At 35.3% G+C, this 140,576-nt stretch overlaps 1 protein-coding gene and 1 non-coding gene across 12 annotated transcripts; one reads left to right on the forward strand and one right to left on the reverse strand.

Moving 5' to 3' along the window:
- The first annotated feature begins 8,457 nt into the window (after positions 1-8,457).
- On the forward strand, positions 8,458-8,530 carry Trnar-ccu9 (transfer RNA arginine (anticodon CCU) 9). Its single transcript has one exon. It is a non-coding gene; the product is annotated as a tRNA-Arg (tRNA).
- A 9,638-nt stretch (positions 8,531-18,168) lies between these two features.
- On the reverse strand, positions 18,169-119,356 carry Rps6ka6 (ribosomal protein S6 kinase A6). 11 transcript variants are annotated; one of them, NM_001191721.2, is made up of 24 exons: positions 119,225-119,356; positions 99,037-99,291; positions 81,365-81,427; positions 75,725-75,784; positions 68,732-68,848; positions 65,196-65,277; positions 64,934-65,014; positions 63,238-63,317; positions 52,940-53,046; positions 52,378-52,415; positions 49,537-49,679; positions 46,446-46,516; positions 46,150-46,238; positions 45,339-45,397; positions 43,096-43,198; positions 42,409-42,539; positions 41,891-42,013; positions 41,204-41,293; positions 40,049-40,207; positions 37,868-38,029; positions 26,845-26,921; positions 25,223-25,340; positions 20,985-21,116; positions 18,169-19,926 (listed from the first exon to the last, which is right to left on the reverse strand). In NM_001191721.2, the coding sequence occupies exons 1-24, from the start codon at positions 119,336-119,338 to the stop codon at positions 19,798-19,800; spliced, it is 2,583 nt and encodes an 860-aa protein (NP_001178650.1). In that variant the 5' UTR covers positions 119,339-119,356; the 3' UTR covers positions 18,169-19,797. The 11 variants fall into 11 exon arrangements, with proteins under 11 accessions (NP_001178650.1, XP_063136088.1, XP_038955653.1 ...); XM_063280018.1 differs by lacking the exon at positions 119,225-119,356 and adding an exon at positions 99,482-99,690; XM_039099725.2 differs by lacking the exon at positions 119,225-119,356 and adding an exon at positions 99,482-99,654 and having other exon boundaries at positions 20,976-21,116.
- Between the last annotated feature and the right edge of the window lie 21,220 nt (positions 119,357-140,576).

A 140,576-nucleotide genomic window follows, 5' to 3' on the forward strand; every position in this document is an offset into this window, starting at 1 on the left:
ATTGCAATATGACACAATTTTACTGCTCCTGGGCATAGACCCAAAAAATTCTGTATACTACTACTTGCTCAACAATTTTCAATGCTACTATATTCATAATAGATAAGGAATAGAATAAGGCTCTATGACCAACAAGGGATAAATGAATAATGAAAACATACTACATATGCACAGTGTAATTTATACAATTGAATATTATTTAGCTGTGAAGAGAAACAAAATTAGGACATTTGCAGGAAAATAGATTATTGAGGAAAAACTATACTGAACCTTCGCATAGAAGGAAAAATGAGGACTTACAGTACCTGGCTGTGCCGGGGAACTGATCTGAACTGATCCAACAGCGCCCTGCCACCAAATCATGTTGGGGAGAGAGCTGAACACACAGAAGTTCGGACAAACCTGAGACTGCAGGACAGTCCACCACTTCTGCCTGCCGCTTCCACATCCCTGGCCCAAGAGGAAACTGCATAGTGCCTCTCGATAAGGAACTATAGGAACAGTCAGCAGCAGGAACCAAACTGAACCAGTCACACAGCTCTCTGTACCCAAATCCTGTGGGGGAAAGAGCTGGATCCTCAGAAGTGCAGAAACTCCAGAGAACTCAGAGGAGACTGCTCCCTGCCCACATTCCCGACCCAAGAGAAAATCCCCTAGTCCCATCTGTGCCCCCTGGGCACAAGGACCTAAGACCAGTCAGGGACAGGACACTTTATGTTCCTGCCTGCACTGAGAGCTGAAAGCCAGTCGCCAGGAGTGCATACACACCTGAGAGCAGAGCTCTCTGTTTCCAGATCAGGTTGAAAGAAAATGGGCCTACAAGAGTGCTGACACACAGGCCTACAGGAGGATCAAGCCACTGTCAGAGACATCAAGACAAGCCAAAAACAGACACAGCCTGATGGCAAGAGGCAAGCACAGAACCTAAGCAACAGAAATCAAGACTACTTGGAATCATCAGAGGCCAGCTGTCCTACCAAAGCAAATACTGGATATCCAAACACACTGGAAAAACAAGATTTAAATATAAAATCATATTGTATGATGATGGATGACTTTAACAAGGACATAAACAACTCCCTTAAAGAAATACAGGACAACAAGTAAACAAATAGAAGCTCTTAAAGAGGAAACACAAAAATCCCTTAAAGAATTACATGAAAACACAGCGAAACAGGTGAAGGAATTGAACAAAACAAACTAGGATTTAGAATTGGAAATAGAAACAACTAAGAAAGCACAAAGAGAGACAAGCTTAGAGATAGAAAACCTAGGGAAGAGATCAGGAGTCACAGATGCAAGCATCACAAACAGAATACAAGAGACAGAAAAGAGAATCTCAGGGACAGAAAACATTGGCACAATGGTCAAACATAATGCAAAACCCAAAATGCTCCTAGCTGAAAACATCCAGGAAATCCAGGACACAATGAGAAGATCAAACCTAAGGATAAGAGGTATAGAAGTGAGTGAAGACTCCCATCTTAAAGGGCCAGTAAATATCTTCAACAAAATTATAGAAGAAAACTTCCCTGACCTAAAGAAAGAGATGCCCATAAACATACAAGAAGACTACAGAACTCCAAATAGATAGGACAAGAAAAGAAATTCTTCCTGTCATATAATAGTCAAAAAACAAAACACACAAAACAAAGAGAGAATATTAAAAGCAGTAAGGGAGAAAGGTCCAGTAACTTATAAAGGCAGACCTATCAGAATTACACCAGTCTTCTCATCGAAGACTATGAAAGCCAGAATATCCTGGAAAGATGTAACACAGACACTAAGAGAACAAAAATGCCAGCATAGGCTACTATCAACATAGATGGAGAAAATAAGATATTCCATGACAAAACCGAATTTACACATTATCTTTCTACAAATCCAGCCCTACAAAGGATAATAGATGGAAAACTCCAACACAAGGAGGGAAAATACACCCTAGAAAAAGCAAGAAAGAACTCTCCTTACAAAAAAAGAAGAAGAAGAAGAAGAAGAAGAAGAAGAAGAAGAAGAAGAAGAAGAAGAAGAAGAAGAAGAAGAAGAAGAAGAAGAAGAAGAAGAGACACACACATAGAAATCCACCTCTAACAACGAAAATAACAGGAAGCAACAATCACCATTCCTTAATATCGCCTATCATCAATGGACTCAATTTCTCCCCTCCCCCCAAAAAAGACATTGATTAAGTGACTGGATATGTAAAGAGGACCCAGAATTTTGCTGTAAACAAAAGATATACCTCACAGACAAAGGCAGACACTACCTCAGAGTGAAAGACTGGAAAACAACTTTTCAAGCACATGGTCCCAAGAAACAAGCTAGAATTGCCATTGTAATATCGAATAAAATCGACTTTCAACCAAAAGTCATCAAAAATATAAGGAAGGTCACTTCATATTCATCGAAGGAAAAATCAACCAAGATGAACTCTAAATCCTAAATATATATGCTCCAAATTCAAGGGAACTTACATTTATAAAAGAAACGTTGCTGAGGCTCAAATCACGCATTGCTCCTCACACAATAATAGTAAGAGATTGTAACACTCCACTCTCATCAATGGAAACATAAATTAAACAGAGACATAGAGAAACTAACAGAAGTTATGAACCAAAGAGACTTAAAAGATATTTATAGAACATTTCATCCTAAAACAAAAGATATATCTTATCTCAGCACCACATGGTACTTTCTCCAAAATAAGCCATATAATCAGTCACAAAACAGGCTACAACAAATACAGGAAGATAGAAATAATCTCATGCATCCAATAAAATAACCACAAATTAAGGCTGGTCTTCAAAAACAACAGAAAGCCCATATATACATGGAAATTGAACAATGTTCTACTCAAGATAACTTCGAAAAGGAAGAAATAAAGAAAGAAATTAAAAACTTTTTAGAATTTAATGAAAATGAAGGTACAACATACCCAAACTTATGGGACACAATGAAAGCTGTGCTGAGGGGAAAACTCATAGCGCTGAGTGCCTGCAGAAAGAAACAGGAAAGAGCATATTTCAGCAGCTTGACAGCACACCTAAAAGCTCTAGAGCAAAAAGAAGCAAATACACCCAGGAGGAGTAGAAGGCAGGAAATAATCAAACTCAGAGCTGAAATCAGTCAAGTAGAAACAAAAAGGACCATAGAAAGAATCAACAGAACCAAAAGTTGGTTCTTTGAGAAAATCAACAAGATAGATAAAACCCTTAGCCAGACAAACGAGAGGACACAGAGAGTGTGTCCAAATTAACAAAATCAGAAATGAAAAGGGAGACATAGCTACAGATTCAGAGGAAATTAAAAAAAATTATCAGATCCTACTACAAAAACCTATATTCAACAAAACTGGAAAATCTGGAAAAAAATGGATAATTTCCTAGACAGATACCAAGTACCGAAGCTAAATCAGGAACAGATAAACCAGTTAAACAACCCCATAACTCCTAAGGAAATAGAAGCAGTCATTAAAGGTCTCACAACCAAAAAGAGCCCAGGTCCAGACGGGTTGAGTGCAGAATTCTATCAGACCTTAATAGAAGACCTCATACCAATATTATCCAAGCTATTCCACAAAATTGAAACAGATGGAGCACTACCGAATTCCTTCTATGAAGCCACAATTACTCTTATACCTAAACCACACAAAGACCCAACAAAGAAAGAGAACTTCAGACCAGTTTCTCTTATGAATATCGACGCAAAAACACTCAATAAAATTCTGGCAAACCGGAAAGGGCGGCGCAGATCTTCCTGGTTGCTGCCGCCACGGAGAGCTCATACGCAGCACCCCACGAGCAAACTTGAGCCTCGGGACCACAGGTAAGACCAACTTTTCTGCTGCAAGGGACCTGCCTGGTGAACTCAGGACACACAGAGGCAAAATTCCTCTAGGACTGGGCACTTCCTGTGTTTACCTGGAGTCCCAAACCCGCGGATCCCGGCCCACAGCAGCTCTCTGCTCCCAAACCCCGTGGGAGAGAGACCTCACCGCCTGGTCAGGTGGGCACTCCTGAGGCTGCAGAGCAGAAGAGACCACCAACACTGCCCGCCCCTGCCCACATCCCTGGCCCAAGAGGAAACTGTATAAGGCCTCTGGGTTCCCGTGGGGGAGGGTCCAGGAGCGGCAGGACCCCTGCGCCTGAGACACCACCTGAACAAGAAGGGACAGACCAGATAAACAGTTCTCTGCATCATTTCATTAGATGCTGAGAAAGCATTTGACAAAATTCAACACCCCTTCATGATAAAAGTCCTGGAAAGAATAGGAATTCAAGGCCCATACCTAAACATAGTAAAAACCATATATAGCAAACCAGTTGCTAACATTAAACTAAATAGAGAGAAACTTGAAGCAATCCCACTAAAATCAGGGACTAGACAAGGCTGCCCACTCTCTCCCTACTTATTCAATATAGTTCTTGAAGTTCTAGCCAGAGCAATCAGACAACAAAAGGAGGTCAAGGGGATACAGATCGGAAAAGAAGAAGTCAAAATATCACTATTTGCAGATGATATGATAGTATATTTAAGTGATCCCAAAAGTTCCACCAGAGAACTACTAAAGCTGATAAACAACTTCAGCAAAGTGGCTGGGTATAAAATTAACTCAAATAAATCAGTAGCCTTCCTCTACACAAAAGAGAAACAAGCCGAGAAAGAAATTAGGGAAACGACACCCTTCATAATAGACCCAAATAATATAAAGTACCTCGGGGTGACTTTAACCAAGCAAGTAAAAGATTTGTACAATAAGAACTTCAAGACTCTGAAGAAAGAAATTGAAAAAGTCCTCAGAAGATGGAAAGATCTCCCATGCTCATGGATTGGGAGGATTAATATAGTAAAAATGGCCATTTTACCAAAAGCGATCTACAGATTCAATGCAATCCCCATCAAAATACCAATCCAATTCTTCAAAGAGTTAGACAGAACAATTTGCAAATTCATCTGGAATAAAAAAAAAAAAACCCAGGATAGCTAAAACTATCCTCAACAATAAAAGGACTTCTGGGGGAATCACTATCCCTGAACTCAAGCAGTATTACAGAGCAATAGTGATAAAAACTGCATGGTATTGCTACAGAGACAGATAGACCAATGGAACAGAATTGAAGACCCAGAAAAGAACCCACACACCTATGGTCACTTGATTTTTGACAAAGGAGCCAAAACCATCTAATGGAAAAAAGATAGCATTTTCAGCAAATGGTGCTGGTTCAACTGGAGGTCAACATGTAGAAGAATGCAGCTCGATCCATGCTTATCACCCTGTACAAAGCTTAAGTCCAAGTGGATCAAGGACCTCCACATCAAACCAGATACACTCAAACTAATAGAAGAAAAACTAGGGCAGCATCTGGAACACATGGACACTGGAAAAAATTTCCTGAACAAAACACCAATGGCTTATGCTCTAAGATCAAGAATCGACAAATGGGATCTCATAAAACTGCAAAGCTTCTATAAGGCAAAGGACACTGTGGTTAGGACAAAACGGCAAGCAACAGATTGGGAAAAGATCTTTACCAATCCTACAACAGATAGAGGCCTTATATCCAAAATATACAAAGAACTCAAGAAGTTAGACCGCAGGGAGACAAATAACCCTATTAAAAAATGGGGTTCAGAGCTAAACAAAGAACTCACAGCTGAGGAATGCCGAATGGCTGAGAAACACCTAAAGGAATGTTCAACATCTTTAGTCATAAGGGAAATGCAAATCAAAACCACCCTGAGATTTCACCTCACACCAGTGAAAATGGCTAAGATCAAAAACTCAGGTGACAGCAGATGCTGGCGAGGATGCGGAGATAGAGGAACACTCCTCCATTGTTGGTGGGATTGCAGACTGGTACAACCATTCTGGAAATCAGTCTGGAGGTTCCTCAGAAAATTGGACATTGAACTGCCTGAGGATCCAGCTATACCTCTCTTGGGCATATACCCAAAAGATGCCCCAACATATAAAAAAGACACGTGCTCCACTATGTTCATCGCAGCCTTATTTATACTAACCAGAAGCTGGAAAGAACCTAGATGCCCTTCAACAGAGGAATGGATACAGAAAATGTGGTACATCTACACAATGGAATATTACTCAGCTATCAAAAACAATGACTTTATGAAATTCGTAGGCAAATGGTCGGAACTGGAAAATATCATCCTGAGTGAGGTAACCCAATCACAGAAAAACACACATGGTATGCACTCATTGATAAGTGGCTATTAACCCAAATGCTTGATTTACCCTACATGCCTAGAACAAATGAAACTCAAGACGGATGATCAAAATGTGAATGCTTCACTCCTTCTTTAAAAGGGGAACAAGAATACCCTTGGCAGGGAATAGAGAGGCAAAGATTAAAACAGACACAGAAGGAACACCCATTCAGCGCTTGCCCCACATGTGGCCCATACATATACAGCCATCCAATTAGACAAGATGGATGAAGCAAAGAAGTGCAGACCGACAGGAGCAGGATGTAGATCTCTCCCGAGAGACACAGCCAGAATACAGCAAACACAGAGGCGAATGCCAGCAGCAAACCACTGAACTGAGAATAGGATCCCCGTTGAAGGAATCAGAGAAAGAACTGGAAGAGCTTGAAAGGGCTCGAGACCCCATATGAACAACAATGCCAAGCAACCAGAGCTTCCAGGGACTAAGCCACTACCTAAAGACTATACATGGACTGACCCTAGACTCTGACCTCATAGGTAGCAATGAATATCCTAATAAGATCACCAGTGGAAGGGGAAGCCCTTCCTCCTACTAAGACTGAACCCCCAGTGAACTTGATTGTTGGGGGGAGGGAGGCAAGGGGGGGAGGATGGGGAGGGGAACACCCATAAAGAAGGGGAGGGGGAGGGATTAGGGGGATGTTTTCCCGGAAACTGGGAAAGGGAATAACATCAATATGTAAATAAGAAGTACTCAAGTTAATAAAAAAAATAAAAATAAAAATAAATTAAAAAAATAAAAAAAGACTTATTTATTTATTTTATGTATATGAGCACACTGTAGCTGTCTTCAGACACACCAGAAGAGGGCATCACATCCCACTACAGATGGTTGTGAACCACCATGTGGTTGTTGGGAATTGAATTCAGGACCCCTGGACAAACAGTCAGTTCTCTTAACCACTGAGCTATCTCTCCAGTCCCTTCCTCCCTTTCTCCACACCCTCTAGCCTCTTATGAGTTCCACAGAAAAGGCAATCCTCAAGAGTACTCTTTAGGAGTAACGAGTAGAGTGCTTGAACTGGTGAGCTGTCTTAAAAAATAAAGACACCTGCCATCCAGCCTTACAACCTCAGTTCAATCCTTGGAATATACACGGACAAAGAGAAGAACCAACTCACACAAATATGGTGATGCATGTGAGCATCCATACATATACATACATAAAGACACACAAAGTAAAGTTCTGAATGTAAAAAAAATTCACAGTTCTTCCAATCCTTCACACACATCTACCACACTAGCTAGAGTGGGATTTGAATAGTCCACATGCAACATTCTCTAAGACCAAAAAGAGAGGTGGGATTGCCTCATCACTGCTGGTTGAGGGTGGAAAACCTGTCTCTTCACAATCTCTTCCCTAAAATTACCCATCCTTTGGGTATGAGGTTGCTTCTCATCGATGCAAGATTTGAATGGTAGTATAGAATTTCATCTCGCTAAGTGGGCTAAACAGAGTGAATTGTCATCATAGATTAGCAGGAAATGAAACTCCATTCCACCTGTACTGAAATAATCCTGATAGGGTTTTTGTAGTGCTGTACAGCACAGAAAAGGAGAAAAATCTAGACTTTCTACATGACTCTTGCTAGCAGATGTTTCTATGGTGATCAGCTGTAGCACAGATCTATTATTATTATTATTATTATTATCATTATTATTATTATTATTATTATTATTGTAATATCTTTTTAGAGTCCAGTCACTATTCCCCCTCCTGGTCCGCATGACTGCATCCCATACACCTTCCCCTTCCCCGCCTTCTCCCTCCCCCCTACCCCCGCTTCCTCCCCCCTCCCCGGTTTAGAAGAGGATGTCCCCACCCCTTCACCCCACCCTACTCAGCCAGGACTCCTGACTCCTGGTGTCTCAAGTCTCTGGAGGATTAGGTGCATCTTCACTCACTAAGGCCAGGTAAGGCAGTCCTCTGTTGTATATGTGTCAGGGGCCTCGCACCAGCTAGTGTATCTCAGTGTCTGAGAGATCTCGGCAGGGGTCTAGGTTAGTTGAGACTGCTGGTCTTCCTACACATTTGTGCTCAGCCTCATATAGCTCTGAAACACTCTCTTCCTCAGTTTCTTCGAGCTTTTCCCTAATTCAACCACAGGGTTCTGTCCATTGGTTGAGTATCTGTATCTGACTCCACTGCTTGTTGGGCCTCGCTAATGGCAGACATATTAGAGTCCTGTTTGAACACCAACTGCTGTGTTAACCCCAGTGGCCTAATGGATAAGGCACTGGCCTCCTAAGCCAGGGATTGTGGGTTCGAGTCCCACCTGGGGTGTAAGTTTGTGTTTACCTTGTACTTTCGTGTTAAGAGTAGATTTTGCTGAAACTTGTGCAGTCTACCAACCCAATATTACCTCCTAAAGTTAAGAGTTTTTCATCAAAATTTGTGCAGTATCTATTAGGGTATGTATTTGAATTTTTCTGACTTATTTCTTAGTTTACTTTAAAGAGCTGAGTAAACAAATTGAATGTCTTTGGGAGAGAGTATTGGAGTATTGTCTTTTATACATTCTTCCAGTTAAAGAGGACCCTAACCTGTGTCAAGTTCACATAAAACTAGTCAGCCCAACTGGATGTACTGAAGGTTATCTAACTTAATTCCAGTTGCTAAGTCTACAATAACACATAGATAAAACATGGACTAAGAGCATTATATAATCTTATGGGAAGAAGATATTAGGTCTAGATTCCTTTAAACTTGGAACAATAATATGGGAAAACGTGAAAAAATTAAATAAAATAGAACATACTGCAATAAATTCTGTCATTTTAAGGAAAATACTGTTAGTTTTAGAACAATATTTAGAGATATTTTTAAAATTTAAATAATTTATATAAGTTATAGATTCTAATGTACTTACAAAGCACTACAATTTATATTTATGAAATAGAAGACCTTATATAGAACCAAAAGTTAATATACTATTCAAACCCAATCTAATTAAATGTCATGGAAATGCATTTGTGCTCAGTCTCATATAGCTCTGAAACATTCCTTTTTTTATATAACACATTTTTTATTCATCATGTTTTCAGTAATAGCATTATATATCAATGTAGCAACTAGAACGTTGCACTCCCAGGATACCTAAAAAAAAAAAAAAAGCCATGGAGGTGCAATGCATATCAGTTCAGTTTTGATGTTTGACCAGAAAGGTTCAGTTTGATCACTATTTGAGGAATATTTTCCTGAGATTCTTCTGCACTTACAATATCAAGAGAAAATTTATCTTTACATCACAAAAATAACTGCGTCAAAATACAGACACCTTTTAAGTCCTTTAGCAACATTTTAAGTTTCCCCGTATCCAAGTTTCTCAGAGCTTACTAGATTAGTGCTGTTATTTTTTATTGGATTTTTTTTTATTTTTACATTTCAAATGTTATCCCCTTTCCTGGTTTCACGTCCATAAACTTCCTATCCCATCCCCCCCTCTCCCTTACTCTGAAACACTCTTAAGCATCATGCTGTGATCCTCTCTACAAAATTAAAAACTAGCAATCAAGTTTTCCTTGAATATCAATAGTAACAGAAAACTTATCTTATGAAAGAGTCTTCTCTGTACCTTGGCAGATGTATGTACCTAAATAACAATGAAAAAAATGTGGTGCCAATCCTGATTAAATATGTGGATGATAAAGCTAATTCTTAAAGAATGTTACAGTATACTATAGAATAGTCAATCTAACTAAAGGTATTTTTGTTGGTTTCCTAAGATTACACAGAAATACGAAGGAGTAGTGTAATCTTGACAGAGAATGTCACGTGTTATGAAGATGTCAAATGTGAAGTCTCATTTCATTAAAACCTGTGCTCCAAAAAACTCATTACTTGCCCAGGTGAAAATTTCACCTTTCAGAAGACAGAAACACAAGAAGTCTGACACACAAAATTAAATTTTGATCATCAAGGGGAAACTAGTCAGTCACATGAAAGTGGTACGAATGTTGAGAAACAGGTGTCATATCATGTTGATGTTTGTGATATTTGAGTGAAGAAAATACTGGGAGACAGTCATGCACATAACTGTGCTTGTATGTAATCATCTTAGAAAAAAATCACATTTAATTTTGTCAAAATATATAAACTATGGAAGAAAAATGCAATGAATACTACAGAGTAAAGTCATCTAAAATAATCCAAATTAAAAAAATGATTGAAAGGGAGATTTTGTTGAATGTATGTGTATATATAAAGAAAATCAAAGGTTCCATTTTGAGCTGTAGATGGCTTGAGTTTCATACTTGTAATGAATTCAATTCTTACTCCCCCACCATTTCCTTCTTTCAACTTTCTCACACTCCTGCTGAAACACAATTTATAGAGATTCTGTTTAGCCAGGATATATTTTAAATATAATTTAAATTTTAAATAATTCTTTATCAAATAATGGTTACAATAGAAGGGCTAGAAGATGAGGGGTGCTGTGAAAGGCTGGTCTCTGGATATGACATAACTGTTACATACATGAACTCACAGCAGCTGTGGTTACTCACACAAGACCTCCACAAGATCAAGAGTTAAACATTACAACATGGAGTAGGAGGAGTCTCCTGAAGCTGCACCCCTACTTAAAGAGTCATTGACAGTTGATGGCTTCTAAGGGAGAGTCATTTTTCTTTGCTGGGGATGGCCACTGGAAAGTTTCCCATGCCCCAGTGGTAACCCCACAAATAAGCACGTATTAGACTTGGTGGGTTATTTTTTTTTGAACCATGACATTTGGAGAAAGATACTGGGATGGTGGTGGAAGGGAACTAGGGGAAGGTAGATATGAGCAAGGTAAAATGTATACATGTATTGATTTTTACAAAATTTTTACAATGTAATTGGTGCACTTGTGTTTCTTAGCACTTTTTAAAATAGGTAAGGGCCACTGGACACCTTGCTTATGGTATATCATACAAATTAAGTCATGGTATGATTTTCTTGGCTAATATCTTGTTTATATTTTGTCTACTAAAAATAACTAGCTTTATACTGGAAAGCTGAAGGCATCAATAATTGAGGCATAAAAATATAATTCATTTAACAAGTAATTCCCATGCTATATTCTATGATCAAGTATGATTTAGCAAATTGTGGGATTGGAAAAATGAGCATACTCTAAACTCAATTGAAGAAGTACCTTATTCAGTCACAGGTTGCTGGATCCCAGCCCCAGATTTACACTTCTAGCAAATTCTCAGGTGAAACTACTGCTCCTGACAACTAGTCTACAAATAGGTGCTTCTGACATTTCTGCGAACAATACAAAATAGTCAATGGAAGAGATTTTAGCAATATCTTGAGAACAGTTACTTGTAATAATCTCAATTGTGATTTTTATGAGATCTACCTGGGAGCCAAGAGCCTCTGAGCATGTCTTGGGATAGGGATAGCATTTTGACTAGGTTCAGTGAGGTTGGGAGGTCCACTGTGGGTAACACTATTTCCTGGCCTGGGATAATGTACTACATAAAAAGAGAAACTGAGCTGAAAGAAACCATTCATTACTCTCTAATTGTAGATGTGTCTGACGAGCTGTCTCCAGTCTGTGCTGCCTCAACTTTACCATGATGAGCCAACACATGTCCTTTCTCTCTTAAATTGCTTTTATCAGGTTATTTTATCACTGTAACAGGAAAAGCAACCAAGACAGAACTTATTAAGTCAAGAAATCCTGGTTCTAAGTTTTTGTATTAGGGTAAATGATATATAAGCATGGATATATCAACAATATAAAATATAGTATGAACTCTAACATTATTTCTGGTTGCAAAACATTGGAAACTATCAAAGCATAGGAGTTTAAGTAAAGTGTAAGAAGCACACAAAATAAGGAGTATTAAAAATAAGACTGAAAACAAGAATGATACCTATAAGATAATAATTTCCAAAATACATTGAGTATAAAGTAGGGGACCTTCACTTATGAAGAAAGGAAACTGTGTGGGTGTTTAGCTTTATATAAATAACACAAATAAGAAAACAACAAGGTTACTGTTACGGTTTGAATCTGAAATGGTCCCTATAGGCTCATGGTTTTAGTACTTTATCTCCAGCCTCTGGCCCCACTGAAGGCTGTGTAGACTGAGAGGCAGGACCTGGCTGACAGATATATGAGTTGGCCTTTGGATGCCTTATCAGACCCTGGTTCCTGGTCTACCAGGATGTGAGGAGCTTTGGCTCAGATTCTCATTAGCACAAACTGAGCTACTCAGTCATAGATGGAAATCCCTCTGAAACTGCTTCTTTGCTTCTTTCAGAGCTCTTTCTATCAGAGTTTTTGGTTATAGTAATGCACAAATACATAAGTTACCTACAGGGGATGTGTAAGAATACAGTATAGATGATATTGCCAGCATGTTTACTATACTTATCTATGCAGTGGTAGCCTATGTCATTTTCTACCAATCTGTATTCTACATCAAATAGAAACATCAGAAACAGAGATTAACCACAAATGAAAAACTATACATATACAAAAGAAAGAATCAGGAGTTAACTAAGAGAACTGCATATCACCTAGAGCTCTTGGTCCTGAAGTTACATTAGAGAAAGAAATGAGAATGTCAGTATTCTTTAAGGAAGACTGGGGTCCTATATGCATTTTATGAAAGCATATACATTTAAATTGGACATGGTATGTTTATTTATTTTCTTATTGATGTCATGAAATAACCATGATTAAAAACAACTTATAGAAGAGTTTATTTTGACTTACATTTCCAGAGGGATGAGACTGTCATGGTGAGGAAACATGAAAGCAAGTGGCAGGACATACTTCCTTCCAACAAGGTTGTACCTCCCTAAAACCTTCTCAAACAGTACTACTAACCTAGGAATCCAGTCTTCAAATGCCTGAGCTGTGGGAGTCCTTTTTTCACCCAAGCTACCGTGATACAGGAAAGATATTTGGATAGCCAAAAAGAAAATATCTACCTTGTTTACCCTTATTTATCTATCACATTTCACCAGAAGTCCCCGAGCTTGTTCCAATTTCAGTTCAAGTATAACTTAGGCATTTAACTCTAGCCCTAGGAGGCATGGATGAGGAAAAGGGCTAGACCTTTTATTTCCATCTTGAAATCACATAGAGTTTCAAAATGGATTGGTTTTAAACGTGTTTGAAAAATGAAAAAAACAAAAAACAAAAAACAAAAACAAAACAAAACAAAAAGACCAGTTCCATGACAGGGATCAAGATATGAAGCCAAACAGTAAATCCTCTTTGAATGTTCAACACACCAGTTAGCATTTGTAACCAAAGGTTTTCATACACTTGCTGTAACAAAATGGTTTAAGTCATTATTCTCTTCAAGGCTCCAAGACAAGGTTGTAACTACATTTTTTTTTGTAAATCAGCCAGAAATATCTTTTGAAATTTAGATTGTTTATCAAATAACTATTTAATCTTTTATTTCCCTTTAATCTTTTATTTTTTCCCTTTCCTATCAGGAGCTCAGATCTAAATTTAATGCTCAAAATAAATGATATTAGCATACCTATTGTTATAGATGTTTTAGTTTCAACTTTAAAGCACCTTATTTGTCATTAAGAAAAAAAAACCTGTAATATCTGTTTAAAATAGAAAATCAACAATAGTATCTGACGCAAAAATACAGGACATATTTGTTGAGTAAAAATGCACCTATTAACAAATACATTTGTTCAAAAATTGAATAATCTGTTTTCAAATATGGTGGCATATTTAAAACTTTATAAACAAAATAATTTAAATTATTTATATTCAGAAAACATAGCAAATGTATCTTAGAGCCTTGAAGCAGAGGAATCTAAAGGGGGAAATATAGTTTTGGGAATATCAAGGAAAATGTTTAAGCAAGCAGTATTTTTAAACTTCTGCTACATTAGGGACCCAACCTTGTGTATACACACATACATTCATATTCTCACTCCCTCTCTATCTCCAACTCAATGAATTGTATAATTTAGCTATGTATTTAATAAGACAGTTTTACATCCATAAATGATCAAGCAAGGTCAAGTATAAAATGTCAGAAACTTACAGCCTTTTTATTTATTACCCAGAGAATGCCAGTAATTTAACATAATTTCTTGATAATTGTTGCTCAGTTTTAACAGGACGAAAAATAAATATAAATTTATGTCATCTTTGGCATGTTATAAATTCAAAAGGATAGCGATTTCCTTAGCAGCACTGTGAGGTAAAATAACACTGTAAAATGCACTACTAAATACGATCTCACGCGATGAAAATGTAGTACAATGAATGAAAACATCATGACAAAAGGAAGAGAATTTTAAAGAAAATATTTACAAAATAAATGACAGTATAAAATGTATAATAGTTAGGGGAAAATACAGTTTATAGAAACCTGGGGATCTTTCTCCTTTAATTTCAGCCTTTAGATCTTTATGAATCTGTAAAGTGAATCTATATACAATTTCTATTTAACGGCGTTTCTGTTGAGTAGTGATCGCAATGACATTCCAATGACTATTAATGTCTATATCAGAACAATAGCTACAAGAACTCCTAAGTGGGAAGTGTCAGAAAATGAATTTTTAAAGATATGGTAGTAGCAAACTATGCTCTGTGCATAAATCCTGGCCAACACATGACTAGCAAGATCACCTCTGTTTTGCCACATACTATTTTTCCCATTTATATTATGGGAGATAATACAAGATAAATTCTCATTCACCAGCCATGCTGGGGTCTGGAGATTTAATTAAAAGTTTATGTATAACTTTTAAAAGAGTCAGTTTCTTCCTAGATTACTTTCCTAGTATTCAAAGTAGTTTTACTATACTAAGAAAAGCTTATATTTTTGCTATGAGTGGTATGTTATCAATTTCAGAAACAACAAATTTTAAGTGAGAAAATATGATCTGAGCAATATTAGTTGATAAAAGGAAAACGACAACAACTTGGCCAAATGTCAACTATTTAATAAATAAATGCACATATTGATATTGTCTCTGGAACTGTCCCACATAAAACTTGATGTTTAACAACTATTTTTCAAGAACAACTAATAATTATAAGTAGAGAAAGTACAAGCAAAATGGTCATTCCTAAGACTGTGTTGTCTGTGGTTTAGAAATAGGAATATAAAGCAAACCTTTATTTGGTATATGTACAGAGACATATACTTCTGTACATTTAGCTCAGCCTTTTTGGTAATCAATAACTGAAACATATATATCTTATAATGAAGGCCATCTTAAATTTCTTTGTTCCAAATGTAATTTTCTTTTGTAATTTTCTTCATATTTCAAAGAAAAATATGCTTGTAATATAGGATTTACTGTGTATCCAAGTAGGGGGCTTCCATATATTAGCAATCACATTGAATTTTCGATGATGAATCAGTATCATTTTACACAACTTATACACTAGATTCCACTAGACTGTAAGACTAAAGACAGGAAATGACTCTATGAACATAATAGATGTGGCAAATGATCACTATTAATGGACTTACATTCCTTCAGGTAACACAGTACTTAATCATTCAAATTATCTCAGCAATCGCTGATCTCAAGATAAACACTAAAAATTCCTTAATAAGCACCAAAAAGAAAAAAAAAACTCAATCATTAAATAAATGTAATCATAATTGTTCAATCCAGATTTACTACAGTTTGCACTATTATTGTAAAATAATATAATAAAATGATCTCTGGAGCCTAAAATCTAGACAGAGTATAGATCCATGTATATATGAGATTCATGTATAGTTTTCACATGTATTTCTGTGCTTTTTTCCTCTATTAATACCATTATGGGTTGAATAAAAGCCCTTATATTATTCATTATGTATTGAGAGAAATGAAAATACAGATAAATGTGAGTTTAAGAACATGTAAAGAAATGACCACTAATACCTTTCTCCCTCTACAACACTCTGTTATAGAGAGGTATATTTTCATTATTTAAGAAAGCTTGGAATATTTTAAGACAAAATATAAAATGCATGGAAAGGAACTCCACAACTAGGAGACGTTTTATTGAATGGCTTGACTTTTGGGAACTTCTGAGTTATGTTTCTTAATGCAGAGAATTCAATGATAACTGAATTTAAAATTATTCCCATTTGATTGTTTGTAACTCCTGCAACTAGAAACGCATTTGCTTAATAGCATTCTTCATTGGAAAGTGCTAATTCTCCACTATCCACTAATAAGAAAATGTGCATTAATTTAGTGTTATAGCTTTTCTGTTGTTTTGTTAGCTGAACTCAGCTGTTCTGAAATGGAAATCTTGATGTGGAAAAAAAAAAGAGTAAAGTCCTTTTGGAACACTGAGTCTGAGGACTGGGTAAGTCTTTTTTTTTTTTTAATTAACTTGAGTATTTCTTATATACATTTCGAGTGTTATTCCCTTTCCCGGTTTCCGGGCAAACATTCCCCTCCCCCCTCCCCTTCCTTATGGGTGGTCCCCTCCCCACCCTCCCCCCATTGCCGCCCTCCCCCCAACAGTCTAGTTCACTGGGGGTTCAGTCTTAGCAGGACCCAGGGCTTCCCCTTCCACTGGTGCTCTTACTAGGATATTCATTGCTACCTATGAGGTCAGAGTCCAAGGTCAGTCCAAGTCTTAATGGTGAAGAACTGTCGTGAGGCAATCAGGTAGGATAGTAGGTATTTAGAAACCCAGATGAAGAGAATGAAGGAAATCAACACACCGCCTAATTTAAAGTACAATTTTCCTGTGTACCTTAAAGCCTTAAGGTGTGGTTTTGTTTTGTCTTTTATATGAAGGGTCTCTTCTGGTTAGGACACTATTAATCAAGTGGTATAAATGAGTTTCTATGGGCAGTATTATTTTATCATGTTTCAGTGGGGAAACAAACACCAAGCATCTGTTAACTTTGTGGGTTGTCAAACAAATAAAATCGCTCCAACCTACCCAGGGATGGTATTTAAGAAGTTCAATACCAGGAAATCAGAAAACAAAAACAAATAATAAAAAATTAGGCAGTCCCTAATAAAATACGTTAAAAGTTTGATACCAGAAAATCAGGCACTACATTCTATTTTTCTTGCAAATGGTTTCCTAAATGTTAATATTCACTTCCAAGCAATGGATCCTTAGTCTAACCTTAGTCCTAATGTTTTGTCTTTGAGAAAATTGAGTTCAATATCCTCTCCATCCAGAACAGCAAAATAACTCAAAAGTTTTACCTCAAAAAATGTGCTGCTATTAAATACTACCGACAAGTACAAAATAATTGATCGTGAGTCCATTAGGAATTAGAGTATGCTAAAGTATTATTGAAAGTTTGTTTAACTGGTCATTCTTTTATAAAAGCCTTATTTTTTCTTGAAAGTATTTCAACCTTCACTCCTTCCATTCAAATTTATTCTAGAATAGAAAGACATGGTAGGCATCCCACTTCTACAAAACAAGGGTGTGGCCAGAACTTTCTTCTACAGTACTGTTGTCTCCCTATGCCACAATTTAGGCAAATGCACTAGCATGTGTGTATCTATCACACAATCAATACTCACTGGGGGATGCAAAGCATTATGTTCATTGGTTAATCTTTAATGTTCCTTTCATATCAGGCTGTATGACACAGCTCTCTGAGCGAGCTAACTGAAAATTATGTTTTAACCCACTGTTTACACAAAGGCTGAAAGGTATTTTATGATCATTTTTCATTTTCAAGGTCCATTTTCTATTATTAGCTGCAAAGCACATATGGAAATAGTATGTGTCCTAAAAATTCAAAAGCAAACTTATGTCTTTGACTTCAACAAACCAACTGGTAAGGATGTGTAATAGCACTAACAAGATCATGACTGCTGCATACTAACTTAGAATGTAGGGATATGACTGTTTAAATGCAAGTGCTTATTGAGATAAAACAAAAAGGAAAGGGGAAAATTAACCAAATTGAAACACAAAAGTCACAAAATATGACACCAAGACTAAATAATGCTGTTGTGCGATATCAGATCAGCTGTTGTTTAATATTGTCCAATCATTTTAAAAAAGACATCTCAAATAAGAATACAGAATTTATATATCACATGTAGGAAACAGATATTTGTGCATGGATAAAGATCACTTACATTTTCAAGAGAATACATACAGTTGGTTTTATTAAATTCCAATGTTACATGTCTCCTAGCCTAAATCACATACTCAGTAATCAGCTCTCTCTGAACTAAGCAAAAAAAAATGCACAGCAAACAGTACACCTAGCACACACAAGTGATACATTTCTAGTCACTAAACAAAGCTGATACTCTCCAGTTTACATTCATGAATTTTTTCTGTCAGTAGTAGTAGTTAATGGTATTTTCCTTAACAATATAAAATGACTTTTTAAATTTTCAGCATTTGATGAAAACAATACACATTACACACTGGTTCTGAATCATAAATTTAATAATGCCAATTTGGCCAGTTTATTATAAATGTTTTTTAAATGTACTCAAATTTCTGTGTCAATCATCAATATTGTTTCCTATTTAAAATGAGAAATTATTTTCTTGAAGTATGTAGAATTGTCTGATGCTTACTGAAATACATTATACGGTATCATATGTGCTAAGTGCACAAGTCCACTATAGTAAAACTTCAACTACATCACCATAGGATTCAAGGTAGATCAATATGCTGCTACACTGTAGCTCAAACCACATGGAAATCAGGAATAACACAGTGTAGCTTCACGTATACAGGGGAAAGATGATTCATTCAATGGTTAACTTCAAAGTCAGCTTAGGTAACACCAAGATCGCATCAACACCATGAAGTGCATATTCAAAGGCTTAACTATGACATTTTTAGGAGATTACAACACCAACATGAAACCTTTGGATAAAAACATCTTCACTTTCACTACAACTTCATTAGCTGTAAAACATTAGAAGCCTCATGGAAACTTTCTCTAGATGAAGCCACTTATGGATAATATACAAATCTGTCCGCACAAATTATTAGTGATTTAATTATTCTATCAAAACTTTGGCACCAACCATATCAGGAATTCATATATTAGCACGAATGTATTTTGCTCAGGCACCAAACTATTTTACTACATTTAGTATCTAAATGGACTCAGACGAGTGCTTTGGCTATGCACAAGCTATTAGAATACTTCTGTTGTTCTTTTAAGAAGAAAAGTTACTTTTTAGGAAATGATGGTAAAACACTGATATTATTTAGCATTATAACATATGAAAAGCATTTTGATTAGTGTTAATGAATTCCTAACCCATATTTATGTAAAATAATAAATATAGGTTAACTTTGAAAGGAATTTGGGAAGTTAATGTGCAGAGAAGACAAGACCTTGTAGACATCAATTACATAGTCAAACATTTGGACACTACTGCAATATGACATAGTATGAATATTACGGACCTATGCATGTTTGTTTAAAATTCCAACCTCTCCAAAAGAGGCTTAACAGAATATTCAAGTAATATGGCAGGAAACAAAATACCTTTGATATGAGATTAGACAAAAACAAAACAAAACAACAACAACAACAAAAAAGCCAACCCACAACACATTTAATTTTCTCTTCATCCAGTTAGCTGAGGAACACTAGAACTCATAAGCCAGTTGATGTTCGCTTTTTCATGTTACGTCTCTGAGCTAAACGTGAAGCAGCAACAGGCTCCAGGATTGGATGCCTGTTCTGGTTCCGAGCCAAAACAGAATATGCTGCAGCCACTGCTTCCTAGAATAATGAGAAAACATTACAAGTTCAGTAACAATCTCTGAGGCAAAAAGTATTTCATAATACGAAACAAGACCTCTATCTATGAAATGTACCCTTTTATATAAGCTCCTGTAGCAAGGACCCAAGATACAAAACCAACCATGTTGCCTGAATGGATGGATGAATGAAAGGATGGATGGACAGAAAGACAGACAGATAGAGATAGAGTTTGAAATATTTACACAGTACAAGTTTTACTTAACAAAAAGAACAAAATTGTGTCATAAGAAAATGCTTAGGAGATGAACATTTACAAATTCTACAGTTTTTCTCATATATGGCATCTTTGTTTTACCAGATACATATGCAACAAAGGATGGCCTTGCCTGACAACACTGGGATGGAAGTCCTTTGTACCTGGGGAGGTTTGATGTCCCAGAGTAGGGGGATGCTGGAGCGGTGGGGTGGGAAAGTATGGGTTGGTGGGGGAGTACCCTCATACAGGCAAAGGGGAGGGCTAAGAAGGCAGATGTGGGATGAGGGATGGGTGGAAGGGTAACCAGGAAGTGGGCTATCATGGGATGGGGAGTTGGTGGAGGGGGTAAGTGGGATATCATTTGAGATGTAAACAAATAAAATGATTAATAAAAACATAAAATTTAAAAAATAAAAATAAAAACAAAAATAAATAAATAAAAAGACAAAGGGTACTATTACCATTACTGATGTAGAGCAACATAAAGATAAGAGAAGGGGATATCGGGGGTATTAGAGAGTATGTATGAACAAAATACATCATATGTATGTGTGTGTATATATATACATATATATGTATATATATGTGTGTGTGTGTATTTTATTATACATACATAATAAAATGTCACCATAAAACCTATTATTTTGAGAAATTTATATAAAAGATGATTATCTTATCAGAAAAGACATAGTAAAAAAACATTAAGAAACAAAAAATCTTGAAGAAATAAAGATATTTTACATAGTTTTTAAAGAGTCATCAGTGGATAATATGAGAAATTCACTACACATTAAGTTTGTATTTGTTTTACCATAACAACCTGTGGCGGGTCATCTGAGGTTGGCTGATGACGCGGCAGTTGTTCTCTTTGGGTTATCCAAGGGTGCTTTAATACTTGTTCAGCAGTATAACGCTGATGTGGGTCCATGTGAAGCATATGAGAAAGCAAATCCTAAATGGATACAGAAATTTATTTGAAAATATATTAATTTAGATTTCCTCAAAATATGAAATCATCAATAGTTTTATAACGTTTTGTTTTATCAACACTTAGGAAAAAACAGTGTCTATACTCTGTACAATTAAATGAATTTATACAGAACAACAAAATTCTTGCAAAAGACACAAATATGAAAGGCAGAAAATGGAGGAAAAAGAGGAGGAGAAAGATACGTGGACTTTTCCTCTTTCTCTACCAATCTACAACATAAAATTAATTAGACAGAGATGAGACAGAATTCAGGAATATTGAACTTTAGATTAGAAATACGACCCTAACAACAGTGGAGGAGTGTTCCTCTTTCTCCACATCCTTGCCAGCTTTTGCTGTCACCTGAGTTTTTGACCTTAGCCATTATCACTGGTGTGAGGTGAAATCTCAGGATTGTTTTGATTTGCATTTCCCTTCTGGAAATCAGTCTGGAGGTTCCTCAGAAAATTGGACATTGAACTGCCTGAGGATCCAGCTATACCTCTCTTGGGCATATACCCAAAAGATGCCCCAACATATAAAAAAGACACGTGCTCCACTATGTTCATCGCAGCCTTATTTATACTAACCAGAAGCTGGAAAGAACCCAGATGCCCTTCAACAGAGGAATGGATACAGAAAATGTGGTACATCTACACAATGGAATATTACTCAGCTATCAAAAACAATGACTTTATGAAATTCGTAGGCAAATGGTTGGAACTAGAAAATATCATCCTGAGTGAGGTAACCCAATCACAGAAAAACACACATGGTATGCACTCATTGATAAGTGGCTTTTAGCCCAAATGCTTGAATTACCCTAGATGCCTAGAACAAACGAAACTCAAGACAGATGATCAAAATGTGAATGCTTCACTCCTTCTTTAAAAGGGGAACAAGAATACCCTTGGCAGGGAAGAGAGAGGCAAAGATTAAAACAGAGACTGAAGGAACACCCATTCAGAGCCTGCCCCACATGTGGCCCATACATATACAGCCACCCAATTAGACAAGATGGATGAAGCAAAGAAGTGCAGGCCGACAGGAGCCGGATGTAGATCGCTCCTGAGAGACACAGCCAGGATACAGCAAATACATAGGCGAATGCCAGCAGCAAACCACTGAACTGAGAATAGGACCCCCGTTGAAGGAATCAGAGAAAGAACTGGAAGAGCTTGAAGGGACTCGAGACCCCATATGTACAACAATGTCAAGCAACCAGAGCTTCCAGGGACTAAGCCACTACCCAAAGACTATACATGGACTGACCCTGGACTCTGACCTCATAAGTAGCAATGAATATCCTAGTAAGATCACCAGTGGAAGGGGAAGCCCTGGGTCCTGCTAAGACTGAACCCCCCAGTGAACTAGACTGGTGGGGGGAGGGCGGCAATGGGGGGAGGGTTGGGAGGGGAACACCCATAAAGAAGGGGAGGGGGAGGGATTAGGGGGATGTTGGTCTGGAAACCGGGAAGGGGAATAACAATCGAAATGTAAATAAGAAGTACTCAAGTTAATAAAGATAATTAAAAAAAAGGATTAAAGCACCAAAAAAAAAAAAAAAAGAAAAGAAAAGAAAAAAAGAAAAGAAAAGAAGAGAAAAGAAATACGACCCTAACAGAGCAGGAGAGGAAAGCATCTCCCTACAGCACAGTACGAAGCAAAAGAGATAAAATAAGTATGAGTTTCATAGGTGTACAATATGGAACTCAGGGAAGGAAGGAAGGAAGGAAGGAAGGAAGGAAGGAAGGAAGAAGGAAGGAAGGAAGGAAGGAAGGAAAGAGAGAATGAAAAAAAAGTGAAAACAATATCAGCAACTGGCATAGCAAGCAGACATTGAATTATAGGCCTTCTTTGCAGTTTTATAGTCAAAATATTTGACCAGAGAAATCAGGAAAACACGTATTTTTATTATCTTCAAACTCCAAAGTCTCCTCTTGTCCAATAACTGGGCAAGTAAATATCCTGAGAATCAGTGTGGGCCTAAAAAATTGGTTGTAATCTAGATGCAATTCCTAAACACAGGTCTCCTTATGTGGAAAATATGGGAATGACTACAGAAGAAAGGCCAGGTTGATTACATCTGGAGGCCTCCAACTGGATCTCTGGGAAGAGACCAGTATACCTAGCTCATAGGAACAGTCAGTGTTCCAAACCTGACCCTTAAGCACATATTGCTTTAGTCTGACAGATGAACACAATCTCAAATCACTGGAAACATTTGGTGGAACCTGCCTCAGGCATTCTTTCATGCACCCACATGCACTGGCAGAGCATGTTTGGTATAAAGGGGCATCCAACTGTTAGGAGACCTGTGGGTTCATCTAGCAGAAGCAGGTTAAAGGCAAGTCTAATACTCCTGTATTGCCTGTACTGGATGAGGAAAACACTTCCAGGAATTCAATTCAGCCAAGATCAAAATATTTTACAGCCCTTTTTGATCCAACCAGAGGGAAAACAATTAAAACAAATGCCCAAATGCCTCCTATACCAAGAAAATTGAAACATAAGAAGGCTGAAATACACTATCTTCATGAAGTAAGAAATACTGGCTTTTTATTTTTTTCCTTTTAGCATCACTTCCTATGTTTCATCCCAAATATGCTTTTTCTCTTTCTTCTCTTCCTTCTTTGCTTCTCTAATTTTTGATTTTTTTCACTACTTAAGTATTCACTTTTAACTTTAGTAACTTTTTTTTTGGTGTGGTCAATCATTTTTTTTTATTAACTTGAGTTTTTCTTATTTACATTTCGAATGTTATTCCCTTTCCCGGTTTCCGGGTTTCCAGGCAAACATCCCCCTAATCCTTCCCCCTCCCCTTCTTTATGGGTGTTCTCCTCCTCATCCTCCCCCCATTACCGCTCTCCCCCAACAATCTAGTTCACTGGGGGTTCAGTCTTAGCAGGACCCAGGGCTTCCCCTTCCACTGGTGATCTTACTAGGATATTCATTGCTACCTATGTGGTCGGAGCCCAGGGTCAGTCCATGTATAGTCTTTAGGTAGTGGCTTAGTCCCTGGAAGCTCTGGTTGGTTGGCATTGTTGTACATACGGGGTCTCAAGCCCCTTCAAGGTCTTCCAGTCCTTTCTCTGATTCCTTCAACGGGGGTCCCGTTCTCAGTTCAGTGGTTCGCTGCTGGCATTCTCCTCTGTATTTGCTGTATTCTGGCTGTGTCTCTCAGGATGACTTTAGTAACTTTTTGATTTCTAGATTTTGTTCTTTAAGATGCCTAGCTATCCTAGCTCCTGTCTTATCTATCTAACTTAGTTGGTATTTCCTATTATATTGTAGTTGGTTTGCCTTTTCCTACATTTAAACAATAAGTTTCCTTTTTAATTATTGTCACCTTGTTTTTCTCTCCTGAGTGACAATGGGGATCGTGCTTTGAAGAAAAGGCAGTTTGGATTTAATTCCAAGCACTTGGGAGAAAAGCAGAAGGATCTCTATGAGTTTGAGGTCAGCATATAAGCTTTCAATTTTGATTTATTCTACTTATTCATCACTATGATTCTACTTAAATTCATCTGGTACATATGATGTACCGGCATAATCTATAACATCTCACCAACATGGCTCCCTTAATATGTCCTGAATAAGAATGACAGCAATAGACATGCTAACATGGAAAGAGAAAAAGCTAAGAACTAAGCCTCCACCAAGAACTACAGGCAACAAGAGAATGCCTAGAACAAGAAAAGTATTCTCTCCCAGAGAAGAGCAAACCTATCACTTATCCAATACTAGATGGTCAGCCCTGAACACATAAACACACAGGTAAAAATATACACACAAGTAACACACTATACAGACTAAGTAGGTTGACACACACATGCACGCACACAGACACACGCACACACATGCACCAAAAACTAAAGAAAGAGGCCATGAATTTGAAAGACAGGAAAGTGGGTTCCACGGGAGGTGTTTGACAAAAGAACGAGAAGGGAAAATAAAGTAATTATAGTAAAATGTCAAATCCTGACACGAGAACAGAAGAAAGACAACAGTGCATACTGGGATATAATATCTAGATTTTAATAATTTGATATCCACACAGTAAAACTGAACACATTTATGACTTATACCTTTGCTCCACGTGAAATATTATCCCAGATTCCACCACTCAAAGAGAACCTCCCATTGCCTATGCGCAGAAGTATTTCCTCAGGAGTATCATTGGGTCCATTTGAAAATGGAGTGTAGCTGTTAATAAAAAAATTTTTAATAAACATAAGAAGCAAAGGTACATTTTATACATAATTAAAAGTGATCACTGTAAGTCTATATAAAATATAAAAAGCCACCAAGAGCATTAAATAATATTCTTCTCTACTAATAATATAAAATTATATGTTCAAAACAGTAAGTTTAATCCTTAATGCAGTTAAGACTCAATTTCTTTGCTTCCTTTGCTCCGGTAATAAATGCAAAATAAGGGTGGATTTTATATAAACATATAGTATTATAATAAGACCACAATAAAACACAAATATTCTATTCTGATAGGCATAAGTTAGCAAGGAAATATTCATATATCTATTTCAATTCTTACATGTTTGTAATGTATTAATTCATTAATATTTTATTTTTATGAACATAATTAGTAGAAACAAATTATAACTTTCAGTTAATACCCATGAAATTATGCATTTAATATTTATGTAAATATAAAAACTGTAGCCACTGAATTATGCACATGAAATTATTTATGGGTTAAAAGTAAATTCATAAATTTAAGATGAATTTTAAAAATTAACTTGACAAAATAGTGATCATTATTGTGGCACTTGATTAGATGTAATTGACATTCCTTTGTACTTGGGAATGGGAAAGCCAATTTATGGTTAGAAGTACAAGATAGCTCTGTTCAGTTGTGTTTTCATTCCTTTAATACCAAACACGTACTTACATATAATAGTTTCTTATCTAGTCATAAAGCAAATACTTGAAAACAGCAAGTAAGAAATTCTATTCCATGGTCTAAAACCTATAATATTGACTATATCTGATTAAAGTTACCAGTCAGTAAGAGCTTATAATATTTAAAATCCTGACATATGCAATTATATACAAAGCCAATTAAGTTTAAATTTATGGAGCAGTTAAATTTAATATTTAAATGTCATACCTAACTGTCTAATAGCTACTAGTCAAAGATTCCTTCTTTTTTGTAACTGAAAAATTTATATAGCCATAAATATTCACTTTTAAATAAAAGTACTACTCACTATTGAGAGTAAAATATCATTTTCATTAATTAAAAATTAGAAACATTAGTACAGTCTATGTAATTGTACCCGTTTTGAGCTTATCCTCATCTTTTTAATGGTAGACATGTATACTAATATTATTTAGTATTATGTTTATATTTGCTAGCAATCATCTTGCTAAATCTGTTGCTGAAAGAGACAGAATGAAAGTGATTTTTTAATAACTAACCATATTAATAAGCTCAGTCCTACTATAATATACAACTACCCTATAAACTTCATTAAAAAGTAAAATACTAAATGTACAAATAAAATTTTTATTCTCAAACATTTATTCTTTATAAAAGCCTTTATTTTTTTGTATCTTCCTCATTCTACAAACCCTGTAGGTTTAAAAATGTCAATGGAGTGTTTTGTAACATTATTTTTTTCTGTACATTTTCTAGATGAAGATATTCAGGTAAAGTTCAAATAACAAGAGTTTATAAATATCTTACCCAGCCAACATTGTGTACAAAAGGACTCCTAAGCTCCAAATATCACAGGCAGCATCATATCCCTGTTGAGTGAGAACCTATGAAAAAAATACTCGTGGTATAAAATATAACTAATATATACCTAAGATTTTTTTATATACTGGGATATTGATTTTTCTAATAATTTTGTAAACATTAATATAAAATTTTTAAATTATTTTATGTACTGAAGGGCAAAGGTAAAATATTTTCCAATTTGCAAACACTGCATAAACTGTCATTACTATAAGCTAAGTAATATAGACTACACACAAAATCAATAACCCTGAAAGATATAAATGCTCACCTCAATGAACTTTCATTTCTCATCTTTGCGAACTAGACATACAGACACCTAAACTTAAGATCAATATGTGCAGGTGTTTAATCGAACTATAAGTAGTATTGAGGTTTTGAATTCTGATATTGACTCTATGAAATAGATATTAATTATTCCAATTAGTTGTATGTGTATATGACTATTTTGTAAAATGAGTATATTAGACAACCATGCACTCCAATTATCATGAATTATAAAGATGAAACAGAGAAATGTTAATCATAAAGCTAGTCAGCACTATATAACAAGCAAGAACTAAAGGCCCGTGCTTTTTATGTCTATGAAATCCTTCATTTTTTCAGACGGTGTTTTCTTCTATAGCCCAGCATGCCTAAGAACTCATTATTATAGTCCATGCTGGCCTTAAACTTGTGGCAATCAGTTTGCTTCAACCTTCCACGTGCTGGGAATTCATCAGATATGAGTCATCATATTGGGCTGGATAACTCTTTGCTAGTGGTGTGTGTGTGTGTGTGTGTGTGTGTGTGTGTGTGTGTGTGTGTGTGAGAAAAAGAGAGTATGAGTATGTGCGTATGTGTTTCTGTACTTTGTAAAAGGACTACATATTATATAACTATAAACTTCAATTATGATTTGCTTCCATGTAATGTGGGTATAAATTTCCAATGGTAAAAAATGAGAAAAACATTGTGATCTAATGAGATAGTTTGAGATATGAGACTGGTGTCTTAAAAAGATCAGTGAATATATATATAAAATTTGTGTAACTACTTTTGTTTGGAACCCAGTATTGATAAAAATTAAACAATATTTTTACTATGAATTAATATAAATTTCTCTATGAACCTCAACAGCATAGAAAGATGAAGGGATTAGGCGCTCAGCAGTTACATGTTTCAACAGGCCAAGGTGCTTGCTGCCAAGTCTGATGACCTGAGTTTGATCCTGACACCTATAACTTCCATACGTATGCCATGGCATGAACATTCTTTTCATGCACACAAACACATAGAATAATCAGTGTAATTTTTAAATTTAACAAAGACAAATTGAGGGCATGTTTTATTTAAAACTTAAGCACACTGTTAATGCTTATAGGCATAGAAACAAAATTTAAAAAATTAATTCATTAACATTGGATGCTATGCAAACATAAGCCCAGACTTTTCATCTACAAAAGGTTAAAATATATTACAGTTTTGGATTTCATAATTATCAGATACATACGATAAATAACTTGTTTAAAATATATTTATAATTCCTCTAAAATATATTTATAATCAAATGTATGAATAGGAACACATATGTGGTTATGCATGGTGGTGCATGCTTGCAATCCTGGCAATCAGGTAGAAGCAAAAAGATCGAGAGTTCAAGACCAGTCTTAGCTATATAAATATCAAGGACCAGACCAGCACTAGCTGCATGAGACATTGTCTTAGAACAAATAAAGGACACACATGTAAAACTGAGGGGTACAGAAGGCTGAACTATAAAAGGCCTAGTAAGTGCGACCTAAAGCTATATAGCATTGTTTTCATTCTGGTATGTCCTCATTCCTCATCACCTTCCAGTTCTGAGCATCCCCTTGTTTCCCCAATTTGTCCTACTCATATCTGTACTTTCACAGCCTTACCAAAAGTGGTGGTTTTTCAAAACACAGTCCATGAATGAAGCTGCATGAGGAGAATTCTGAGAGCTTTTATGGTAATTCCAAGGAAACAAGGCAAAAGTCTTGTAACCTATGTTTCTCTATAACATGGGTTGTTATTGGAATGTGCTTTCGTGCTCCTCCCAGATGTAGTAAATAGGCATGAGTTTGTTTAACTTATACCACCTTACCCATTATAGTTGAAATGGTGTTTTCAAGCATATGTTGACCTTCTGACTGTATACAGCCTAAACTCATGTGACCTTTTCTCATTTGACCTTGCTTAACCCTTAGAATATAAATTGTCTGATCCTCGGAATAAAGTTGCCAATTGTATGAGACTATAGTCTTCCTCATTTTTAGGGTCCACTCTCCCAGGTTCATGCCACCAACTTGAGCATCAACAGTAGTTTTCACCTATAGTCCTCCATACTTAGGAGGCTGAGGCAGGAAGACTGCTTAAATGCAGAAGCCCAAGGCTTAAAAGACAAACAAAAAACCCAAATGGTGGTCACTATCTCCATAACTGTTTTAAGTTATAAGAATAGCATAGCTATGCAGTAGGTGTCAAAATGTTATGGCTGATCATGTAAAAAAGTTTTTTGATTTGCTACATACTTAAACGCATTCTGTAGCCCATATAAATTTCTATTATTTTTTAAAATAGGTACATGGCTAATTCAACCTTTATGATTCTGTTGTAGAATAGACTATCATCACTTGTATATAGTTCTACAGTATACTTGGAAATAATCTGAAATTTTAGAATAAAAGACTAACATTTAATTTATAACAATTTAGAAATAGTTACTAACTTTTGGCAGGGTATTTAGCACTTGATAAAATATTCCAAAGCACTCAAAACATACAAGTACAACCCAAGGGCAGTTCAAATGCCAGTTATGGAGAAATTTTCTCCACATGCCTACCTGAAAACTTTTGCTATTACAATAAACAAAATGTCTTACTGCAATGGCAGTCTGTTAGAATTAAAAGCAGCAGTGTACTGTATAATACTGTGTAATACATTCATTTCAAATGACTGCCTAACCATTCATCTTAAAATGTTTACCTAACCATTAATCTAAACATGCATACACTATGTTTATTCATTTTAATTTTTTTTGGTGTTCTTTTGGGGCACATTCATTCCTCAACTTTTTCTAGTAAGTTTCCATAATATCAAAGGGTAGAGCTATACAAAATTAAGCCAACATTAAGAATTTGACCATTAAAATAAAGTTAATAATTCACTGTTATTTGCATTAAAGAAATTAATTTACAATATTCACGGTGACTATGTAGCTTACATGTAACAAAAGATGCCACTTTTCAAATATTCTGTTCTCCTATCTTATTAAGTCTAGTCTTAGTCTAAGCCAAGTCTAAAAAGGCTAGAAATATTGATGGGGAAGGGACTATTTCATACATCTGAGGGTAGTCCAAATAAAATAACCTCTTTTGGGAATATGTGTCCTAAATTCGATTTTGTAAAGAACAGTTTTCTACCCAGTAAAGTTCAGTAAAAATTGTACATTTGTTGTACTATGAGTTTTATTCAAGTACAGAATAAATCATTAGGTAAATATTTGCTTAATTTGTAGCAGGCCAAATCAGATCATAAAGAGCTTATGAAAGCAAACACTGTATCCCCAATAATAGCATTTTAAAGCAAAATTTTATAAAAAATAAAATGAAAGTTTTTATTAATAAAAGTATACTTTTCTATATTTTCATATTCATTACAGGAAAATAATTTTCCTAACGACTAATTTAAAATGTTAATTTATGGGCTTAATTTATCTGCTTAAAATTATCAATTATTTGCTGAAATATAAAATACATATGTGAGATAAAAATTAACTTTCAGATTATTTAGTACATTTCTCTGGTTTAGAAAATTCAAATTTTCAAAAGGAGAGTTGTAGATATCGGGATTAGTATGCCATGATTCCCACTGGTTATCTACATCTATAACATATTAAGAACAATTGTTGACGCCGCAGCAGCTCTCTGCTCCCAGACCCGGTGAGAGAGAGACCCAACCCCCTGGTCAGGTGGGCACTCCTGAGGCTGCAGAGCGGAAGAGACCACCAACACTGCTCACCCCTGCCCACATCCCTGGCCCAAGAGGAAACTGTATAAGGCCTCTGGGCTCCCGTGGGGGAGGGCCCAGGAGCGGCAGGACCCCTGCCTGAGACACCACCAGAACCTGAAGGAAACAGACCGGATAAACAGTTCTCTCTGCACCCAAATCCCATGGGAGGGAGAGCTGAACCTTCAGAGGCAGACAAGCCTGGGAAACCAGAAGAGACTGCTCCCTGCACACACATCTCGGACGCCAGAGGAAAAAGCCAAAGACCATCTGGAACCCTAGTGCACTGAAGCTCCCGGAAGGGGCGGCACAGGTCTTCCTGGTTGCTGCCGCTGCAGAGAGCCCCTGGGCAGCACCCCACGAGCGAACCTGAGCCTCGGGACCACAAGTAAGACCAAATTTTCTGCTGCAAGAAAGCTGCCTGGTGAACTCAAGACACAGGCCCACAGGAACAGCTGAAGACCTGTAGAGAGGAAAAACTACACGCCCGAAAGCAGAACACTCTGTCACCATAACTGACTGAAAGAGAGGAAAACAGGTCTACAGCACTTCTGACACACAGGCTTATAGGACAGTCTAGCCACTGTCAGAAATAGCAGAACAGAGTAACACTAGAGATAATCTGATGGCGAGAGGCAAGCGCAGGAACCCAAGCAACAGAAACCAAGACTACATGCCATCATCGGAGCCCAATTCTCCCACCAAAACAAACATGGAATATCCAAACACACCAGAAAAGCAAGATCTAGTTTCAAAATCATATTTGATCATGATGCTGGAGGACTTCAAGAAAGACATGAACACACTTAGGGAAGCACAGGAAAACGTTAATAAACAAGTAAAAGCCTACAGAGAGGAATCGCAAAAATCCCTGAAAGAATTCCAGGAAAACACAATCAAACAGTTGAAGGAATTAAAAATGGAAATAGAAGCAATCAAGAAAGAACACATGGAAACAACCCTGGATATAGAAAACCAAAAGAAAAGACAAGGAGCTGTAGATACAAGCTTCACCAACAGAATACAAGAGATGGAAGAGAGAATCTCAGGAGCAGAAGATTCCATAGAAATCATTGACTCAACTGTCAAAGATAATGTAAAGCGGAAAAAGCTACTGGTCCAAAACATACAGGAAATCCAGGACTCAATGAGAAGATCAAACCTAAGGATAATAGGTATAGAAGAGAGTGAAGACTCCCAGCTCAAAGGACCAGTAAATATCTTCAACAAAATCATAGAAGAAAACTTCCCTAACCTAAAAAAAGAGATACCCATAGACATACAAGAAGCCTACAGAACTCCAAATAGATTGGACCAGAAAAGAAACACCTCCCGTCACATAATTGTCAAAACACCAAACGCACAAAATAAAGAAAGAATATTAAAAGCAGTAAGGGAAAAAGGTCAAGTAACATATAAAGGGAGACCTATCAGAATCACACCAGACTTCTCGCCAGAAACTATGAAGGCCAGAAGATCCTGGACTGATGTCATACAGACCCTAAGAGAACACAAATGCCAGCCCAGGTTACTGTATCCAGCAAAACTCTCAATTAACATTGATGGAGAAACCAAGATATTCCATGACAAAACCAAATTTACACAATATCTTTCTACAAATCCAGCACTACAAAGGATAATAAATGGTAAAGCCCAACATAAGGAGGCAAGCTATACCCTAGAAGAAGCAAGAAACTAATCGTCTTGGCAACAAAACAAAGAGAATGAAAGCACACAAACATAACCTCACATCCAAATATGAATATAACGGGAAGCAATAATCACTATTCCTTAATATCTCTCAATATCAATGGCCTCAACTCCCCAATAAAAAGACATAGATTAACAAACTGGATACGCAACGAGGACCCTGCATTCTGATGCCTACAGGAAACACACCTCAGAGACAAAGACAGACACTACCTCAGAGTGAAAGGCTGTAAAACAACTTTCCAAGCAAATGGTCAGAAGAAGCAAGCTGGAGTAGCCATTCTAATATCAAATAAAATCAATTTCCAACTAAAAGTCATCAAAAAAGATAAGGAAGGACACTTCATATTCATCAAAGGAAAAATCAACCAAGATGAACTCTCAATCCTAAATATCTATGCCCCAAATACAAGGGCACCTACATACGTAAAAGAAACCTTACTAAAGCTCAAAACACACATTGCACCTCACACAATAATAGTGGGAGATTTCAACACCCCACTCTCATCAATGGACAGATCATGGAAACAGAAATTAAACAGTGATGTAGACAGACTAAGAGAAGTCATGAGCCAAATGGACTTAACGGATATTTATAGAACATTCTATCCTAAAGCAAAAGGATATACCTTCTTCTCAGCTCCTCATGGTACTTTCTTCAAAATTGACCATATAATTGGTCAAAAAACGGGCCTCAACAGGTACAGAAAGATAGAAATAATCCCATGTGTGCTATCAGACCACCACGGCCTAAAACTGGTCTTCAATAACAATAAGGGAAGAATGCCCACATATACGTGGAAATTGAACAATGCTCTACTCAATGATAACCTGGTCAAAGAAGAAATAAAGAAAGAAATTAAAAACTTTTTAGAATTTAATGAAAATGAAGATACAACATACTCAAACTTATGGGACACAATGAAAGCTGTGCTAAGAGGAAAACTCATAGCGCTGAGTGCCTGCAGAAAGAAACAGGAAAGAGCATATGTCAGCAGCTTGACAGCACACCTAAAAGCTCTAGAACAAAAAGAAGCAAATACACCCAGGAGGAGTAGAAGGCAGGAAATAATCAAACTCAGAGCTGAAATCAACCAAGTAGAAACAAAAAGGACCATAGAAAGAATCAACAGAACCAAAAGTTGGTTCTTTGAGAAAATCAACAAGATAGATAAACCCTTAGCCAGACTAACGAGAGGACACAGAGAGTGTGTCCAAATTAACAAAATCAGAAATGAAAAGGGAGACATAACTACAGATTCGGAGGAAATTCAAAAAATCATCAGATCTTACTATAAAAACCTATATTCAACAAAATTTGAAAATCTTCAGGAAATGGACAATTTCCTAGACAGATACCAGGTATCGAAGTTAAATCAGGAACAGATAAACCAGTTAAACAACCCCATAACTCCTAAGGAAATAGAAGCAGTCATTAAAGGTCTCCCAACCAAAAAGAGCCCAGGTCCAGACGGGTTTAGTGCAGAATTCTATCAAACCTTCATAGAAGACCTCATACCAATATTATCCAAACTATTCCACAAAATTGAAACAGATGGATCACTACCGAATTCCTTCTACGAAGCCACAATTACTCTTATACCTAAACCACACAAAGACACAACAAAGAAAGAGAACTTCAGACCAATTTTCCTTATGAATATCGACGCAAAAATACTCAATAAAATTCTGGCAAACCGAATTCAAGAGCACATCAAAACAATCATCCACCATGATCAAGTAGGCTTCATCCCAGGCATGCAGGGATGGTTTAATATACGGAAAACCATCAACGTGATCCATTATATAAACAAACTGAAAGAACAGAACCACATGATCATTTCATTAGATGCTGAGAAAGCATTTGACAAAATTCAACACCCCTTCATGATAAAAGTCCTGGAAAGAATAGGAATTCAAGGCCCATACCTAAACATAGTAAAAGCCATATACAGCAAACCAGTTGCTAACATTAAACTAAATGGAGAGAAACTTGAAGCAATCCCACTAAAATCAGGGACTAGACAAGGCTGCCCACTCTCTCCCTACTTATTCAATATAGTTCTTGAAGTTCTAGCCAGAGCAATCAGACAACAAAAGGAGATCAAAGGGATACAGATCGGAAAAGAAGAGGTCAAAATATCACTATTTGCAGATGACATGATAGTATATTTAAGTGATCCCAAAAGTTCCACCAGAGAACTACTAAAGCTGATAAACAACTTCAGCAAAGTGGCTGGGTATAAAATTAACTCAAATAAATCAGTTGCCTTCCTCTATACAAAAGAGAAACAAGCCGAGAAAGAAATTAGGGAAACGACACCCTTCATAATAGACCCAAATAATATAAAGTACCTCGGTGTGACTTTAACCAAGCAAGTAAAAGATCTGTACAATAAGAACTTCAAGACACTGAGGAAAGAAATTGAAGAAGACCTCAGAAGATGGAAAGATCTCCCATGCTCATGGATTGGCAGGATTAATATAGTAAAAATGGCCATTTTACCAAAAGCAATCTACAGATTCAATGCAATCCCCATCAAAATACCAATCCAATTCTTCAAAGAGTTAGACAGAACAATTTGCAAATTCATCTGGAATAACAAAAAACCCAGGATAGCTAAAGCTATCCTCAACAATAAAAGGACTTCAGGGGGGAATCACTATCCCTGATCTCAAGCAGTATTACAGAGCAATAGTGATAAAAACTGCATGGTATTGGTACAGAGACAGACAGATAGACCAATGGAATAAAATTGAAGACCCAGAAATGAACCCACACACCTATGGTCACTTGATTTTTGACAAAGGAGCCAAAACCATCCAATGGAAAAAAGATGGCATTTTCAGCAAATGGTGCTGGTTCAACTGGAGGGCAACATGTAGAAGAATGCAGATCGATCCATCCTTATCACCCTGTACAAAGCTTAAGTCCAAGTGGATCAAGGACCTCCACATCAAACCAGACACACTCAAACTAATAGAAGAAAAACTAGGGAAGCATCTGGAACACATGGGCACTGGAAAAAATTTCCTGAACAAAACACCAATGGCTTATGCTCTAAGATCAAGAATCGACAAATGGGATCTCATAAAACTGCAAAGCTTCTGTAAGGCAAAGGACACTGTGGTTAGGACAAAACGGCAAGCAACAGATTGGGAAAAGATCTTTACCAATCCTACAACAGATAGAGGCCTTATATCCAAAATATACAAAGAACTCAAGAAGTTAGACCGCAGGGAGACAAATAACCCTATTAAAAAATGGGGTTCAGAGCTAAACAAAGAATTCACAGCTGAGGAATGCCGAATGGCTGAGAAACACCTAAAGAAATGTTCAACATCTTTAGTCATAAGGGAAATGCAAATCAAAACAACCCTGAGATTTCACCTCACACCAGTGCGATTGGCTAAGATCAAAAACTCAGGTGACAGCAGATGCTGGCGAGGATGTGGAGAAAGAGAAACACTCCTCCATTGTTGGTGGGATTGCAGACTGGTAAAACCATTCTTGAAATCAGTCTGGAGGTTCCTCAGAAAATTGGACATTGAACTGCCTGAGGATCCACCTATACCTCTCTTGGGCATATACCCAAAAGATGCCTCAACATATAAAAGAGACACGTGCTCCACTATGTTCATCGCAGCCTTATTTATAATAGCCAGAAAATGGAAAGAACCCAGATGCCCTTCAACAGAGGAATGGATACAGAAAATGTGGTACATCTACACAATGGAATATTACTCAGCTATCAAAAACAACGAGTTTATGAAATTCGTAGGCAAATGGTTGGAACTGGAGAATATCATCCTGAGTGAGCTAACCCAATCACAGAAAGACATACATGGTATGCACTCATTGATAAGTGGCTATTAGCCCAAATGCTTGAATTACCCTAGATCCCTAGAACAAACGAAACTCAAGACGGATGATCAAAATGTGAATGCTTCACTCCTTCTTTAAATGAGGAAAAAGAATACCCTTGGCAGGGAAGGGAGAGGCAAAGATTAAAACAGAGACTGAAGGAACACCCATTCAGAGCCTGCCCCACATGTGGCCCATACATATACAGCCACCCAATTAGACAAGATGGATGAAGCAAAGAAGTGCAGACCGACAGGAGCCGGATGTAGATCGCTCCTGAGAGACACAGCCAGAATACAGCAAATATAGAGGCGAATGCCAGCAGCAAACCACTGAACTGAGAATAGGTCCCCTATTGAAGGAATCAGAGAAAGAACTGGAAGAGCTTGAAGGGGCTCGAGACCCCAAAAGTACAACAATGCCAAGCAACCAGAGCTTCCAGGGACTAAGCCACTACCTAAAGACTATACATGGACTGACCCTGGACTCTGACCCCATAGGTAGCAATGAATACCCTAGTAAGAGCACTAGTGGAAGGGGAAGCCCTGGGTCCTGCTAAGACTGAACCCCCAGTGAACTAGTCTATGGGGGGAGGGCGGCAATGGGGGGAGGGTTGGGAGGGGAACACCCATAAGGAAGGGGAGGGGGGAGGGGGATGTTTGCCCGGAAACCGGGAAAGGGAATAACACTCGAAATGTATATAAGAAATACTCAAGTTAATAAAAAAAAAAAAAGAACAATTGTTGACTTATAAACAACTATTATAAAGAAATGTATGTAGTCAATGCAATCCTTGACTGATGTTTCACAGATTTTGTCTTCACTGCTTCAGGAGGTAGTAATATCAGAGAGCATCCCAAAACGACAATCTATATTCCTAAACTTTTCCAGTCTCATCTTTCTTGACTCTTTCCCCAGGAAAAAGAAATGGTTTATCAGGAAAAGACAATGTTTCTATTTAAAAACAAAGCAAGAATGCCATCTAAGGCGCTATATCTCAGTCCTAAAATAAATGGTTCTCAGCAAGGCACGATAATACATGCCTGTAATCCAGCTATAAGGAGACAAATACAGGAGACTTGCTGTAAGCTCCAGCTACAGTAACAGCCAGAGCCATAGTGAAAGCCTGCTTTGAAATCATTTGATTTCTGTGTTAGTAAATAGCCTAATAAAACAGATTACTCCAGTTATAAGATGCATTTGTTTTAGATGCTAGTAACTAACTCTTTAAATCAAGAACTATAATTCAAAATTATAAAAGAGCTTCTTAGTTGAGAAAAAAAGGCAACTCTGTTTTTACTTGTCTTCACCAACATGCCTGATGCCTTAAAGACTTAATCTAAGGAAAACAAGGAAAGGTCAACGGTAATAGTTAAAGAATACCTCAGGGGCTACAAAGTTTGCAGTGTAGCATGGAGTTAACAGAAGTCCATTTTCTCCTCGAAGCTGTTTTGCAAATCCAAAGTCACAGATCTTGATTGAATCTGGATGGCCTGATTCATCCATGTACAAAATATTACTGGGCTTAAGATCACGATGAACGACCTTGAACATAAAACAAATGGCATTATATTTGTATAACTAAATCACTGTTAAAATAGTTCATATATTCATAGGGAAAAATCTCATTCTTTCTGAACCTATGTCATCAAAAATAATGACTCAAGTATTCTGCTTTAATTTCTACCAGTTTCGGTGTTTCCAATTTCAAATCTTGGTTCTACTTTTAGATATAATTTACTATAAGGTCTTACCTAGTGCCCCATCCCCCACTCCAACTATTTACTCAATATAACAAAATGTAAAAGCTTGTAAGTCCAAGATAATTTAGAAAATCAGACAGACGCTGATAAGTAACACACATTGGTTGAAGAAGGAAACAGGAAGTTATACATAGGTTTCCCTATCTGTGTCTTTTACCCTAGAATTAAGAGCAGTCTTTAGAGAGGACTGAGGTGCCAAATGCCTTTAATCCCAGTACTTGGGAAGCAGAGGCAGGAGGATCTATGAGTTCGAGGCCAGTCTGGTCTATAAAGTGAGTTCCATGGCTGTCAAGGCCACATAGAGAAACTTTGCCTCAAAAAAAAATCAAACAAAACCAAACCAACCACCTACCAAAAACAGAAACAGTCTCTATTATATACAAGGATAGTTCATATTCATTTGAAAATAGTAGTTTTTCTGAGAAGAGCACAAATACAAAGTATTGAATAGTATAAAGAAAATAACCAGAACTGATACATAAAACAAAAAAAAATTGGAAAGGGTTTGAGCTTTTAGATGAAAATAAATATGAAGATATCAGAGCTAGTACATAAAACAAGGAAATTACAGTTCTAACTCAGCCAAAATTACACTTAAACCTACACTTAGACCACTGGGAATAGTAACAGAATATAAATATCTTCATGACATTTTATCACCAGAGGACACAATCCCAACCATTTGACTTACATAAACAAGACAAGTTGAACACAATCAAGAAGAAAAAATAATCTACTTCTGATTCTCAGATGAATCAAGTTAGAATGTATTGGATTTTTAGTGGTTATAATAAAAAACTCAAAGAAATAAAAAAAATTGTTTACAGTGCATGAAACTCTCAAGAAAAACCTGTAAACTCAGTAGAAAAACCAAATCACTGAAGAAGGCCAAAATGAATTGGTAAAACTCTTGATATTCTTCATGTGATGATGATTCTTCTGTTCCCACTATCGATTCAATTTAGCTCTAGCATACAGAAGTATTGTATCCTATGGTGATATTAAGCTATGACGATACTTATATTCTGTTACTATTCTCCAGTGGCTATAATTTTGTTAAACTGTAATATTTGCTGAGTTTGAACTGAAAATTACTTGTTTGGTCAACTAGTTCTGGTATATTCCTAACCTTTTCTTATCAATGCACAACAATGTATGCTCTTTAGACATAAAGGACAAAATCTTCCTTAGTATTTGAATCTGTAATACCTTTTTCCTTACAATGTCTATCATATATAAGTGTTCATAGAATAAGGTGGTATTTTTATTTCAATTCATGTGCCCTATATATGAAATGAAAAAAAACAAACAAGACTTCATAAAGTTTAACATATTGATAGTCAACATGTTTAGAATAAAAACTTACTGCCATATTTAGGACAGTTGGTGAGCCAATATATAGTCTTTTTTGGTGCTAGAATTAATAATAAAATAATTCTAATGATTTTTGATATGTTGTGATTTTTTCTTGTTAGACTTTTGAAGTTTAGGCTTGCCTGGAACTCACTATGTAACTTAGGCTGATTTCAAGTTTTAGCAACTGTTTTGCCTTGGTCACCCATGTGCTGAAATTACAGGTGGAAGCTACTATGTCTATCTAGCTTGGATTTTTTTTTAATGTTTTACTTTAAAGTTTGATTAGGCTTGATAATTTCAAGGTCAGGGTTAGGTATACATAGCTCACACTACTTTCTATAACTTTACTAGAACATTAAGTCTTATTAGAATTTCCTCTATAAAAGTATCTTACAAAACATAATGTAGATCCAATAATTGAAGGAAGAATGATACCGTAACTTACTCCTTGAGAATGAAGGTATTCAACTGTCTTGGTAATTACATACAGCACATTACTAGCTTCCTGCTCTGAGAAACATTTCTTTTTGAGAATGCGATCCAGAAGTTCTCCTCCTTTCATCAAGTCCGTAACAAGGTAAACATATTTCCCATCATCAAAGACCTACAAAGGAATGTGTTTTAAATTTTTATTACTTATAATCATTATCCTAATTTCTGCAAGTTATAATTACTTTGCTTGGTTAGTACAACTCCTAGTATCAAAATACACATATAACTTCTTTCTTGTTAATGTAGTACAGACTTACTACAGGATGAATTAGATAAATTATCTGTTATGGAGTTCTGTAAGTTCACATCCAACATAGAGTTTGATAATATGGAGTTTTTGAGGTAGAAGGTTAAAGTTCTATCAAACCACATAAATAAAAGAGTAGAATTCTGTGCCTTTCAAATATCATGTATATTGTATTTTCATTATATTTTCTTCAATAATAACCATATTTGTGATAGTAAACACAGCATTTATTAGTTCATTGATGAGTATGGTATCATAAACAAATCTTGAATTCAAATAATATATTATAATAAATAGATAAAAGCATTTGTACTTGGTATGGGATATATTTTACACATACATATAAGTACATACACACAAACTACTGTTTAAATATAATAAACAAAATTGTATCATGTTACCCAAAACAAATAGATCAAGATGATGGTTAACATTTTGAATATTTAGAAAAGTGAGCCTATTTTCTAATGTAAAGCCATCATTCATTGATACATATCAATGTGTGTGCTAACATGTTTAGTTTGTATAACTATAGGCTAATACTATTTCATTCAAGGAATGAATTCTATAGCCTATTCGTTGTAATCAAGAAAATAAATTTTCAGAACCAATTTCATTCATATTTATAGGAGCAAGAAAAATGTTTCTAGTCGCAATATTGCTGAGTTAACTATTCAGAATATATTCAGATTAATAGGATATTCTTTTATCAACAATCATTGTTCCTTACTGAAATCCTTAAAAAAGAGAATGTATAGAATTACTGGAGAAGGAAAGTAGCAAATTGAGGTCTGAGGGCACAGCTATAAAGGTCTAGTCCATAACTTCATGAACTTAGTTGGCAGATTTTGAAATACTTACCTCCTTTAAAGAGATAATGTTGGGATGTTGTCCATAGCGCATCAGAATTTCAATTTCTTCTGAGGGGTCTCTCTTATTTTTATCAATGATCTAAGAAACAAATGAAAAAAATTTTCAAAAACAATCACCTGATTTTCTTTAAGTAGAAAGAAGTATTTTCCATTTATATCTACCTCTTTGTAGCATTTTGTTATTGTTTTGAGATGGATTGTACAATTTGGCTCAGTGTTGAACTCATTCCATAGCCCAGTCTGGTCCCAAATATATGATAAGCCCTGTACTCAACTTACATGCACATGCCACCATGTCAACTTTCAGTCTAGTTAAACTATTAAGAAATACTTAAGAATTTAAGAACATCATTCTTTAAATGTTTTAACATTTAAAAATTCCCTACAATGGAAGTTTAACAGAAAAAGTTTAACTGAGACTATACTAAATGATAATATGCAATTTTTACAATTGTTTAATATTAACATACTATACTGAAGATTAATCAGAAAACAAAAAACAACAAAATAATGCTATTTTATGAAAATGAAGCCTTGCAAAGAAGTTAAAAATGAAATCATTAAATCACAAACATGTTTCTCATCATCTTCTATCCCCTTGTCTCAGTAATCCTGTATATGAACTAATCTACAATACAAACTATATCCAACCAAAAACAAGGCTCAGAAACAATACCTTAACTGCAAATTCCATGTTGGAAGCTGAATGTATGCATCGCTTGCAAACAGAGTAAGATCCAATACCAATATCCTCTTTCAACTCATACGCTTCACTAAATTGAGCAGCATTTCCATTTATCTGTTTATTAAAAAATAAACACTAGTGAAAACGAAGTAATTTCATACTTCCTCCATTTTTGTCCTAAGTAATCACATACCTTAAAAGTTATTTTAAAAAAAATTCTACAAACTTTACCAATATTTAAAAATTGCCTATATAAATTATGAAACAACTCTCTATACTATAGGCTTTCTAAAACATCAAAACAATGGTAAAGTGACTAATTTATAACACCCTCCATCAATTTCTTGCTGAAGAAGACCTAAAACAAATATAAAGATCTTAATTAAGTTACACTGAGAAGTAAATGAAGTTATTAACAATTATCTTTTAATAACTACTAAATATCCATTATTAATAAGTATGATAAATATTTATCCTGAAAGTGAACATTGTAATGATGCAGAACTTACCTGAACGATTGGCAATACATTTGAACTTGTAACAGGAGTGATTTTATATTCTTCTGCGATAGAAGTCGCAACAAAACTGAATCCTTTGAAGAGTTGATGAGCATTTGCGCTGGCTGGCAAACCAGGAGAATCTAATATTTAAACAGTTATATTTTACTAGAATTACAGATAATTGTATGATTACAATATCTGCAGGATTGTTTTAAGGTAAAGGAAACCATTAAATATCACATCTTGGCACACTATAAATGTGACTCATACTTTCTCTCCACTCTTTGTAGACCTGCATGTTATGTGGTCAATAATTTTTATTTAACTACTGAATTCTCGCATCTAACACATAGTAGGGATTAAATATTTCTTGAAAGAATATATGAAAATGATGTCACTAAAGGTCAATTAAACCAAAATCTAAACTGAGCCAGTGTCTGTCTCATGTCTTAGCTTGTACCACTATCCAGAAAATTATCAGCTTGTCAAGAAATTTGCAAAACAAAGTACCCTTCCTTCTTGTACCCTTCCCCATGCTTCTGTATTTCCCAATTACAGATTGTAGCAATCTAATACATGTAATCTACATTGTCAGAAAACCCAAACTAATTTTGTACAGTTTTTAAATTTTACTGAAGATATTTAATGTTTTTAGTAATTACTAGAAAACCTTAATTATAAACAAATATGTATTACCTTTAGGTGTTTTGGCAGTAAATTCAGGATCAAAACAAAAAGTATCATCTGGTTTTCCAGAAGCAGGTCTGAAAGGAGGCTGAACTTCTCTTTTATATAATTTCTAGAGGTAATGACATAGTGAAAAATCATTTTAACATTTTGAATGTTATTAATATATGTTGGGCATTCCTAATACAACATCTAAAATTCAACAACTAAAACATTTAGAAAGGCAACATGATAGTATAAATGTACAAATTGTAACCAAAACACAGGCACACTAAATAAATGTATTGTATGATATTATCTTCAAACCATTTGAATAAGGCATGTATTAAACACAAAGCATTTCATATTGAATTCTATCCTCAAATTTATTCACTTCCTACCATGTATATACATGTACTCATACACACACGCACACACACGCACACACACGCACACACACACAGACACACACAGACACACACAGACACACAGACACACACACACACACACACACACACACACACACACTCCAAAACTATAAAAAAAAACTTAAACTTTTGGGATATTCAACCTGTACATAATAAGCGAAAGTGTCACATAAAATCGACAATCAGCCAATTAGAAATATATACATAGGTGTCAGATAATTGTAAACCAAATTCTCTATTTCAGATGTGATGTCCAAAGTCTAAAGAATCCAGAGAACATTTATGGCATCATACAGTGATGTCACAGTTTGCAATATAAAGGAGTAAAGATGTTTATTTCTGAATATCAAAATAAATTCTCCCTAGAGCTATGGGCATCCGAAACACATCACAATATAACTAAACCTTCTGAAACAACAAAATCAATAGATTGTTTTCATGACTACTTCATCTAAAATAGTTTATTTCCATATACAATACATTAAATATGCTCAGTGTACTTAATAATCCAAGTTCCTAAAGTGTGTGTGATTCAGAAGCACAGATGGCTAAGCAAGGTTGCAGTTGAGTAAGATGCTCTGACAGTCTGTGTCCATAAGTACACCAAGTGGACAGCCACTCATTTATCAACTAGTCTCTACAGAGTAAGGAGATCAAACTAGTAACCACAGGGCCTGAGTTCAGTGTTACAAAAGAAAGACTCATTGGGGAGAAAGGCAGGAGGGAACTGCATGCCATTTCCAACAAATCCAATTCCATTAACAACTTGCAGAGAGTGACAGTCAAGTCCATACCAATTGAATTTAAAAGTGTGAGTGGCCATACATCAGATAAAATAGAGTTGAAGTCATTAGCATTAAAAACAAACAAGGTCACTATATAATGAGAAAGAGGTCAAGTCAGCAAGAAAAACAGATATATCTAAATGTACAGGAGAACAAATATTAAACATTTATATAAATACTAGTTGATCTAAAAAGAGACAAAGGTTTAACTGCAATAACAGCCAGAAAGGTTAACAGTCTACTCAACCACCAAAGACAGCAAGGTTAACATACTCCCTATACCAAACGGACCAAACATAAATCTACCAAAATTCTACTTATTAGTTTCTCTGAACATTCTCCAAGATAGACAACAAGACAATTCTCATTGAATTTGGAAACACTAAAAACATATCAAGTATAATTTTATTATAGTACAATGAACTGGAAACCAGTAAAAAAATTGTACAGTATATAAATTCAAGGTAATCAAATATCATACATTTCAACAACTAATGAATTTAGAGAGGAGAAACAAACAAGAATTTGGAAAATTTGAAACTAATGGTTAAAACAAGTAACAAAAATAATACCTATTATGCCTACGCTTTATCAAGCTGGATATATAAACTAAAATCTTTAGAGAAGAATTTCTCAGTTTTTATTTAATATTATCCCCAATTTTAAGAAAGCATCCATAGTAAATTTTTCCTTGAATTTAATTTGTTCTAATATATATAACAATGAACAATGGAAACTTTAATAATATCTGGGTTTATTATTATTACCCTAGAAAAATCTCTTACAGCCTCACCCATTTTCCCTTTGTCCTACTCTCCCCCATCCAGAGTGGAAGTGTAACAACTATCTCATTTAACAGTTACAACAATTAGCAAGCAAAAATTACTATTTCAATACATCTAGTACTTCAAAGTATTACCATGCTATGTGATATATATATAAGCAAAAATGCCAGACTTAATATAAAATAAATGGATTATGCTTTATATCACCTTTGATTCTAAAGAGTTTTGCCCATTTCAGTATCATTTATTTACCGACAAGCTAATATTCAACTTACATTCCAGTCAATGGAAGAGAAAAAAGCATGTCTTTTGACTTCTTCAACTCCTTCTGATCCTATAATATGGAAATAAATTTTAATGGCTTAAATTTTAATTTTAATTTCTAATCTTCCTAATTGACTTCTAAGCTATTAGATATAAATATGATTATATTTTCTCTAGATTCCTTACAGTAAAATATCTATAATTTCTTGCCTGGGATTAACTTTTAATTATCAACTATTAATAAAAAACTGATTCATAAACTGGACTGTATAAAACAAGATTAATACCAAATACTAAAATGCCTCCTAACAAATACAATTTCTATTTAATACAACATTAACTTAATTTTTTCACAATTCAACTCAAACCTCATATTGATACACTAGGTTAAATCTACAAAGGACAAATACACTATAAGTTTAACACAAGGGCATAGATCATAGGATCTCATCAGGATCTACAAAAAGGTTCCTGAAAACTGGTCAAATATTGAGGAGTTGTGACAATATAACTTTCAAGTATATTAGGAGAACATAACAATCAGTCTTGAATATCTAAAACAATTATCAATACAGGTAAATTCTGCATGTATTTCAAAAGCGAACCCTATATTGTATATAAACTACATGTTCAACAAACCTTTTCATTAACTAGACTATTCCATGATTTAATCATAAAAATATTTTATGTAGACTACTAAAAATTCATAATACAAAGCATAAATAAGCAACAACCATAAATTAAACTGTAAGATATAAAGACAGTTATTTAGCTAGTATATATAGTATATTGTTATAAAGGTTAAGGAAGATAAAAAAATACCCAATCTATTTGCTGGATTCCTTTTGAATAACATCCTTAAAAGGCTTTGTGCTTCAGCACTAAGGAATTGGGGCATTCCAAGTTTTGCTCTGAAAAACAATAAATTTTCACTTAAATCTAGACAATATAAGCTAATAAATCTCAAAGTGAATTTAAAAGTTGTAACAAGTCCCCTGTATGTTAGAAGAAGAGAAAAAGGTAGTAAAAACAGTTTAAGTCTTTCATGAAAACCACATTAAGATTTCAATACTAGAAGCAAGATTTTTTCCCCTAAATAGAATAGTGTTTCTACTTACTTCAGTATCATATTCATGGTCTCATTTCTGTCTTTCCCTTGAAATGGCAATGTGCCAGTAAGCATTTCAAACTAGATAAGATAAAATAAAAAAAACAATTTATTACAACTTAGAACATATAATTAAATCTGACAAGACTTATGGTACATGATTACTAAATCATACAGAATTCAGTTGACAGTGGTTCTAAAGACAATCAGAAATTAGGTTACTTAACGATTCCTATGTATATCTCTATGTAGAGTTTGACAGAGTTGAACTGCAGTAAATGAAACCAATCATTTTTACTTTACTTCTGATATGTCCAACTTCTCAAGCTACATGTAATCTGAAAATAAGTTATTTGTCTTATAAACAAAGATATACATTTAAGGTAAGTAACAATAATGGGAAAGGAAAATATACACTAAAGTATCTGAAATTTACACATATCATGAAAAAATTTAAAAGTAACCATTCTAATCCTTCTAACAACAAGACAGAAATAAAAAATAAAATTAAGAAACAGAAATCCAAAATTTAAAGTAAGACTAGGGGTGGTGGTGCATTCTTGTAATTTTATTTATTCTAGAATATGAAGTCAAAGAATTACATGTCCAATGTCTGTCTGAGCTATATAGTCAGTTTAAGAACTACTGGATACCCTAGTAGAACCTGACCTCAAAGTATTTTTAATAGGCCTTGGGACACAGCTCAGTGGCAGAACAAGTTGTTAGCATATACACGACCTTTAAAAATAATGGTACACATATACATATGTGTAATAATACCTCTATAAAAGAAAAATGGAAACCTTTGTACATAGAGTAAAGAAAACATTTTAAAACAGGAATTTAACTGAGAATGAAAAGTTGAAATAATGTGTAACATTATTTTTAAAAGACTAGGTCTAGGGGGTTAGGGATTTAGCTCAGTGGTAGAGCGCTTGCCTAGCAAGCACAAGGCCCTGGGTTCGGTCCCCAGATCCGAAAAAAAAAAAAAAAAGAAAAAAAAAGGAAAGAAAAAAAAGAAAAGAAAAGAAAAGAAAAGAAAAGAAAAGAGAAAGACTAGGTCTAAGTGTAAGAGAATTCTGCTATATGGTAGAACACTTGTCTAGTTTGTCCTAAGTTAAATGCTTAGTCACAAAGAAAGAAAGAAAGAAAGAAAGAAAGAAAGAAAGAAAGAAAGAAAGAAAGAAAGAAAGAAAGAGAAAGAAAGAGAAAGAAAGAGAAAGAGAGACGAGAGAGAAAGAAAGAAAAGAGAAAAGAAAAAGTAAGGAAGGAAGGAAGGGAAGGAGGGAGGGAGAAATTAAAGGGATGAAGAAAAAGAGGGTAGAAGAGAGGGAGGGAAGAAGGGAGGGTGGGAGCGAGAAAGGGAAAAAGTCCCAAATTAAAGCTCTTACTAGTTCATTATAGGAGGGCAGAGGAAGTGGTTTAGTGGGTAAGGCATTTGCCCCACAATTTGGATAAAATATGGGTATGACATGCATGCTTAACCACAGTAGTATGGGAACAGAAACAGAGGATCTCCAATTGTGCCTCTGGAGTATGCTCGTCAGTCTAGCTAAATTATCTGAGCTCCAGATGCAATAAGAGGCCCTTTCTCAAGAATAAAGTGAAATTCAACTGCAAAACTTCAGGTCTGCTTTCCACCTCCCCACATACACACATGAACAAGCACATACACATACACACAAAACTATACTACTAATATACTACTAACTACTAATGCCTTCAAATTTTCCTTTTTTTGTAAACTCTAATCTTACAACAATCTTGAAAGTTTTTTCCTATTTCTAGAGATTTTATCCCTCTAATTTCCATCCATTTATATAATGATATGAATGTTAATCTTCCTAAAATATAACCTTTCTTCACCATCCTGATTCAGACTCTAATAGTTTAAAAATACCAAAAGAATCACATGGGAAAGTTTATAGGGTTAGGCTGCACTTCCTCCATTTTTGTCCTTGTTCTTGACTTCTCTAATCAAACTGGTTTCCCAAAAATTGCAAATAGGATCACAACAGTCAGTCTTGTTGACAAACTATAAAATTTTATTGATCCTTCAGAACTTAAGTTCTACATCTTCAATCTACATTGACATTTAAATGAATCTTCCTCAAACTTTAAGATACTTTTGGATAGTTTTCTCAGTTCTTTAAATTGTTTCTCCAGCTTTAGTTTATGTGTTTGCTAATTGGGGAAAATGCTATAATGTATTGGTAATTGTAATTTAATTTAATTAACTACTGCCTTCCCCAAATACAACGTTTGAAAAGACATTTAGTATATGGCAATGTCATGTAATTTTCCATGACATATGGGGAAAATGGACAATTAGATTTTAAAGGAAAACTGCTGTGATTCAACAACCACTTATCTATCACCTGTACTTAGTATTTATATAACCACTACAGTAGTTACTGAGATAAAACAGCTAGGGAAGGTGTGAAATGATTGGACAAAAGTGATGAAGTGATAAATTCTGTGATACCTAATAATATAGCATATAAGTGTTGGCTTAAATTAAGAATTACCTAAAACTTTTCTAAATTTCAGAAATGAATAGCTTATATAAACTTCTGGCCACTCATTGACCTTTTCAGCAGCAACATTAAAGGAGGCTATTAAAACCCTAGCCCTTCACATACACACCACACACTTGATAACAGACTTCCAGTGTATTGTATGCACACACCTGCACTTGTCAGAGACAGTGTGAGCCCAGCAGAAAAAGGGTGGTTCAGTCATTGGTGCTGTTTCCATGGCAGCAGGAGGAAGGAGCCCTCTTTATGCCTCATCAGAAATAAGACTCTAACCTGACTAAGAGGTTTTGAGGGACAAGGTGGGATGGGTGGGGGAATACAACTATGTTATGTTTCCAAATGAAATAAAGACAAATCAAGGTTAAAAAAACAAAACAAAAAAAAAACCAAACAAACAAAAAAAACCCCTAGCCCTTGTTTACTTGCTTGCTAGTCACCACAGTGCAAAAATTAGTTATGAATTATCAAAAGAAATCTTTCCTGAGCTGACCCCAAAGCTAGAAATAAAATCCTCAATAGTATTAATCATGTATTGACATAATTAAGGAAAATAATACAACTTACCATAAGTACACCATATGACCACCAATCAGCACTCTGAGAATGGCCTCTTCGATTTACTACTTCGGGGGCCATGTATTCTACAGTACCACAGAAGGAGTAGGCTTTCTTTTCTTGATCCACTGACTCTTTGCTCAGCCCAAAATCTGTAAGTGTTACCAAAAAAAGTAGCTGAAAATCTCAGGAAGTAGGAAATATAAAAAAAATAATGAATTAAAGCAATTTGCATTAGCTTAAATTACTCTTGAGGTAGCTAACTTGACAAAATAACAGAAAACAAATCTATATTTCAAGATAAAGCTCTTTAAGAATGTTTAAAAACTGTTCAGCCAATCCTCTTCCTTACAATATATTTTACCAGGTCTATAACAATTTTGAGGTATAAAAAATTTAACCAACGTTATCATATATGTTAAGTATAAACAGATGTAGCAATTTATATTTTTAAAAATATGACAAAGCACAGTATGCATGGGCAAACTTGTATTTGTGTCTACAACATTCTGAGAACTAATGGAATCAATATAAAATCAATCTTTACATCATAGTAACAGAAAAGTGATAATTTCAATTGAAAGAATAGTACTTATAGTGTCACTAAACACCCTGAAAGGACATATCACTCCATGGAGAACACGGATCTTTTCTACTTCCCCAGAAGCTCTGCTTCCCCAGGCTGCCATGTTGGAAACATGGTGTGTGACCTTTCCTGGGGCTTCGTTCAATTTAGCAACAGATGTTTAAGGTTCCTCCATGCACTGTATCACTTCATATTGAATTTCTTTTTAAAATTTCATTTCATTTAAATTTTTAATTGCCATAAAATATTTATTGACAGATTATGGTAGTAAATTTGATAGTATGTAGTAAGCAATGATTAAATGACAGTAATTAGCATTTTCCTTTCTTCAAATATTTGTCAGGTTAGGAATCTTCAAATTCTTTTATAGCTATTTTGGAATGTATACTTAAAATTGAATACTATAGGATATTAAAATTATTTCCTACACTTTATAAAAAAGGAAAATAGAAATAAGTCCATAACCATGAAGATCAGAATGAGCTTTACAGGGTACAAATTACTCCCGATTTCCAAAATGAAAAAATGTAAGCATTCAGAGCCTGCCCCACATGTGGCCCACGCATATACAGCCATCCAATTAGACAAGATGGATGAAGCAAAGAAGTGCAGGCCGACAGGAGCCGGATGTAGATCGCTCCTGAGAGATACAGCCAGAATACAGCAAACACAGAGGCGAATGCCAGCAGCAAACCACTGAACTGAGAACAGGACCCCCGTTGAAGGAATCAGAGAAAGAACTGGAAGAGCTTGAAGGGGCTCGAGACCCCAAAAGTACAACAATGCCAAGCAACCAGAGCTTCCAGGGACTAAGCCACTACCTAAAGACTATACATGGACTGACCCTGGACTCTGACCCCATAGGTAGCAATGAATATCCTAGTAAGATCACCAGTGGAAGGGGAAGCCCTGGGTCCTGCTAAGACTGAACCCCCCAGTGAACTAGACTGGTGGGGGGAGGGCGGCAATGGGGGGAGGGTTGGGAGGGGAACACCCATAAGGAAGGGGAGGAGGGAGGGGGATGTTTGCCCGGAAACCGGGAAAGGGAATAACATTCGAAATGTATATAAGAAATACTCAAGTTAATATAAAAAAATGTAAGCCCAACATTATTCTCTTTGTTTAATTAATTCAGACTCATTCAAAACTGATTTTCAAACCATGTTCAATGATTTTATCTAGAAAATAACATGCAGGAAACATCTGTGTTATGTCTTTCAGTACAATATTTAATCTTAATATACTAGATCCATTCTCTTAAGACATTTAAAATATTACACTAAAAATAAAATATAATAAGCAATAGTATTGAAAAGTAAGTCAGTGGAATATATGGTCTACAGAAGAGGAAAAGCCCAGGTATGTAGCACTTAGAAAACAGAAATACTACAACTTCCCGTCTCAAAATCTGTGAAAGAGAAAAAGTAAGATACATGGAAGTATTTGAATGTATGTATGCTTTTGCTAATATACTTACTTCAGTTTACAAGGTAATAGCTTAATCCTTTATTTTTATATTGATATATTAGATCCCTTAATTTAGTGACTTAGTTTAAACTATTCCAGTCCAAACATCTCTGTAAAAAACACCTTTTCAGTTCTTTGATTATAGTTTTCTAAATCATATGTAGCTTTTGGAAATTAATCCACTCAGTAAAATGTCCTTGTCATCTACCCGAATTCTTCAGAAATTAATTATTCTAACATTTAATTGCCCATCACATGGAAATTACGCATAGCTTGTTTGTTTGTTTGTTTGTTTATTTATTTATTTATTTATTTATTTATTTATTTAAAATATTACGGTCACTTCCAGACTTGAGTTATTGTAAAGAAATATGCTTAGAAGTGTAAAGATTGAATGGTTCCATCAACTAGGTTATAGAACAGTCTCAAAAAAAAAAAAAATATGAGGATGTAGAACAACAGGTGGCTGAGACGTTAGGGGAAGGTAAAAGGAAGCTATTGCTTTTTTTCCAGATATAACTCATACTTAGTTAATTATTTTAGTCTAGAAGAAAACTAAAATCTACAATTTTTACCTAAAATATGTTTAAATTAGGACAGTGCCTCTATTGTAGATTTTTTAAATGTACTCAAAATACATTCAAACTATGTAACCTTTAAATTAATCTTGGTCCATTAACTACAAAAAATGTAACACAAATGAAGGCTAAAATGATAGTAGGCAAAGAAAAATATGCACTAGAATAAAAAGAAATGATTACATATTCACTTAGTAGTATATAAGAAAACGTATATACCTGTTAACTTGATATGTCCTATTTCGTCAAGCAAGATGCTATAAATAAAAATTCATATATAATATTATGAAACAAAATATATAGAAGCATAAATATAAAATTAGGTACTATTTGACACACTGGAAATTTTTCAATTATTAATTTAGACTAAAGTGTATTATAAAGAGTAGTTGGTAAAAGTAAATTTTATGTAACTGTATCACTCATATAATTGATTTTCATATAACTGATATCTTAATGATATCTAAATATATTTCAGTTTAAGAAATGATATACATACACACATATAGACACAACATATATATATATTATATAGTATATATGTGTAGGGCAGCAGGATGGCTTAGCAGATAAAGGCACTTGCCCTCAAAGTTGACAAACTATATTTGATATCTGGGACCCACATAATAGAAGGAGAGAACTGACTCCTACAAGTTGTCCTCTGACCTCCACATATATGCCATAGCATATACATGTAGAAGCACACACAGCAAACCAATATATTAAAAATCTTCAAAGTCAATATAGATAGCTTTGATACAAATGGAGAATAAAGCTTTACTTCTCTGGCTTCAGGTCTCTATACACAATTCCTAATCGATGCAGATGATCCAAAGCTAGGGCCAATTCCGCAAGGTAGAATTTCACATCTTCCTCTGTAAAAAGAACCTAAAATAAAATAATAATTTATCATTTGATCATTCTTCTATATTACGTACTTTTTAATTTGCTTCTTTTAAAAAAATCAGCAGACAGACAAATCTGGGCAAATTATAATAAAATAGGCGTAGTTCAATTTTGATTGGTACAACCATTTATATAGCAAGGAACTTTTCTGTTTTTTTTTTAATTCACTAAGCACTTTATTTGTTTACATTTCAAATGTTATATCTGATCCTGGTCTCTCCTTCAGGAACCCCACCATTCCATCCTCTCCCCTTTGCCTGTAAAAGGGTGCTCTCCCATCCACCCACTCCCACCTCATCCCTCTAGCACCCCAGACAACTTTTCTAGACAAATGTTATTAGTTGTCTAGACAAAATACTTCTTTACAAATATTAGCAATTTAAACATAATTCTTCCAGAAACACATGCTGTTTGTGTATCATCTAAGATTAAATGCACTTCAGTGACTTAGGGTTTTTAATGAGTCTCATAACATCAATATTAATTTTGATACACAGCATTGGCATACTGACTATACTCAATCAAGGTAATTGAAGTATCAGGGATATTTTGTCTCAACATTTTGTACTTCCACTGTTTCTACTATTTTCTCCTTTACCACCTACTAGCACTTCTCAGGAATTTCACCTTTTAGATCCACTATTCAAATCTTCTAATCTACCACAAGTTGTAAATTGAATAACCCTTAAATTAGAATTTTAAGCACACATCTGACCTAAACAGGATCCGAATCTTCTCACCTGTAAGTAAAGTTTATGGACTTAATAGCACTGGATTTTTCAATCTTTGTGTGTTGGGGAATAAAGATGTTAAGACAAAGTAAAAAGCATATGGAATTTAAAATCAGGATTAGAGGTTTAGCATCAAACATGTCGTTTAACCCTCAGGCCCTGAGTTTTTAAATCTTAACTAGGAACATTGTTCTAAGAGTCAAATTCACTAAAATGGACCTAAATGTACAACTGTATGGAGATATTAGTACAAGGTTATATCAATATTTACTCATAGTTGAGTATTTAATTTATACACACATTTGTAACTACTCAAGCATTACACAGAAATTTTAGAGTTATCAAGGGTTTTCAGATTGACAAAATAGCTTTTTCTAGAAATCTTCTGCTTTCAATGCTGAAACCTGGCCTATTTGGAAGGCTCAAATTTGAATAATATACCACATAGTCAAATTTGCCCATTTAGATTACAGTCACTGTATTTCACAATGCAGATTCATGTTACAAGTAAAACTGAAGAAAACAGAATTAATATTTCTCACTATCTAAGTTTCAGGGATAGTTCTTTGAATACTCTAATAATCAAAGTATAAAACATTATCTTCAACATTTTATTAAGAATAAAAGTACTTTTTACTCATTTAACTTCTGCGGAAGAACAATCAAATGGCCACTGAAAACCAATATATGACAAAACTTTAAATATCACTTAGGTTACTTACACATACTGTCAAACATACAATCTTATCCTGATGTTGTCTTTGTAGAAAGCCTCACATAAATAAGAAACCTACCAAAAAGTAATTATGTACCAGACGCAATCTGTGCCAGGACTATGTATTCTTTCTTTTGTTACAGTCTTCCAAAAACTCTATAATATGCCATTATCAACATCTTACATATGTGGAAAATGAGATTAAGAACGACTAAGTAATTTGCCCAAAGTAAAAACTAGTAAGTAGAAAACATAGGATATGAATTAAGGAATGCCTGTCCCTAAAACATGACCTTTTTCCCAGAAGACACTTGTATGTCACCTATATTTCCCTCATATTTTAGGTTCATGGCTAAAATTATTTCACATTTGCTAACTAACCTACTCATAACCTACCTCAAAAGAAAAAAGTCACCCAATATTCCAGTAAAAGAAAAAAACATTATTAACATGTGGCTTAATAACGTATGTATGGGATTGTATATATTAAGATACTCGAATTGATACTACATCATATATTATATAGAAATTTCTTTATTTTCAGTTAATGTTATATAATAAGCATACTCCCATACATTTCAAACTTGTTTATGATCATTATTAAATTAGTGCATATTAATCATAACAGCTCACTATGATTTGCCAAATATTATCATTCTGAACAATTAGGTTATTTCTAATATTTACTCCTATCAATATAATAATATGCTATATTACAATATATAAATATTCTTATATATGCATACATCTTTGTATTTCACCAGGATGCATTCCTAAGTAATAAAACAGTGAATACTGGGTCAAGAAACATAGTCTAGATTCCTGACATATACAATAAAATTTCTTTCCAATAAGGTTACAATAGCTTCCATGCCCATCAACAATTTTTGAATATATTAGCCATACTATTTATAACAGAACCAAATTATCCCTTAATGAAATATTAATTTGACATAAGAGTATTAAATTTGATTAAATTTAAATATATTTATAGACCAAGGAGTTTTCCATACATTGTGGCCTTTCCAGTTTTCATGAAGTTGTCTATTTTTCATTAACCTACATTCTGTTCAGTAGGTAGAAGCCATTTAAGTATCATGAAATCATGCCTTGCAGAGTCTTGAGTTCAATTCCCAGCCACATGGTGACTCACCCATCTACGCTGGGATTTGAAGCCTTCTTCTGGCGCGCGGATGGACATGCAGATAAGAGCACTTATACATAAAATAAATAAATCTTTAAAATGTTTTTATCATATTAATTACAAGTGGTTTTCAAATATGTGCTTGTTTTGATAATTAGTTCTTAATTTTATATAGTCAAATTTATTTTATCTGTTTGTTTTGCCCTTATTACTTTAAAGCTTACCAAATGTCCATTCAATGATAAATACCTAAGTACACAGCTGCATTTTATTTTAGGATACAGTGATTACTTCTAAGATACAGTTCTATTTTATAGGTAAAATTCACTTGGTGTATGATACAGATAGGGTTAATAATTATTTTTGAACTATCTAACCAAATTCTCATAAATTGTTTTCACTGAACAATTTATTTTCCAAAATATATGATTCATCTTTAATACATAGTCTTATGTGTTTGTGTGTGTGTGTGTGTGTGTGTGTGTTTGTGTGTGTGTATTCATGGGTTATACAATATGCTCCTGATTATGTGTTTGAACTATAAATTTTGCTTACAGAAACTTTTTAATAATTGACAAAAAAGTTATGTTGGAGCACACCTATAATCCTAGCACTTAGGCCAGCCTGGCTCTTAACAGTTAGACTCTGTCACAAAAAAAGGAAAAAAAAACCAAATGACTAAAAAGTAAATTTTAAGAAAGTATATATATGAAATTTTTTGGCATGTTTCCTTATCTAGATAAATTGTGAAATTATACTGTCAATTTTAAACACACTGATTTCTACTGAGATTTTTGTCTGGAATTTTATTAAACTAGTAAATGAATTTTTCAAAAATGTTAGTTTTATAAAAATAAATTGAAGATATTTTCTTGATATTAGCAAAAAAGAAAGTTCTAGGTCAAAATTTTATGTGTTTATGTATGAATTTATTTGAGTATGTATGTGTCTGTGTGTATTTTCAGTGAGAAAAATTGAGGCAGGTACTTTTTTTAAAATGTAAGGAACAAACATTATAAAATTTCTTAATACATGCTAAAATGAATTTTAAAAGTCTATTTCTAAGGCACAAATAATTCTTCAGTTTGGATTACTCGACTTTTTACTCACAAGTGAAGTATAACCAACAATCAACTACTTATAAAAAGCTGCCTGTAGAATTAAGTACTGAATCAGTTTTTATTGTCTATTCAATAAATAAACTAATTTATTGTCTTTTGGGAAATGCATTTAAAATGCTTGCTCTTACCTAATATTCCAGACTTAGGAATGAAAACTTACTGACTGCATCTCTGTGCTAGTATGATTTAGAAAGTCCCACATCGAGAATGGAAGTCTGAAGAGTTTAAAAGAAAATTAGAAATGACTACAGGTAAGAATTTTTCATAAACATTTGTGACAATTTAAAATCTAACATAAGAAATAATGAATGCTGGAGCCTTGTTATACCATTGTCCTTCTATAAGTTTCTTTAAACTTTCCCCTTGGATAAGGGTCATAGACAGACCCTATTACATGCTAAATTATGTCCTACAGTACAAAATATATGGTCATGCATGCCAAGTTCTGCACTGGAGGTAGACAGATATAAGCCAGAGACCTCAGCCACTTAAGCACTGACTAGCATGCCATAAATACATTGTTCCTTTATCACAAGTTCTAGAGCTCTGGGGAATCAATGGTAGCTCTCCTACACTCAACTTATACATTCTGAAAGTTGGATGTTGAACTACAGTCATCCAATTAAAACTTTGCTAAGAGACTATCATTTCAAGACAAAATAAAATGGACAAGAACAGAAGCTATTCTCCTGCCTGAAACATTCAAAACACAGGACAAAATATATGGAATGATATTTCTCAAGACACTGGACATCTAGTAACAAAAGACAGTGAAATACTGAGATATGAGTAACAAATGTGGCATGTCCTATGACTGTACAAGCTTACTACCTGGAAATTTTCCAAGTAGTAGTACAGGGCGATCTAACTCAATTGGAGCTCAGAGGTTTTCTGAAGTAATGAGTTAGAGTCAAGAGTCTTGGAGAAGAGAATTCAAAATACCTAAGCAAAGGAAACTGCAGAACGACCTTTCAAGACATGTGAATAGTTCCAAAGATATAGATGGGGTGCATAGTACATGTGAATGAGGACACTATGCTGTCAGGAAAAGAATCAAGAAAACAATCCTTGCAACTTACATTGGGCAATGAATAGCTGTTGTTATCTTCGAGTAGAGCAGAAAACATCACACACATAGAATCAGAATAACCAGAAGGACTTGGCTTTAATAGCTGATCAAAGTTACTCCTAATTAAATATTCAAGTCTACTCCAACAAATTTTAAGAGAAGACTTGAAAAGATAAAACTATTTCTATATTTCAAGCAAGCATCAGTGTATTTCCAGAAGCACAAAAAAAATTTCATCATCTAGTACATTAAATTTCACTAAGACTGCCCGGCGGATATAAGAAAGTCTCAATCACGGATCAATACAAACTATCTGAGCTCAATAGAAAATATAGTCTTAAAGGATTAAAAGAACCCACTAAGCTCAAGAAGATAAAGTACATGCCTTGTTTGGAAAGCAAGATAATAAATCGTAATTCCAAGGATGTCGTTTAGAGTAATTAGAAAAGGTTGTCATTTGAATAGTGAGGAAAATTAACCCCATAGTAAATGTTGTCCTAGTCCTTAGTGAAAATGCTTAAATGCAAGACCCAGAGTTGGAGGGTACAAGTAAAGAGTGAGTCCCTACCATGTGAGGGGCTCAGTGTTTAATTCTTCAGTACTAAAGATAAAAAGAGCCTATATGATCAAAATGACAAAGCATTTATTATGCTAGAAAGTTAAATTCACCAACCATCGAATACAAAGTCATATCTATGTAGTAGTACACACCTTTAGCCCCAACATGTTGAAGGCTGAAATGGAAAGCATTGAATCCACATCAGCCTGGAACACAATAATATCTACCAGTTCTAGAAAAAGAAAGGAAAGAAGAAAGAAGGAAGGAGGGAAGTAGAAAAGAAGAGAGGGAGGGAGAAAAGATAAACCTTGCAAGTATGCTGCCACTGAGCTATAAAATAAGTCATGAAAAATATTTAATGAATATGGCAACTGTTATTAAGACCATATGTCCCTGACACCAAGTTAAAATTTCACATTTTAAAATTTAATAGAAATACAAAATAACAAAATAAAATGTTAAGGAATACTACCAAGCTAGCAGCAGAACCAAAAAATAAACTGTAATTATTGCAATTGATTCAATATAAGTTAGATAGTAGGCTTAAAGAGTACCATATTGAAATATATAATCACATATAAATGGAATAAGCCTAATATCTCACTTTAAAAAACCCACATTTTCAAATTGGAAAAAAAAATCAAGGAGGCTATAAGTACTTTTTAATTGCTATAAATAAAACTACAATTAAAGTGAAGATACAAAGTTAGACTGAGCTACTGCTGCTTTTTAAAAAGACAGCCATCAAACTACCAAGTAATTCATTTAATAATGAAATCATCTTCTTATCAAGAAAGGATACCACCCATAAAAATTTCTTTTAAACTTTGGTAGAAATTGAAGAATTATACAAATCTGTAATTCGAATATTTCATGTGTTTCTAAAATATAAAAACATGTATAGTATGTATTATAGTCTCAATTTCTAAAGCAACCACTACTAACCAACCTGACCCAACAGGTTGGTTCATATTTAATGAACCTTCCACCACCCGACAAGAGATGTCCAGAAAATAACCATATGTGTATAAATTAAATATCTTTTCAAATACCCAATAAGTCAAATAAAAGAAATGAGAAAATACATTAAACAAAGTAAAAGGGCCAAAATATCAGGAGTAAATTAAAACAGTACTTAGTTTATAATACTAAATGGCTGCATTACAAAAGAAGCCTTCAAATCAATGAAAAAGTTAGTAACTACAAAGGAAGTCATAATACAAATAAAAGAAACAAAAAATAGAACTATAACAAAAATCAGTGAAGCCAAAAGTGTGCTTCATAAAAACAATTATAAGGCTGATAAACTTCTAGCAAAGCCAAGAGAGCCAAAGAAGAGAAGACAAAGTACCACCATAAGGAGTGAAAGTCATACACAAAAAAGGATTCTACGGTTACGAGAGAAGCTAACAAGGGAATATAATAGCTTGAATGCGAAATCTCATAGCTGTTTGTGAATTTGGCACTTAGTCCCCAGCTGTTGGCACTGTTTGTAGAGGTTATGAACCATTTAGGACAATAAATGTCGCTGGAGAAAGAATACCAGGGCAGGCTTTGCACATTAATAGCCTTGCCTCACTTCCATAGTGAGACAGAAACTTTCTGCTTCCTACCTCTGCTGCACACCTCTCTTGTTATGTATTCTCCCTCTGTAACTGCTAGCTAAAATAAACTTTGTTCTAGAAGTTCCTCTTGGTCATAACATTTAATACAGCAAAAGCAACGACAAACTAATACAAAACCTATAGGTACAAATGTGATGGAACAAATACATTCCTTAAAAGACACAAGCTCGTACACAGCCCACAGGTCTATTATATAAAGTGTCTTTTGGTTAAACACCTTACCAAAAAGAATGTTTTGGCCAAAACAACTTATCAGTGGAACTGACTTCACATAGGAATTCTATCAGTCATTATTAGCAATTAATACTGAATCTAAATAAATTGTACTGTAAAGATGAAGACAAATGCTATTCAAAGAAAAAATTCTTATCCAAATTATGAAGCAGGAATTACTCTTGATACAACAAACAAATGTGGAAAACATAAAACAAAATAAGTAGTCTTTTATAAAACTAGCTAACAGTGTGGAGAGACGGCTTAGCAGTTAAGAGGGCTGGTTGGCTTTTCAAGAGTCAGATTTGAGTCTTACAGCCACCATGGCTGTCTACAGCCATCTGCAACTACAGTTAACTACAGGTCCAGGGGATATCACGCCCTTTCCCAGTCTCCACAGGCACTACCTCAACCCGGTGCCCAATTGCACATTCAGACAAAACACCCATACACATTCAATAAAAACAGAAGAAAAAAATTAAAAAGTAAAGAAATAGAAAATGTACTAAACATTTAGCACACATCCAATAATATTTTAAAGTAATTATACCTGATGTCTATGTGGCATTCATTCAGAAATGCAAGGTTGGGTTACCATTTCCTAATTCCCCATATCATAAATTAAGCAGAAAAAATCTCAATTAAATGCATGTGACAATCTATTAAACATCTAATAAATCATCTCCCCGCAATAGAATGAGACGATAACTGAACCCAATAAAGAACACAGAAATATATAGCTTTACGATTTATAGTGAAATTAAGCTTCCTTCTATTTTGAAGCAATAAGAATGTCTGCTCCCATCAAATTTATTCAAAATCCAAATGAAAGTTCAAGCCAATGTTAACAAGGTCACAAATAAAAGAAGTAAATCCAAGATATCTAAAGATGAAAGAATAAAGCACCCTGCCAAAAGTAATTAACACAAAAGCTTTTGTCATCTACATAAAAAGCAGCCAGAATATGTAATTCTACTAGATTATGAGATACAAACTCAATATAGGAAATCTATTGTTTTTCCCACTGAAAATGAAATTAAAAGAACTATTCTACTTACATCATTAAAACAGAAAGCACTAAAAAAAAACTGACAAAAGATGTGCAAGCCCGATACACTGGAAAAAAAAAATCACTGCTAAAATTAGGCAATTGCTAATGGAGTGGAAAGAGAATCCATGTCTATAGAAAATTCTATGTATTTTAGATGTCTGTTTTGTGAAAAGTGATCTCCAGGATGAGTGAAATCCTAACCAAATTTCATGTAGATATTATTTCTAGAACATGGAAAGTTGAATTTAAAATTAAGAAATGAAAATGACCTACAAGAGCCCACACAATTTTCATGAGAAAAGCAAAGCTTATGGATTGTACCCACTGACCTCCAGATATATCATAGAGAATCAGTAAAGACTGACAAACGAATCAGTGAACAGAACAGAGTATCCAAAGATAGGCCTTCACATGTATGACAATCTGATTTTCACTGAAATTATAAGGTAATTCAGTGAAGAAAGGATAAGTTTTCCTAACCACGATGCTAGAAATGGACAATCCTAGCAATTTTAAAAAGACTTCCTCACACAACTACACATTAAAATAACCCCAAGTGAATTAAGATTATAAATATAAATATAAACTATGGAAATCTCTAGAATACACAGGAAAATCTTTACCTACAATTAGGTAAACAATTCTTACATGGAATATTAAAAACCATTAATTTAATGGGAAAATTATTAAACAGACTGCACCAAAATTTAGAAATTCTTCTTTCAAAAGATATAATACTAAAAAGGCAAAGTATAAACCAGAAGAAAACCTTTTAAATCAGCATATATGATTAAAGACTTACATCTACACTATATAAGGAACTCTGGAACCTCAAGAAGAAAACAAATAATTCAATTTAAAATGGGCAAATGTTTAAACAGTTTATCAAAGAAGATAGAAAATAAACTCAGAAAAGATGCCCAAAATCATTAGTCATTAGTGATGAAATTCAGAAATTAGGTAACACTATATATTCACCAGATGTTCAACAAAACTACACACAAAAAAAAAAGAAAGAAAAAGAAAGGAAAACTGATCATACCAGGTGTTGGCAAGGATGTGAAGCCAACTGAAATTCTTATATGCTGCTGTGTGAAGTGTAAAAATTATATAAGCATTTTGGAAAAACAGTCCAGCTATGTCTTCACAGTTAAAATTTACACCTACCATGTAACCCAGCAGTTATATTCCTAGATATTTCCTCATGAGAAATGAAAACATATGTCAATACAATTATTTGTACATGAATGTTTACAGCAGCTTAATTGGTACTACCAAAAACTGCAATAACTCAAACATTCATCAACAAGCAAATAAACAGAACATGGTGCATCCATACAATGGGTACTGCTCACCAATAAAAGTGAATGAACTGGTACACGAACAACATGGATAAACCAAAATAATTATAATGATTTAAACCAGACAAAAAGGAAATATATTATAATTTTGTTTCTATAACCTGTTAGAAATATAAACCAAACAGTGACAGCAGAAAGAGCAGAGTTGGGATGAGAAGAATACATTACAAACTTCTGGCAATAATATATTTTATTTTAATAATGATCTCACAGTTCTATGAAAATGTAAAATATATCAAATTGTGTAATTGATTATGCCATTTATTGTATGTCAATTATACCTTAATAAGTCTACTTTAAATGAATAAGTTAAACACTACCCCAAGCAGCATTTAGGTAGCTTGAGTAGCCAAAGTCTAGGTTTGTTCCTATCTACATCACTCAATTCTTTCATCTCAGAGAAAAGTAACTAGGAGTCTGAGATGATCTGAAAGATACATAATAAAGCATCAACTGACATATCAATAAATACTATCTATATAGTGATAAAAACCTCTTTCAAATTTCTACAGAAAAATGATATAACTTTTTTGGTCTGTTTGTTTGAATAAAATATACTAACAAATTTATAAGGAAGATCTCACCTCTTTGGATAATCTTGTGAAGACATCTCCTCCCCTGAGGAAATCCAATATTAAGTACAGCTTCCCTTCAGTCTGAAAAGCTAATCAGAAACCACAATGTTGCAGCAGTTAAACTCTGTCATACTTTTAGATTAACATGTTTACAATTTTATTATCAAACATCATAAAACAATTATATATTAATATGGTCCATTGTTAGATAATATATCAAAATAAAACCCACTAATCCAGTCTTAATACAGGTATATATTTCTTTCCAGGACATATTCAATCTTGTATGTGGCTTTACAAAAATATTCTACCACAAAAATTATCCTGATAATGAAGTATCTTGTTCTAGTGCAGCTGCTTAAAATTTGTCTCCCAATCTGACCTATTGCATTGTACAAAGCTCAAAAATATGGTCACCTCCTCTACTGAGCCTCCCAACTTATCACATTTTCATATAGCATCTTTAATCTCTATTCCATCAAAATTATGGGTACTTTTGAGGTTTAATTGTACTTCCTGCCTCTTTTGTGTTATTTTACTTTTCTTTGCATATTCATTTACACGGTTTCATTCTTTATACATTACTAGAAATTATGGCTTTGTTTCACTTCTGCAACCCTCTTCATTTAATACAGTATTTTACCACAATAGGGGTTTATTCTTAATCTCATGACATGTCAGAGACTCAAAGAGGTTCTAAAATACTACTTTTATTCCATTACTTTATGAAAGAATTAAAAATTAGAGAGTCAGCATTTCTTGTAATTTATATAAACTGGATAAATATTTAAAACACTTTTGTCACAATTACAGTAAAAATAAATAAGTATATGTTACATTTTAAATGCACAAAATTAAATGGTATAGTTAACTGCACTAATGCTTTATTTTGATCTATTTATTCCTTAGTAAAATCATATCTATAAATCTCTTTGATATATTACCAATAGAGATATGATTCAAATTCATAAATGCCTGATCCCAAACATCCCTCCCCCATGATTTCTGCTGCTTCTTACTGATCTCACCTCTTAAGTATTACAAAATAGTTGACTAATAAAACCACATAGCTAGCTCTCCTGATTACAGCCAAAAAATACTGCCCTGATAAATAAACATTTGAATGTTTAATATAAATTATCACAGTAGCCTATGATCACTGGAAGTACGCCTTCATCTCATCTAGAAATACTATATTTTCTACATTTTTATTCTTTGTAAATTTCATATATGCATATGTGTTTAGAACAAACTTACCCCCATTTCCTTCCCTCCAATTCCTCCCATAGCCTCCCACCAATACTGCCTCCCAATTTTATGTGCTCATTTGAAGTTTAGAATTCACATAGAATTACTAGTATGAGCATGGGTATAGTGCCATAAATACCCAATTTAATAAAGATGGAAAAAAGAGACTGCATTGCTGAAGAAAACTGACTCTACCAACAGTTAGCAATTGCCAACAGTTCATCAGCCATGAGATGAGACTTCAAGATCCACTCCCTAATACTTGATGGAATTTTGGAAGACATTTCATGTTACCTTAATTAAGTTAACCAAGTTAAGAAAATGAATTCAACTAAAAGCTAGCTAGTCATATACATTTCAGGTATATTTTATATTGTTGAATATATTACATGATATTTACAGTAGTATCTGAAAAACATTACAGTTCTCTAATTCCATAAATATAAGGTTTGCTTACCATAGTGCAGTTTGACGATAAAAGGATGATTTACTTCTACCAGTATATCCCTCTCCATCTTTGTGCGAACACGGTCTCGAACTAAAATCGTAAGGACTGAAATGTGATACTTATTCATAATCTTAGTAAAGAGAACCCCAGAAGTATCAATTGATAACTAGAATTAACAATGCTAAAGACAACTTCCCTTACAACTATTCCCCTTACAAGCAATAAGAAGCATTTGGCCAATTCTATTCTAATTAACTTTCTAATTCCATACCCTTCAAAGAAGCTTTTCTTAACACCTTCATTGCATAGAGCTGCCCAGCATCAGGACCAGTCTTCTTTCTAACAAGAAAAACCTAACAGAGGAAATATTTTTAAGTGAATTTCACAGTTCAAGCCACTTGACCACTTTAAATATATTTTCTTATTTATTCCTGAGAATTTCATACAATGTATTCTGATTATATATACCCCTATTCTCCCCAATTTGTTCCAACCCCATCATATTTCTCCGAATGTCATGCTTTCTTTAATCAAGAACTTAACCAACTCCTGGCTCTTATATTGTTTGTTAAGCTTGTTCAAGCTGTATTAAATTAGTTAGAGGAAGGAGAAAAGATTACAGCTGGCAGAAGATAAAGGAATGCACATCTCAAAAACGTAAAACATGGGATGAAATCATTCACTTTGAGATTATAATGTATTTGGATCAAGCCCACCCCACCACTAAGTCCCCTCCAAATTCTTCTATATTCCCCCACTAGTATTACCTCTAAACTTGAAAATATTTATGCTTTCTATGCACTACACATATTTCGCCATTACATTCTCTGTTATAAAATACATATAAATGTAGTTATACTATAATTTATAATTAGGCACTTTATATTTGCTCACATTTTCCTTAATTCAGCAAATCAAAGTGTAAATATAATAGAAGTAGACAAGCTTTTTGGGACATACAAAAACTTGTGATTCAAGAGATTAGTAACAAAATCAAACAAATTTGAGGCCTTAATAAAGACCAAAAAGTGCTACTGCCATGAATATTCATTTGTTTTAGAAGTTCTTGGGCATCTTATTTTATAACAAAGAATAATCAGAGGCACTGCTTACCTGCCAGGTAAAATTAATCATGATGGTAAAGTATCTCAATAAAAACGTGAACAATAAATCCTACTGTTAGCAAGTAAGCTTAAATATCTTATTTTCCATTTTTTAATCTTCTCAATGAATCAGTTCTGCTTCATATAACTTTTTATTTGGACTGTTCTTTTAATCTTCATTTTATTAAACCTTGTTTTATTAATGTGCAGTTTTATAGGACTTTGGCATTAGTAGGATTTTGTTCCCATTAAATAGACTCAAACATTTAATGTCATAAAACTACCTGATCTAAAACTCCTATTGCTTATACTTAAGTAAGCCTGTACAGCCCAAAGTTTCTTGGAACTGGGCCTACACTTATCTGATTCACGCCTTGGCCAAATTCCTGAATATGTTCAGCATATAACAAGTCACACCCACACAATGCCTACACAAATGATGCAATACTGACAAGCAAGTATGTTCACATCCTAAGAAGCAAAACAAAAGGTACCTTCTAAATATTTTTTGGTTGATAAACTACATAAACCTCACTATTTTGTACCTTAGTACTCTGAATTTAAAAGGGGTCTCAATGATCTATTTCTTAAACCGATATTCCTATACAAAATGTTGTATAAATTTAAGAACTGAACATACAACTTTTTAACAGCATAGTGTTACATTTAATATGAAGATGTTCTTGAAAAATAATAATTTTGTTATACATTATTTTCTTTATTAAGATCAATATAAAAGTTTATCTTGTCTGTTTAACAGGTTTCTACCCAACAGATATTGTTAATACTAATTTATTTCTTTATAGTGTATGTCAATGTCATGTCTGGCCTGCTTACACTTTCAGGCCCAATGCAATACATTTGTAAATAAAAATGTGTATTCTAGGCTTTGTGTCACCTTTCCTACTCTATTATTTCTGTCTCTTATTTTGGTTTTTGGGTTTTATCCTCCCTTTGATGTTTGGATTTGTTTAAGAATGGGTCTCATTATGTACCCAAGCTGGGCTCAAACCACTCTGTAGCCTCCAGGCTGGGCTTAACCTCCAAATCAGTCTTCTTCCTCAGCTGCCAATGTGCCAGGGTTTCAGGCAAACAACAGCATATCTACCTTATGCTACTTGTTTTCAATTTCAATTGTTATTTATCTATGGAATTCTTAAAATCTTTTGTAAGACAAAGCAAGAAATAAATTCACAGATGAAGATATATAACAAAAGTTTTAATAACTTGAAATGTTTCTGTGTAATCATATTTGTCAAATATTTAAGCATTTATTAATTTGATATTAAAAACTTCATCTCTGTTCTTCTAAGTTAATATATACTCTAAGAAACATTAAAAATAAAATTATAAAAATAAATAAATAAAATTATATAGAATATATACTAATTTACAAATTACTTTTATAATAACTAGTCTACAAACACCAGCAACTTAATAGAGCCTCTTAATTTTGTTTTCCACCCCTGTCTTTGTTTTCTGCTGCTGTAATAGACACCATGACAAAAACAACTTGAGGGTTAAAGGGTTTATTTGGCTTACACACTACAGTCCATCATGGAAAGAAGCCAGGGCATGAAAGGCAAGAAAGAAAGCAGAGACCATGTAGGAATGCTGCTGACTGGCATGCTTCCTCCAGATTGTTCAGCCACCTTCTTTATACAGACCAGGCTCACCTACCCAGGTATGGTACCACCCAGTGTGCTGGGTCTTCCTACATCAACCACTAATTAAGATACCTTACAAACATGCCCACAGGCTAAACCGATGGATACAGTGTTTCAACTGAGGTTCCATTTTGGAAGTGTGTCAAGATGATAACCAAGATCATCATATTTAGCTTACATCATTCATAGACAAAGCCATCTCATTTTGTCTTTTCTATCCTGTGAGTATTTCTATGTTTATGATATATCCAATATCATATAGGTAATAGACTGTATTCAAATTATTAATGTCTAGTTTATATTCACCAATATACTTCATAAAAGTACTGACACATTCAGTACATAGCTTTCCTTACAAATGTCTTCATCACTGTATTTACTGCCTGATTGCCTTACTTTTCCTTTTTGTAACTAAATCTCAGCTACCATGATATTTTCTTTCTTTTCCAGAAATAGTGATTATTTCGGTCTTTCTAACAGCTACTTATTATATGAATTCAATAATTTCCATGTCCTTGATTATAGGTACACAAGAGTCAGGATCCATATTCATATACTTCCTTTCCATGAAACATATTACCAAATACTTAACAAACAAATACAAATAATGAGTATATGAATTCATTTTCTCAAAGATTCTTCAAAGCAAAAATTCTCACATGATTTCTAAATCACCTATGCTAGTTCTATTTTGCTATAAGAGATAATGGGTTAGCTTATGAGTACATACAAGAATTACAGCATAAATTCTAAATTTTCATGCAGAGCTAAATAACAGAGACAAAAATGACCAGGAAAAATCACAAAAAGAACATAAAATATTTTCATAGAAATCAAGAAAATGATTTAGACAACAACAAAGAACATGCCATGTTTCCTACATAGAGTAATATAAGCTCAAGGGGTTAAAAAGCCTTGACTGTTATGGAACAGTATAACAAAATCTGAATAAAAACACAAATAAAATATGGGCCTTTGAGGCCCATAGACACAGTTTTGTTAAATATCAAGAAAAACACATGTAGAAAAAGGATTACCTTTCCAAAAGATCCCTGACCAAGAACCTTGAGCAAGTCGAACTGTGCGGGATCTGCTTTCTCATATCCTTCTTTAACATGCTGTGTAATAGGGATTTCTTTAACCAAATCTTCCCGCTAATAAAAACAAAAACAAAAACCAAATAATACTCATGTATAGTTCCAACATCCTGTGATTAGTTTCATTTTAAAACAACAATAACAAAATCACACCATAAGTTATGCAGTAATAAATTCTGTAAATCAAGCATTTGTTTTATGGACTATTGCTATTCTCATCTCCTGACATAGCACAGAGTTATACTTTACTTTCTTGTAGGCTTTGGTTTGTTTTCTGAGACAGAATCCTGCTATGTCTACCCAGATAGTGTGGAACTTGCTACATGGATCGGAGAGTCCTCAAACTGTTGACAATCCTCGCTAAAGTGGAGCGTCAGATACAGAGACAGAGGAAGATAAAACCTTGCAAATTGTGAGACTGCAAACATAAAAAAATTACAAAAGTCCTTTTAAATTGTATTTTACTCTATTCTTCAGATTTAATATCTAGTCAGATCAATGCAAAACAAATTCAAAAAATATGATTTATAAACTCGAAATGTTCCCAAGCAATGAACCTTAATTAATCTGAATATAATCTATATCTAAGTCTCCTACCATATGTGTGAAAAAGAAAGGAATCCTCCCAGGTAGTATTTCTACCCCCTGATAGAAGGCTCCTCTCAGGTTTAAAATTATACTCGTTAGTTGTAATGCTAGTTCCTACAGAAAGCACAGTAACAAACAGAAATTTTATTTTTTTAAATCCACATGAACTCCAAATCACAAAATAGCCAAGCTAAAGAAATAATCTCTGATCTAACACTTTCACTGTCTAAAAAACAAAATCAATACACTTAACACTTCAGTTGTATAATGTTAAATGTTCTTTATCTATTGGCCATTTGAATCTCTGGTTAATCAATCAGTGTTGGCTATAGTTAACGTGGACCAGAGAATGGCCCCAATGAGCTAGATACCTTGACATTAAAATAACATCGATGACAGAAAAGTCAGACATTTACTCTCAAGAGATGTATATCAGTAGAGGAATTCTAATTCTAAGCATTTGGGGTCTCTACATAAATCAATTAGAAATGATTAATAATTCTAAAAGAATATTAATGGATGTCTTATATATAAAAATATAACAAATCCTCTTATATAGTCAGTGACTTAAAGCATGCTTTAAAAAACAAAAATAAATTAACCTATAAAATAGGTTTCTTAGCTTTTTAATAAAATAAATACATTAAAATTCAATATGTATATTTTAAAGATATATGTGAATGTATGTTTGTGTGTGTGTGTGTGTGTGTGTGTGTGCGTGCATGGAGTAATAGGACTTGAACCTAAGGTATCATGCATAAGAGGAAGCCCTCTACTACTGAGCTACAGCCTCAGCTCTCAAACTGCTGTATTTTTAAGTCTACGAAAGCAGAATATATATATATATATATATATATATATGTTATGCATATTCAAAAATAATATATTTTATATTGAATTATATTTTATTATATAATAGAACTAGGAAGACAGTAGAACCATTTTAGTCAATGTAATTGTGTACATGAGCACTAAAATTAACCTTGTAATAAATATACCAAAATTTCTTTACTCCAGTAGAATATGATTTAATTATTCACTAACTCAATACAATATTTCCTAGCTAATATTCTGTATCACCATGTGCTGGATACACAAAGGTAAAATTCATACTTGATGTAGCAACATTTTTAGAAACGCAATATCCTCCCTTCAAAGAAACAAAAGGAAAAGATATAGCTGAGAGGCTGAATTCAATCCTTTAAAACGTAATATGTTGAACTGGGACATTTAAGAAAATAATTATGATAAAATAATAACGTATGGCTTAACTTACAGCTGTGCCCTAATTCAAAATGACTGATAATAATCTTTTTTAAAAAGCTCATAAAACCATACATGTATGCGCGCGCGCACACACACACACACACACACACACACACACACACACACACACACAAATATGAAATGATCTACAAACCCAAGAGAAAGCCCTCAGAAAAATCAATCTTGCCAACACCTTGATGTCAGACTTAATAGAAGTCTATAACTGTGAGAAAATTAATTTCTGATGGTTAGGACACTCAGTTTGTGGTCCTTTGTTAGGGCAGTCCTAGAAAACATATAAAGTACCTACTCTGAGTTGATGTGTGAAAAATGAAGATGTTATTGAAAAATAAAAACTTAACTTCCAGCGTTCACACTTTTCACATTAAATGGCAAATTGGAGGAATAAGTGAGTACAGTATTAGATATTTTTCTAAATTTCTAAAATATATTCAATATTAAGAAAAAATTTAAAAGGCTCAACCACAAGTTCTATACTCTGGTCTTTTTTTTTTTTTTTTTGAATATAGAAAGTCAAGAATGCTGTAACACTAGAAAAATGCATTTGTAAGCACAAACCAGTTAGTCAAATACACTACTACTTCATTCATTTGACAAATGATTTGGTTATGGAAAGGAAATCAGTCTTTAGGATGAAAAGGAGATTAGGACAATCTAGTAGCAATCTATTACAACTCTAATACAAAAGCATCACAAGACTATAGAACAAAAGGCTAACCAAAGATGGATGTCTAAAGCTCAAATATACTAGAGTTTATGTAATAATGTAGCATCCATCTATTCAAGCACTTGTTTTATTTCAAGGCAGAAAGGCTATTTTGGTAAAACAACAACATCAAAAAAAGGAGGAAGAGGAAAAAGAAGGGGAAAAAGAACAACAACAACAAAAAAGTTAAAATTCAAAGAAACCATTTTACTGAAATCATGTGCAGAATAATATGTCACTGAAGGTCATACCACATATCAACATTGTTTGAACAAAGGCTAACAATAATAGTGCAAATAAGTATGTGCCACTAGCTTGAATAGACATGTCAAAATAACGAATACACTGGAAAATAAGCCGAAAATACTTATTGCAAAATTTATACTGATGATTAAACACTAAAGGATGGCAGCAACTCATTCTTAGGATGATTTATTCTAATTGCATCCAGTTTTGTTTCCTCATCTATAAAATGGAAATAAAACCTTTATCCATTTCAGATCTCAGTCACATAGGGATCTTTAAAAACAGACACAATTTCTATAAAATCAAGTTACTGAGCTTATTTTTATCATCTTTACATGAAGTAGAAACTCTACCTAATACTAATTGTATTGAGTAATGATTGTTCATCAAAGAAGTTTTTAACACTTGTAGAACAAAAGATTTTGAGATTTTTAAAGAAGGGGCATTGAATAGAAAGATAGTTGATTAGCAGCACTGCAAGAAAACAAAATACTGCAGCACACAAGGCTTAATGTCCATGAAATAGAGAGGCAAACAAGCTCAGGGGCATAGGCCTGGAATCCCATCTACACACTAGGGTAAACCAAGATCACCACAAGTAAATCAAAGCCAGCCTGAGCTACAGAATGAGTCCGAGGCCAACTTGAAGAATTTAGTGAGCTCATATCTGAAATAAAAAGTCAAAGCAGGGCTGGATCTATAGCTCAGTAGTAGAATGCTACCACCTCCCTAGCAGGAAGGAATTCCTAGCTCCAATCTTCAATGTTCCCCAAAAGGAACAGAAATGAAAACAGGGAAGCAAAAGCTACTACAAATGAAGCACATATTACAGCCTTGAAATACTCTGTATCTATGTAATGTTTTATGTTAATTTAAATTAAACATACGCAACAAAGACTTTTTGAAAGAATCTGTATAAGAGACATATTTCCAATGTGGTTTTTAAATTTTAAAATTTGGAGCTAAAATGTGGAGGAATTGATGAAGACTTTTAAAGTGTATTTTTAGTTAAACATGACATTTATATTTCTGATTAATAAAAATAAACTTAGAAACTAAATATGTTATGTTGTAGGAGTGGAATCAACAAGGTATCTAACTGTTAAAAAATCCTCTTTTAAAAATCCCTAAGGCACTATTAGCATTAAGTAAATATTTTATGAAGCTTTAAAAAGTAAATTTAAACCACATACATCAGACTGGATAGATGACTGAGTAGTTAAGAGCATTTATTCTTGCAAAGGACTTGGGTTCAATTCCCAGCACCCACAAAGTATGTAACTCCAACTACACTACATAGGAATTGATACCCTCTTCTAACTTCCAAGGGCATGCATATAGTCCACATACATGCATTCAGGAAAAACACTTATGCACATAAAATAAATGAATCTAAAATATCATATATTTAAAATAAGCATAAACAAATCACAAACTATTTTGACAGCATGTATGAAGTTAATTCACGTCAGCCATCTGCTAATGAAGAAAAATGCTTATCTATTTTTATTAGTTTTGGTGTTAGAAGCAGAGGACTAGGTGGTAAAATGTTATCTCACATACTTTTTATATACACTAGATATTTAGAGTCTGAGAAGCATTTTATTAAATTTTCCTTCTTTTGACTGACTAAAAGACATCAAGCGAATGTGAAAGTCTAAGGTACCAACAAGTGAGACAGATCTTAGTCTCTAACTTAGATCTCTAAATGACCCAAACACAAGACAGTTTGGGGCCACATAGGCAATAACAGTAATTTAATTTTGTGTGTGAGTGCATGCATGCCTGCACCTGTTTGTGTGTGTTGGTGCTTGGAATGAAACACAATGACTTAGAATAAAGGAATATTTTACCACTGACTTATATTCTCAGCCCCTCAGGTTCATATTTAAAGAACAACCTTTCATAAGTCAATTCATCAAACAACAGCATCTACAATCCCTCACTATTTTAAAATGACAGAAAGTCAACCACAAAAATAGCTATGAACAATCCACTGAAATACAAAAGCATTAAAACCATCATAAACAGTGATAAATTTATGTGACATCCTTATTATCTGTAGTTTTGTTGATATGAACTGAGTGTTTTATCAATTAACTACCAAAAAGCAGGGTTTTAAGGTTGTTTCATAAAGTAAATCAAATCTCTATGCACTCTCTCTGAAATCGACAGTATGCAAGTCATATTTGTATCTAGTACTATGTATATCAAATGTCTTCCTACATAAAGTATATTTTCATATTAAAATTAGAAAAGCAAGTATCATCTGAGTAGTGGTAGCACACACTCTTGGTCTCAACACTCAGCAAGCAGAGGCCAGTAATCTGAGAGTTGGAGGCCAACCTGATGTACAAAGTGAGTTCTAGGACAGTCAGGACAACACAGTAAAACCCTGACTTGAACCACCAATTAAAGGGGGCGGTAGGCAAATATATGACACCCTATAGATTTATCTCTTCAACTTTAAGTTAACTACACATATCCATGATATACATGTACCTCTGTACATGTGAATCTACACCCTCTTAATGTCCTGTAGCATGGAGCTTGGTGTCTCCTTGTTGATTATTGCTAAATTATGATCCAATCTTCTCCAAAGGCTTTTGTAGATACTTATCATTTAAAAAATAGCAAGATGAATATCACTATATCCTTTAAGGTTCATATTATCTATACATTTTTAGTTTTCTTGATAGAAGTTTACATTTTATTATTCTCAAAATTAAAATGTTACTGATATTAAAATTTTACTAAATTGCAAATGCCAAAGTGACATCATACTTCTCATCTTGTCAACCATAACTCAAAGGGAGATTTCAAACTCACTGTCTAGTGAGTTAGTAACGAAGAACATTTCAAAGGACAGTCTTAAACTCAATTTAAATACCTCTGCTGGTTTCAATATGAGATAAATTTACTGATGGAGATGTTTTATAAGGGGTTTCCTGACATTGTCTACAACAACTAAATAAGAAAAGAATGGACTCGAATCTATACAATGCAGTCACCTAACAGGAGACAGATTCTAATATTCACTGGTCTTCCCTACCTGCCAAAAGGCACAATCTCTGTAAGACTAGATTAAAAAAAAAACCATATTATGAAGAGAAAATAACAATAATGTATTTGAAGTTCCTTCTAAATAAAAAATAAAGCTATGAAAATATCTATAAAGATGGTAACTATGAAGTCACAGTATTAATGGAAATTCCTATATTAGTCCGACCTTCCATAAAATTTTAAGAGTACTTTTCCCCAAATCTAGATTTTATAAATTAAGTCTTTTCCATAGGCCTTAAATGCAATGACCTAATGGTTAAGCAATGGTGAAATTTTCAGGGACTTCTGAAGTGCCTTAGAGTCAATCCTTTTTTAGATAGCTAGAAAAGTTTGTAAATATTTCAAGCTATCTTTATAGTCCAATTCTGTCAAAGATAGATCTCCTTTTTATTCTAAAGTTAAAGATAATCTCTTTAAGTTTAATCCAAAGAACACTGCATTTACATACCCACAATTTTTATATACTAACAAGTAAAAATACCATTTGTTCAAACTGCTGATTCCTATGGCCTGTATATTTTAAAACTGCTGATTCTTATGCCTTTGTATTTTCAATAAGCTGTTTTTTGAAAAACCACATACAAGCCAGGCTTAATGATTAAAGCCTGCAGTCCTAGTATCTGGGAAGCTGAAGGAGGAGAAGTGTTACAAATGTTAAAGTGAGCCTGGATTGTAGAGTGAGATTCCAGTCATTTAAAAAAAAATCACAGACTAGGAATGAGCTCTGTGATACAGTATTTACCTAGTCCCTGCATAAAAGGAAAATATTAAATTTTTAAAACTTCTGCTATGAGGTGTGGTAGCACATGCCAATAATCCCAGAAGTAAGAAGGTGGAGGTTAGAACATCAAGAATTTAAGGATGCCTCAGCTACACTGAGTTTAAGGCCAAGTAGGACCACAAGAAACTATCTCAAAAAATTACATTTATCACCAACTTATTTAAATACAATTCTAAAACTGATAAAAGCTTTTCATCTTTCCAATTATTCACCTTCTTTATATGCTACAAATGATGTTTACTAAATGAACGTGAGTACTTACCCGGCAAAAAACTGGCTCTCCCTCATCCATTGGTTCATCAACCATTTTAAGATCATTTACCTGAAAAACATTGTTCAAAATGTGAAGTTCAATAGTATTAAAACAAGAATAATAACTAAGAAAAAAATAGCCCGAGGCATTTCCCTTACCATTCAAACAAGTTACTGAGAAAGAAAAGGTCAAAGATCCAAAGAAAGCATTTAGAAAAGGAAAATTGCTAATATACTTCATACATTGTCCTTGAAACCTTAATTTTTTACAGCTTTATGTTTCATTACATACTTATTAAGGTTGTGCTATGACTGATGACCTTACACATATAAATAAATCTCACAGACATTCATTTTGGTATATTCAAAGAAAGTCAGAATAGGAACAATTTCATATGAATGTGCAGTGGGAAATCTCCTATGATTTAATTTTAAATTCATAAGATGACATACAGAACAGAACTACGGGAGATTTAAGCAGCTATGGAAACCTTTTTTACATGCAAGGCTTAGTGGAAAATTACATGTGTTCAAGCATTAATTTTTTTAAAAATTAAGTATAGAGGGGACTTTGATCAAGGAATGATAAACTATGACCCATGGGCCAAATCAGGTTATCTGCCTGTTCCTGCATAAAGGTTACTAAAATACAGTCTTACTCATTTGTTTCTGTACTAACTATGATGGCCTTCTTATTACAATAGCAAACTTAAGTAGTTGTGACAGAGACACTATAACAAGGTCTTAATATTTATTGCTTGGCCTTTAACAGAGAAAGTCTGTCACTCACTTATGTGAGGAGTACAAAATAAATAAAAGCAAGTTGGTCTAAGAGAAAATGAATTTAATCAATGCTCATTAGTCAGACACCACAGAAAAGTAAAGGGAGATGAATGAATGGACAGAAGGATGAATTAAAGCCTACCTCTCCCTGATTATCAACTAAAAATCCTATTTAGAATACTAAAGAAGTCATTCTGGAACTCCAGGTACGCAGTAACAATAGGGAGAAATATCAAATTTTCAAAAACTCAAATGAGCTCTCAGGATTGTTTTTGGTAAGATGGCCAGTTTCACTCTGTTAATCTTGCCTATCCATAGCATGGGAGATCTTTCCGTCTTCTGAGATCTTCCTCAATCTCTTTCTTCAGAGACTTGAAGTTCTTATCATACAGATCTTTCACTTGCTTGGTTAGGGTTACCCCAAGATAGTTTATATTATTCATGACTATTGTAAAGGGTGTTGTTTCACTAATTTCTTTCACAACCCATTTACCATCATTATAAAGGAGGGTTATTAATTACTTTGAGTTAATTTTGTACCCAGACTCTTTGCTGAAGGTGTTTATCAGGCTTCGTAGTTCTCTGGTGGAACTTTTGGGATCACTTAAGTACACTACCATATCATCTGCAAATAGTAATATTTTGACTTCTTCCTTTCCAATCTGCATCCCTTTGACCTCCTTTTGTTGTCTGATTGCTCTGGCTAGGACTTTGAGAATTATATTGAATAAGTAGGGAGAGAGTGGGCAGTCTTGTCTAGCCCCTGATATTAGTGGGATTGCTTCAAGGATGTCTCCATTTAATTTAATATTGGCTGTTGGTTTTTTGTATATTGCTTTGATTATATTTAAGTATGTGTCTTGTATCCCTGATCTATCTAATAGTTTTAACTAAAAAGAGCATTGGATTTTGTCAAAGGCTTTTTCAGCATCTAATGAGATGATCATGATGATTTTTTTTTCAGTTTATTTTATGGTGGATTACATCTTGATTCTATGTTTGAACTAAAGCAAATACTGGCTCCAACATCAATCTATATATATAAGGACTACAACATCAAAATACAATAACTTCTACAATACTAACCATACTTAAAACTCAGACTAACCATAAGTGAGGTGAGATTGAAATAAATAGTAAAGAACATTTATTTAAGACTTGTGCTAGCAAACATATGTGTAAAACACAGCAGCTTTATTAGCAACTGTCAGAAATTGCAAACTGTGTGTCCTTCAAATAGTCCAGAATAAGGAATAAAAGATTACACATCACCAAAAAGGAAGAACTACTAATACTTCTGAGAGTTCAGATGACTCTTAGACATATTTGTCAACTCTAAGACATCAATTCTTAAGTATTAAAAAGGCAAACTACAGGGAAACAAATAAAAGATAATCATTATAAAAGTTAATTAGGGAGCTACTCTAAATAAGTTCTTCACTCAGGGGTTCCCAATTTTGGTATATGTCACCACTGTCTTATACTTTATCTCTATATTGGGCAATGTGGTGTCTAAAAAACAAGCTATATAGATCTGACATTAACTAGCAGCTTTCAACAAACAATCCAAATCCAGAAAGACAGCATCCTGACTCTTAAGTTCTTACAATAGAGAAATTCTCAGATTTCTCTATACATAAAGAGTTATGTATAGAAAAAGGATTATCTATATGAAAAGAAAATTATGACGTTCCTGTTACCTAGCTACTGGTTACATCCTAGTCATACCATCTTATGACTAATTTATCATGAAGCTGTTAGTCTGGAGGAACTAGAAATAAAATGAACTGGGATGAGTCAAAAAGCATCACTACATCCTGGAAATTATCCCAGGCACAAACAGAACACCTAATTTTTACTATTTCATTGACCTTCAAAGAGCATGTTTTCAATATAAGAATAGCCATTCTAAGAAACACCATAGAAATCACTGGTGCTTACTAAAACCCAAGTCATTTTTACTCATGTGAAAAAATATTTTAAAAATGGCAGAAAGACATACATGGTATGCACTCATTGATAAGTGGCTATTAGCCCAAATGTTTGAATTACCCTAGATGCCTAGAACAAATGAAACTCAAGACGGATGATCAAAATGTGAATGCTTCACTCCTTCTTTAAAAGGGGAACAAGAATATCCTTGGCAGGGAAGAGAGAAGCAAAGATTAAAACAGAGACTGAAGGAACACCCATTCAGAGCCTACCCCACATGTGGCCCATACATATACAGCAACCCAATTAGACAAGATGGATGAAGCAAAGAAGTGCAGACCGACAGGAGCCAGATGTAGATCGCTCCTGAGAGACACAGCCAGAATACAGCAAATACAGAGGCGAATGCCAGCAGCAAACCACTGAACTGAGAATAGGACCCCTGTTGAAGGAATCAGAGAAAGAACTGGAAGAGCTTGAAGGGGCTCGAGACCCCATATGTACAACAATGCTAAGCAACCAGAGCTTCCAGGGACTAAGCCACTACCTAAAGACTATACATGGACTGACCCTGGACTCTGACCTCATAGGTAGCAATGAATATCCTAGTAAGAGCACCAGTGGAAGGAGAAGCCCTGGGTCCTGCTAAGACTGAACCCCCAGTGAACTAGACTGGTGGGGGGAGGGCGGCAATGGGGGGAGGGTCGGGAGGGGAACACCCATAAGGAAGGGGAGGGGGGAGGGGGATGTTTGCCCGGAAACCGGGAAAGGGAATAACACTCGAAATGTATATAAGAAATACTCAAGTTAATAAAAAAAAAGGCATAAAAAATAAAGCTTTACTTTTTTTTTTTCAAAAAATCTGGGGGTGTGGGGATATCATCTTGGAGACAGGGGAGGAGGAATGGGAAGAGAAACTGTCAGAGGGTAGACAGGAGGGGGATAATGACTGGACTGTAATAAAAAGATTAAAGATAAAGATATTCTCTCAAAACAGTAAAAGAATTAAATGATAAAAAATCAGGAGTGGCCTCCATTGTTGGTGGGATTGCAGACTGGTAAAACCATTCTGGAAATCAGTCTGGAGGTTCCTCAGAAAATTGGACCTTGAACTACCTGAGGATCCAGCTATACCTCTCTTGGGCATATACCCAAAAGATGCCCCAACATATAAAAAAGACACGTGCTCCACTATGTTCATAGCAGCCTTATTTATAATAGCCAGAAGCTGGAAAGAACCCAGATGCCCTTCAACAGAGGAATGGATACAGAAAATGTGGTACATCTACACAATGGAATATTACTCAGCTATCAAAAACAATGGCTTTATGAAATTCATAGACAAATGGTTGGAACTGGAAAATATCATCCTGAGTGAGCTAACCCAATCCCAGAAAACACACATGGTATGCACTCATTGATAAGTGGCTATTAGCCCAAATGCTTGAATTACCCTAGATCCCTAGAACAAATGAAACTCAAGACGGATGATCAAAATGTGAATGCTTCACTCCTTCTTTAAAAGAGGGAACAAGAATACCCTTGGCAGGGAATAGAGAGGCAAAGATTAAAACAGAGACAGAAGGGGCACCCATTCAGAGCCTGCCCCACATGTGGCCCATACGTGTGCAGCCACCCAATTGGACAGGATGGATGAGGCAAGGAAGTGGAGGCCTACAGGAACCAAATGTAGATCGCTCCTGAGAGACACAGCCAGAATACAGCAAACACAGAGGCGTATGCCCACAGCAAACCACTGAACTGAGACTAGGACCCCCGTTGAAGGAATCAGAGAAAGAACTGGAAGAGCTTGAAGGGGCTCGAGACCCCATATGTACAACAATGCCAAGCAACCAGAGCTTCCAGGGACTAAGCCACTACCTAAAGACTATACATGGACTGACCCTGGACTCTGACCTCATAGGTGGCAATGAATATCCTAGTGGGGTCACCAGTGGAAGGGGAAGCCCTTGGTCCTGAACCCCCAGTGAGCGTGATTGTTGGGGGGAGGGTGGCGGTGGGGGGAGGGTGGGGAGGGGGGCCCCCATGAAGAAGGGGAGGGGGGATTAGGGGGATGTTTGCCAGGAAGCCGGGAGGGGGAATGGCATTCGAGGTGTAGATAAGAAATATTCAAGTTAATAAAAAAAAAAGAAAATCAGGAGTGGGAGGTAGGACGAGGGAGGGCATGAGGCTTCCCCTTCTAAGTGGAATGAGGAGAGGACTTACATGATGAGGTGCAGGGAAGAGAAAAGGGCTGATATTAGGTTGTAAAGTGAATAAATAAATTTAATGTAAAAAACAAGTAAACCAAGCTCTCATTAGTCTAATAAAAACTACTTTTAATTTAATTTTCTCAGAAAATAATTTAAGCAATTTCTAATAGTCTGGAAACACCTAAATAAATAAATAAATAAATAAATAAATAAATAAATAAATTATACAAATAAGAAAAATCCCAATGAGAATGTAAGAAATGATGGGTGATGTAAATTAATCTCATAAACCAAATATACATAAGTGATCAGTTTTCACAACAAATATGTATTATTAACCTATTAGTTAGTAGTCTCTAGGATCCCCTAAAATACACCTCGCAAGCAAAATGACTGTATGCATGTAGTATCCAATATTAAAAATACACTTAAGAACCTAATATATAATAATGAAATTTTGCTTTCAAATAACATTTCAAGACTACATTTTGGGTACTGACTTCTGGAGAAGGTCAATAATAAAAATAAACAATTACCATCATCATCATCATCATCATCATCGCTCCTATTCTTCCTCCTCTACCTCCCTCTCCTCCCCTACTTAAAACAACTAGAATAAATCAGACCTAAATTTAGGTCTGTTCACAATACCTAGAATAATCTTATATCTATTGAGTCAAGCTCTTTACCAAACAGGGGAACTTCCAAGTCATAAGCCTCACCTCTTTGTGTTCATGCTGTCGAATAACCATCGCCGCAGTCTTCATGGTAAACACAATCTGTGGCTGGATTCAAAAGAAAAAAAAAAGGAGAATGGCAAAGGCGATGTGATTTCATTTATATGGTTACATTATGGAAAATAGAGATTTTCCTTATTATCTTGATTGAAATAAGTGGTCATGTGAAACCCACACGACAAAGGAATATAAGCATGTTGTTTGTAGGAGCTACTAAGCGACTTCTAGGGAAGCCTCTAGCCAATACTCAGCAAAAGGCCAGTCTTTCCACCTTACAGCTGCATGGAGAAGAACTGTGCCAAAAGCCTTTGAGAATTTAAAAGTAGACCTTCCCCAATGAAGCCTCCAGATAAGAATGCAGAAGAACTGAAACTTTGATTATAGGTTTATATGCTAAGCAGAAGACATCGTTCGTTGAGTCATGCCCAGATTCTCAGCTCATATAATATAACTGTGAGATAATAAATATATCTTTATTTCACCTGTAAATTCACATGACAATATTATGTAGCACCATATATTTACTACAATCAATATTTCTGGTCAAAAGGGTCTAGGATAAAAAGTTCTTATCTAAATGATTTCCTAGGGAAGTTTTTAACAATCCTTTAGAAATCTCTTTATAAAACTCTATCTTTGCTCTCATAAAGAAGAAATTGTATGTTACAACTTACTTAGTAACCTAGAAAAAAACTTAGAGCTAAAATTTCAAACTACTTTCCTCATAATTAAGGCTAAGAAGCTATGTTACTGCCCTTTAATGATGCTTTCTGAAAAATAAAAGTTTCTAACTTAATAAGCACACTATAGAACACATGAATTCATATTCCTTTTACAGTCAGAGATGCTTGAGAAGCTGAAGGAGAAGGATTGCTATGTTTGATGACAACCTGTGCTATATAGCAAGTTCCAGGCTAGACAGGTCTACAAAGTAAAATATCAGCATACTACTACTTCTATTATATTATTTGTTAAAATATGAATTATAAAATAAAATCACAAAAATACAAGTTCAATTTATAGTAGACTTTAGATTACACACTAGAATTTGGGTTTTAAAGACAATTCCACCATGGTGAATGAACTGGAACATTTGTATAATGCTGATAACTATATAAAACAGCATAGCTACCATAAATTATGACTGTTCCTCAAAAAAATTAGAGTAGAATAAGCATATTGTATATAATTTTACTCCTGGGTATAAAAAATGCAAAGAATTGAAAGCTGAGTCTCAGAGAAATCTTTGTGTACCGCATGATCACAGTAGCAGTAACCACAATGGGAAGAGGAGAGAAGCAACCTCTGTAGATGGCAGCGCTTATAAAAGTAACAGTGTACTGTAAGTATACAATGGAATACCATTCGGCCTTAAAAAGGAAACAATTCCAACACATATAACGAATTCTACTTATATAAGGTGCCAAAACAGGCCAAATTCATATAAACAGAAGATAAGAGTAACAAAGGTAAGTAGTTAGCTATTAGTTCAAAGCTAACCTGGTCTAAACAAGCAAAAAAAAAAAATCAATGAATTCAGTCAGATACAGAGGTTTTAAAAAGCTGAACCTACACACATTAAAAAAATAAGGGCAATTACCAAAGGGTGGGATTCATAGTGGAAGAATGGTTTATTATTGATAGTTACAGTCACTTCTCCAGTAGATATGTAACTTTTTGTAAGTTTTTATTTTAACATTGGGTTACCAAGGCTCACGCCGTAACAGTTACCATAGCACGGTCTGTAGGAGGTTCTTTCCTTCCACTACATGGATCTCAGAGATCAAACTCAGGTCATCCGGCCTAGAGGCAAGCATCTTTATGCACTGCAACATCTTGCTAGCCCACACTTATATTTTTAGTCTTTTAGACTGAATTCCATAGTTAAGACTATTGTAGGAAGCTAGATACTCACTTAAATAACTTGTCCATATTCTTTCCAGCTTTTTAATTAAACTATATTCCTATATAGTTTCTATTTCAACTTTGTAGTCATTTGAAACTCACAGCCCATCAAGCATGGTCATAGCTTTGGGGTGAGTTTTAAAAGAGGCTATTTTGTTTCAAATTAATATGAAAAAGTTGCTGAAAAATCTGAAAAAAAAAAAAAGAACCTAAGGACACAACACGATTATATACCACCTCCAAAATATTTCCTTAGTCAGATATCTAAAAACAATTATGAGGCTTTGCTGTGAAATGAATTCACTGATAAAATGTACTGAAGGCACAAAAACAAAATTAAAGCTATATATGGTCTTGAGAGTCTTTACCACTTTAGTTACCTGTGCTTTGCATGCCTGCTCATCTGTATCAAATTATAAAGTCAGATGTTCTCCTAATCCCTTTACACAAACTAAAATCAGTCTCACAGTAACTGCCATATTTTCTATCAAAAAACACTTAATTTAAGCAGGTACGGTGGCCCATAATAGTAGGCTTAGCATACTTGAGGCTGAGGTAGGAGTACTGTGAATTCAATACTACCTTGGGCTAAATAATGAGTTTCAACTGCCCTGGGCTAGTATGAGACCCTAACTGAAAAAGAGAAAGAAGGGGGGGGGGGTACGAATCACTTTCAATATTTAAGTTTTGGCATTATAAATTTCAAAGAGAATTTAACATCAAAAATGCCAAGCATACTGCTTTCAAACAATGCAGACCCTAAAAATATAAAAGCTAAAATGATGATTATAATTAATTTTTTTATCATTTGTCTATCAAGTTGCACATTTATCTACTTTGCATAACTTGCCAAAACACCACAGCAATTCAGACTTCACTACCTTCAGAGATGCTGTAATTTATAGGGATAAAATGGCTATTGTAATCTTAATGACTTTCTCAATCCATAGAGCCTATTGGTTGAAATAAGATGGTGAAAATTAAAAAAAAATCATCTTTTTATTGCATAACCAAAACCATGTCTACCAAAGACTGCTTATAGCTATCTCTGAAGGCCTTGGGGTCAACACCTAGGACTTCTAAAGTAAAAATAACAAACCCTAGTAAATAAATAATTACAGCAAAGTGTCATACAACACTCTTTCAGCTACTTAGAAGAATCACTTGACGCAAGGATAATGAGATCACTCTGGCAACATAGTTATCTCCCCTCCCTTTAAAGTCATTGTTCATATTGTTAGCCTGTTTTGAACAACTTCATTTTAACAACTTCATTATAAAGTTAAAAACTCAGCATAAATTTTAAAATCTACTGCAATTCCTCCAACAGCTATTTATGTCTTCTGTCATAATTTCAGCATACACTTCTCCAATTAGCTATGGTATATATAAACTCAAACATGACTAAATTAAGAGGTAGCATTAATTCTAGAATAGCTTGCTAACTCAGAAATCTAACCTCTTACTGTTTTAATATCCAATGCAAGAAGCCAATGTACCTACAGAAGCTGTACTAAGTGATCTCCATTGCTAAGCTGACTGGCTTCCAATCACACAGGAGATTGTTGACGCATACCTGTAGGTGTATCTGTGAGGGTGTTTCTAGACAGGACTAATTGAGAAGTGGGTGGCACCATAAGTTGGGGGCCAGGTGAATTTAAAAAAAGAAAAGGAGAAAACCAGATCTATGACATTTACCATCCTTTGCTTACTGATTTACACGACTTGAACTTACATTTCTTTCCCATTATAATGGACCAATACTCTGAAACAGTAAGCAAAATAGATCTTTTCTACCCCTTACATTATTAAGTAAGTAATTCAAGGTCCAAATTCACAAGCAACTCAATTAAATACTGAAAAAGCATTCATTAGTAAAAATAACATTTTCTATATGGCAAAAATAATTTTAGAATACTGAAAATCAAATCAAGATAGGCATATTTCAAAACCCTCTCAGGAATAATGGAAATAGTAATAAGACACAAACTGAACTGAGAGATGTGCACTGAAACTGTGCTTTCTGCTTTTAAAGCTCTACTTCCTTGACAGCTAATTTAAGTAGGAAGAAATCAACTATTACTACTTTTAAAAGCAAAAGGGGGGGAGAGAGACCTCACCGCCTGATCAGGTGGGCACTCCTGAGGCTGCAGAACGGAGGAGACCACCAACACTGCTCACCCCTGCCCACATCCCTGGCCCAAGAGGCAAATGTATAAGGCCTCTGGGTTACCGTAGGGGAGGGCCCGGGAGCGGCAGGACCCCTGCGCCTGAGACACCGCCGGAACCTGAAGGAAACAGACCAGATAAACAGTTCTCTGCACCCAAATCCCGTGGGAGGGAGAGCTGAAACTTCAGAGAGGCAGACACCCCTGGGAAACCAGAAGAGACTGCACTCTGTGCACATCCAGACGCCAGAGGAAAACACCAAACGTCATCTGGAACCCTGGTGCACGGAGGCTCCCGGAAAGAGAGGCGCAGATCTTCCCGGTTGCTGCCGCCGTGGAGAGCACTTAGGCAGTAACCCACGAGCAAACTTGAGCCTTGGAACCACAGGTAGGACCAACTTTTCCCCTGCAAGAAACCTGCCTGGTGAACTCAGGACACAGGCCCACAGGAACAGCTGAAGACCTGTAGAGAGGAAAAACTATACTCCCGAAAGCAGAACACTCTGTCCCCATAACTGGCTGAAAGAAAACAGGAAAACAGGTCTACAGCACTCCTGACACACAGGCTTATAGGACAGTCTAGCCACGGTCAGAAATAGCAGAACAAAGTAACACTAGAGATAATCTGATGGCGAGAGGCAAGCGCAGGAACCCAAGCAACAGAAACCAAGACTACATGGCATCATCGGAGCCCAATTCTCCCACCAAAGCAAACACGGAATATCCAAACACACCAGAAAAGCAAGATCTAGTTTCAAAATCATATTTGATCATGATGCTGGAGGACTTCAAGAAAGACATAAAGAACTCCCTTAGAGAACAAGTAGAAGCCTACAGAGAGGAATCGCAAAAATCCCTGAAAGAATTCCAGGAAAACACAATCAAACAGTTGAAGGAATTAAAAATGGAAATAGAAGCAATCAAGAAAGAACACATGGAAACAACCTTGGACATAAAAAATCAAAAGAAAAGACAAGGAGCTGTAGATACAAGCTTCACCAACAGAATACAAGAGATGGAAGAGAGAATCTCCAGAGCAGAAGATTCCATAGAAATCATTGACTCAACTGTCAAAGATAATGTAAAGCAGAAAAAGCTACTGGTCCAAAACATACAGGAAATGCAGGACTCAATGAGAAGATCAAACCTAAGGATAATAGGTATAGAAGAGAGTGAAGACTCCCAGCTCAAAGGACCAGTAAATATCTTCAACAAAATCATAGAAGAAAACTTCCCTAACCTAAAAAAAGAGATACCCATAGGCATACAAGAAGCCTACAGAACTCCAAATAGATTGGACCAGAAAAGAAACACCTCCCGTCACATAATTGTCAAAACACCAAACGCACAAAATAAAGAAAGAATATTAAAAGCAGTAAGGGAAAAAGGTCAAGTAACATATAAAGGCAGACCTATCAGAATCACACCAGACTTTTCTCCAGAAACTATGAAGGCCAGAAGATCCTGGATAGATGTCATACAGACCCTAAGAGAACACAAATGCCAGCCCAGGTTACTGTATCCTGCAAAACTCTCAATTAACATAGATGGAGAAACCAAGATATTCCATGCCAAAACCAAATTTACACAATATCTTTCTACAAATCCAGCACTACAAAGGATAATAAAGGGTAAAGCCCAACATAAGGAGGCAAGCTATACCCTAGAAGAAGCAAGAAACTAATCATCTTGGCAACAAAACAAAGAGAATGAAAGCACACAAACATAACCTCACATCCAAATATGAATATAACAGGAAGCAATAATCACTATTCCTTAATATCTCTCAACATCAATGGCCTCAACTCCTCAATAAAAAGACATAGATTAACAAACTGGATATGCAATGAGGACCCTGCATTCTGCTGCCTACAGGAAACACACCTCAGAGACAAAGACAACACTACCTCAGAGTGAAAGGCTGGAAAACAACTTTCCAAGCAAATGGTCAGAAGAAGCAAGCTGGAGTAGCCATTCTAATATCAAATAAAATCAATTTTCAATTAAAAGTCATCAAAAAAGATAAGGAAGGACACTTCATATTCATTAAAGGAAAAATCCACCAAGATGAACTCTCAATCCTCATCTTCGGTTGGTTTATATACAAGTGTGCAACTTCTAGGCTTGAAAGTAAAATGATGCTATCTGGTGCTGGATAGAAGAGCCTTATTTTTTATTATGGCAGCTTGCTATTTTTGTAACATGGTGATTTGGTTGAACACAATAAAGTACAGTAGTAACTGATCTCCCCTTCTTCCTGGATGAGTGAGGAGATAATTAAATGTTGATGTCAGCATCCTTGAGCATATTCAGATGAGCTTCTGCTTCTGTTGAAAAGGATGCTGTGTTTGACTGTGGTCCGAAGCTTTGAAACACTACTTGGCATCTCCTTCCTTGGAGGTCTCACTGTTTAAACATAACAGATTTGATAGCTTGTTGGTAAGGTGAGGTCCAGCTTGTCTCCACTAGGTCATCTTCATGTGAATCCGGTGGTTATACGGTTTTGTTTTGGGGATATTTCATTTTTTTAATAACGGTTTTAGCTGACATTCATGGAGAGAATGAATCCTTAGAACTGTGCCACTAGTGAAAGGAAATCCTGTCTAGAGTATGTTTCTTTACAAAGCTGTGTCACACCATCCTTTGGGCCCTCTGCTGGAAAAGTAGAATCAAGTCTCAAATAATGCCTTTTAAATTGTATCCTCTAGTATTATAGATGTAGGACAGTACTGTATCATACCTCTGTGGATGTAAAATAGCTTGTACCTGTTTTATGATACGTAGTAGTGACCGTGCTTTATCAGAGCTGTTTTTAATGATGTTGCTCAGAATGTTTTCTTTCCAGATGATGATTGAGAAGCTAATTTAAAAAAAAATGGTGCCAGGTACCACAAGAGTAACAGAACTGTGCTGTTTTCTCGGGTTTTGTTTTTTTACTTTTTTTTTTTTAATGAAGTGTGCTGGATGTCTCTACAGTTTTGTTCAGATGACTGCAGAACCTGGAAAAGCTGTTGCTGCTGTTGATGCATAACACACTGCTATTATTGGTCTTTTTATATAAATATATATATATATATATATACAGATATATAATTTGAATTTTTTGAAACTTTAGCTGTGCTGTCAACTTTGGAAGAAAGTATCCCCGTTTACTGTGTTGAGTTGGCACTGTACAGAAATTAACAGCCATATTGGTCTAGAAATGTTGAACTTAAGTTTTTTCCATTTGTACAGGGGTAACACACTGTATTAAATATGTAAGGTTTTATCTACGTGGGTTTGATTACAAAAACTAATAAAGTATTCTCTAAATTAAAAAAAAAAGAAGGGGAGGGGGAGGGGTTAGGGGGATGTTCACCTGGAAACCCGGAAAAGTAATAACAATTGAAATGTCAATAAGAAATACCCAATTTAATAAAGATCGAGAAAAAAAAGAAATTCACAAACAAAAACACTATAAAAACACAAAATTGGAAACTGTAATATACATGCAAAATACCAGTAAGACTAAAATAAAATGCCCAAACAAAACAAAAAAAAAAAAAAGCAAAAGGGTAAAATGCATTACTTAGTCTGTGAGTAATAGCACTGAAACTAAAGCATTAACACCTCAGAAAAATATTGTAAAGCTTTCTCTAGGCCTAAATTTGCTGTTTTTACCACAATATACTTATATATTTAGATACTTTCTTATGATTATAATCACAGGTATACACACACACACACACACACACACACACACACTCACACATCACTGGTCTTCAGTTATAAAACCATGAGTCTAGAACACTACCCAATGAAGCCTATCAAACAACTACCATATTTTTATGTATCATAAGCAGATATTACTCATTTGATAAATGAATGAAAGTCAAATAGCATTTAGAACTAATTAAAACCAATCCAAGAACAATTATCCTTTCAAAACTATTACAGCAATTCTAAGCTGTTCATGGGTTATACTGAGAATATCCATATATTATATCCAAATATATACCCAAATATATTTGTGGATCTTCTGGTTTTAGTTTTCTAAAAAATTAATTTAACGACAGAAAAAACAATCGATCTGCTCTCTATCCAGGCAGGAATTTGTACTGTGCTTAGCTGACATCAGTGCTAATGACTTGAATGTGTTTGAATTAGGTCAATGTATTCCAAAAGCCAAGGCATATGCCATCTTGCCAATTTCATAAGGGCTATGGCATACACATTTGGAAAGTTTACTTGCAAAAACATATACTATATGTGGCATATATCAGTACCCATTTACATAAAGCCTTTCTACAGACATGGTATTCTTTGTAAAAATTCTCACTATAATAACCTCTTACAGATACAATGTACATATAATTATAATATAATGCCTTGAGAATATGAAATGAATATAATTGTCTATTGAGTTATTTCTCAAGATTAAAGAATTTAGTTTATGAGAGGTACATTTTTATTGTTCAAAAAAACTCTATTATTCTAATCAAACATATATATAATACAACTGCTATATTTCCATCTCAAAATAACCATAAGTTCATTTCCATTTTACTAATGAAAAATACCAAATTAATTAACATCTAAGAACACACAGTAAATTAGTTACAAGGTAAAACCAATGTGCCCCCAACTCACAGTTTATAAACACACTATACCATATTCTGTTCATTTCATGAAGAAAAACAGAGAAAAAAATTATAAAAATATTTTTAAAAATAAGATAAGCTTTTGCAGAAAGCTACTACAAACTATTAGCTTAAGATAAAGTATTACCAAAAATGTTTTTTCATTAGTAAACTTTGGTGTCAAATACTAACTGGAGGGAATCATGACTCAATAGTGTACAGAAAATAATATGAGACAACACAGAAAACAGATGTTCTACAAAAGTAGCACCATCCTCTTGTAGAAGGGATAAGAAGCAGCCTTACATGAAATTCTTAGGCAAATGGATGGCACTAGACAATATCATTCTGAGTGAGGTAACCCAATCACAAAAGAACACACATGGTTTGCACTCACTGCTAAGTGGCTATTAGTCCAAAAGCTCAGAATACCCAAGATACAATTCACAGACCACATGAAGCTCAAGAAGGACAACCAAAAGTGTGGATGCTTCAGTCCTTCTTAGAAGGAAGAACAAAATACTCACAGGAGGAAATACAGGGACAAAGTGTGGAGCAGAGACTGAGGGAAAGGTCACCTAGAGACGGCCCTACCCAGGGATCCATCCCATATACTGTCACCAAACCCAGACAATATTGTGGATGCCAAGAAGTGCATGCTGACAGGAGCCTGATAAAGCTGTCTCCTGAGAGGCTCTGCCAGAGCATGACAAATACAGAGTCAGTCCAACCATTAGACTGAAAATGGAGGAGTTAGAAAAAGGACTGAAGGAGCTGAAAGGGTTTTAAACCCCATAGGAAGAACAACAATATCAACTAACCAGACCCCCAGAGCTCCCAGAGACTAAACCACCAACCAAAGAGTTCACACGGAGGGACCCATGACTCCAACTGCATATGTAGCAGAGGATGTGAAGGCTCAATGCCCCTATGTAGGGGAATGCCAGGGCGGGGAGATAGGAGGGAGTAGGTGGGTGGGTGGGGGAGCACTCGTAGAGGCAGAGGGAAGAGGTAAGGGAGAGGGGGATTCCATAGGGGAAATCAGGAAAGAGGATAACATTTGAAATGTATATAAAGAAAATATCCAATTAAAAAAAAGGAAGCCTTAGTGTAACTAATCTGAGAATAAAAGGTTTCAAAATTCAAGTCATTCAGAAAAATCAAATATTAAAGAAACACTCTGTGAATAAAATGCCTTTAAATAAAAATTATAATCACTTCATAGTTATACAGGATGCTTAAAAACTATTATGTACAAAAGTCATCTAATAGTTAAATTTTTAATTTGAAAATCTACTAATCTTCAAGAACCTGGACTACAAAACGAAAACATGTAAAAGTAATATTTTTTACTAAATAGTCACAGTTAGAAAAAAATACTCTTCTGAGTAGTTACATACATTATGTTTTATCATCAATCCCAACTGTACAAACCAAGCAACTAAGTTAGCAACTTACTAAAGGTCACAGAATAAATGAAGAAGATATTCTAGCTTCCAAACACTTCCTTTAATATTATGCTTCTGAGTTTCTAGAGAATCTAAGAAGGCTAAGTAATACTTTTTTTTCTTAAAAAAATGACATGTACATGACCAAATTCTTTCTGTATTCAGTAGAGAACAGGTAGTCTTTTAAATGAGAATACTGGATATCAATAAAGGAAAAAAATTGAATTATAATCCATACCACTTATCATTTATAAAAATTAATCAAAAGTTGATCAAAAGTCCAAAAGTGGCATACACTTCAAATAACAACAATGAAATAAACAGGAAGAAATTTGTGACCTTGGATTCAAGTAACTTTTTGTTACACAAAAGAAGAAATTCATAAACTAGACTTCATTAAAATTAAAACCTTTACTCTTAAGAGAATGAAATAAAAATACAGGCCACAGAAGGAAAGGCAAAGATCATACGTCAATCAATACCTGATAAAGGGCCTATTTCCTGAAATCTCAAAATTCTGAAGAAAACTACAAGTCAATTTAAAAATAAAAAACAAAATGACAATTCACTAGAGAAAACATTTGCATGACAAGTGTTCCAAGAAAATCCCAAACAATGCTTGTAATAAAGCAAATGGAAGCTCAAAAATAATGTGTTACCACTATCCACCTATCAGAATTAATAAATATTTTAACTTTAACAGACAATATCAAGTACAAAGATAAATTCAAAGAAGCTGGAACTTTCACATGGCAACTTCATTCATAAGGATTTGCCTAAAGTAAATGAAGTTCTCTTCAAATCAGTGTCTCTACGCAAAATTATGTCAATAGTGATAATTACTACAAACGATGTTTTTTAACTGAATAATGGATAAGCAAAGCTTATTAAAACCACATATCAGAGCACTGCACAACAGTGAAAAGTGATCTAACACATGCACAAAAAATAGATGAAATCAAACTAATACTTGTTTGAAGATCTGTTCTACTACACGAGCTGGTCTTTTATGAAAATCCATACATTCCTCCTCTAAAAGGTTCTCTGAGTATTTAGTTATTCTTGCAGGGTCTTGATTTGCCACATTCTCACAGCAAGGAACCGAGCTGCTCTAGCATGTCTTCCCTGCCATGGTAGATTGAAATCCTGACAGTGTGAGTTAAAACAATTGACTCTTCTACTTGTTTAGGAGCTAATAGAATTGAGTATTTGTTAAACAAACGGCCACTGTGTTCCCTTCCTTTACTAATATTGCTGTGTTTGGGATCTGAAATGATCCCCAAACTCCATATGCTAAAGACTTAGTTGCTAGGTAATAGTGTCCATTGAAGGGGGTGGATGGAGGTGTGACTTAGTAGGGGCAAGTGGGAGGCTGGCAGGATGAGTACCTGAAAGTAAGCCTTGTTTTTATGCATTTCCCATTCATTTTCCTTCCCTCCTCCCTCTCTTCCTTTGCTTCCTGGCAGCCAGAAGAAAGTATTCTGGATCTACCATGGCCTCCTCCTCACTGTGATGTTTTACCTGGACATAGGCCCACAACAATGAGACCAAATGATTATGAACTGAACTCAAAGAAACTGTGAAGCAAACTAACTTTCCTTAATTCAAGTTATTTTCTCACATATTTTATTAAGTGACAGAAGAATGACTAATATGACATCCTAATTATATGGCTACACTATATCTAAATAAGTAAGAATACTCAAATTTTGTTTTCAGTGTAATAATAAAGCAAATCACTTAAAACTAAACAGTACTACTATACAAAACAACTCAAATAGCTCCTTTAGTCCCAGTCACAACTTTAAATCAGAAAAAAAAAAAAACTCTGAACCAAATCACAATTCCCAGAAAATTTACTTTTCTAATTCTATCTTGGGAATTAACCTTTTATTTTATTGGCTAATAAGAACTAGAGGACTATTTTTCTTTTTACTTTGGCCTACAGTTATTTTCTTTACATGTCTCAATATCATAATCATCCAGAAAACGATGCTCAGGACCTTTCCACTGCGGTCAAATAGCAACATATCTGAGAGTACAACACTGGCATTGGCAATTTGAAAACGAAAGGACATGTTAATCTAATAAACAACCAAAATTGATAACAAAGAAACTGAAGGCCAAGTTTATAATTTGCTTTTATTAAAATGTAGAGCAGCCTAAAGTTTATTAACCTGTGTTTTGTCTCACCCTCTACTTCTACTCTCCCTCTACCCTCTCTATATTTGCTAGTTTTCCATTTCGGGAGCTAGCAAGAGTTTATTAAGTATATTTCCCATAAACCACCTCAAATACTCTGTGAAATAAACTAGCAAACTAGCTTTCTGTCTCACACACACAGGGGTGGGAGTGGAGGACTGACTTCAAATGTGCAGGTTAAAACATGGAAGAATCAGTTACACAAGATACCTGCATGAAAATTCAGAACAAATTTTTATGATCAGCAAAAGTTAGATAATGTAGTTTATCTCTCAGATCTCTTTTCTATGCAACTCTTTACCCATTTAAAGAAAAAAAATTTAAGAATGCACACAAAAAATAATTATACAGTGAATAATCCTTAGAAATATCATAAGTACACATGTCATAATTTGACATATGTGTACTGAATTCCGTGTGCTTATTACTAAGTCTTTAGAACTGTCCCTAAATACAATAATAAAACCAACCGAGGAAACAATCACAGGAAGGAAAAAATACCTTGACATCCTTCTCAAGATCAAAAATGAGAGAAATTCTGAGTGGGGTACTTTCAAATAATGTGGTCCAAGAAATCAGTTGTACAATTTCAGGCCCTGTTATGGAACAACAAGGTCACAATTACTTCTCTTGATGAATTAATCAAGGTAGGGAAATGTAGAGGCCCTGCCCTATAATGAACTGACCTGAATATTTCCAGACCAGATTAGCTTAAAAATAAACTTGGAAGAATCAGGAAAGAACTACATAAACATGGCAAAATCAAGTGAGATATTCAAATATTCTTGATTTTAGGAAAGCATTCTGCATACATGACTACCACATTAAATGAATCTTCATGAAATAATAATGTAAATTAGGAAAATTTTAAAGCATAAATAATTTTAGCTGATAAGTGCATCAGTACTAAATACTTTAAACCATAAGAAAATGGCCAAATAAGAATAGTCTGCTGTTGTTCAAGAAAATACAAGAGAGGAAATCCACCTTGCTTTTCTATCCTCTACTACTTCAAAGATATATTTCTCTATAATAGTCTACTGCCTAGCTTAGATTTATATTAGCTGGCATACATCAACTACCTGTTAAACTGAATTTATTCCTCCTATCAGGCTCCTAATGCTAACTCTTCAGTCTGCCTTCTTTTTGTTCCCAACATCTAATCAGTTACTATATTCTACCTATTCTTTGCAAGGTGTCTTTAACCAACTCCCCTTCTCAGTCCTCCTCCACAAAACCTTCTCTGACTACAACAGTCTCCTCACTGATATTCACCACCTTCAGTACCTCCCTATTCCAATCAATCCCTCACACTGCCACTGGTCATTTTTCAAAGCACAAATGTGAAGCCACTTAACGATCTAAGAGACAGTTCATACTTACAAAATAAAATTATACCCACAAACTTGCTTTAAAAGAACCATGTAATCTGGATTCATGTAATTTCACACAATAGTCCAATGCAAATGTATATTCCAGTGATACACATCTCTCCTTTCCAAAGTGAGGACAGTTTTGGTTACACTGCCTCTATCCATTTGAATTGTTTCTTTCACCACTATGACAATATTATTGCTCTAGAATGCCCTGATCGAATCCAACTCCTTCACAAGGCCTTATCATATCTATATCCCTAAACAATGCTTGCCATTACTACACCCTTTCATTAATGGTCCTGTGTCATTTACAGTAACAGTGTCTCAAATTCCAGTCTTGCTCATCTAACTTAAATGACTGAGGGAAGAATATGATTCAGAAATGCATCTTCACACATTTCACATTATTTCACTATATAGTGTGATATCAGTACTCCATACATACTATAAAAATTCCAAAGACAACAACAAAACAGAATGTAAATGAAATGTCTAACCACTTGCCAGAATAAAATTTATATTTTTATCCCTCTAAATATCCCTAAATATGACTTCCTATTTATTTCTATATCACCCTATCTGTGATTAAAAGGATGCAAAATGAGAACTTCAATAACTTTGGAAAAATTATCAGATTTAGGGAGGTCTTTTTAAAAAAACCTCATTGTAGAAAGCCTGTGGCTATGGCTATACCTATCGAAACTCAAGGCTTTACACACACACATACACACACCAATAATTCAATTTTTAATGAGAAAATAAAGAGAACCGTTATTTATTAGACATGTTCTTTATGAAGGTCAACTTGCTAAGTATATGCTGAATTTCTTTTACATAACAACTTTTGAAAATATTTTTGTTCCCACTTGCAGATGAAGAAGTTGAAATCTAAAGAAAAAACTAAGATAACATGTATTGTCACATATCTATTGGGGGTACTGGAATACAGATTCATCTGCTTTCAATGTTCATGTTCGTTCTTTTATTACTACAAAGTGTCATAAAAATTAATTAAAACCTGCTAAGTTTTCTCAATTTATCCTGGTTAAAATTTTAATGGCTATAACTTTAACCTCAAACTCCTTAAATCAATGAATTAAATTACTCCCCAAACTAAATTCCAAACAAAAACATATTGATCATAATATACAAGTACTAGAATCCTAGTAAAATATTCATTATATGATACGCAAATTCAACATACTATAATCATTTCTTCTAAAAGGAACCAAATATTTTCCTTCACATACAAAAAAGAAAACTACTATGCAAACTGTAATGTTCATGGAACTAATTCATGAAGAATTCATGATAATCAAACAGGCTGTTCTTTATGACCCTTGCCCAGCAACAACCAATACCATCTCAAGTAACACCTCTTTCCTGATCTTGACAGAATCCAGGCAAGAGCTTAAATTGCAGCTGCCTGAGGGGTGATGCCCTTTGAAGTTGTTATTCCCAGCAGACCTAATTGAGACAGTCCCTGCAAGACTCTCACAACCAGAGCTTCTTGTTTACCTTACAGCCCCATTTCCAGGAATTTTCCCCAAGAGCCAATGGAGCCCCTGTTTCCCTTTTGCAGGCCCATTTTCTACCATTCACTGGAACCAAACAAGTTTTTCATTGAAACATTGACATATTTCCCCATAGGAAAATTCTTCCAACAGTAATTAGGCTCATCATCTCTATGACTTGCTATTGTCCATTGATCTCAAACTGTTGCTGCCTATGGTTTTCTTGTGTGAAAACATGTTAAGATTCTCAAACAACCAATTTACACACTGCTTAAAGATAATTCTAAAGTTCTCTACTGTTCATATAAGCAAGAAAGAAAATATACTGGAAAACACTCTAAACTACATGAGTGACTAGAATTTAATAATTCATGTTTAGTCTTACCAGCATTCAACACACAGAAATTATTTGTTTGGACACCAAAATTAACAAATATATACCTACATTTTCTTTTAGCATTGCAGAAGTGTTTTGTCTTCCATTATATATAATAATATATAATATATCCAGATATATAATGAAAATACCTTTGCTCTAAAACCACCATAATTGCGGTTGTAAAGTTCAAACTTAAAAGCCAGAATTTCTAAAGTCAATATCAAAAGGTGTGATGAAAATAAATATAAATTCTGTAAAGTAAAAGTGTTTTTTTGTGAACAGAGTAACATTATAAGAAACAAAACAAGATTGGTCTGCCAACAAGTAGCATTAAAATTTCAGCCAGAATATTTTTAATAAAGTAACTTGCAGGGTTAAATCTAACCAATCATAATGGTTTTAAACAAAGAAGGCAGAAATACTCTCTTCAACACATTACCTTCTCCTTTTGTTTTACTTCATAGGTTTTAACAGTTTCCACTGGAGCATTTCTCCAAATTGCAGAGGAATAGAGAACCTATTATTAAATCTCTACAATATCTAAAACATAACACAAAATTTTAAAAAATCAAATGTACTAACTACAATTTAGAAGATACTGAATTCAAAATTAACTAAAAGTAAAAATAAAATAGTAGATATCTGCAAGGTCCCTACTTCCTATATAAATTAAATACTTGTGATTCATTAACAAAACCAAAATCCCCCCTTGGATAGTATGGTTAGACGTTTTATACATGCAGTTAGAATGACCACATTTTAAGAAGAAATTATCCATCTCACTTTTAACCAATTCTTAAGAGATGTAAAATATTAAAACATTTTGTAATCACTCAGTTTAATAATAAAATATCTCTTATTTGTATAAAGGACTCCACAATATTTCTCAATTTACTTCCAAAAAATCTCTTGTTTCAAGTTATTCTAACAGGTAATGTAACCCTAGTTTAAGTTAAAATAACATAAAGGGAAAATGACAAGTAATCATACAATAATCCCAGGTATAGTTTTTAAAATATGGAGCAATATTTGAAGACAAAGGCTCACCCTTGAGATTTCGAGGATTCTGAGTCTTCAAAACATTCTGTTGTGAATCAAACTGGCATTCAACTATTTTAGGTGTGTGGTGGCCTCTACTGGAATACTATGCTTATGATTAAGTGACTAGGAAAGGATCCAACTTTCTATCACAATAGGTAGATTTCTGTGTTCAAATATTGCCCACTTTTTGTAACCAAACAATAAAATACCTGTACATCTAAGTTCTCGCGGCCCAACTGCAAAGCACAGCCAGTACAGTTTCACAAGTAAGAATGAACGGCGGGAAAAGGGGAGAACGGAAGTATTTTGGTTCAACTTGGCTAACCTTTACTGAAATCGGGTTTCATAAGTTCTGGCCATCACTTGCCCTCTGGTACCCACCATCTGGAAAGGTATGAAGACTGGGAAAAGGTAAAGGGTTGAAAGTAAAACTGAAGGAGAGTAAGGGGAACTGAGAACGGCAGCAGCCGTTCACCTGCACATGGATTAAAGGCTGCCAGTTCTCCACTTCAGGTAGGAAGAAAAAAGAAAGATAGCAGGCTGCAAAGAAATGAGAATGCTGTTACCAAGGAATACTCTCATCTCCTGGGGTGAAAGTCCCCAGAGTTAGTCACCTTGGTGTGTTTTTGTTTCCCTGAGTTCATAAAGCACTGGAGTTCAACAGCAAGCTCTGATCCTCAGCTCCAATTCTCAGAGAGCAGAGGCAGCGTGGTGCAAGAGGAACGCACAGAGTCAGGCAAGGCACCCAGTCCCGCTTCGGGTTCGAAGTGAAGAAACTTAGAACAAACTCCGGCGTGGCTGCACCTCTGGAGGCCAAGCCGTAGCTCTGCAGGCTGGAGCTCCTTGTCCTGACCCCTTTCCCGCCCTCATTCTGCCAGAGCTAGGTCTGGGCCCCCAGGAAGGGGGTGAGGGGCTAGCAGGAACCCCGCTCTCCCGCCCGCTCGACCAGGATCACCCCGGACTCCCGGCTGCAGACTTGTAGCCGGTCCCGCCCACCACACTAACCTCGCTACTGCTCGTGCTGCCACTGCCGAACACCTCCATTTCTTCGTCCCAGGGATCCTCCACAGGAGCGAATGGTAGCATCGCCGCTTCAGGAACACTCGAAAAGAAGCTGCTTGTCCCCAGCACCAGCATGCATCCCGCCTGCTGAGCTGGCTCGTGGTCTTCTTCGTAGGACCAGGACTCGCGCTGGGTGACTGCTGACCTCGCCAAAGGCGGGTACCTCAAAAGAGGGACCACAGGGGTCCCCGCCCGCTGCTGGGGTGCAGAAAGAGAAGACAAACTCAGTACTGCCTCCCCTCGAGCAGCCGCACGGCTCTCGCCGCCCGCCCCGCCAGGCTCCGCGGGGCCGCCCCCCTGCCGCCCGCGCCGCTCGCCCCCCCCCCGCTCCCCCCCCATCCCCGGCACCCTCCCCGCGCCGCCAATATGGCGGCTGCCGCCGCGTTACCTGTGCGGCGCCTGGAACCCCCCGCGGCAGCGGCGCGGCGGCGTCACCCGCACGTCAATGGAGGTTCCCCAGCCCCGAGTGGAGGGGGGGTTCGGGAGGGCGGGGTGGTTTGCGGGGAACGCGTGCTGGGGGCGGGAAGACGGGGAGGGGGCGTGCTGCGCGGGGGAGGCGGGCGAACAGTAGTAAAGCCCACAGCTCGCGCCTGCTAAACCTGCCCACTCCACAGAGCATGCGCGCTGCTCCCTACACATGCTCAGCAGGCCCTCCCAAGACTACCAAACTGCTTGCCTGGCGGGAGGATTCCCAAATAGGATGCGGGAACTTGGGGGCTCTGCAGAGAGCTTCAGGAGTCCTGACTCTACCCAAGGGCCAACTTGCACGGCCTAACCAAACACTGGTGTCTTACATACTGAGCCACGCCCATTTCAGTACCTAGTAACAACTACTACCAGGGCGGGGATTTTAAGACTCAAGTTAGCCACCTAGAAGATAGAGGCAGCAGATAATGCATTTAAAAGGAACCAATAGAACTGTGCTCCCCACCTTCCCACTCAATCCGGTTAGTCTCACCTATGATGCTCCTGAGGGTTGCCCTCACAGTACTGATGAACTAACTCACAATGGTTTGATCTCGTGTATGTCCCCAAACAAGTACACCCAAGACACACACACACACACACACACACACACACACACACACACACACACATACACACACACACACACACACACACACACACACACACACACACACGCCCCACTAAGCAGACTCTAGCCATAGCAACAAAGGCAGGGAGGGTGTCTGGTGCTAAATGCCTCCCCTGAGAATATATGATCTACAGTGACAATAATGTTCCGGTATTCTTCACTTTGTGCTTTACTCCTTTACTGTTCTTTGGCTCTAGTAATGTAACAGATAAATTAAGTTCCATCTTACTGAGAGGAAGATCAAAACCTTCAGCAAAAACATTTTAATACTTAAGTAAAAAGAAAGAAATTCCACCTTTTGACACTTAGAAGCTTGAAAGAAGTTCCTACAGTAGCAAAATTAGCTCAGTACCTTGGAGAGGTTTCTAACATACTGCACGTAACACACCACTTCCTCTCCCCTTCTACATCTAGAGCTGTTGTGCTGTGTTACTAAAGAACACTGAACTGTGCCTTCCATTTATGTCACCATCTGGTGTGAAGTGCTAAGAAACCAAAGAGGCCACAGAGGTTGGCAGTGAATCCAAATAAGAATTACCAATAATGCCCTCTAATTCTGCTTAAAATACAAGGAAAAGTAAGCTTTAGGAATACGGTTCTGCAACAGTGATACCTTTGAATGAGAACATGAGGTTTTGAATCTTTGAAAGTGTGTGTGTGTGTGTGTGTGTGTGTGTGTGTGTGTGTGTGTTGCATTTAAGTGATAGATTTATGCTTGGCAAAACTGAGTGTTCTTAATTAATTCCATTCCATTGAGCTCTGAGTCTCATTTTGCTATTGCTTACTATCTCAGTTCAGAACTCGTCTTTCTCTTTTCCACATCACCTATTTCTCTCCTACTGGATTAGTCCCATCAGCAAAAATATAGTTTCTAACGTCTACTTATTATCATTTGATGCATTTTATACCTCCCTATTAATTTAAGTATTTTTCTTTATTTGACCTCCAAAATAAAACTATGTACATTTCCTCCTGCGTCATTGATTGCTTCTTGCCTGGTTTACAATTTTGTTTTTTGTCTTTATAATCTCCAACCATTGATACTTAGGTACTCAGCCACTGACTTTTGCCTTTCCTAATTTTCTAGTTCTTTCCTTATATCCAGCTCCATGGTTTAAATCCCATCGGTATGCTAGGGATGTCCAAAATTACCTCTAGTCAGACATTCTTGAAAACAAGAGTTGTACACCAAAACCTGATCAATATATGTGCATAAATATCTAATATTTCATCCAAATTCAGATTACCCAAAATACCTTAATTTCTATCCAACAAATCTGTCCCTTGAGTTTTCCACAACGTAATTAATGGCCTCCACTACTTAACAAGTTTGCTGCTCATACCTCACTATACTACATTCAATTTCTACTACCAAATAAATAAATAAAATTTAACTTCCCTCTGCGTGTTTCATCATTCAACATTCTCTTTAGCACATAGTCATTCAATATATATATATATATATATATATATATATATATATATATATATCCTCAACCCTGTGCTTTTATCAGACTCAATTATTTCTGCGGTGATAAGTATTTAGTCTATTTTCAATAGTGTTATTTTTGCTCTGACCCCTTGGAATCGCTTCAGATCAACTCATAATATTTGATTGAATTGACCATATACCTCCTTAACTGATGTTTGGGATGTAAGTTTAAGTTATCATTTGCATGTCACTCCAGTGATCAAAGTTCCTGAAAGATTCTCAGTCATCTCTAATAAAATGTCCAAATCTCTTACCTCTGAATATAAATGTTATGCCATCTGCCTTCTGTTTTCTACCTTCATCTTAACCTTCACCATTCATGGTGACATATTCTAGTAAAATCAATCCATATGTTATTGCCTTTTCCCCTTCTCAGACATCCTTATGTGGTTTAGTATTTTTTGTCCCTCTTTTTAATTTTATTTTCTTTCTTTCCTCAATTCTATTAGCACAAAAGGACCTTGAAGTGTTGGTTAAAATAGAATGGCATTGGACTTGAGCTGCTCAGTCTTCTGCAAAGTGTATGGAAGAGAGGCTTTTAATTTCTCTTTAGTCTTGAAGAAACTTTTCTTCCGAAATTTTCTACTTGTTCATGTGCTTGTTGCTGGGTTTTGAATTACTATAGCATAGGATCAGAATTTTTTAAGCAATTGAAAATATTTTAGTGATTTGGGGATTGTAACACACTATATCATGTTCTTAATAAATTGTTCATCTAAATAGTTGACATTACAGTCTCTACCACAGATATAATGTATATTCTGACTATTTCCAGAACTAGAAAAAAGGTACACTTTAACCTCCACACTGACTCTTCTACTCTGTGACAAATGACTCACATTGGATGACCTGGGTCAGAGGTGAAAGTAGGTGGTCACATAATTTAAGTGGAAAAAAAAAGTTGACTGACCCATCTTGGCCCCACTGCTGGAGGGGGTGTAAAATATGAAACAACTGTCTTTGATCACCACATCAGAGACCACCCACAGTTTGCTGTGGTTCTGATTTCTTAACTTTGACATATACAAGGTAATACTTGGTGAATGATTATAGAAAGATCCACATCATCTTGCAGTATTCTCTCTGCCTGCTTCTACAAATATTATCATCTAACTAATTAGAAAAGATTGCATATATATGGATTATTCAGATGCTACTAAAATATTCAATATTCAAATAGTATAATATATTAGAATATATTCAAATAAAATATTCCAATATATACAGATCATTAAGATGCTACTAAAATGTTCAAATATTTTAGTTTTGAAATATCCTGGTATAAATGAGAATTTTGTTTAGAAAAATAGAAATTTTAAGTGTTTAAATGTGAATAAGTTATTTTTAAATCATACTTTGGTTGTTTCAGAAAACTTATTCTATGCTAATATTGGGCTACTACAAATCAAATTGCAAAAAGAAAATGAACTCACTGATAAAGTGTAAGTTTACTATTGTCTGTATTATAAAATGGATGATTTTAAACAATAAATAAGTTAAAAGATAATTTAATAAATTTTATCTTTAGACAGTTAATAAGGTATATAGTATGTACGATGGGAATATTTTTACATTATTAGAGCCAGGGAGGAGGAGTAAATGATAACCCTCATTTCTATTCTACTAAGATTTTTAAGAAAAATACTGATGTGATTTATCTAAAAATTCAGTCATACTTCATTCTAATTGCAGTATTGCTTACAGAATGATTCTTCTATAATATACATATGAAAAATATGAAAACCAAATCTTCTTTTATCTTTATTTTTAAATGTCTTTAAAACAGAACAAAATATACATTTACATTGTTATTTTCTGGGTGGAAATATTAAGGGTTTTTTCCAAGACTACTGGCAATAGGTTGGTCAAAATTTTAAAATGATTGATCTACTGAACAGGAAATGAATTTCTGGGATGATGTAAATAAAGATGATAGTGAGCCATGTTTCAAAAAAGATACATTTTTTATAAGTCAAAGCAATAACATCAGATATAAAACTAATCTGGATGCAATATCCTTTACAGCATTGTTCACTGAGGTTGAGTGAGGAAAATCGACTGGTTATTCAGTCAGTGTCTCTTTCCAAACTCCCAGTTTCAATTTAAGTTCCTTCTAAATCCTGACCTTTATTGAGGAAAGTCCTAAGCATTAACAACTCCTTGATTAAGATTATGGGAGTAACTATATAACCTTATGCAAACTTCAAGCATACCTCCTAAATCTATAATTATATAATGAAAATTATAAACTTGTACTTCTACCAACTTAGCCCATTTCTGGTACATACAATTTACAAAAAATTTTATCACCTAAATGAAAATATATGATTAGAATTCTCACCACTAGTCTTTAATCCTAACACTTGGGAGGCAGAGGAAGCCAGATCTCTGTAGATTTGAGATCAACCTGGTCTACAGAGAATTTCAAGCCAGTAAGGACTACAAAGTAAGACTCTATCTCAAAAACAAGAAATCTAATCACTGAGGCTAAATGTTGAATCACTTAAGTCTCAGCATTCAACAAAGGCAGGACTTTGAGATAAAAGCCAAATTGGAATATACAATCTGTCTTTCCTCTCCCCTCTCCTCCTCTCCCCTCCCCTCCTCTCCCTCCTTATGTCTCCTCTCTTCTCCTCTACTCTCCCTGCCTCTCCCTCCTTACCTCTCCTTTCTTCTCCTCTCCTCTACCTCCTCTCTTCTTCTCTCCTCTCCTGTCCCCTCACCTCCCTTCTATCCTCTCATCTCCTCTCCATTCTCTCCCTCTCCCTTCTCCTATCTCTGTTTCTTTCTCACTCTCTCTGTCAAACCTGTGTGTGCACACATGCTTGCATGCATGCTTGCACACATTTGAGGGCATACACACACATCTGCATTTTTAATTGAAAAGAATTCTAACCACTATTAACTAAGTTTATAAATAAAACTTAAATTGAACAGAACCATATAATTTAAGACTTATTAAGATGTTACTCTAAGTGATTGGTAAATATGTGTCAGGATCATTTGCAAAGCTCATCAAAACACAGATTGCTGAGTACATCCCCAGTGTTCCTGGTTCATAAAGTCTAGGTTGAGGATTGAGATTTTGCAATTCTATCAAGATATATTGTGATTGTGATGAAGCAAATAGAATAGACCCTAGGAACTAGTGTTCTATGTCACAATAAGTCAAAGTATAAAAGATACCCTAGAAAATACTTTGGCTCCAAAAGCATAAATAATTCAGCCAAATTTCAGATCTTTAGAACTCACAGCAGAAACTAAGAGGAATCTGTAAACTCACTACAAATTTAAACTACAAAGGAAAATTCAAGCAAAATTGGCTATGTCTACAGAATAAGATAAATACAAACACAAGCACATGTACACACACACACACACACACACACACATACATGTATTATGTATTCAGACTAAGAATAAGCTGGATAGGTGATAGATGGTTATTTATCTCCAATGTGTCAGAGACAGCAGGTTGAAATTTTGCCCAGTTAATAATGAACTTCAGGGAGATGGAGTTTAGCACCCTGGATAGCTCCTTAAAAGGCTCTCAGCTTTGAGTCCAAGACTCACCTAAGTACGATACCAACACTACCCATTTTATTTTCCTTATTAAATTTTTTAATATTGAAGAAGACCATGCATTTATGTCATGTCAAGTCCCTAGGAAATAAAAACTGAAAGTTATCTTCATTTCCAAGTATTTTACAGAGATTTTCAACTTTCCTGATGCTGTAACCCTTTAACACAGTTCCGCAGGTTGTGCTAACTCCAATCATAACCTTATTTTTGTTGCTACTTCATAATTGTAATTTTGCTACTGAAAGGTGTCTCAGTTACAATACCATTGGAAATGTGTTTTCTGATAGTCACAACTCACAGGTGGGAACCACTGATCTAGAATATCAAATGTAGGATAAATATATGTTAGCATAACTTGAGCAACACAGTTATCTATAATCCCAGAGCCCTATGAGAGTATTTAGACAAAACAAGACCTTTCAAACCAGGTACTGAATCTAGCAGAGTGGCATATACATAGTATTCCATCACTTGGAAAGCCATAAAAGAAGAACAATTGCAAGTTCAAGACAAGCCAGTGCTATAGCGAGACCTTGTCTTAAAGGCATGGGAGTTGGAGTACAGTTGAGCATAACAATGCACACTTGCAATCTTGGCACACAGTAAATGGAAACAAGAGGATCCTAAGTTGGATGTTTGCCTAGGCTATATAGCAAGACTTTGAGATAGATAGGTAAGAAGACAGACAGACAGAAAGACAGGCAGGCAAGCAGGCAGACAGACAATAAAAGTTGAAAATTAAAATAAAAGTCTCTTTATTAAACCAAACATATTTGTCTCTTGGTGTCCATGGTGCTTTCAGTACAGGACCTTCCATAAGTAAATACTTAAGCTCCTTATTTAAATTGTATGAGCTTTGCACAAAATGTGTATATGTGCTCTATGTACTTTCAATCATGTCTAAAATATTTATAATACCTCATGAAATGTAAATGCTACATAAATACATATGTTCTGTTTCTTAGTGAGTAAGTACAAATGGGAATGTCCAGTTTATTCAGTACAATAACAATCCTGTCAAGATTTTGTAGTGAATTTATGGGCAGAAGCTATGAATGCAGAGAAGCAAGGATATGTAGAAATTCAACATTCATTTGGCAACATGTTTGGGGAGGTTGCACATCTACCTCACATCCTTTCAGAAACAATGCTCTACAACTAAGCTACATTCATAGTACCTATATGTTTTTAATTGACTTAAATTCCAATTTTGAGATGTTTTCAAAGTCATTTTTATAACAATAGTCTTAAAATATTCCTCAAAAATGCACTATTTTAAAAGGATGCAAAGGTAACAGAACTTCAGTCCAACTTCTCAGATACATACACTTTGAATAGTCTACTGTGTTTCAATAAAAAATAAAGATGAAACTCTACTCTTGAATAAAACCCCCATAGTAGTAGTTTCTTGGTTCACAAATTTTAATCCATTTGGTGAAAATAATTTTGTTTATATGAAATTTTCAGAACTTGGTATGTTAGCACACTTTAATCTCAGCATGTGGAGGCAGAGGCAGGCATCTATCTAAGTTAAAAGCTAGCCTGGTCTACAGAACAAGCTCAGGACAGCAGGGCACAAATCAGGTACACAGTCCATTGTAATAGAAGAGACAATTTTGAAATAAACACATGCAGCTACAGCTAACTGATATTTTGACAAAATCCCAAAAACATTCCCGGGGTGGGGCCACACCTTTTCAAAAAGTGGTTCTGGAAACTGGATATATACATCTCTCTCCTTGCACAAAATCAATTCAAATGGATCAAAGGTCCTTAATAACCAGAGACTTTGAAACTACTTAAAGAAAGCATAAAGATAATATTTCAAACTATAAACATAGGAACTTTCTGAATGGGACAACCATTTTTGGGATTCTTGGGAAATACCAACAAGAATTGGTAAATATAATTAAAAGCTTAGCCTTATAAAACACTAATAATAAAAAGACAAGACAGACCCAAGAGGGAAAAAGTCAATCGAAACTATATGCAACCTTCATGTTTAAACAACTTGGCAATCCCTCTACCAATGATTATACACTAATGAGTGGAAAACAAATGAGGAAATATTAAACATTATTAGCAACCAGGGAAATATTCATTAAAATCACAGTAAGATACCACTACATACTTAGTAAAGTAACTAAAAACCAAACCACAAACTCAAGCAATAAAAATTTCTGAATAGTATGAGCCTAAAGAGAACACCATTGTTCCTGAAAGTGCAAATTGCACAGCCAATTTAGAAATGTGGCTGCCTATTTTCTAAAGTGTTAAATGTACACATGTCTGACTTAGCATCCCACTCCTACATGTTTACTAAGAGCAATTAAAATGTATGTTCCCACCATAAGCACTATGTGGATGTTTACAGGCTTTTACTTGTTTTGTTTTGCTTTGTTTTCTGGTACCAGAGATTAAACTCAGTGTCCCAGGCATGCTAGATTAATACTCTATCATTAAGATACATCTGTACACATTGAATTTTTTAAATTGACTCAGTAAATTGCCCAGAGTGGCTTTGTATATGCTGTGCTGTCCGGACTGGCCTTGAATTTAGGATCCTCCTGTCTTAGCCTCCAGAGTAACTTGGGTTACAGATTTAAACTATGACCTTTGGCTGTATGCGAAAGTTTTTGTTTTTTTTTTTTTTGTTTTTTTTTTTTTTTTTTGGCTGTATGCGAAAGTTTTTTCAGTTTTACCAATAGTTCTCCAAACTGGAAATCCCCAAAGAGCCCAAGTGGAAAACAGATTAACAATGTGTGGAACAAATTCAATAATCAAAAGGATGAAACTAAATGGTAACTAAAAATGGCAAATTACAAATTCATTCTTTTCAGGTGCAAAAAAATCACATGAAAAGCTTCTCTCTATAATTTATGTACAAGATCTTGGAACATAGCAAATTCAGAAAAGGAAACATTCTAAGTGGTGGCTAGAAGCTAAAAGAAAGGGATCTTACTCAAAGGCCTGATGTTTAGTGGAATGATGAAACACTCTCTGGTTCTATTTACATTACTCTATGTGTTTTAGTATATAAAAAGTATTTCTCAATAAGCCTTCCTTATAAGAGTATGCATTATATAAACAAAAGGAACACCCAGATACACAAAGTATGACTAATAATTTAATAAAAAAAAATGTAGTGGCACAAACCTGCTATTCTAGTAATTGGGAGGCTGAGGCAGGATTGTGAATTTAAGGTTAACCTAGACCACACTGTTGACTCTGTCTCAAAAACTAAAATAGTGAAAGGTAATGTTAAGAGTATTGGTGGTAGAGTAGGGAGAAAAACACGGGGACTTGAAAAAAGATATTCTGAGCGACAAGCAGATTTTAATGTGTAGAGATGTTTATAATCATACTAGCCCTTGCAACCTTAGCTACGGGTGGAGATGTTTATGTGCTGATTGTATAAGCACACTTACACTCCTGTTTAGCAATAGCCTGTTCTGTCACCTGATTTTCCCCTCCCACTAACATATTGAGTCATTGTCCTTCCAGTGTTTCTGTGCAGCACAAGCAACATGTTCCCTGCAATTCTGCAGAGCACCTGAATATTGAAGGCTAGAATGATTGCCCTGACATGCTATTTCCTAGAGATGTCCACTCCACCTGAAAGATTTTAATAGATACAATTTTAAAAAATATGACATTTACATATTTTAACTTATATATTTTTATTAGAATGTGGCTACATATTCCTTCAATGGCTTTATTCAGTGGTAGATAAGTTACTTACATTTTTTGAACATATTTCATTGGCTTTCCTTTAATATAATGTACAAAAGGGAGTGATTCTTTGAGTTCTCTTAGACTTTGTTTTGAAATGAAAGAAAAGAAGTTGATATATAAATATATATATATGAAAGCAATTCCTTTTAAATGCAGTATCACTATATGATATTTGTATAAATACAACTAGAACTAATTCTGAAAATATGTTCTCTAAAAGTACAAAATAATACTGCTTCTTTTGCACTGATTTTTAGAATTTCTTATGACCATTTGGGTCTGTTATGGACTTTCTGATGGGCACATAATTACACTGTAACATTAAAACATTTGAGATGGAAGTAATTCTCCCAAAGAAGTAATACTTTAAACATTTTCGAATAGAAATGATACATAAGACTAGTCTGTTTAGTAACTAGCACACTTCCCAAGCAGGTGGCTGCATGCCATTGCTAATTATCCAATTGCTTAATCTTAATTACACCTGTTTTTTGGAAAGCAAATGTGTAGTAGAAGAGGTAGTCATTTATTAACACATTCACACACGTGCATATACATATATAATTTACTTATGCTGCATATGCCCCAAAACAATTTAAGAAGCCACATTGTTTATCTTCACTGGAGCAAAGAAATGGGAATTAAATAAATGACTCAATTTAATAGAAGTTAAATTATCCACAGATATCATCCATCCTTTCTACATGGAATATATCAAATTGTAATAAGCAGCTGAATGCCTCCATAGTACGCCAACTCCCTCAACTTCTCTTCCTTCTTTCCCAAACCCCTGTCACTTCTGCCTCTCACTCCATCTTCATTTCTTGTTGTACTCTTTCTTGACATATTTACTACGTAGCTCTTAGCCCTCAAGAGCTCTCGCTGTCTATTTCCTACATTCTCTCCTTACTGCCTCCCCGTGTCCTTACCAAGCCCTGTCTTTGCTTCCTTCTGTCACCCTTTATTACCTTGTCCACTTTCCTGGTTCTCAGTCTCTCTTCTGACTTAAGATCCACTTACCAATAATTACCACCTGACACTACACCCTGTGCACATTTCAACCTCCTTTTCTGGGTGTCTTTTTCAATTTCTGCAGTTAAACTTATTCCAAAGTAAATATTCGAGTTCCCTGGACTTGTGAAACTCAAACAACTCAACTCTCATGGCCTTTGGCTCATCAGGCCTTTGAGTTTCTATTCTGATTTTTATTGTAGGATAAATTCTGTTCATTAAATTTGACAGGAAACATATATCTTTGTTGACCAAGATCCTGCTTTTAGTACAAGGAATTGGATTGGGATTTTAAATATAAGATCTTGATTCCAATAAACCAATTTTTCTTCCAATATCTCTTTACATATCATAATTTTCCTGTTCTCATGTTCTATAATAAGAATTTATATCACATGGATATGACAGTGCCATGAAATCTAAATATTCTCCTATACTTATTAATGAATGAGCAGTAGCTGTGCTACAGAAAGAAGAAAAATGATCAATATTTATAAAAATAGATAAACTTCGAGGATACATTGATGCAATCCCCTGAAAGCATGCAGGCCAGCATATTATCTCTAGTAAATCACTTAGTGTGGCAATACTAAGCTCCAGTAGCCAAAAAAGTTAATACAACACATTTATTCAGTAAAAATATTAAGGCTATCAGCAAATAAGTAGAACTGCCAGAGTATTAGGCCACATAAGCTCACCCGTGACTACCATCTGTTATAAACAATCGACAGGCTCGTCCATTTACTCACCCACAGTTTTTCTTCATAGAACACTGATTCTTTCCTATTCGTTCCCAGCCAGATTAAAGCACTTGCTACTTTATAAACCATACACGAATGACTAGATAGGTGAGTGTTTGCATTCATGACAACATCTCAAATAATGATACTTATCAGTCCTAATTGTCTTCCTCTAATATGGCTATTTACTCAGACTCAAATTACTGTCATACATTTATTTAGTGTGCAGTATAGAAAGAGAATAGTGCACTATTGATCTCAATTTGATTAGAACCAACACTCGAACATTTACTAGAGGCGTGGGACCATGCTTAGATTACATGATTTCCATCTACCATAGAAGCTAATATGCCTCCAATTTTGAAAGCAGATTACTTTTGCTTTTCTGCCTGAACTCCTAAAAATAATCTGCATTTTTATTTCCATGCATATCAGGTAAAATAGAATTAGGTCTATTATATATGGTGCATTTTCTTTAGTTGAGTAAATATCTGCTTTAGAAATATTCAGTCATCATGATAAATAATCCTGTCTTGTTATCTGAGATAAAAATCAAAGTGCTAGAAGATATTTAGTCAATCTGACTTTTATACCCATTATAGAAATAAGCTGTGTATCATCACCGATACTGGGTCTGGCAAGTTTTCTTTTTCAATATTGGTAGAAAGAATAATTTAGGGATAAACTTTTTATGATTGTTTCTTGCTTTTTAGTCTGCCCAAGAACTAAACAAAATGAGCAAGTCTGGTTTACATAAAGAATATAAAACTCATCCTAACTTTCTGGTATTTTCCTCCATTGAACCTGAATTATCAATATAGTACCCAAATACAATGATGCAAAGATGTTGACATGATCCAAAATAACAATTGACAACTCCAGTGCTGTAACTCTCTCGGCTCTTCCAGAATATTCAAAGTGCTTTTTCCTCCTTATGTGGTATTTTTGAGGAGGGGAAGTGAGGAAGAGGGTTGTTTCCAAAAGCTGACAGTATATTAAAGGAAGTCCTTAGATACTTTCCTGGCAGCAATATTTGACTACAAACTGAAGTCAGCATCATTTGCCTATATGGGGAAATGATTGACGACAACATTTGATCTAGAAACATCTGATCTTCCTATAGAAAACATCAACAAAAGAAGGTATGTTGGTCAAATCTTATCCTATATCCATTTACTTTTACTCCTTGCCCATTTCTCTTTGCTGACAGAGCCTAAGATCGAATACACAGGAAAAATCCTAGCACTTATTGTGTTACAAGACCCTGTGTTGTTCATATATATTCTGTGTTTTAAAAATATAAGCATGCAGTGCAGGATACTTAGAACCCAGCATGCTCAGAGCCTGGAGTATGGGGAGAGAGAAATTGAGAGAGAAGGTGGAGGAAGCATATGAGGAAAAGAGGAGAAAGGAATGGAGGGACCGCGGAAAGGAATTGCAAAGGATATCATCTGACAAATTCAAGAAAGTATTCTGCCATTTAATTTTTTAATTTTGAATTTCAATGAATCATTATTCCAGTTGACATTCATAGTCACTTTGAACATCTAATTTTATAAGAGCATATTCCATCATAAATGTTAAAATATGAAAAATAAAATTCTAAGTAGATAAGTCAAAAGTCTGTTTTCTGGTTATATTGAGAGATAAAAGCTGTCTTGGCAAAAATTCTGAAATCACTGTATTTGATAATTTTTGCATATTATCACTTAACAATATATGCATTTATTCTTCTATCCATTCAACCAGAATTTCATGAGCATCTGCAGACACTCTCCTCCTCCCCCATCTTGATCCAGGCTCATTCAGCCCCTTTGCACTTCTTCTCATTACTTATTCCATTTTGCCAAGCACTGGTGCCACAGGACAGAACACAAAGCAACAGGACAAAGTGTTAGCTGAATAAGTATGATACCAATGAATATGCCAATGTGGACAGAGAAAACTCCAGGAAGCCTTAACCCTATAAAAAGTACTATAGGCAACTGAGGAAAGCTGTGTTCTTGAAAGCACATCTAATAGTTAAATTATTAATATTAACAAATATTAAAGCTGGACATGGTAGCACATTCCTTTACTCTCAGCAATTGTGAGGCAGAGGCACACAGATCTCTAGGAATTTAAAGCTAGTTTGGTCTTCATAGAGAGTTCCATTAAAGACAGAACTACACAGAGAGACCCTGTCTCAAAAAATAAAAATTAGCAGTATCTGTATACTCAATTGTAATATTCTATTTGATTCAGGCTGAATTGTCTGGAAATTTTCCAAACAAAATTAATGAAATATGAACTTACAGATGAATCGTCTTTAGAAAGAGTTCAGAAAATGAGAATTACAGGTTTCATTAGGAAAAATAACCGTGAATGTTGGTGGTCAAAGTGTTCAGTGGTATCTTCGGGAGCTGGGTGAATTATCCAGACATAAAAAAATGAGTTCTGAGTATGTACCTAGGTGACATGCGCAAGAGCCTATGTGCAATCCTCAGCATCTCCTAAGTAAATAATCAAAGCTTCTTAGAAAGCTGAGACTGTAAGATCATTTAAATCTATGAGATTGATGCCAGCCTGTGTACATAGTCAGAATTCATCTCAAAATATAAAACAAAACAAAACATGCAGCATAATAATCCAACTTGAACTGTACCCAAAAGACTAAAAAATGTTTACAGCTTACAATATTTACTTTATCTTCATCTCTAGCTGAGTAAATCCTTCATTCTCCCTAACTTTCTGACCCAGCCTGTCTTTAATGATGACTCGTTTTCAAAGCATCTCTCAAACATAGGTATCACTTTCCTTTCACACACACACACACACACACACACACACACACACACACGGGGTGGGGGGGAGAGAGAGAGAGAGAGAGAGAGAGAGAGAGAGAGAGACTTTCTTTGTATCTGTTAATATCTCTCTTAGGTTCTAAAGATGCTTTCTTGATGTCTGCTAAACATCAAAGGAACTTATTCACCTTAATTCAAAGTGTCATTAACCTAATCAATCAATTTTCTCATCATAAGAATTTTACTATTGACATTTTGTGCTCTAGTTTTGTTAATTCAATCATTGTATACATAATAATTTGCACTAGGAACATTGTTGTCTTTAATTCCTCCAAACTCAGCTTCCATATACACTTGTCAAACGGAGTTCTGCGAAAAGGAAGCCGACTTATTTGTACTTATCAAAAAATTCACTTGCTGTCTAATGTTTTTAAAAAAATTCAAACTCTTTAAATAGTCTATGAGGCTTTGTAAATATAACTGTAGTCTCAGTTTGCCCTGTTTTTATACTTAATGTTTTTATCCATGCCAACCCACTCATCGGTGACTAACACAAATAACATATATTAGCGCTTGACTTAAAATTGTAGCAGATATATAATCAGTGCTTAACACCAACCCATAACAACCATTGCCAATTGCTTCAAGAAAGAAACACTGTCTTCTTGGATTGCCTATTGTCAGCATTTATATTGGCCTCTGGCACATAGGATACAGTGATGACTCTTGGAAAAAGAAAAATTCCCATACAAGTGCATTTCTTGACTGTTTTCTCTCTATTCTTCTTTGCAATCCTTCCTGCTTAATCATTCGGCATTTCTCACCTAGACTATTTTGACAGCTTTCAAGTGGACTCCTTGACTTTTTTCCTCAATCTAAACTGTGATACTAACTTACAAATCCAGCCAAGATTTTTCTCTTTAAATCTCTTTGGCTTCTCATAGATGTCTTATTCCTGATGTTTGTTACAAAGAAAACTGAGATATTTCTTGCCAAAGTTCACTTTCTCATATATGTAAGAGTCTCATGTATCAGTAACACTAAAAGCAAACAGACTACATTCTGTCAGTATGGAAAATTAACTATTCCTGGCAGAATACAGGGATATTAAAAATGGGATTTTAGAATTTAAAGTTTTGAAATAAATGTAAGATGACTTTTTTAATACTTACATTTTGCTGAATATAGATGTCACATTAGCAACTAGCTTTATAAAAATCAAATATAAATTATCACATTTGATATCAAATCTAAACTCAGAAGCATAATTTTTTTGTAGGAACTAGTGCCTACATCTCCTTCTAACCTCATCTTCTGGTAATTTTCTTTCGTATTTTGTATCATTCCAACAATACCATCACCCCTGTATCTCACTCTTTCATTCTTTATCTACCCCTAATGACTGCTTGGTTTTGGTGGTAGGCTATTTCAACTTGCACTCCATTTTTTAGGGCTTCATGCTTGAAAAGCTAAGTAGTTTCTCTTCCTTTTTGTTCTTTTAGTGTCACATATATTTACTTTATAACACTTCTAGTCTGTATGGATATATTTCCTATGAGATCATTTGACTATTATTTCATTCCCCAACTAAAGTGTAAGGTGTACAGTTGGAAGGCTCAGGGCTGGAGAGATGGCCCACAGTTGTCTCTCTTACAGAGAACTTGAGTTTGCTTTGCAAAATCCACATAGTGGATCACAGTTTTCCATAATTTCAGTTTTGGTGAATCTAAAGTTCTCTTCTGACTACCCAAAATATCAGTCACGTGTGTACACAGATAAAAATAAATCTAAAAAACAATGAAACAATGATACAACTGTCTACTCTTTGTTGACATTGTATGAATCTATCATGCGACATAATAAAGTATACTAATTTCTCCCCCAAACAACTTTAATTAATGAGTATTCTTTATTATCATGTATTTCTTTTTATTTATTCCATAAGTCTTTATATATGTTTGTTTTCTTTACCACATTAAAAACAAAAAAATGCAGAGCAGTGGTGGTGCACACCTTTAATCCCACCACTCAGAAGGCAGAGGCAGGTGGATCTCTGAGTTTAAGGTCAACCTGGTCTATAGAGATAGTTCCAGGACAGTTAAGGCTATACAGAGAAAGCTTGTGTCAAAAAATCATAAAACAAAACAAAACAAAAATGGAATTGATACAATACATCCATCGAAAGATGAAAACATCAAAGACAATATTTGTGGATTTGCATTTTTTTCTATAGCCACACAAAATTGAAGCAAAATCTTTAAAGATTTTGCCAATATCAATGAGCCAAATTGTATCCCAAAATAAACTGCTATAAAACAATACATTTATTTTTTAATTAGAGCAACTATTAATTAATAGTTCTATTGGTGAAGTGCCTCAATACCCCTTTTCAAGCAGAAAGATGATGTACTGAGATGCTTGTGTGCAAATTGTTGTCACCATATGCTGTGTGACTTTGGTCACTTTTGTTATCTTGTCTTTCACTTTTTCAATGTATAAACTGATTTAATTATATGCATTCTGTAGAGTAATTTTGAGGACTATAAAAGATAATGCCTACCACTACTTTGCAGGGAAGGAAGCTGGTCATGAAGGGTATTTTATAAATGTGTACTCTTCCAGTGGATATCCGTTTTTGTCATTGGTTTGTCTGATCACATGTATACAGCATTCAAATAGTTACATGGTCTGTTTCTTACGGTCAAAATTCATCCTCAATTCTAAAAAAAAAAAATCAGGGAATCTCTGCCTTGTGCCGTAGTCACATTATCAGGGTAGATTTGCTTTCCTGGATGCCTGCTTTCCTAAGTAATGATAAAAAGTTAATAATGTTACACTTTCTATTGCTTTAAAGCACTTTTGCTTTGTTTCTGTTCATAAGTGATATTAGAATAAAAGTGAATGTTTGGTTCCTATAAACTCCTCTCCTCTTCACCAGGATTCCAGGAGCTCCACCTAATGTCTGGTTGTTGGTCTCTGAATCTGCACCTATCAGTTTCTAGATGAAACCTCTCTGATGACAATTTTGGACACCACAAAAACACAGCCCACATAATCAACTAAGCATGGTTCATAGGGATTCAGAGAGACTGAACTATCAGAGAACCTGCATAGGTCCAAACTAAGTCCTCTGCATGTATTTTATTGTTGAGTAGCTTGGTATTATGGTGGGATTCCTAATCATAGGAATAGGTGTGTCTCTGGCTCCTTGATCTACATTTGCAACCCTTTTCCTTCTACTGGGTCTCTTTTTCCAGCCTTGATATGAGGGTATGTGTCTAGTCTTAGTGTAACTTGTTATGCTATGCATGGTGATATCCCTGGGACGCCTGCTCTTTTCAGAAGAGAACTAGACAAACAGTGGGTCTGGGGAAGAGGAGAGGTAGGTAGGAGGGATTGGGAGAAAAGTTGGGGATGTACTATATATGAAAATAAACAAATAAAAATGCATGTTGCGATGTGGAAGGGATCATGTCATTATTCCTCCACCCTTGTTTGTAACTTCCTATTACTATGCCCCATATTGTCTTTCTTCCACTTCAAATGCTAATTTTGGAGTCTCATTTTTGTTATTGAACATCTTTAAAACATTTTATACAATAAATACAAGAGACAACGTGAATCTGTCATGTTTTCCTTTCTAATAAACTTGTCCTCATGACAAATTTTTAAAACTCACACTTATTTTTAAAGAATATTTTTCTCATGAAAATTCAGCAGATCACTTATTTAATTACTTATCACTAGTTCAGCTAATGTTCAGGCCACATAAACCGAAGTAGAAGTTGAAGATTTAAGCAGATTTCCGAACAAATGCTACATTTTGTAAATATTTAACAATACATTTTTCCAGTTTTCAAGCAAAACTCACAGTTTGCTTAAAATATCCAGGTACTATAATTGAGGTCAAAGAGGTCATCTTTTTGTTTGAATCATGTAGATAATTGCTTCAATTCTCCACTTCACTTTGTGTGAAGTAAGTAATTGAGTGAAATTTCAACTGAACATTTTACTGAAAAAAAAGTAAAAAATGAGTGTTGATTATCTTTAAGCCCAAACAAGTAGCTAATTGCCTGAAATTACCAGTTGCTTGGTCATACAACCTTGGTACATTTAGACATATCTATGATGAAATTGGAGAAAGAAAAATAAACATCACTTCAGCATGCCTACCACAGCTTTCAATCATACGCACTCGATGAGTTAATAGCACACTAAAAATGGCCACTTTCCTCCAATTTCTGGTTTCATCTTTTAAAATAAATGCTCAAAAGAACTTATGTCTATATAGAATAAAAAATGAGAACAGCTTAGCAACCTAATTTATTTCAACCGATTGTCACAAACATTCGGTTCACATGCAGAGAAAAATTATCTAAGTTAGAACTAGTGTAATTTGATAAAACAAAAATATGATTATTACCTAGAAATATTTTCATATATTTCATCTTCATTTTGCTAGAACACAGCCTTGTAAGTTAAGCCAAACAAATAAAAAATGTGTAGGCACACTGGAAGCCAGGCGTACAGAGTGGGGTGGTGTTAAATATTTACAAATGTAAACGAGGTCTGGGAAATCTTAAAGTCTATGAAGTTGTTTAAAAACTCCCAAGGGCAAATGCTATCAAAATTATAATGAGAAACAAAATGGATGTTTAGGAATCCAATTTTCCCCTTTGAACTGGTGAATGAACCTTATTTCACAGACTTATATTACTTAAACAGCTTTCTAAAAATCTACTAATAGACTGTCCACTTTGCTATATGACAAGTCTGCACTAAAATCATTTCATAATGGTAGCTTTTTGTCTTATTCTAACAAAGCTCAAAGGGGAAATTTTCATCTATATTTCAAGTGATGCTAACTTTTCAGTATTGTAAAGTGAGAACTCTGCTATGCTACAACAACCTTGACTTACTGCGTGGCATCAGTCATCTCATTAGGGTTTATTTGAGTGGAAATGTTTAAGAGTTCTCTGACCTATTCCTTCTACCCTCATATAATGCCTCTCCAACTATTTGAGGACTTATAAGTCAGTTCACCCTTCAGGTCTTTTTGTTGTCTTTTATAAAAGCAATTTTCTAAGAATTTGAAAGGGATCACTTTGGTTTGATATCCATGGACCTTCCCCCAAATACTCCCTATTTTACATAAGCAGGTTGTAGATACTGAAACTGCATACATTACTTCCTGTAGAAGGCATGGTAAAACCTTAAATACAGAATATGCCATGGTTATATCTCAGCCCCTCTATGTTCTTAGTAATATATCTATATGTTAGACCATGTTCACTGTTTGTGATCATAGGACATTCTATTATTGGTATGTTTGACCTATAGTTCTCATGGGCCCTACACAATTATTTGTGATTTATACATACCCAGTTCACGACCATCTTGTACTCATTTCTATAATCTGGTATTCCTCTAGATTTGAATTTGCCTTTAATAGACTTTGTCATGTTTATTTTTACCCACATCAGCTTGTCACAGTTGTTTGGAATCCCAATTTTAACTCATTTCCCTAACCCCAACTGTGAAAAGACAGAATTGACTGAACATATACAAATTCTCTGGTATCAAACATCATACTGTTCTTTGTACACATCATCCAACATTCTATATTACCCACTCTTCTGATACTTAGTCATAGCCTATTGAAGTTCAATACCATATTTCTAGATATTCTTACCCGACTCCTGGATTGTCGACGACATCCAAAAAACGGAAAGCAACAGAACAGGTTCAAGCTAGAGTTGGACCTGTGGCCAGATGGTGTGTGTCGTGTCCTTCTAAAATTCAGCATGATTCAAAGTGGATTTATCTGGAAAAAAAATATGACTTGGGGTGAAACAGTGAAAGGTTTGTGAAACATAACAAGCAATTTAATACATGAGGAAGGAGAAGGCACATTGTAGGAGAAGTTCTCAAATTTTGAAATCTCACCTTAACCCCTGCTCTCCAGGGATTCTGTAGTATATTTTCTAAAAAACACAGCAACCCATAAGTTACCTCTTTTCTTGAAAAGAAGGACAGAATGGTGAACGAGAGTCTATCCCCTACAAAACCTAGCCTTATGTGTCCCTCAGACTCAGAAAAAGAAAATAGGCCACATTATTCTCTCTTCCTCTATTTTCTCTTGGGACAATCATTTACCCTTTCTTATTTAAATTCCTGGCATTCCCATCTCAGAACTGTCTCTATCCTTGGGCAGTTCCTGTCATTAATATACCCTTCCACATCAGCTCAGACCTTCTTGGCTACCAGCCAGTTGGCCAGTTTCCTTCTACCAATAACTAGATTCCCCCTAATTATGCATTTAGATGCTACAAATATCAATATGAGTAATCGGTTTGAATGATGGACCCAACTGACAACATCTAACATCTCAGTAGCTTTCTGTGTATATTGTCATAAGAGGTAAGTCTTATTTTATCAACGTACAACAGTATTAAGGACATGGGTAGATTGATATTAAATATCAATAGTAAATAATACCCAATTTAAAACATACTTGGAACCTGGCATCGTGATACATCCCTGTAATTCTAGCACTCAGAAAGTTGAAGCAGAAGAATCACAAGTTTGAGTGCAATCTGTACTACATAGTAAAATGTCTCAAAAAACCCTAACATCTGGGGATATAGATTAAAAGTAGAACATTTGCATAGGATGCACAAAGTCCTGTATTTTATCCTTAGTACTCAAAAAGGAAAGAAAGAAAAAGGAAAGCAAAAGGTACTTTATATTTTAGTTCCTCAATGGGGATATAGGTAAATTAAATTGCAATTTAAAACAGTAGGGCAGTGCATATGGGACAGAAGACAAGTTGACTATGATACTGAAATTTTTACTTCCTCTTTCCTTGTGCTTCTTTTCCTTGCTTTTTAAATTTTGAGAGAGTCTCAGCATGTAGTTTAGTCTGTCCTCAAACTCTTAGTAGCCATCTTGTCAACTTCTTAAATGGTGACATTAAAAACATAAACCACCATACCTAGTTTAAATAACACCAAATTTATAGTTTATTTATTTATAATTCATACCTTACTGAAGTCTTTTTTAAAAAGTATTAAAAACAGATGAGATTGAATCAGAGATTGCTACAATCAAGCATGTATTAAATTTTCATTCGAATACTTTAAAGTGAATGGCTTTACATATTTTTACTATTTCTATGTTCATCTAAATGAGCCCAAATAGCAAAGCAGATGATGTTATTTTTACTCCTTTATGGAACTATTGCTGCTGAGAGGGACTGTGAAACAAACTTCTTAAAGGACAGACTTTCATTGTAAAGACTGTATAGATAATAGAACATTTTCCTCCATCAACCTAATGTTTCTCTATCTCCTTCCTTCACAACTCTCTCCAAAAATGTAATATAATAGAAAAATAGAGGCCTCCCCATTAAAGATAAATATTGTTACCACTATAAAAAGGTGTATTTCCCCCTCATTCTTTAAAGTTACTCTTTGAGCACATATCTTTACATTAGCTGATAAAATCAACTATCAAAGCCACTAAATTTGTTGGTGGTGGTGACTCTGATATAAGCTAATAGCTGTAAGATTTGTGACTTATTGGAATAAAAACAATGGGAAAAGTATACAGTTTTATAAACAGGGGTGGTTAGAGTAAAACAATTAAAATGCCAGAAGAAAAAGTGTTGTACATTTATATACATATTATCTCATCAAATTCTCAAAATTTTACAAAGCAGGCACCATCAGTTCTACCTCTCAAATGAAAAAACCTAAATACAAAGAAATGAAGTGTTAATAGATAATTTAGTAGCATAGTTCAAACTACAATCACATTTTGTTCACATCCAGGGGATGCCTCTCTCCCACTTCTCCCACTGTCAGACGGGATGAAGGCAGGTGCTTGAAAAGAGAAACAGTTTTTCTATACAATAACTACACATTTCTTTCTCCTTGATTTTTCTACCTTTTTCCAAGAAGAAAACAAAAAAGTTTCTTTTTCATTACAAAATATACATTCCTGACCTGTACCTGTATAACTTATGTTTATAAATTTGAATATGATTTTCTAATTTTTAAATTCAGAAATGAGGGCCTGACCCCCAGACTCCTAAAAAGAATTTCCAAGGATGAAGTGATTTTGATCATTGTCTTTCAGATAAGATTATATAAGCTACCCAGTTGGTTCTATGGAGCATTGGAAATTTACTAATGTTTACAAAATTCATACTTGCACATAAATGCCCTTTGAAACCCAGTCAACGGAAATGAGGAATAGAGACTATCCCTGTCTCAATTTTTTGATCAATCTAGATGACATTTATTATTTAAATTACTCCCTTTTCAAATTCCTTTATTTATTCATTGCCTTTAGATAGCATGAATATGACGAAATGCAAGTCATCTATTGATCTAAATATCTCCTTCTCTGGCTGGACAATGTTGAGATACTCAAGGATGGTGGAGAAAATAGCAAATCAATTTGATGCAAATTCTTGGTCTCTAATCTCAATTTGCGTTCAAGGTTACCTAGTAACATTTCTTTTTTCCTTTCCTTATAAAAGCTATTTTAACCTTCCTCTGCTCTCTTGTTATCACAACCCATCTGCTTCATCATTTAACTTATTCACCTCATACCTCGTGGTTCTCATAGGAGAACCCCTGGAATTTTCTGGTATGGCACCTATAATCCGACTTGCTCACCGCTCTCTTCCTCCTTTCCTTTTTTCTGCAGGAAGCAATGGAAGAAATGACCCAGCTCTGCTCTAAGGAGTTGTTAACACACTTACTCTCTTAATCTTGACATCTCAGTTGCCACATGAGAATTACCACTTAAGGTGTTTCCAGTTCACCCCAAGTGCTTTCTCTTGATCACTCTGTTTATCTTGCCTTGTGTTGTAGCATTATCCTTACTCTCTCTACTACTTCTCACATTAATAGAAAATTCTGTTTTTATGTTAAAAACAAAAACAGAAAACATGATTTTACTTTGATATCCACTTCTACAAACAGACAAATTTATTTAAAGAAGGTTTTCTTTAATTCTCATTTTTTTCAGGGTCCATCACTCTCATTCATGCTTAAATTTAAAATACCTTTCTTTCCACCTCACTGATCCTTGAAATTCCTATAATCAGTGAGGGCTATATGGTTAATACATTCAGTGGTCACGGTAATATCTGTTAACTATCTAAAATATCCCTTCTCATTCATTTGGTTCTTATGACATTACAATGTTGACATTACATGTGTTTTCTCCTCTTTATACTCCGTGGTTCATCTCTGTTTTTGTTGGTGGTGGGAGGGGCACAATTTCATTAAAAAGTTTTTTAGATGTTGCTAGTTGATAGCATTTTCCCCTCAGCCTTCCAAAAGCTCTTTTTACATTCAGTTCTCTGCATAATCTTATTCATATATGCTAATAAATCACAAATTTCATCAACAACCCAGATCACCTTTCTAAACAAATAAATCTCTCCCTTTAAGGCCCCTAAGCTATTTCATTCAATATGTTCCATGGGATTCAGTCAACAAATTTACATTTCCAAACTTAAATTGCTAGAATCTCTTGTTTTTAATTAAAGTAAATGATATCACTATGTACCTTAATGTTCTAACCCAGAATAGTATTTCCTATGCTTCAAACGCACTTTTGTTTCTCTGTTTACCTAGGATATTTCCTGTTCATCTCACTAAGGTTATTATTATAATTTTTATACTAAGAATTCTTCCAGGGTTTCACTTTTCTGAGCTCTTTTTTTTTTTTTTAGAGGAATGAACATTTTTTTTTATTAACTTGAGTATTTCTTATATACATTTCGAGTGTTATTCCCTTTCCCGGTTTCCGGGCAAACATCCCCCTCCCCCCTCCCCTTCCTTATGGGTGTTCCCCTCCCAACCCTCCCCCCATTGCCGCCCTCCCCCCATAGACTAGTTCACTGGGGGTTCAGTCTTAGCAGGACCCAGGGCTTCCCCTTCCACTGGTGCTCTTACTAGGATATTCATTGCTACCTATGGGGTCAGAGTGCAGGGTCAGTCCATGTATAGTCTTTAGGTAGTGGCTTAGTCCCTGGAAGCTCTGGTTGCTTGGCATTGTTGTACTTTTGGGGTCTCGAGCCCCTTCAAGCTCTTCCAGTTCTTTCTCTGATTCCTTCAATAGGGGACTTATTCTCAGTTCAGTGGTTTGCTGCTGGCATTCGCCTCTGTATTTGCTGTATTCTGGCTGTGTCTCTCAGGAGCGATCTACATCCGGCTCCTGTCGGTCTGCACTTCTTTGCTTCATCCATCTTGTCTAATTGGGTGGCTGTATATGTATGGGCCAAATGTGGGGCAGGCTCTGAATGGGTGTTCCTTCAGTCTCTGTTTTAATTTTTGCCTCTCCCTGGCACTGGAAAAAATTTCCTGAACAAAACACCAATGGCTTATGCTCTAAGATCAAGAATCGACAAATGGGATCTCATAAAACTGCAAAGCTTCTGTAAGGCAAAGGACACTGTGGTTAGGACAAAACGGCAACCAACAGATTGGGAAAAGATCTTTACCAATCCTACAACAGATAGAGGCCTTATATCCAAAATATACAAAGAACTCAAGAAGTTAGACCGCAGGGAGACAAATAACCCTATTAAAAAATGGGGCTCAGAGCTAAACAAAGAATTCACAGCTGAGGAATGCCGAATGGCTGAGAAACACCTAAAGAAATGTTCAACATCTTTAGTCATAAGGGAAATGCAAATCAAAACAACCCTGAGATTTCACCTCACACCAGTGCGATTGGCTAAGATCAAAAACTCAGGTGACAGCAGATGCTGGCGAGGATGTGGAGAAAGAGGAACACTCCTCCATTGTTGGTGGGATTGCAGACTGGTAAAACCATTCTGGAAATCAGTCTGGAGGTTCCTCAGAAAATTGGACATTGAACTGCCTGAGGATCCAGCTATACCTCTCTTGGGCATATACCCAAAAGATGCCTCAACATATAAAAGAGACACGTGCTCCACTATGTTCATCGCAGCCTTATTTATAACAGCCAGAAAATGGAAAGAACCCAGATGCCCTTCAACAGAGGAATGGATACAGAAAATGTGGTACATCTACACAATGGAATATTACTCAGCTATCAAAAACAACAAGTTTATGAAATTCGTAGGCAAATGGTTGGAACTGGAAAATATCATCCTGAGTGAGCTAACCCAATCACAGAAAGACATACATGGTATGCACTCATTGATAAGTGGCTATTAGCCCAAATGCTTGAATTACCCTAGATCCCTAGAACAAACGAAACTCAAGACGGATGATCAAAATGTGAATGCTTCACTCCTTCTTTAAATGAGGAAAAAGAATACCCTTGGCTCTAACGACCTTTTCATAGCTCAGTTTCATTTACTGCTCTATACTTTCCAGAAGACTGTAAGCACAAATGACCCTCAATTTACCATGGGTAATGACTAAAGTCCTAGTGAATTGGAAATATATTTAGTACACGTTCCTTATTAAGCACGATAATTTGTCATAGTTCACATGACTCGGATATCTTAGCATTGCAAGAGAGTATCAGATCACATAGTGGTAGTCAAAGAAAAAAAAAGCAAAGTTCAAATTTTGACGTATAGTTTCCTATGAATTCTATTGCTTTTGTGTCATACTAAAGCTGGAAAATCATTCGGCTAAATTGTTGTAAGCCATGGACCATCTGTAATACGAAGGATGGGTTTTGCTCTTTCGCCTTCCCACTTGCTTCAGTATTATCACTGACACTTAAAAGTGGTTATTGAGCATTTCAAAACACAACCAGAATGATTTTTTTAAAAAAATGAGGCAAAAGTAAAAGCTAAACGAAACCATCAAAACAGTCTTAGTAGAAAAGGAAAATAAAGAACTGTTCAATCTATAGACACTGGAGGTTTTTCTTCCCAAACTCCATAGTAACCATTTTAATCACTTTTTTCATCATTTTAAAACATAAGCTGTTGACTACAAGATTACTAGAAAACATAGATGATATTCTAAAAGAAAATAAAGCCCCAAAATATTATCATTATTCTTTTTGTTATCAAATGTTTTATAATAAAAACTTACAAAAAGTATAACGAATGTTCCACATATTAACGGTTATCTTTTCTCAAAAATTCTAATAGACAACATCTTTTGAAAATAATGCCTTAAATGGTTGTTTTAGATAATAAGTTAGAGAAATTAGTAAATTATCTTTAAAAAAGTGGCCCTCTGTGTGTGTGTGTGTGTGTGTGTGTGTGTGTGTGTGTGTGTGTGTGTGTAAAAGAAATTTAAAATAAGATGTTTGGGGCAGGCCAAAGTTTATCGTGTTTGAAATTAGGTTGTGGAAAATTTTCTCCTCTCCAAAAACATTCATGATCATACAAGGCTATGTATACATGACCCATATCTCCTTTCCCTCTACATAAACTTCACTCATTTTTCTTGCAAACAGCAATTATGTTACCCTTATCATTCTCTTCTTCAGACAGAATAGGCTTAATTATGTTATGGCCTAGTCTCCATTTTGTTTATTATTTGGGTCTGGTTCTTGCAGAGTTCTTCCTGTCTTTTCAAGCCTTAAACCAAACAGAATGATATTTGGTATTTCCACAAAACAGAGTAGCCAAATAGTTATTTGATAATGTGAAAAGATATCCAATGAATACACTACGAACTTGCATCTTAACAAAGAAGTATGAATGCTTTCATGGTTTGTTTTTTTGTTTTTGTTTTTTTTGTGTGTGTGTGTGTGTGTGTTCTCTATTAAGGACCACACAGAGGCAATTTCTTTTTTCCTCTTGTTAGGCTATGCCTGAAAATGAGAGTGTTTGGGGCTAAAAGCATTAATGAATTACTCCTAGTATACACTTACTCCTAGTATACACATTAATGCATTACTTCTAGTAGACACTTTGCTGCTCTTTATCACTGTCACTTTTCTTGTTCACAGTCATCATCCATGAAAAGGCATTTGAAGATTACTAATAAAGTATTTCTGCAAGCAGATTGGTTTCTCATTGACTCACTCTACTGGGTTGAAGTCGATATTCTTTTCTTCCACTTCCACCTACACCATAGAGACTAAAGGGTTTCTCATCATTTCACCTCTGACACCTGCCTTTTCACAGAATCAGTTCACCCTCCACCCCAAACTGACACAATTGTTTCCACTTAATTGGCATTGTGTTCCATTCTTTCTTAAAAAAACAAACCTTTTCTATTCAACTTCATAGTCACTGCCCTCAGGGGAACACAATACCCTGGCCTTCTGTGAACCAGACTCATTTATCTTTTTTTTCTTGTCTATGACACAGAAAAGAAAGGAATCAGAAGGGCAGAAGATATGACCAGTGGTTATTAAATGCCATGTTGTACTATCATGGTCACCCTCTGGTCAACAAGAACCTGAAGAAAACAGATACTATAGACACGAAAACACTGCACTTGATGAGTGCAGTCAGATAACCAAGAATGGAGAAATGTAGACGTTTATCCTTGTCCTTGTGTCTTCCTTTTCTCCTCTTTTCTTCTAATTCAGGCCCTAGTTTTCCAGTGCTTTTGTAACATCTGCCCAGCTGCTCGGGTTACAGTTGAAACCTATCTAACTGAAGCATCAATTTATATTTTGGATGTTTCTCCGTCTATTACTTTCTGTGTCAATGGTACTTTTACTTCCTGCCCAATGCCTTTAAATCAACCCCAGAAGGTAGCTCATATTGAGATAACATAATTAAATGACGAAGACTAGGCAACATTCTGTTTACCGAGTATGGCAAAAAGAGACTTTCCATCTTTTTCACTACAAAATAGAATACTTTGATACACCATGTAGGGACAATTTCTAGGGATAGATTTGAGGCCTTCCCCTGTACCTGTTAAATCATATCCCATATATGGAAGCCAGAATTTCTAGAGCTTTGGATACACTCCCTTTTCTTTCCCTTTTATTCATATCTATCGAACTCCCCCTGTCAGTGACAAGAAAAGACCTCTATAGTTTATCAAATATTGCCTGGGGACATCTCTCTTCTTCCCCTTCACTAATAATGTGATTTTCCATGTTTGGCACATGCTTAAGTGTCTGAACAAAGAGGCTCATGTTATTAATTATGTATACATACTGAAGAGCCTCTGCACTAGGCTCCTTTTCCCAAAAGAACAAGTAAACCAGTAAAAGGATCATGTTGGTTAGCACTTAGGGGCAAATGGACATTTTGGGTTCTGCTCCATTTTCAATACCACCCTCCCAGCAATACCCAATTAGTGTGCAGTGCTAGCAAAGGCCAAATGCAGCTATGCCTCTTCAGACCTCTGCACCGCCCTCGTAGAGATCCACTCACCACCACACTAATCAAATCATTAGGCTGCACTCTGCAAGTTACATACATGCTAGGGCTGGCACTTTAAAATGTTAATGCCGTGGATAAATCCAAACCCATTTGAAAACTGCTTGGATGCACAATTGAAAGCACTAAAGTTCAGAGCACGTTTAATTATTTCCCATAAACATAATTCTGAAAGCTTTCTTTGTTTATTCGAAAAGAAAGAAAATCTATTTTCTCTCTGCTGTTATTAACTCAAATAATGAATGGGGAATTTTTTTTAATTTGATATATTTTTTTTTATCTCACCTTGGATTTTTCTAGCTCAAGATATGGTTTATTTAGCACTAGTCACAGAAACTTGAAAATATAAAAGTCACACAAATCATTCAAACAGGGTTTCTGAAGGAAAAACATTTGATATCAATATGCACAACAATTTCTCTTTGGTGATGAGTTAAATAGGCTTATTTTATAGACTGTCACCCAATGCTTTTAAATTTCCTTCTATTTTTATACTTGCCATGAATCACTATTAGCTCTCCATCTCCCTTTTTGTCTCTAGGTCTCTTTTCTCCCTCAGGCTCACACCTACACATTCATTCACAGTCCACAGTGTTGGAAACTAAATGATCATTCTTTGCTGTTGCTGTGGCCAAGGCTTCTGGTTCTTCTGAGTCATAAGGAAGCAGCTAGAGGTGTTACAATCCTTTCTGCCAATCTGTCTAATTAGTGACCAAACACTACACCAGAAAATGCAATAAATAATCACACAAAAGAAGCAGAAACTATCAATTATCTTCTGATAGAGCAAGCAAGTATACATGGATTGTGGAGCATGTTTCCTTTGGATTTTAACCGATATTTTAATTAAATGATTGGGTTTTTTTTTTAAAGCCAACCAATAGTTTGTACCTGAGATGTGCAGTGCACTTTGCAGCCGCATTTCCTAGCACCCAGAAAAATGGAATGATATATTGCTGCAGTAAAAATGAAAATGCTAATGCACATATGAGTAATGTTTTTCTCCTCTGAACAGTATATACTAACTCCGGCTCTGTGGAATCATTTACTGATGCATGCACTGATTTAACTCCAAATATCCTTTAAAATTAACAACCTATTTAACATTCCTGCAAAGATTATGGTCAGGAAAGCAAATGGTATTGTCTCCCTTGAAGAAATATCCCAGTAACCCCTCCACTACCTTAGATTTATAATCAAAATTAGAAATCAAGTCTAAGCTCTTATTTGACAATAATTGACAAAACACACATACTCTGTGGCTCAATTTTTCATCCCAATCAGCTCAGCATGTACATAAACACATAGCCCCTGAGCTTCACTATTTGTTTAATGGATGAGATTCAAGCTTTTGGTTTAGTTGGAGGCTTTGTGTATTCAGCCTGGCATAAATTGCTATAGTTTTAGAAAGAACAGTTGTTTTGGGGGCAGATATAATCTTTAATTGGTTTCTAGATTTTTACTTATTGTTTCCATAGCTGTAATTCCTGGGATGATTAAAAAGTTGACTCTGAAGTGAGACATGAAAAGACCCCAGAGGAAAAGAGTAGATTGAAAATACTGGATTGAAGACAGTGACACCAAATTCCCTTCTAAGCCTTTTATCCTTTCTTCTACTTGCAGAGTAATAGAAATCACTTAGCTGTGCTGTGACTACTACTACACACCATATATAACTGGCCAAAGGAAAAGTGGCCCACATCTTAATTATAGTTTTAAATAATCTAATCTGCATTATGCGATCAATAAATAGTTGTTGATAAGAGTCTAAATTTTCAAAAGAAACCACAAGCTCTAAACTGAATTCTCACACTGCCTTTTGCCCTTATGGCTTTGTCTTCTCGGATTACAAATACAGTCTACTCCCTGGAGCTGAAAAAAATCAACAGTTCATACTTGTGAAGCAGTAAACACAAAAGGACCTAAGAATAAAGCAATCCACAAACCAGAATCCTTTGTTTTCTAATGTACCTAAAAGCTCAGTTTACTGTAACTAGATGTGAAAGTATAAAGAGGTAGATAAAGCAGTTCATTATTCATCACTTAAGGCAGTCACAAAAAGGACACATTTTCATTAACGGTGGGTTGAATTATTAGAAAACCTGAGCCACTCAATCCATATTCAGTGCTTGCTCTGTTCTGCTCTGCTAAGTGAATACTGTGGAGGTGGGGAGATTGCTGTTAAATAAGATTCCAATTGAGAGCTTATTTTTCAGAGCCCAAACCAAGAACTCAAACCTTCAAAGGCAGTTATTTTGATCATCTTTTTAGACATATTATTTTGAGTTTATCCCAGAGTTTCCAGATGTCTTTAAACTGTACCTTAACAATAGCTTTTTAATAATTTTGAACCAGTAAGTCATTCCCTTATACTTTTACAGAATGCATTGCCCCTTAGTATGGTTTTTGTGATATTTAATATTGATTATTAACTTGATAGAATATGAGGTCACTTATGAAATATGTCTTTGGGTATATACGTGAGGTATTTTTTGTAGATTGTATTTATCAATATAGGAAGACCCACATTAAATGTGAATGGCATCATACCCTGACTCACTCCCTAGACTAAATAAATGGAAGGCAGTGAATTACATAAGAACATTTGTCTTTTTTTGTTTTAGTATAGAATAGAGTTTGTTCAGGGCATGGAGAGGGGAGTTAAGAGGGTAATGGAGGCAGAGAAAGGCAGAGCAGGAGAGGGAGAGAGAGAGAGAGAGAATTAGAGTTCAGAAGTAGAGGAATAGAGGCCAGCCATGAGCATGTGGAGAGGGGGGGAAGGGAATGGAAAGAGAGGGGGGAAGTGGGTGAGGGGATAGAGTGGGAGCAAGAAGGGAAAGAAGGGAAGAGCATGAACAAGAGTATGAACATTTTTCTTGATCTGATTCCTGATCATGGACCAAATGGGCCTAGCTCTTCATTTGCCTGTCATCATGACCTATCTGCCACGATGGACTACACCTTAAATTGTGAGCCAACAACTTTCACTATGTCAGAAAAGTATGCTATGCAAACTGAAAGTGGAGAAGACATTGTTTGTCTTATTCATTTGTAAACACTATGAACTATAATACCTACCTACAAAAAGATATGCTCACATGTGCAGTAGTGGCATGACTGCAATGGGGGTAGAAAACCACTCTGTGATTGAATTTGCAGCTTGTTCCTCATTAGAAAACCCATATATTTTACTGTAAAAATTGGTCCAATTGCCATGCCTAGGGAGGTCCCCTGAGTAGGAAGCTGTCTATGTATTTTAGCTAAACTGACATAGCATCAAACTGGCTTCGTGAAATTTATATTTATACTAATAAACAAATGGTACTCTTAGGCCTATTCAGAGAAGCCTATCTTTGCTGTGAACAGCAGTTAAAGAAGTGATCAAGGACTATCAAAGATGCTCAAAATAAGTGACGGTTGACAATACACCATTCTCTGTAAGGCTCAGGGAACGATGCAGAATGTGAGGGCCAGATGAAATGGAGAAAGACTGTGAAAAGCCATCCACTAAACATGATACAGCCACCGTAATCATGAACTCAGAGCAACTGAAGTTACTGGCACCTGACCTGCATGGGACTAGCTTTGCCAACACAGTCAGTCACGGATTGAGGAAGGGTTCACTGGCCTCTATCACTCCCTGATGAACTATTGGACACTGATAAATTCTGGGAGAGGGGAGCAATTTTCTTCTGTTGTGTACTTACAGGTGAGCTGATCAGGCTCCAGTGGATAGTTGCAAACTCATGGTCATGCACATGATACTGATACTGGTCAAATTCAGTAACTCATTAATAAAACATAAGTAAATGAATGCATAAAAGAGATTAATAGGGAAGAAGATGAATGGAAAGAGGAGGGATGGAAATGCGAGAGGGAGGAATGAGTGCAATCAGAATGCACTATACACATGCATAAAGTTATAAAAGAATAAAATTCAAATAATAAAATAAAATGTGGGCCTAGAGAAATGGCTCAGCAGTTAAATACCCTTGTAAGGTGTGTCTAGCTAGCTTGTGACTACTACTTGTGCTAGATGGTACAGTAGATCTAGTGCCATCTTCTGGCCTCCAAAGGCATACACACACAGATTCTCTCACTCTCTCTCTCTCTCTCTCTCTCTCTCTCTCTCTCACACACACACACACACACACACACACACACACACACACACACGTATGTATGCACGCACACAAAAGAGACAAATAGAGCAACAGAGAAAATAATAATAATAAAATTAAATTTAAAAGAATAAAAAACATGAGCTAAAATAAATACATCTTTCCCTATATAATTGTAGTCGGGTATTGTTACAATGAGACACTAATACAGCATTATTGCTTCCCACCTATCCAGTTTCTGTTTTCATATCTTTTCCTCATTTCCACAGTATTTCTACTTTAATATCTTCTCAATATATTCTCATTGGAGTCTCTTTGGAATATATTTTACAAACTCTAACAGTTTACAATGCATCATTTTCTTTTTTGAATAATTATTCTTATTATAATTTCTTCAAGACCTTTGGAAGCACCAGTTCCATGCAGTCGAGGTAACTTATTGTTTTGAATTCAGAACTTACCCCAGTTCTTACTATTATGAGAAGAAATAATAGTTGTGAAGAAAATATCAATATAAGGTTCTTTATCTTTTATTCTTGGTAATTAGAGTATTAACTCATCAGTTAGTAAACTTTTACCTCTATTTCTTACAGACCATCATTATAGGACTCTTATAGTTATCCATCCACTTTCCAAAATAGCACCTATCTCTTAATGTAGTTTTTTTCTTACTCTTAAAGTCTTATTATTATTTTAATCTAGTTTATTATGTGTAATTTAAAGCTATGGTTTACAACTTGAGAGTTTTATAACACATTCACTTTCTCACTCAATCTTCCCAAATAGCTTTGAAATAATTAATTTAAAATAAAACAAAGATAAAATGTCCTACTACTTACTAAACATTTTCTTTGAACAAGTTTTGACTGAACCTTTCATTATGAAGAAGTTGATATATGTTAAATGTTATTTTTGTCACTTTTGTAAAAGAGTAATATACTATATTCCCTGTGTCATAACTCATAATCTCTTATTTAGAACAGGAGCTAAGATAAAATGCACTAGCTATATGCTTTTGTTATTCTCCTATGCTTTTCCTCATGTTTTTCATTTCTTGGTGTAATTCTCAATCAGTAATAATACTAATAATAACCATCCCCTAAATATACACATCCTACAGTTCAACTGATTTGGGTCAGCTGTTCTCAACAGTAAGGTAATTATACTATTATACCCTTTCCTGTGTGGTCTCCATTTCATGGAGTTTAAAGGTTAGAGGGTTGGCAGGTCAACCAGTATCCTAAAACACACAATCCCCTCTAAGGTTTATATAAAGCCATAGAAGAGGAAGACTTCAGCAGTAATCTGTTTCAAGAGGCAGATATTTCCTTAATCTGACGACAATGTAATGATAATAAGACTTGAGTTCTTCATCATGGAATAGTTGCAATTTTGTTACTTGTATAATGCTTTGACAACTCCATGAAAGAGTTTGTTGAGAACTAAAAGCATTCTAAAGAACTTTTTTTAAAAAAAGAAATTACTCTGGTTTAAGCTCTAGTTTCTTTAAGTAATTTAAAGATTATACCTAAAAGTGAGAGTTAATTGTCTAGCTTGAAACCTACTAATATGTGTTGCTCATCACACTAGTTGACATGATGGATATCATAGTACCATCTTCAAGGAATGTCAATGGAGGCTGGAGAGGTGGCTCAGTGGTTAAGAACTGATTGCTCACAGAAACCAAGACTGCATGCCATCCTCGGAGCCCAATTCTCCCACCAAAACAAACATGGAATATCCAAACACACCAGAAAAGCAAGATCTAGTTTCAAAATCATATTTGATCATGATGCTGGAGGACTTCAAGAAAGACATGAACACACTTAGGGAAACACAGGAAATCATTAATAAACAAGTAGAAGCCTACAGAGAGGAATGGCAAAAATCCCTGAAAGAATTCCAGGAAAACACAATCAAACAGATGAAGGAATTAAAAATGGAAATAGAAGCAATCAAGAAAGAACACATGGAAACAACCCTGGATATAGAAAACCAAAAGAAGAGACAAGGAGCTGTAGATACAAGCTTCACCAACAGAATACAAGAGATGGAAGAGAGAATCTCAGGAGCAGAAGATTCCATAGAAATCATTGACTCAACTGTCAAAGATAATGTAAAGCAGAAAAAGCTACTGGTCCAAAACATACAGGAAATCCAGGACTCAATGAGAAGATCAAACCTAAGGATAATAGGTATAGAAGAGAGTGAAGACTCCCAGCTCAAAGGACCAGTAAATATCTTCAACAAAATCATAGAAGAAAACTTCCCTAACCTAAAAATAGAGATACCCATAGGCATACAAGAAGCCTACAGAACTCCAAATAGATTGGACCAGAAAAGAAACACCTCCCGTCACATAATTGTCAAAACACCAAACGCACAAAATAAAGAAAGAATATTAAAAGCAGTAAGGGAAAAAGGTCAAGTAACATATAAAGGGAGACCTATCAGAATCACACCAGACTTCTCGCCAGAAACTATGAAGGCCAGAAGATCCTGGACTGATGTCATACAGACCCTAAGAGAACACAAATGCCAGCCCAGGTTACTGTATCCAGCAAAACTCTCAATTAACATTGATGGAGAAACCAAGATATTCCATGACAAAACCAAATTTACACAATATCTTTCTACAAATCCAGCACTACAAAGGATAATAAATGGTAAAGCCCAACATAAGGAGGCAAGCTATACCCTAGAAGAAGCAAGAAACTAATCGTCTTGGCAACAAAACAAAGAGAATGAAAGCACACAAACATAACCTCACATCCAAATATGAATATAAAGGGAAACAATAATCACTATTCCTTAATATCTCTCAATATCAATGGCCTCAACTCCCCAATAAAAAGACATAGATTAACAAACTGGATACGCAACGAGGACCCTGCATTCTGCTGCCTACAGGAAACACACCTCAGAGACAAAGACAGACACTACCTCAGAGTGAAAGGCTGGAAAACAACTTTCCAAGCAAATGGTCAGAAGAAGCAAGCTGGAGTAGCCATTCTAATATCAAATAAAATCAATTTCCAACTAAAAGTCATCAAAAAAGATAAGGAAGGACACTTCATATTCATCAAAGGAAAAATCCGCCAAGATGAACTCTCAATCCTAAATATCTATGCCCCAAATACAAGGGCACCTACATACGTAAAAGAAACCTTACTAAAGCTCAAAACACACATTGCACCTCACACAATAATAGTGGGAGATTTCAACACCCCACTCTCATCAGTGGACAGATCATGGAAACAGAAATTAAATAGTGATGTCGACAGACTAAGAGAAGTCATGAGCCAAATGGACTTAACGGATATTTATAGAACATTCTATCCTAAAGCAAAAGGATATACCTTCTTCTCAGCTCCTCATGGTACTTTCTCCAAAATTGACCATATAATCGGTCAAAAAACGGGCCTCAACAGGTACAGAAAGATAGAAATAATCCCATGCGTGCTATCGGACCACCACGGCCTAAAACTGGTCTTCAATAACAATAAGGGAAGAATGCCCACATATACGTGGAAATTGAACAATGCTCTACTCAATGATAACCTGGTCAAGGAAGAAATAAAGAAAGAAATTAAAAACTTTTTAGAATTTAATGAAAATGAAGATACAACATACTCAAACTTATGGGACACAATGAAAGCTGTGCTAAGAGGAAAAGTCATAGCGCTGAGTGCCTGCAGAAAGAAACAGGAAAGAGCATATGTCAGCAGCTTGACAGCACACCTAAAAGCTCTAGAACAAAAAGAAGCAAATACACCCAGGAGGAGTAGAAGGCAGGAAATAATCAAACTCAGAGCTGAAATCAACCAAGTAGAAACAAAAAGGACCATAGAAAGAATCAACAGGACCAAAAGTTGGTTCTTTGAGAAAATCAACAAGATAGATAAACCCTTAGCCAGACTAACGAGAGGACACAGAGAGTGCGTCCAAATTAACAAAATCAGAAATGAAAAGGGAGACATAACTACAGATTCAGAGGAAATTCAAAAAATCATCAGATCTTACTATAAAAACCTATATTCAACAAAATTTGAAAATCTTCAGGAAATGGACAATTTCCTAGACAGATACCAGGTATCAAAGTTAAATCAGGAACAGATAAACCAGTTAAACAACCCCATAACTCCTAAGGAAATAGAAGCAGTCATTAAAGGTCTCCCAACCAAAAAGAGCCCAGGTCCAGATGGGTTTAGTGCAGAATTCTATCAAACCTTCATAGAAGACCTCATACCAATATTATCCAAACTATTCCACAAAATTGAAACAGATGGAGCCCTACCGAATTCCTTCTACGAATCTACAATTACTCTTATACCTAAACCACACAAAGACACAACAAAGAAAGAGAACTTCAGACCAATTTCCCTTATGAATATCGACGCAAAAATACTCAATAAAATTCTGGCAAACCGAATTCAAGAGCACATCAAAACAATCATCCACCATGATCAAGTAGGCTTCATCCCAGGCATGCAGGGATGGTTTAATATACGGAAAACCATCAACGTGATCCATTATATAAACAAACTGAAAGAACAGAACCACATGATCATTTCATTAGATGCTGAGAAAGCATTTGACAAAATTCAACACCCCTTCATGATAAAAGTCCTGGAAAGAATAGGAATTCAAGGCCCATACCTAAACATAGTAAAAGCCATATACAGCAAACCAGTTGCTAACATTAAACTAAATGGAGAGAAACTTGAAGCAATCCCACTAAAATCAGGGACTAGACAAGGCTGCCCACTCTCTCCCTACTTATTCAATATAGTTCTTGAAGTTCTAGCCAGAGCAATCAGACAACAAAAGGAGATCAAAGGGATACAGATCGGAAAAGAAGAGGTCAAAATATCACTATTTGCAGATGATATGATAGTATATTTAAGTGATCCCAAAAGTTCCACCAGAGAACTACTAAAGCTGATAAACAACTTCAGCAAAGTGGCTGGGTATAAAATTAACTCAAATAAATCAGTTGCCTTCCTCTATACAAAAGAGAAACAAGCCGAGAAAGAAATTAGGGAAACGACACCCTTCATAATAGACCCAAATAATATAAAGTACCTCGGTGTGACTTTAACCAAGCAAGTAAAAGATCTGTACAATAAGAACTTCAAGACACTGAAGAAAGAAATTGAAGAAGACCTCAGAAGATGGAAAGATCTCCCATGCTCATGGATTGGCAGGATTAATATAGTAAAAATGGCCATTTTACCAAAAGCAATCTACAGATTCAATGCAATCCCCATCAAAATACCAATCCAATTCTTCAAAGAGTTAGACAGAACAATTTGCAAATTCATCTGGAATAACAAAAAACCCAGGATAGCTAAAGCTATCCTCAACAATAAAAGGACTTCAGGGGGAATCACTATCCCTGAACTCAAGCAGTATTACAGAGCAATAGTGATAAAAACTGCATGGTATTGGTACAGAGACAGACAGATAGACCAATGGAATAGAATTGAAGACCCAGAAATGAACCCACACACCTATGGTCACTTGATTTTTGACAAAGGAGCCAAAACCATCCAATGGAAAAAAGATAGCATTTTCAGCAAATGGTGCTGGTTCAACTGGAGGGCAACATGTAGAAGAATGCAGATCGATCCATGCTTATCACCCTGTACAAAGCTTAAGTCGAAGTGGATCAAGGACCTCCACATCAAACCAGACACACTCAAACTAATAGAAGAAAAACTAGGGAAGCATCTGGAACACATGGGCACTGGAAAAAATTTCCTGAACAAAACACCAATGGCTTATGCTCTAAGATCAAGAATTGACAAATGGGATCTCATAAAACTGCAAAGCTTCTGTAAGGAAAAGGACACTGTGGTTAGGACAAAACGGCAACCAACAGATTGGGAAAAGATCTTTACCAACCCTACAACAGATAGAGGCCTTATATCCAAAATATACAAAGAACTCAAGAAGTTAGACCGCAGGGAAACAAATAACCCTATTAAAAAATGGGGTTCAGAGCTAAGCAAAGAATTCACAGCTGAGGAATACCGAATGGCTGAGAAACACCTAAAGAAATGTTCAACATCTTTAGTCATAAGGGAAATGCAAATCAAAACAACCCTGAGATTTCACCTCACACCAGTGCGATTGGCTAAGATCAAAAACTCAGGTGACAGCAGATGCTGGCGAGGTTGTGGAGAAAGAGGAACACTCCTCCATTGTTGGTGGGATTGCAGACTGGTAAAACCATTCTGGAAATCAGTCTGGAGGTTCCTCAGAAAATTGGACATTGAACTGCCTGAGGATCCAGCTATACCTCTCTTGGGCATATACCCAAAAGATGCCTCAACATATAAAAGAGACACGTGCTCCACTATGTTCATCGCAGCCTTATTTATAATAGCCAGAAAATGGAAAGAACCCAGATGCCCTTCAACAGAGGAATGGATACAGAAAATGTGGTACATCTACACAATGGAATACTACTCAGCTATCAAAAACAACGAGTTTATGAAATTCGTAGGCAAATGGTTGGAACTGGAAAATATCATCCTGAGTGAACTAACCCAATCACAGAAAGACATACATGGTATGCACTCATTGATAAGTGGCTATTAGCCCAAATGCTTGAATTACCCTAGATCCCTAGAACAAACGAAACTCAAGACGGATGATAAAAATGTGAATGCTTCACTCCTTCTTTAAATGAGGAAAAAGAATACCCTTGGCAGGGAAGGGAGACGCAAAGATTAAAACAGAGACTGAAGGAACACCCATTCAGAGCCTGCCCCACATTTGGCCCATACATATACAGCCACCCAATTGGACTAGATGGATGAAGCAAAGAAGTGCAGACCGACAGGAGCCGGATGTAGATCGCTCCTGAGAGACACAGCCAGAATACAGCAAATACAGAGGCGAATGCCAGCAGCAAACCACTGAACTGAGAATAGGTCCCCTATTGAAGGAATCAGAGAAAGAACTGGAAGAGCTTGAAGGGGCTCGAGACCCCAAAAGTACAACAATGCCAAGCAACCAGAGCTTCCAGGGAATAAGCCACTACCTAAAGACTATACATGGACTGACCCTGGACTCTGACCCCATAGGTAGCAATGAAAATCCTAGTAAGAGCACCAGTGGAAGGGGAAGCCCTGGGTCCTGCTAAGACTGAACCCCCAGTGAACTAGTCTATGGGGGGAGGGCGGCAATGGTGGGAGGGTTGGGAGGGGAACACCCATAAGGAAGGGGAGGGGGGAGGGGGATGTTTGCCCGGAAACCGGGAAAGGGAATAACACTCGAAATGTATATAAGAAATACTCAAGTTAATAAAAAAAAAAAAAAAAAAAAAAAAAAAAAGAACTGATTGCTCTTCCAGAGGTCCTGAGTTCAAATGCCAGCAACCACATGGTGGCTCACAACCATCTGTAATAGGATCGGATGCCTCTTCTGGTGTGTCTGAAGACAGCTGCAGTGTACTCACATATAATAAATAAATCTTAAAAAAAAAAAGAACAAGAAATGTCAATGAATTCACCTTAAAGTACATGCAATGTCAGCCTTAAAATGTAGGACTTTGTCAAAAAGATCAGAGCAACAACACAAAACAACAAACTCCACTATCAAAAGTATCCTAATAATAATATCTCTGTTAATATATGCTCACTGGTGCAATAAATAATATGGGAGCAACCAAACCTATCTGATTGGGTTTAAGTCTGATCCACAAAATGAAATCAGACCTGGCACTATTATCAGGTCCAAGAAAATGTGAGTAGTTAGACAAAAGACCCTAAGGGAGAACATACTAATATTATTCTACTAAACAAACAGAGCACAAAACCAATTCTTAGTGACTTATTCCTCTATCCAAAAATTAGTGCATCTCTCAACCCTTGCCTGTAAAACTTCATCTTGCTGTAGATGGCCGTTAATGCAGAGACCCACAAATGTTCAATGTTCAGACAGTAGAGATGGCAGAATGCTCAGACCGAAATGGAACATGTACATCACATATGATGAATATGATCAAAATACATTATAGGAAATGCTCAACGAATTGATATAACATTGTATAAAAACAAACAAATACACTAGAAAGTACCTTATCAAATTCTACCAGGTAGACATTTAACATCTAACAAAAAAATTCTAGAAATACTCAAGCTGTGGCAAATTTACACATGATGAAAGAGGTCAATTTTAAATTAGTCAAAATAGATATTTATGTATTTGATGTGGTTTCAAAAGGAATTGAGAAAGGCTACATATCATAAACTGCCTCCTTCACTAATGGACTTCACTTCATTAATTTTATGGACTTATTTGTGTTAATATTTTATGTGGATGCATGTTTTGTTTGCAGATATGTATGTATACTATGTTCATGTCTAGTCCCTGAGAAGGCTGGAAAAGATCATTGGATATCATGGGGTGGAGTTACTGATAGCCAGGAGTCACCATATAGTGATGGGAACTGAAGCTTGGTCCTCTGAAAAGGTAACAAGTGTTCTTAACTTCTGAGTCATTTCTTCAGCCCTTTTGTAGCTTTCTTAATTCAAGGATTTCTAAGTTTGTGGGTTTAGCACTTTTCTCTTTTCCAAATTAAAATA

The sequence above is a fragment of the Rattus norvegicus genome, chromosome X, assembly GCF_036323735.1.
Source record: "Rattus norvegicus strain BN/NHsdMcwi chromosome X, GRCr8, whole genome shotgun sequence".
In the NCBI taxonomy this organism is placed as follows: Eukaryota; Metazoa; Chordata; class Mammalia; order Rodentia; family Muridae; genus Rattus; species Rattus norvegicus.

What these genes read in the sequence shown, in the direction of transcription:
- Rps6ka6 (NM_001191721.2), bottom strand. Translation starts at nt 119,338, where the DNA reads ATGCTGAATTTTAGAAGGACACGACACACACCATCTGGCCACAGGTCC. An exon ending in GCAGCACGAGCAGTAGCGAG is followed by an intron (nt 81,428 to 99,036) that starts GTTAGTGTGGTG and finishes TTTTGAATCCAG; the next exon opens with CCACAGATTGTGTTTACCAT. An exon ending in TATCGTCAAACTGCACTATG is followed by an intron (nt 63,318 to 64,933) that starts GTAAGCAAACCT and finishes GTTTCTGATTAG; the next exon opens with CTTTTCAGACTGAAGGGAAG.